The sequence below is a fragment of the Abrus precatorius genome, unplaced genomic scaffold, assembly GCF_003935025.1.
Source record: "Abrus precatorius isolate BTA unplaced genomic scaffold, Abrus_2018 Scaffold6, whole genome shotgun sequence".
NCBI classification, from domain to species: domain Eukaryota; kingdom Viridiplantae; phylum Streptophyta; class Magnoliopsida; order Fabales; family Fabaceae; genus Abrus; species Abrus precatorius.
In genome coordinates this window covers 1798491-1939568 of record NW_020874406.1, presented here as the reverse complement: position 1 = coordinate 1939568, position 141078 = coordinate 1798491, and the positions used below count along the sequence as shown (strand labels likewise).

The following is a 141078-nucleotide window of genomic DNA, read 5'->3' as shown; positions in this document are numbered from 1 at the left end:
TAATTAGACTTGATTTATAAAAATTATTAACATTTATTTAAAAAATTGAAAAAATAATAACAATCAACAAGAAGTAAGTGCAAGAAGTAAGTGCAATCTGAGTGAACATAAAAATACGAGACAAATTCACATATATACATAATTCATTAATATGTGCATAAAAAGGGACTTCTGCAAGGTTATTTTCTGCATAACTTTAGTATGTGTTTATCAGTTCATGACATCCTTTGAGTTTGACATATACATACATGAAAAAGAAAGGTTACTATATTGAAGCACTGGTTAGTAGTATGGTAGTTTGTTTTTGTGCCACTTTCAAGGAGGATCTTCTTTTGTATTTTTTCTATTCAACAAATTTCCTCTTTTCTTTGAGGAAACAACTCCTAATATTTTTTTTTCAAAAGCTTGCAATCAAATCCATGCATCCTATCTAAATCAATACAAGTAAGCAATCAAAGACCAAGGGAGGAAGGTAATTTAACCAATAGAATTACTTTCCTTTCTCAAAGAGGCCCTTAATGTTCAATTATCGACAATCATAAGACAAGCAAACATATACTCGAATGCTGCTAATATAATAAAATTTTTAAAAGAAATGCAAGGACATTCAACTAGAAATACAAACAAAGCTTTGATACTTGGCTATTGTGTTTGCGTATAAATAATAAAAACAGGCAAGGCAAGTAAAGGCATTGATGAAAGCATGAAAAAAAATAAATATATCCATCATAATATTCCCATTGTTCAAAGATACAAAGTGGGACAAATCTATGATCCATAAGCATGTATACTTCTGAACAGTAAAAAAACTTGACCTAACACCCCCCTTTCCCCTAAAACCAAAATTTTCAAGAAAATCATATTATTAAGTCTGTATAAGAACAATGGTACCGCCTCCGATGAGCAATTTCAACCTACTGAACAAGGCAGGGTAACCTGACCAATTTATGCTATTGGCTACAAGCACTGACTGACTCAAAGTGAAGAATAAGCAAAATGGCAATCTGTACCCACAATGAAGGATTTGTTGAACCACCCTCTTCAGACACAAACCAACCAAGCTACACACATCTTCAGTCACAGGCTCAGCTACCATAATGTTGATTCCGAGCAGCCATACTCGCAACCTGAGCCTGCAACTGAGCAGCTCTAACTTTGGCGGCGGTGGCGCGGTGAAAGAATTGCTCCCTGGACAGTGCCCTCACACTCCTCAAGTACTGATCAAACGGCAGAGACCCCACCTGAACAGCCTTATCCAAAGCATACAGGGTGTCTTCAATAGCCAAATCCGCAGCAGTGGACTCAAGCATCTGTTTAGAAAGCACATCAACACACTCAAAAGCATCCTCAGCATTCTCCGAACCCCTAAACTTCTTCCCCTGGTTATCCCTCAACCAACCTTCGAGAACATCACTGTTCATCAAGACCATCTGCAGCTGCTGCTCCAGAGCCTCCATCTCCTCCTGCATCTCCTTCAAACCCTTGTTGAGATTCTCCTCTCGCTGCTTCAGCACCGCCTGCAAACTGAACAAACCCTCCATTTCAGCCTCCCTGGTCTTCCTCAACCCAGCAACATCGTTATGCACCATCTCCACAAGCTTGTTAATGGCATTGCGCTTGTAGACCTCAGCAGGGTCCTCGGTGTGAACCCTGGAAGAAGCAGGAGCACCAAGGGAAGCGTAAGGGGAAGGAGGGTACGTCCTGGGAGGGGGATACCCAGATGAAGAATTGGACAAATTAGAAGAGGAAGATGGAAAATTGGGAGAGGGGGAGGGAGAGGGATTAGGGTTAGGTCTTCGTTGGGAATAAAGGGGAGGATCACGACCAAAAAGGTGGCTGAGAGAGAGAACAAGTTCAACCAAATTGGAACTAGGGTAAATCCAACCCTGCAAATAAGGAACGGAGACGAATCCAGAAGGGTTAACATGAGGGTGTGGGCGTTTGATGATCATGTCGCGCGTGGGATTGACGTACACGCAGGGAGGGTGGCGAGGGTAAGATTCCATGAGCCAGATAACAACGGGGATGTTGTACGTGACGCCTTGGAAGGTCATGGGGATGGTTCCGTCGGCTTGGAGGAGATTAACGGAACGACCGTCGTTGTGGGTGAAAGTTGCCGTTTTGGGTTCCAGAGAAGGGAAGGTTGTGGTCAGGGCAACCAGATGCTGCCGGATCAGCCATTTCGTGTCCTCCGAGTACGGCACGGCGGAGGGGCCACGCTGGGAGAGCACTGAGTTCAGAAACTGCGCCACTTGCGTGTTCGGCGATTGGACCATCGATGCTTTGATTTGAAGAAGCAGAGGGTGATGGCTATGGGGGATGATGATGATGATTAATGGGTTATGTTATGTGTGGGATTTGAGCTTGGAAATTGCTTACAAGGTACGGTGCCTTGAGGCTTGGTTTACGCGTTGCCTCCTCCATATCATAGCCTCTTTCATATTTCACTACCATATCAAACGACGTCGCTTCATTCACTGCATTTTATGATTTTATGTTTTTCTGATGCCTGCTTGTTCCGGTTGGTGCATGAGAGTTCACTTCTAACAAATATGTTAATGAGAAGTAATATGATAAAAATATTTAATATACACATGAACAAAAACTTTTAGAAAATTAACTACACTATAAACATAATACAATATAATTTAAAATGTTTAATTATATATTAAATATAAACTGATAAATAAAATAATACTTTTTATTTTTATTTGTTAATTTATTTAAGCTTATATTAGTTGTTATAATTTTAAATATATCTATATTTTTTTATAAAAATTAAATAATTATTTAAAATCAATACTTAATAAATATATGTAAAATTAACTAGACTAAATCCTTATTTTAATTCTTTGAAAGATTTTGAGTCTAATATCTTAGTTCCTAAGAAGCATACTCTGTTAATAGATAGTAGCAAAAATCTTATATATTATGTTAAGTGTCATGTCAAAAGTTCAATTGGCTAAAATGACATCATTTTGAGGAGTTTTAAAAGTGAATGTGTCAAAACACTTGTATTTGGCCAAAACAATATTATTGGAAGAAATTGAATTGCATATTTTCTCTTTTGTCTTGGAGAAGAACCTTAAGATTTATTGCATATTTCACCAAAGTTGTGTTTAGCGTTGGAATATTTAGAGATTGAAAGGTAAAAAGTCTAAACACATCGCTGCAAAGAAGGATATCAGATGGAATAGAATGAGGAGTCCAATATAAGAAGCTTCAAAATTCAAAAGATGGGATAGAATGGGAAAGTTTTTATGAAATGGAAAAACAAGTTCAAGGAAAAGGTTATGTGGATGAAATGTAAGGCTATAAATCAGTGAAAGGTTTAAGAGATCAGATATTGGCTAATTCTAGGCCAAATCTTCTAGAGGTTATACTAGTCCAGAGGGTCGGAATGTAAAGAAGGCCAAAAAGTGAGAAAATACTTACATCTTTTGACATAATGCTTTGCTTGCCAAACCTATACCCATTTGCATTTGCTATCACGATGGTTGGTAAAATGCTGGAAAACAATATCATAGACATGCTAGAAACATTGGTGTAGAAGTGAAAGAAGCTTTTCCCTATTTAAGTTATAAATTTCAGCATTTTTACCTAAGTTTCTTTTATTATAAATTTCAAACAAATCTTATTACAAAGAGGGGAAAAATAAGAAAGTTACAATTTTTTACACAATAATAAAACTTTATTACAAATTGAAAAAACTCAATGTTAAAGGAGGGTTTGTTGACGAAATTGAACAATTAAAATGAAAAATTCTCAAATTTGGAGAAAAACACTATCTTCATCATTACTAAGAACAAACTCAGATCCAATTATAATCTTTTAGCCAATTTACTTTTAGAACATCTCAAAACGATATCGTTTCATCCACCTGGACTTATAATATGACATTTAACATGATATGTCAGCTTTTTGTTAATGTTTGTTAACGGAGTTTGCGTTCAAGAAGTAAAATGAACGACAAAGATGAAATTTAGAAACTAACGCGACATTTTTAATGTTTTAAAAACTAAAATGCCAAACTTAAAATCTTTCAGAAACTAAAATAGAAATTTAGCCAATTAACTATATTATAATATTAATATAACAAAAAAATATTAATTACATGGTAAATTAAAATACATAATTATATATTACATATAAATTATAAAAAATAATTTAATTTTCAGTTTTTATTTTATTTGTTAATTTATGTAAATATTAATGAGTTATTATATTTTACATGTATATTTATATTAATATTTTTTTACAAAATTATTTTGAGCAAACAATCTACTTATTTTTGTTTGTATTTATGTTTATGTCTATTTATAAAATTTATAATATAATACGCATAGGAACAATTTTATTTTATTATTTTGATGTTTACAAGTTGGTAAAGAATTTGTAAAAAACTTAAGATATAAATTATAAATTAATAATATATTGTTAAAGTTTATTAAATTATATTATAATTTGTATTCTAATTGTTTTTATTATATTATTGTAGAATTATTTTTTAAAGATTTTGTAGAATTTTAAAAATATATATAATCAAGATTTTGTATTTTATTTAAACAGTTATGTTATATAGAATATTTTTACTTTATTATTATTATATATATACTATCAATTCTGTTATAAATTTATATTATTATCTAAATTTATAATTTTATAAAATATATTTTTATATTTAAATTATAATTTTTATAATTTATTTTTAAAAAATTATAAAATTATAAATAAATTCGTGCAATCTACGAACATAATTACTATTTTATAATAATTTATATTTTCCACAATTATAAGTTTTGAAATTTAACAAAATTTATTCAATATTTTTTATATTACTTTATCATCTCCTAATTCATGCAATTATATTAAAAATAAATAATTTATACAATAAAAAATTATATATATATATATATATTAATTAATAATTATATTTGTAGGTTGCACAAATTTATTTATAATTTTATTAAATTATTTTTATTTAAAATAAATTATAAGAAAATTTTAATTTAAATCTAGAAATATATAATTTTAAGAAATTATAAATTTAAATAATATTATAAAAATATAACAAAGTCGATATTAAATTAATATTATATATAATAATAGAAAATTAAAAATAATTTATATGATAGCATAATTAATTGTTTAGATAAAATTCTACAAATGTTTTAGAAAGTAACTCTGTAATAATATAATAAAAAATTTATAATACAAATTATAATATAATATAATAAATTTTTAAAATATATTATTAATTTGTAATTTACATCTTAAATTTTTTTGTTATAATATATTGTTCAAATTCTCTTCTTTGTCAACTCCTAAATAATAAAATAAATTTATTGTTAATCATATTATATTATAAATTTTATAAATAAATATAAGTATATTGTTTTTTCAAAATAATTTTATAAAAAAATATTAATGTAAATATACATTTATAATATAATAACTCATTAATGTTTACATAAATTAAAAAATTAAAATAAATTATAATTTTTTATTAATTTATATGTAATATATAATCATACATTTTAATTTATTGAGTAATTGATATTTTTTGTTATATTAATAATATATTGTAGTTAATTTTACTTTAGTATGCATGAATTTATCTGCACTAAACCAATTATAATATTGTATCATTGATTAAAAATATAAAAAATTACACTTGATATTAATATATGATTTTTTATTATATAAAATACTCAATTTTTTTTATACAATTGCATGAATTAGGAGATGATAAAGAAATATAAAAAATATTGAATAAAATTTTGTTAAATCTCAAATTAATTGTTGAAAATATAAACTATTTGTGATATATAAAAATTTAATGCAGACAGTGGTATATAAGCAGAGAAAAAGTAGGGTTGTTTACGCGTCGTTTCGGCGATGATGCCTTTGAATATGCGTACCCTTCTGGGCCTATTAGCCGTTGCCCTTTCCTTTTGTGGCCCATTCTCTTCCAACGTTCAAATTATTTGAATATCCACAACGGCTAGTACAACCTTTTAAGCCAACTCTAACCCCTAAATTCAACATGACCTTTCTGCACTCTTCAATTCCTATTCTTCTTCTTCTTCTTTCAATTTGCAAGAAAGAAGATTAAGATAAAGATCTAAAATATCTAATCTTTCTGCAATTCCACTGAATCATATAATATGGCTACCAACACCATTCATGGCAACACTGAAACTGCTCAACCCAACATTGCTCCCTCAAAGCAGCCTCTCCCGCCTCCCAAAACCGTTGATTCTCAATCTGTCCTCAGAAGGTTTCACATTCATTCATCACCACATCACATTTTGCGCTTTCTTCTTCTTTTATGTTTCTAACTATCTTTTGTGTGGCTTAACAGACTCCAGTCTGAATTGATGGCCTTGATGGTAAGAATTCTATATATCTTTTTCTGATTCTGTTTTTACTTTGCTGTTTATAGATTTCGGATTTAGGGTGCCAATGTCATTAGCATAATGTTATAGAATATTTGGTTTCACTAGTGGGATCTACCTTTATTACTAGTTCTAGCTTTCTTTCTAGAGTATGTTTCGACACACACTTGATGTTGATGCTGTGTCAGATGAGTGGGGATTCTGGAATATCTGCGTTTCCTGAGGAGGACAACATATTCTTTTGGAAAGGAAAAATAACAGGAAGCAAAGATACGGTGTTTGAAGGCACAGAGTATAAGTTATCCCTCTCCTTTCCCAATGATTACCCTTTTAAGCCTCCAAAAGTGAAATTTGAAACAACCTGCTTCCATCCCAATGTGGATGTGCATGGCAACATATGCTTAGACATACTTCAGGATAAATGGTCTTCTGCTTATGATGTCAGAACAATTCTTCTTTCTATCCAGAGTCTGCTTGGAGGTAACTAAATGTTTTATTAGAGTCTTTAACATCAATTCTGCTCAAAAGTGAATTCATTTCAGTTATAATTTTTATGATAAAATGTGGTTTAATGTTATTTTGAAGACTTCTCAAACATGTACAACGTTTATGGATTTAAGTTTTTGTTATTATTGATTCCTTTTTACTTTTCTTTTCATAATTTAGAGCCAAACATTAGTTCACCACTAAATCCACAAGCAGCGCAGCTTTGGGGCAATCAAGAAGGTAACAAAAATTAACACTCTTGAATTCTTTTTGGAAAGATTTTTTATGTTTAGCTTTCCTAAAGAGCTAAAATGATTTTATTCAAATGTGTTGTACAGAATACAGGAAGATGGTGGAGAAGTTGTACAAATCTCCTAGTGCTTAGTGGGGGTGGGGTTAGCCTTGAAGATCTTGCTTGAAGTTTTTATCACTATTGTTGACAAGACCATTCTGTCTGATTTGGTGGAGAAGAGAAAGGATGAACCCATGTTTATTTTTGGGTGTCCTTTCCAGATAGGCATTCTTACATTCTGAATTCTTACAAATCATTGCATGTTTCTCTCCTTGAAAGTGGAAGTTAAACATTTGTTTATGGTCCCTTTACCCCTTCTTCCTCTGAATTCTTAAGGCGTGAATGTTTTAGCTTAATCACCAGTAGCCTTTCAAGGTAAACTTTCCCAGAATTCTTACAAAAAAATTAATATAAAAAATAATAAAATTTCTCAAATAAATTAGAACTTATCTATTATAATATCTATATTTTTTTAACTTTTTTAAAATTTCAAAAAATAAATTTATTTTTAATTTATAAAATAATAATAATTTTTTATACTATTTTTTTCATTATAATTTCTCTTTACAAGTTCACACAAATAAGCCATAAAATATTATTTCATAATATTACGTAGACTTCATCTAACATATATCATAATACTACGATGGAAACAACATTAAATAGAAAATAAAATAGAATATGTCATTACAACCATTATCCTCTCATAATTATGTAAAAGACAAACCCCTCAATCACTTTCCCCAAGTCCAAATAAGCAAACGGCCCGGGGCCAACAAATTAGAAAAATTATAGAAAATAAAAAGGGAAGTGGTAAGAAATTTCATAATATCCTTAAATGAAAGTAGAGAAGGAGAGAATGTTTTTTTTTTTTTTTTTTGTGGATATCAAATCCTAAAATATTGAACAGAGAGAGAGAACATGAGGGAGGGGGGAACTTTTTTATTTTTGTTTTTAAAATATAGAAAACTATACAAAATTATAAAAAAAAATAATGTGTAAAATGTTATAATAAAAAATATCTTTTATTAATTTAATTTTTTAATATATTTTTAACATAATTCAAATTTTTTTTTACTTCTTTTTTCATCCAAACAAAGTAAAAATGATTTTTTTAAATTATTTTTTCTATTATATTCAAATATAAAATCTTTTTAATTCTATTTTTCAATACTTTAAATTAAAAGAAAATGGAGCAAGAGGAAAAATAATAAAGAAAACACATAAGAATGACGAAAACAGAAGTTTTTGTAGATATATATATATATATATATATATATATATATATATATTTTAATTTTGATTCAAAAATTACAAAAATGCATTGTTTTCTCGTATTCTCTTTTTCAAACAGCAAATTTCAAATCCAACATGCCATTGGATACTCCAAAGTAGATTTTGTAGATTACAACAACGTATTTTTGTTTCAAGTATACTAAATTTAAAAGTATGCGTTGTATACAGATCTTTTATTATTGAAAACTAAAGTTTAAATACATTTTTGGATAATTTACTGTGATGACTGACGACGAGCAATTTCATTTTATTTTTTAAAATTTATAACAATTTTATTTATTAAACCGTTTCGATATTGATTCAAATTTTAGCATGCACATGACATTTAAAGGACTTTGATAGGAAGTTTGATTGTTTGTAAAACTTTATTTATTCAACTTTATCCTTTTCTTTTAACATGATTAACGTTGTAGAGCCAGACAAATATTGTTAAGGACTTCCAAATCAAAAAAAAGTTTTATTCCATAGGAGACTTAATTGATTGTGAAACTTTCCATTTCAAAGCTTAATGTGAGCTTTTCCGAAGAAGGCTTGATATCATGACATTTTAACTAAAGTTTACTTTTTTTTTTTTTAATGATTCACGTTGTAGAGCATGAATTTTGTTTCCACGTTCAGCCAAAGATTGTTGCAAGGATCTTTACGAGTTTTATTCAAATAATAATGGGAACTTTCACGAGAATCATATGAAATATCAACTAAGGTTCAGTTTTTTAATGATTCAAGTTGGAGAGCATGGATTGTATTATGTTTAGGGGGTTAAAACAAACTGAAACGTGAAAGAACAAAATACAATTTAATTATCTCAAAAAATTCAGTGAAATAAAAAGTTGACAAGAATAATATTAATATTAAATAAAGATAACTTAACAAAAGAATTGACGGAACCTTCCTTTATACAGCAGGGATTAAAAAAGAGGGAAAATTTTCTTTCTGATTTACAGGGCTATTCGTATATATATAAAATATATATTTATAGCAACTGTACTGTATCCACATTATAGGATGAATGCGAGGCAGCAAGTAGTGATGCTCCAATGCCCGATCCATCTTCAGTGACCTTGAGAATTACATGGTTGGCAATATCTTCCCCCAATATTTCGTTCAAAGCTTCATGCAAGTACTCCCTAAACAATGTATAGCTAGAATATAAAGCTCCTTCAATTGCCACAACTGTTCTTCTCATTTTCATATCACTTCTACGTCCACCTGTGATGCCACCACTGCCATCCCTACCAATCTTCTTCAAGATACCAACAATACCGGCAGCTGCCAATCGCGCAGCTCGGCGAGTCACCGCATCACACACCTTCACCACAACTTTTCTTACCTTCAAAGGAATGTCAGGAATCTGAGACAGACCAAACGTTTGATGAATGCTTATTAGACTCATTTAAGGACATTTAAGACCAAAGGTATGATGTCTAACTTGTTTACCTCAAGAATGTCTTTAAGCATTCTTGCCACTTCTCTCAAGTCAGGAGAATCATCCTCGTGCATGGCAGCCATCATAGGAGTCCTGAAATTGCACAAGGATAATAGATTATCTGATTAACCATGTATTAGGCACTAGAATTGGGGATATAAATAAATGAAATCCTAACAAATAATGCAAAATCACAATTCAGCAGAGTTGATCAAACAATGATGGATGATCATATCAGTGTTGAATAATATAGTCATTCATTCATGTTCAATGGTTAGTCTGTCTATATATTCAGCACATGACTGAGATTAGAGTACACACCTCAGTATGAAAGGCATTAAGAGTTTGGAAGAAATAGGTCCAAACATATCTGATTCTAGCAACATCCTGAGAATGACTCTCCTCACGATATCACCAAGATACATTCCTGATATCATTTTCTCAAAAGCCTACATCAAAATCTCCAAAATCTGAGTCATCTTAAATCAAGCAACAGGATTCATGAGAAGCAGAACTCAACCTGTTCATTTGGATTAGGGCTTTCAGAGTCTAAATCAATATCATAAGCTGTTCTCGGTAAGTGAGATGACCAAAAATTTCCCCACTCCATATTTACAACCTAATTAAACAGGAATCACAATAAGCTCAAAACAATAGATGATAAACCAAAGTGGGGGAAAAAGAGGAATACCATGCATTCCGATGTTGTAAGAAGACCTTGACACTTGATAATAGCATCAACCCGTTCCAAATAGCAGGCATTGGTACCAGTGCCAATTATTACAGCAGCAACAGTATCTGAATCATGATAATGTCCAAGAGCTAATGTTCCAACAGAGTCATTAACCTGATTAAAATGCACACAAAAATCATTTTTTAAGTAATATAATGAAAGAAAAAGGGTTTATTTTACATGACAGTACACACTGTTTCCCCATATGCAATTAGGGACTTAAAAAATTACGTACTCTTACAGCACTAGGTGTTTTGAAATAGATTTTGTTAATTCCATAGAAAAAAGTGAATACAACTATAGGAAGCAGTACCCATAAAGACAATAACCACATTGGTATGCAATGCAAGAATATATAGTTGTCTTGTATAAGTCATGCTGGAAAAAGTCAGTAAAATTTCAAGAGTGGCCAGCATAAAGATTACATAATGTGAAAGTTTGCAAAATTCATACATTCAATAAGAACATAAAGTATATAACAGAACAATCTAATTTATTAAAGGAAAGAGTGATATGGAAAATTGACCCGCTTGCATTGCAATGAAAAGAAAAGATAGAAACATAAAGTTTGGTGGTAACAATGTGGAAAAAAACGGAAAGTGAATCATGACCACAGGACAAAGAAAGAACTTCCTTACCAAGGCAGCCACCTGCATGTCTAGTCCTTTTCGAGTCAATGCTTCCTGCAAACATGCAGGAACATCTGTTCCTACCTGACAACATATAGTTTTTGCACTTAATATTTATTATACTATTCAAATATAACGTGACTGCTACTGAAAGACCAAATGCAACTTTGATAACTTTTTTCTAGAGGGAAATGTAAATACACAAATAATCATTTTTGAAGAGTAATTGAGAGTTAAAATGAAAAATCAGTAATTAATTGCCGCCACTAAATAATTGCAAGAAAAAGAATAAAAACTAAACAAAATACAAATTCAGATCAGACTCCCTCTCCCCCACCTAAATATGCACAAACCACCATCAAAGTTAGCAATCAAGTTCTAACATGAACTTAACAACAAATGATTCCTTTCACAAGATCCCTATGAATATAAGCTTTTCATACTGAAATTGCTTGAAAGCTAGCTGACTAACCATATCTACAATGGAAAACCCTTCTGTCCACTTTACTAAAATGCCTGAGGAAACAGAGATTTGTTTCACAGGGAAAGAAAATGTAAATCCAAGTTCCCTACTTCTGTCCAGTGAAAGCTCAGAATCATCTCCTTCTTTCTGAACAAAGTCCTTTAGTGATGAAGCAATGAAATCAAAGAGATCCTGCAAGGAGCAAAATCAATAACATTCAACTATGCTAAAGAGCCACAAAAGAAGCCATAGAACATGAAAATTGTAGAAGACTAGTTAAGTCACCTTGCTTGTGCTGGTCATTAAATGCTGAGGAATGGGCTGTTGCTCTACCTCATATTCCAAGACAGAAGATTGTTGACCACTTAAATGAACCCGCAAAACCCTAAAATTTGTAACCCCAAGATCTAGTGCATAATATGTTCCTCTCTCAGTCCTGACCAAAGAATAATATACAATCCATCCAAGCATTAACATGTGAATGCAAACAAATCTACTCATCAACTCAATTGATTCTTTAATCAGTTAAATGTTATGCTCATGCACATTGATAAGATATAAACATCACGTTCTCTAACTAAAGAAAATGATAGCGGTAAGTGCAATGCAGATGCTCATATATCACTATCTCCTGATTCCATTATATTTTGACCCAGATTCCCAGTAATGCCCCCAAAATAGTTATAAAAGAAATTATACAACGAGAATTTGAGAACCATTGCCAGAGTATGAATCGTGCATTACCTGTCAAATTCTCAAAACAGTATAGTAATAAACCGTATATTTTATGGTGAATAAGGTGAATGTTCCTTTTCTCTCTTTTTTTTTTATAAAAAAAACCAGTTGACAATTCTCTAATTCAATGCAAAAACAATGAATTCTCAAGGAATAATGCCAAAAAATAAAACTAAAAATGGTCATAATAAATGGAGAGAAGCCAAAAGATCCATGGAAGCTCCCACACAAACAAGAAACGATACACGAATGTCTTAAATAGAATTACAATCAAAAGGAGCAAACTGACACGTGTAATTTCAAAACGATATACAGTGGACTATATGCATAGTAGGAGCAGAAATAGGAAAACAAATAAAATAATAATAACTTAAAGTAATTATGCTATAATATTAACACGCCTATATAATAATAATAATAATAAGTGGAACTGGAAAATATTCTACTATTCTAGAGCATCCAATAAAATTTCGACAAGTAAACAAAATCCCACTCGCAAAAAAGAGAAAGAAGAAGAGGAGTATCATTGAACGGCACAACACAACATAGAAGGTGTGGAAGGAACACAGAGGAATACCCATTAGGGAGATTATTAACAAAGGTGAGAAGCATTTTGAGCTTTGAACCACCTTCAGAAGCCAAACCAGCGTGCATCTCCACAGCCATAGCATCCACCACTTGTCTCAGCCTCCCAACAGAGGTCTCACACTCTTCCTCAAGTTCCCTCAACATTCCAACCACTTTCTTCCACTTCCTCCTGCTCCTCATTCTTCTCCCCACCGCCACGGCCGCCACCGCACATGCCACGGCCGCCACACTCACCGCCACGCCCACCACCACTCTCCCCATAACCCCGACCTCGATCAACTCTACTCTAAACTACATCTCACGACGCCGTTTCCTCACTTCCCTCCGATCGTAAACCACCACCAAACGTCGCCGTTTGGACATGCACGCTGTCGTCTCACAACTCTATCCGCCAACCAATCGAAGAAAACGAACGTCCTCCACTGGCATTACTCTCCGGCGACACACTCGCCGGCGAATGTCTCCGGTGACGGTTACGGAAAAGTGGCAAAGAAAGAGAGAAAGAAAAAGAGAAGAGAGACGCGGCGGCGGCTTCGCACTATTTAAGCAATTGGAATGAAGCGATATTGAAACATGTGGCCAGTGAAAAGACGGATTTGTCCCCGACAGGTTGCAAAATTTCGGATTTGTCGTGCCTCTCTCTCTTACCGTTTGTTATGCTCATGACAACTTGGCTTGTGCTCCCAAGCCTCTTTCTCGTCCCCTCTCTTTTTCCAACCCCTTTTTCTTTAAAATAATGCAATAACGAAGTAATTTAATTTAAAATGACAAAATACTTATAATAATTAAAATAATTTTAATTAAACTTTAATATTCATTAATAAGTAATAACCACTCAGCAACTGCCATTAATAGTTAACAACGGACTATTGTTGTAATAAGGGGATGAATGATAACATTTGATAATGAGAATATTTTTTTCTTATTCAATAATATTAATAGCTTTCTCTGAATCAAAATGAGAATCTTTTTCTTCAATAATTTAATTTTGTATTCCTTTAAAGTAAAAAAATTATTGTTGTCTTTGAATTCTTGTTACTGCAAGGGCTAAATATCACATGCAAAAATGCTTCAGTATTTGTCATTGTATGTGTGGGATACTAGGGTCTTGGAGTATTCAATTCTCCTTACTTGAATTGAAAGTTGCAGTTGATTATTTTGTCTGACAGAATTTCTTCCCAAAGTAGAAAACAGTATGACATTGCTCTACTCGGTCGTTACTAGTTTCATCATTCATCCATGGTATGCAAAACATTTTATAAGAAGAGAAAAATCGGTTAATGTATGCAAAACATCTTCCAACACATGAGTTTAGGATGTCCAAAAGAACAAATCTTTTTATTAAATTTTTTCACTTTTCATTTGTTATTCCAAGGACAGACAAGAGCCTTTGACGGAAACTTGTCGTCAACCAACATACGAGGGGGGCAAGACTAGAAATCCAAAACGACTTAAGGGTATTTAGGTCTCTGCAGTGAATTCAGTACACTCGTGTTATTATGGTTGCAACTTTGAAGAGGACGGGATTGATTATTATTTTAAAAAATAAAAAAGAAATAATAATTAATTAGTTGGTACATAGCATAACATACATAAGATTCAGAGACAGCTGCGTTTTTTAAAAGGAAAAGAGACAGAAACGGCGACGGTAGCTCCGTATTCTGATTCGTACAGTCCCAGCTGGCCTCCGCTAAGTCCAGCTGTGTTGCTCAGCTGTGCTCACTGACGCACAACTAAAGCTAAACACACGCACCGTACAACCCCATTCTACCCTTGTTTTTCTTATTTTAAATTATATAAAAAAAGTAGCATTATTATTATTATTATTATTATTCACACTTCTGTAACATAATTTTCTAATCAATAATTATAACATATGCACGTTCAAAATAATCAATAAATACCAATGTTTTCATGATTTTTAACAAATTAGAAAATAATATTGGACTTTTTTACCTAGGATTTATTAATATTATACTTATCTGAAATTTTAATTTATCTAAAATATTATCATAAATCCATTTGTTAAAACATTAGATGGAATGTGTTATATGAATTAAAAAAATAAGAGAAAAAAATGTTTATATTTAACTTACCTTAATTTAATTTAATCAAACATGCAATCTATTTATTATATGAATTATTGGGAGATTTGTTTATAATCAAATGGTCTCTTCTTAATTCATGAATCTGTTTATTTTATACGTGAAGTCAAATTTATACAAATTTTAATTTTTCTTCTTTTGCAGTAGATATACAAACAAGCTTGAGTGTCTTGGATTATTCACATGCTATCCACCATTCTCACTTCTCAACTGTCTTGTTTTCTTCTTCCCTTCTTCTTTTTTTGTCTTCTAAGCTCAAATTGCTGTTAAGAGTTCAAGCTTGATTAACTCAAACCCCAAAATAATAGTATAAGTTAAAATTAATTTATATACTTTTATACTTAAAATAATTAATCAACTTTTTTAAATATAAAGTGGATAAATTAAGTTTTACTTATAAAATTAAGTTTAGTTAATTTACTTCTTATTTTTTTTCAATTATAAGTATTTCTTCATGACCAAAGTTGTAATCTTTATAATTACCTGCACACAATGGTGACTCAAGTTCTAGACTTACTACGAGCAATCCACCGCCAACCCCAAATTCTTCAGCAAACTGAGACCCCACCAATAAATATAGAAGATATATTGAACACAAGCTCCACATCCTCTCAATTTCATCTACACCCATCGCCAGTGTTCATTGTAAGGTCAACTACAAAAGAAAAAGCAATCAGAAAACACACCTGCCAAACCCAATTATACATGTTAAGCCAACCCACACGACTTGTTTCAACTTAGATAAATTTGTTAAGAATATGTCTTTGAAATTGATTTCGGTTGTCTTTTATTATTTCATTTTATTATACTAGTATTACACTCAATAAATAGTTTTTACATTTTAAGAATAATTTAGTTTATTATTTAAATATATTATAATCTTTTAATTACATATTTCTTTAAGATATTATAAGTGTATTGTATTGAACAAAGTTGAGTTATTTTTCTATTTATTTTTTTCATAATTCTTTATTTTTATTTTTATTTTATTTTTGTGTCATAAAACCAACAAAGTAGTATCAAAACTTGTCTTCTTACGAATAAGTGAAAATGAATGTTGAATCAAATTTCTACAAGTTGCTCCTCTTTTTTTTTTAATGAAGAAAACTATGATCTTTGAGTTGTTCAAATAGAGACTTACCTAAAGACTTTGGATCTTAGCTGTTGAAAAGGATTACAAAGTTTTTCTATTATAGTACAATCCTACTGGACCTAAATAAAAAGTCACAATAAGAGAAAAACACAAAAGATAAAGGAAAAATCATGTCTTTTTGTTGATGTTTCAACAACTATCTTCATTAAAATCATGACTTTAAAAATAACAAAGACAATTCGGGATTATCTTAAGAAATAATATGTCAAAAATGAAAGAATTTTAGGCATGCATACTCAGACAAGCTTGTTGGCATAGTGATGTGGATATAAAAAACAATTAACAATATCACTATCAAGTATAAATATCCAGTTTTCAAGTTAGATGATCTTGTTGATGAGTTGTATGGATGATGGATCTTATTATTCCTCTAAAATTGATTTAAAAAGTGGATATAATCATATTAGGATTAGAGAATGTGATGAATGGAAAATAGATTTTAAAACCAAATATAGCTTGCTTATGTGAGTAATATCATTTGGTTTGACAAATGCTCCTAGTACTTGCATGAAATTGATGAACCATATTTTAAGAGAGTTTTTAGAAAAATTTGTGGTTGTTTATTTTGATAATATTCTTGTATATAGCAAAAATTTCGATGAACATTTGCATCATTTGAAATATGTTTTGCATGTACTTAAAAAAGAAAATTGTATGCTAATTTAGAAAAGTGCACGTTTTGTAAGAATCATGTCGTGTTCTTAGGATTTATGGTTAATTCTAGTGGAGTGCATGTAGATAAAGAGAAAATAAAAGTAATTCAAGAATAGCCAACTTCTAAGAGTCTGAGATAAGTAAGAAGTTTCCAAGGGCTTGCTAGTTTCTATAGGAGGTTTGTAAAAGATTTTAGTACCATTGCTGCACCTCTAAATGAACTAATTAAGAAACATATAAAATTTAAATGGGGAGAGAAACAAGATAAAGCATTTGCTATTCTTAAAGAAAAAGTAATGCATGCACACATACTTTTATTGCCTAACTTTGCTAAATCCTTTGAACTTGAATGTGATGCATCTGAAGTAGGGATATGAGCTATCTTAATGCAAGAGGGACACTTAATTGCATATTTTAGTGAGAAATTGAGTAGGGTTGCCCTTGACTATCCTACATATGATAAGGAATTGTATGCATTAATTAAGGCTTGATAACATTATCTTCTATCTAAAGAAATTTTCATTCATAGTGATCATGAATCTTAGAAGTATTTGAAAGGATAAGGTAAATTAAATAAGAGACATGCCAAGTGGGTGAAATTTCTTTGAACAATTTTCATATATGATCAAGCATAAGAAAAGTAAGATCAATGTGGTTGTTGATGCATTTTCACAAAGGTATGCTTTGTTTTCTATCCTTGAAACTAAATTTATTAGATTTGATAATATAAAAGACTTGTATGAGCATGATGCTAACTTATCTCATATTTATCATATATCACATACTGCTCATGATGGTTATTTTAAGCATAATGGTTACTTAATCAAAGATAAAAGACTTTGTGTGCCTAAAAGTTCAATTAGGGACATGCTTGTTCAAGAGGCCCATGAAAGGGGGCTTAATGGAACACTTTGGAGTTTAAAAGACTTTAGACATCTTGCATGAACAATTTTTCTGGCCACATATGAAGCATGATGTACATAAGTTGTGCGAAAGGTGTTTAGTATGTAAGAAAGCTAAATCTAAAGTCATGCCACATGGTTTGTATACTTCTTTGCCTATTCTTGATTATCCTTGGATTGATATTTCTATGAATTTTGTGCTAGGTTTGCCTTGGTCCAAGGGAGGAAAAGACTTTATATTTGTGGTTATTGATATATTTTCCAAGATGGCTCACTTCATACCTTGCAAGAAAGTAGATGATGCATGTCATGTGGTTGATCTATTCTTCAAGGAAGTGGTAAGGCTTCATAGGTTACCAAGAAGGATTGTAAGCAATAGAGATTCTTTCCTAAGTCATTTTTTATAACATTGTGGGGTAAGATTGACACTGAATTTTTTTTTCTATTACTAGTCATTCCCAAACAATGGACAAATCGAAGTTGTTAACAAGACTTTGTCTACTCTTCTTAGGGTTATAATAAAGGAAAACATTAAGTCATTGGAGGAGTGTTTACCTCATGTAGAGTTTGCATATTATAGGGATGTTCATAGCATAACCAATTGCTCTCCATTTGAGATTGTTTATGGTTTTAATCCTTTGACACATTTGGATTTGTTATCTTTGTCTAACATGTTTAAGTTAAAGTATAAATTTAGACAAGAAAAGGTTAAGTATATCAAGAAGTTGCATGAAAAAGTTAAGGCCTAAATTGAGAAGAAAATGGAAGAGCATGTCAGACATGCCAACAAAGGAAGGAGAAAGGTAAAATTTGAACTAGACGATTGGGTATGGGTACATTTAAAAAGGAAATATTTTTGTCTAAAGTCTAAATTGATGCCAAGGGCAACACTTAGTTCTAAAGTGTACACATGCGCATAGCCCACACTTTTTTAAAAATATATATTATTGCTTATAATAGGACTTAAACCCAAAGGACTTAAGGTTAATATATGTCCACTTAACAACTGAAACATATACATCATGTTTGTGATGAAGGGATTAGCTTTTGTTTGATTTAATATGTTAAGTCTATGTGGACAAACTTCTAATATGAATTATACTAAAACACTTGAAAATCATTTGAGGAATAACTTATTGAAATCATATTATAGTGAGTATTTTTCTTAGCTAGGGTTCTTCCTTGCAACCATTGATCTTATCAAGAATTCACTCATTCTTGTGGCGATTTGTTTGCCTTATCAAACATCCTTGTTTGTTGCGTCCCTTCTATAATTCTTTCCTCTTATTTTGTTCTCAAGGTAATAATTTCATTTTTCCCAATTCTAAATTTTAGGATTCATAGCCTTTTCTTCTAAACAAATTCCAGATTATGCTTATAATATCTTTTCCTCATATCTCACAATCTACAACTCCTTTTTTAGTATTATTGAGTCAAAATTATGGTTCACGGTGTGAATTTTTGTCTCATTTTTTAAACACTTAATTCTGAGTTATGTAGCTCAAGTTACGTCCTAGTCTTAGTAGGTTCAAAATCAAGAGGCTTAGGGTAAACCTCATCACATAGTTAACAAGGTAAGATTATTAGATAATGAGTTTCCTAATTCTAGAATTGTAGAAAAACTCCAAAAGATTTGAGGTTACAATCACTATCTTAGAGAATACCAAGTACTTGTTTAAAATCACATTGGTGAAACTCTTAAATACCTTACAAGCACAAAAGCAAAGGCGTGCAATGAGACAAAAAGGTGTTGTTGAGGGAGCCTTACATGACACATCATGAAGTCCAAAATACAACAAGAAGAAATTTTATCCTCTATGTCATCATTATGAAAAAATTGGTCATCCTCCTTTCAAATGTTAGAGAAGGTCTAATGCATAATGTAGTAAATACAACCAAATAGGGCATGAAGAAGGTATATGCAAAAATAAAAAACAAACACCAAGATGAAAAGGCTAAGATTATTGATCAAGAGAAAGAAGATAATTTATTTGTTGCTACTTGCTTCTCAATCTTTAGATCACATGAAGGTTGGTTAATTGATAATAGTTACACTATCCAAATGACCAATAACAGAAGAAATCTTTAGAGATTTGATGTTGACTGTAACGCCCCACATTTTGTAATAATAATTTAATATATTAATATAAGTGTATATGTGAATTTTCATGCATTTGTATGTTTGATTATGTATATGACGATGTGTATATGTGTGTAATGACATGGACATGTATGAATGTGTAAAGATGATTGTGAAGAGGTCCGTATAGTGTGGTTAAGATGTGATGTAGACTTATGTTTGAGCATGATTGTTGATGGTTAACTTGTGTTTGGGCTGGAGTTGTTTGAATGTATATAGGCTAAGTGTGGGTGCTGCAAGGTGTTCTCACTATAGTGAGAAGGCTTTAGCGAAGAGCATGAAACTGTGTTGTTCTCGCTGTAGCAAGAAGGCATTGAGAGAAAGGGGGTGAAACTGTTCCCTTCTCACTGTAATGAGAGATCCCTTTCTATAGCGAGAAGGCAACAGTGGAGGGTGCATTTCTGGATATAGTCTTGCTGTAGCGAGATTTTGCAGAAATCACAGTGCAGTTTCCTTTGAGATTTTTGCTGTAGCGAGAGAGAATGTCTGATGATGGAGTTTTTCCTTGAGATGTTTAAAAGATTTGTCGCAAATCCTCATCAAAATTTAAACAAATTAATGTAGTACTAGGGTTACCATAGATTGTCTCCCGTGAACATTGGCTATTAATATTTATTAACATGTTGAAGGCATTAACTGAACAAGCAATTAAAATGGGGAGTTTTGTGGTTTCAATTCAAAACAAAGAGTAACAAGCAAACGAGTTGAATTAATTCAAACAATAGAAAGCAGCAATCCTTAGTTCATCCACAAAGATTCTATCCTCATTCCACTCAAGATTTAACATTCATCCTCTCTCCCATGAATTAGGTTAATTTAACAAGCGAAAATAAACCTTATGGTCCCAACAAAATCACGCAATTTGTTAGGCTCTAATCTCTCATCCCAAGGTTACGCAACCTTAGAATTAAATCTAGGATTAAGCAATCCCTAATTTAGAATCTCCTTAAACAAATTAGGGTTAATTAAGCAATATAATATCCCCCTCATTCACCATTAATTCAATTCAAGAGACAAAGAAGTAATTCATGAGAAGAAAGGAATTATATTATCATTAAAAATAAGGAACTTAAGAATCAATGTAAACTTACTAAGGATTACACAAAATTTAGCCTTCCATGGAAATGAGGGTAAAAAACGCAGTTGAAAAATGCAGAAAATTCATTAACATTAATGTAAAAGCAAGAGAAATGAGAAACCAAACCCTAGGTTGGACCCTTGGCTGTCACCCAAGGTTGCCCTAAGCTCTGGAAAAAGTCCTAAATTTAGTAAAGAAGAGAAAAGGTTCAAAAAGTGCAAGAACTCTCTATCCTAATTCGGTAAAAATCTATTTATACTAAAGTTGGCGCCCTCCAAAGTAATTACTTTTATTCTTTCATAGTAAACACGCGCAACATCAGTTGAGTTTTGCCTCTCTGGAGTGATTACTATGAAAGATTCATAGTAACCACGCGCAGCACTGGGACATTTTGGACTCTCTGGAGTTGTCACTATGAACTTTGATAGTAACTAAGCGCAGCACCTTCAATTATGCATGCTCTGGAGTGATTACTATGAAAGTTCATAGTAACCACGCAAAGGTTTAGTGGATTCTGGCAGCTGTAGTTGTCACTTTAAGCTTTGAAAGTGATCACTTTGGTCCCTTTGCTGGAAGTGGCCTGCTGTAGTTGTAACTATCAATCTTGAAAGTAGTTACTTTCACCTCAAATTCCTCAAAATCCAATAATTCTTCAAAATAAGCTTGGGGATTCCTGCCACATTATTCAAATGATCAAAACATGTAAAATAAACTATCTAAATCAATATAAATTAACCAAAACTTAAGAAACCTATATTATTTAGCCTAGTTGGAATATTCATCTTATTTACACTATCTAAGTCTATTCTTTTATATAAAAAGTAATAAATGATGTATAAAAATTTAGTAAAATGTGAATTCATCAATGTCGCTACAACGAGAATATCTCACTGTAGTGAGAGTGTCATGACCAAATGAGTATTTGAGGAGTTATGATTCGAGGAAACAGGTTATTTTACATTTTCCTTCCTTTCTTTCGTGATTCTCTCAATCCCAAACCCTATTTCACCATTTAAATTGCCTTCAAAACTATTTAGGAGTAAGATTGAAGGTTGGATTCACGTTTGCGGTGTTTGGAGGTAAGTTTCATGGTTAGGGTTTTGGTTTCTCGACCTTATTCTCTGTTTTCTCGGTTTCCCTTGATTCTCATGGAATTTCCATGTATTTAGGACAAAATTCATGTGGAGAGCCTCTTCATTGTTGATTTTGTGTGTGGGTCTTCAATTTGAGATAAGGAAGAAATCTACCCTATCTCATTTATGCTTTGAACTTTGTTAAATTGCTATGTATTGTAATGTGGTTAAGATAGAAGATAGGTAATTATGTGTTTGGATAAGATTGATTGATTGTGGTGAGATTGTGCAAAGTATAGAGTAATGGATGTTAAAGGTGTGTATGATGGATATGAATTGTGTTGGAAATGTTGTGTGTATGAAATGTGAAGTGAGTGGATGTGGGCATATGTGCCGTGTATGAATATGAATACTGTGTGTGACTGAGGATATGACATGTTAAATGCGGTTATGAAAGTGTTAGAAGTTATGAATGGTTCAGCGATACACTGAGAGTGTGGAAGATTGGGGCAGTAGAAATGCCTTAGGGAAAGAGGGTGGTGGTGACACCAACAATGAGTGTGGGGGTACCACAAGCCACACACTCTCCTCCTGACTCGTTCTCTAACCAACAACTTTGTCGAAGGGCTCGTGATCACACACGTTGTATCCGTGAGGCAGGGGCTAATTGACGACCATCCATGGTATGAAACTGTGATCACAGTGAGCATGGCTACGTGCAGTGAGCGAGTGAGCGCACTGTGTGTGTGAATTAGTTGATGGTGTAGTGAGTGCACTTGTATGTGGATTGGTGTAAAATATTGAAAGGTGATGAATGTGTTAATTGATGCATGATTTGAATTTGGTATTGAATGTGTTTGATATGTGAAGGTGAGTCTTTGTGCTTGTGTGTGATAGCGTATAATACTCACCCTTACGTTTATTTTTCAGGTGATTATAACAATCAGCACCGGGCTTAGTGAAGGATGAATGAAACTGCTATAGGACTTAAGAATTTATTTTGGAAATTTGATGTATTTATTTAAGTTCTGTAGCAATCGTTGATACAAATTTATAATTCATCTCTATTTCGAAATATTTTATTTAACTATACTTTGGGAACCATCTGAATGAAAATTTTTATTATCTTCGATTTTATGAAATTCATTTATTTATAAAATTAAATTAAAGTGTTAAATCGACTAACTCGTCAAAGTCAAAATACGTAATGATGATTCCATCTCAGTCAAAGGAAAGAGAACAATTGCAATAACAAGCTATTCAAGCACAAAATTAATTCATAATATTCTTTTGTTTTCGAAAATTGATCAAAATTTATTAAGTGTTGGTTAACTGATTGAAGGAGAATATAAAATTATTTTTTTAAGAGAAACATTGTTTGGTTAAAGATAAAGTTTGTCAAGATATTTTTTAAAGTAAAAATAAAAAGAAATTTTTTTACTTAAAATCTACTAGAGGATGAGCAAACAAATTTTTCATGCAAAGAAAATATCACAACATTTCACCTTAATATCTTGAGTGCTGAAAGCATTTTCTAGTTTCATGCATGTGTAAATGGAAGACATTTCAAGGCCGCAAAGAATGTTGTTAAATATTTCAAAGGCACTTACAATTTAAGCATAACTTCAAGAGAAGTGAAAATTTTAAGTTGATTGATTTCTCTAATAACGATTGGAGTAACTCAGTTAATGATATGAAAATTTTCTTGAAACAAGTTATTATAAATCACGTTCTGTTAACAAATTTAAATTCCAAGAAGATAAAGTTTGCAGTTTAAAAAATAAGAAAAAGTGTTAATAATATGCTTTTGAAATTGCCCTAAATTGTTTTTTGTTGTTTCAGTTTATTATATTAGTGTTATAGTCATAATTTTTACATTTTAGGAATAATTAGTTTATTTTCTTAATTTGTTATTAATCAATTTTTTAGTTACATAATTAGTTTTTTTTATTATAAATATATTTTTCTTATTAAATAAAGTTGAGTTCTTTCTCTATTTATTTTCTTCATAAGTTTACATATTTTTTTCTTTTATTTTTTTAATTTTGTGTCATAAAACCAACAAAATTAATCATAGACATAGAGAACAACTATACGAGAGATTTTTCATATCAAAAATGAATTGAACAACTATACGAGAGATTTTTCATATCAAAAATGAATTTAAAGTGATGACAAATGATTGATTGCATCCATGTGTGCATAACAATAATAACTATTGGCACACCAAAATTGACTTGTGTTGCCTTGACATGTTAGCACTTAATGTTTAGATGTTTTCAACATTAATCTTTTATGTCATATATATATATATATATATATATATATATATATATATATTATATTGACTGTTAGATGTAAGTTAAATGAAAGACTCAGATTAAGTGTTAAAATTTTTTAATTTACACTAATATAAAAACTTCTTACCCTATATATATATATATAATATTTTAAAAATATATCTTAAAAACAAAAAGGACAATTAAAATTATTTCTTATAATTATACAAAAATTATCAACATTAGTGATTATGCTTGTCTGTTTACTGTGAAAAAAAAAAGAAATATTTAATTATTTTTTATTTAAGAAATTATATTATATTTGTTATTTTATTTTTAAAAGAAAAAAGGTGTTAAACATTTTATTATTTGAATAAAGTAAAATTATAAAACACTCTATGTTCGTTATAAAGAAAAATAAAAGATATATTTATAAATAAATTTTAGATCCTTTTAACGTAATAATAAGTAATTAAGCAGATGAGTAAAGTTTGAAATAGATGAAGGGAAGGAGTACTTTTGTTCATATTTGTTCAATTTTTTCTCTATTTTTCTATTATTAAGGAAGAAAAAAATAGTGTAATGCAAAATTAAATAATCAACTATTTTTATTAAACTAAAAAAAATTCACATATTTTAAAAAAATTTAAATAAATTATCGTTTTTCCAGCCGTTTGTATAAAATTCAATGTCTTAATATGAATTGTATCTAGAATCCTTTGATTTAATGGTCAGTAAAGTAATAAATTATAACCTGTTATATTTAAGTTAAATAAAAGATTCAGAATTTTTAAACTTACACCGATTTAAGAAAATCCTATCTTATACATTCATACACACACACACATGTGTGTGTGTATATATATATATATATATATACTTTACATATTTCTAGCGATTCACATTACATTATCAAATAATACAAGTTTTAGATAAAAATTTATAATGCATTAGAATATTCTTGTTGATGATCCTTTATTCCAATAGCATTTAGGGTTACTTAAATAATGTGATATTTTACACTGAGTAAAATTTTTATCATTTCCTCTCTTATTAAAATTATAAAATGATCTTGTAAATAATGGCCAATATCAAATATATAAACAATAATTTCAAATCCAAAAGTTAAATTTACTCTAACAACTTTACTTAGGACAAAGTTTGATTTAGTAAGAATCTAAGCTAATTTTATTCCCTTATAAATGGACGAACATTTCTTTGGTTTATAGTTTGAGTTCTTTTGGAGTCGACCAATATTGAACTTGTTATATCAACTTTTTCAATGACACCATTGCTTGGAATAATTAGAAATAACTTCATAGGTTATACATAACATTCTCCATATATGTCTTGAAATTTTTTTCTTTGGAGGTAATATTAAAATACCTATTAGGCTCGTAGGAATAATTAGCATTGGGACCATGCGATGACAGTCGTGCTCATATGGGATTGCTTGGTTACCTTCAGCACTCGAGAAACTTCTCAACTTTCAACTGGTCAAAGTTAAATGTTAGAGTGCAGTGTTTATACGATGACAAGAAATTTTTTAATAAATTAGGACCCATTGTCTGTGTGAAGTAAAATTTTAATTTTCAAAATTTAGAATAAAATTAATAAAAAATAATAAAGTTATTATAATATATTATTTTTAGTTAATTTTAATTTTAAAATATATATGTGACTTGTTTTGCAAAAAAAATTCAGTAAAAATTTACATATCAAATACTCTCTTTAAAATAATAAAAATCAATAAAAATTAAAAAATACATTAATAATATTAAATATTACTCTTTGTAATATTTTTAATTTCTTAACCATTACCAAGTTTTTTATTTATTTAAATATGGTATTTTAGATGCATAATTATAAAAATATGACAATTTTGGCTAAATTATGTAAATATGGAGTTTTAAGAATATTAATGTTAGTTTATCAAAGAAGTCAACTTCATTGGCCCTTTAAACTAGTCAAAAAATGCCTTTGGCAATTTTTTACTCCTCCAAATGAAGACTTGTCACGTCATCATGGGAATCTCAGAAAAAGCCTATGAAAAAATGTTGGATTTTTTGCCTTTTTGGAGTCATTTTGAATAAAAATTACCAAATTAAGGCTACATGCGAACAAATTCTCAATTTGGGGTGGATGGGTGACGTGGCAACAAAATCGTTTAGAACAGGGACGACATACGTGATGATGTGGCCAACTGTGAGAGTGTCGTCCCATTAATAGCCGAGACTCATGAAATGTCGACACATGTTGCTGCAAGAACTTATGTTGTCCATATTTAGGACGATTTTAGTAGCGTCTACAACAGAGATGACTCTAGTGTCGTCCAACTATACCCGATTTTAATGTGACAGGTGGATAAAAATTTTGATACATTCTTTTGTCCAAATTTAAATGTGTATAAATACGAAACCTTCACACAACAATCGTGGATCTGTGGAACGAATAGCAAGTGTGGAGCTTGTAACATCCTTATTTTTAATTAACATAATAATAGTAAAAAAAAATAAATCAAAATCATCAAAATTGGAGAAATCCTGAATAACAAAGGTTTAAATCGAAAAAACTTGAATAATAAAACATTAGTCTTTAAAACTGGTAAATAAACATCAAATATTGTAGTCATAATTTGCTTCATAATGTACAACATATATTTGTATTTCAAATACACATAAAATTATCAAAATACATTAAGATCATTCATTTACATTTACAAGTACTCAAAATAATAATGATCCTAATGAGCAGCCTAACTACCTTTTAACCAAGTGGCACTAGTCATCCCCGTGCCAATCTTCTATCATTGCTAGGTCTTCAGCAATCAACTCGTCATCCAAGCCAAGATACTGATCGCTCGAGTCTGCAGTGACCTGAACACCTGTAATATGCTCAATCGTCCATCGCGATGGTACGTAACAAGATACGTTACCGCTGCAGGGGTTCTCTTAACACCAGAAAAAATATAAATACAGAAGGTGTGATGGATTCTATATACAGACAAATCAAAAGGGATACTAACGGCTAGCTCCAATTCCATCATCACTACCTCACTAGGCACCTCACTATCATGTATAAGGATTCTAAAGGAAGTAAATCTCTGATACTCGCCAAAAACATCATTTACTATATTTATTTATGAACTATCTACTATTCTAATTCCCTCCCTGGGTGTCATCATCTGGTTTCCCTGAAATGGTTACATAAGGATGAGTCTCCACATTCATTGCCAATCATACACACTCAGAGAATTTAATAATACAGGTCAAACATTCAACATGCATTATATAACTAATTCAATTATGCATTCAAATTATGTTTCTCTATTTATTTTCTCATTTCTTATTCCAAACTCAGTACCATTCTCATTTCCACTGTCCCTGGGATCCCTTGAGGTCTTCTTTAGCATAGATAGTTGCTGGATAGCCACAGCTACACAGATATAATGTGTGCCGACCTGGCCCCTTTTAGCAAAAATGTGATCAGGAGTATAGGTCAGGAAATGAGTGTGAGGCCTGTGGTACTGCTACTCTCATTTATAGTACACAATTCAAGAGGAGCATCCACCACCCTTGATAAATCCACATTTTACTATATTTTTAGCCTAGTTTTTGTTAGTAAATAAGGAGTTAAATAGTAAATAAACTTGAAAATATCATAAAAATTGCATTAATATTCATAATTGTATAAATAGTTTAGAATTTTAGATTTTATTCCAATTCTAGACAATTTTGCTTAAAAAGACTTAATTTTGTGCAGAAGCTTGAGCTGAAGATGTTTGAGTTGAAGATTGAAGGGAAGAAAGTAAAGGAATTGAGCTTAAAAGATGAAGAGTCAAGTGTTATGTGTTGGGCATAGCCACTTTGAGTGCATAGAGTTAATACTTTAAAGAAGAAAATTCATGAAAATCAAGAGAGTAGCTAGTTCAAGTGTTCAGAGTAGCTACGGAGTAAGCATGTAGCCACTCCAGGTGCTGAGAGTAGCTACGCCCAAGGCTAATTCAGAATTGCACAGTGCGCGTAGCTACTTCAAGTGATCAGAGTAGCTACGCAATTGAGTGCGTAACTACTTCAAGTACCCATAGTAGCTCGCAGTCAGCGCGTAGCCACTCTAAGTGCTGAGAGTAGCTACGCAAAGCTGCGCGTAGACACTCTAAGTGTTGAAAGTGTATACGCAAAAGTAACAAAATTTTAAATATCACTTCTAAGTGTCAACTTTGAACAATTTGAGTTCCCAATTCAGTTATAGAAGCTTCTAGAAGACCTTTCATGCTATAATCCTTAGAGATTAAAGTGTGGAAGTGAAAAAGGCGGAAAACATTATAAATAGAAGTTAAGAGTTCAGAATTGGAAGTCTTTTGCCATTTTTTGTTTTCTTTTCATTTCCATACCTTAGGAGAGTTAGAGAGGGAGATTGGGAGCAACTTCCAAGCTCTGGACCTTGAGGAATCAGGCTGGGGATTGGATTTATGAAGAAATTCTACTGGTCCTCTTCTCCTACTCTTTCTTTCTCTTTTTCTTTTAGGAACATGTTCTGATTTCTTTTTGTTATGGATTGATGTATCCGATTTTGATATCGTAAATTGATTGTGGATCTGGATTTTAAGATCTTGATTGTATTGAACGTTTAATTATGTTCTTAATGCAATTATGAACTAATCCTTCATTCAATTGAACTTAGAGGAATCTTCATCAATAAAAATTGAGTTTATTTCTTAGACCTGAATTAAATGTCAAGGTTGTGGATATCTTAGGGATAAGAATTCGTGATCTTGTGATCTCTTAATTTCTAATGTCAAATGCAATGTTTGATTGAATTACACCTAAGGAATTAGGGTAGTTTAGTTAGATATTAGGATCAATGAGGCAAGGAATTATCCTTTGATTAATCTAGTGAAATTGATCATCAATCAATTAACGAACTTAGAATTCAGATCTACTTCAGTTTGGCAATTGATAAAGAGATGAATCAATCCTAACTTCATTTACATATCATTTCATTTCTAAATTTGTACCTTTATTTTGCTGTATTTTTCAGATTTCTGCACTTTATTGTTTTTGTTTGTTAAATGATTCAAAACACTCCAAATTCGTTTGGCTCAATTGGTTATTGATTTGTGAAGTGATAATTGATAGAACTAATCCCTGAGGACGTTACTTGGGACTCATATTGATTTTCAAATTTTATTACTTGCTACAACTACCTAGTACTCTTGCTAGTTAGTTCTCTAAATTTGTGACAACCCTCATTTCCCCAAGACTTTTCAGTCTTCTCCATCTTTCACACTCTCAGTGTACCTCTGAACTATTTATACTTATCCTTTTCGTATTCATTCTGATTTCCTTTCTCTTTCTCTTTTATATCTCATCTTTCTATGTCTCTTTCTATTTCATTATTTCATTATATATTACTTTCTCATTGCCGAGGGTTATTTCTCTCGGGCTCAATATATCATACACATGCTCAGATTCACATAAAACATACTCATCATCTATCATTCCAAATATATTTTCAAATATCACAGAGCATGTTCTAAACACATCAATCACATATTATCATTCAATACATACTCATTTCAAGCATTTTCACTAATATATACAACAATTCCTAGCAATGATATAGAGCTCTTCTTACCATGAGACAAAGTTTTGAAAGAGATTTTGTGAAAGGTTCTGAGTGAAAGGACCAAGATTTTCCTAGATATCACAAAAGAGAACATTTTGAGAAAGGATAAACTTAGAAAACACCCAAAAAGAAAAACAAAGCTCCAAGAACTTACTTGGAGTTTATTGATGAAGTTCCCAAGCTTGGATTTGTAAGAAAGTTGAGGTTTTTGAGAGATTTTCTAAGAAGAGAGGGTTAGGGGTCGAGAGAACAAGAAAGAGCTTGAAACTTGGATTGTAATCCAAGTTTTCTAACTTGGAAACCCTTAAATACCCCTAGACTCGCGACATTCTCTCTACAGCGAGAAATTTTTGCTACAACGAGACTTTCTCTCGCTACAGCGAAAAACTAAACAAAATTGCACTTTACTATCTGTCATTCTAGCTACAATGAGAGCTCCTTGCTACAGCGAGAGCATCCTCGCTATAGCGAGAAGATCCTTGCTACAGCGAAAGAGCATCAGAATGTCTGATTTTGATGCTGATTTCTGGCTACAGTGAGACACTTCTCGCTATAGCAAAAAATCCTGCAACTCACACATCTAAAACTGCAACTCACACATCTAAAACTCTTCTAATTTCAAGCAACATGCATTATCAACTCACATCAAGTATGAAATTAATAATTAATAAAGTAGGGATGTTACAGAGCTAGACAAGAATTAGCAACCATAAAGCAATAAGGTTAGATTTTAAGCATTATAAATATATAATTTATTTTTATTGGCTATTAAGAATATTTATTTTGAATAAATATTTATTTTATATTTGGATAATATTTTAAGTGTTAATGTTGTGATTTAATTTTTTTGTTATGTTTGAAAATAAGACAGATAAAATATAATGTTAAAAATTAAATATTTAAATATTTTTCATTACAAATGAATTTTTAAATATAGTTTTATTATATTATAAATTAATTTTTAAATAAGCTTGGCTTATTTTTAATGCAGGATGACTGAAATTGTTGTTTTATTATATTCAAATGATATAATATATGAAGGAAATGAGGGTATAATTTTTGAAGGGGAGAAAAAGATGATTAAAATAGAACGTGGGATCACACTTGAGATGTTTAAAAGAAAGATCCACACAAAATTAAAATTGTCTAGTTGTCACGTAATTTCTAGATTAATTTCACGAATTTTAGTTTGGACAAATGATCAATACCATAAAACTCTGGATGTATGTGACAATGAAGATATAAATTGCATGATAAGTGCGTGTCAACAACTACATCAAAGGAATGTAGTTGAGATATATGCGGAAGTTGCGGTCGGTGAAAGAAGTGAATTTAGCACTCTCACTCAATCATGGAAGTAATGATGATGATGATTATGCAACAAGAAAAGGTAATATGAAGTTGATAATTTTAAATTTTTAAAATTGATGCTGCAAATACTATTAATAATATAAGTTTACCATGTACGATCTATAAATGAAGATTATGAATATGAAGATGAAGAAGATATTCTATTAAATAATTTCTGTGATACTAAGACAGATGATGATTGTGATTCAATGATCAATATGAAGGGTATTGTAAGAGTTAGTTCAATGCAACAACAACATGGAGGTATGATTTTTAGATAGTGATTTAAAAGATAAATTTTCATAACTTACATCTGTAGTAATATATAAGTTGTTAATTACGGTATAAATTTGACGAATGAATTATTGTAATGCAAAAACTAAATTGCCTTTTTGCAATATAACCCCACATTACAGTCATATTAATTGAAAACACCCTGATAAAGAATTAGATTTTCTTGGTATGAATGGTGCACAATCATGGAAGGAAGGAGATGCATTATATGTTGGACAACTATTTGACACTAAAGAAGATGTAAGAATGGCTATAAAATATTATGTCATGAGGAAACATCAAACTTTTTTTGTGGTGGAATCAAAAGCAACAATATATGTTATGAAGTGTGTAAATCACAATAGTGAATATCCTTGGAGAGTTCGAGCATCGTTGCCAAAAAATGCAGACAAGTGAAAAATTATAAAATAGGTTAGTGTCCATACGTGAATAGACTGATACCTTAATAATGAACCATCTTCTGGGTCAAGATTTAAAACTCTACTCTGTGATGAAGATGATGCCACCTGAAATGAAATTGGTGAACTTAAAGTGAAATTATGTACATTAAAATTAATAAATTAAAAATTCTATTAAGTTTATCATTTTATTATTTATTATTATCTAATTTTTTTTACAATTGTTTAACTATAACAATTTCAAATTTTCAAATTAACCTAAAAAATGATTTCATTTAATTATTATATTAAAAAAATTTATTAACAATTTAACAACTTTTAAATATTATTTTACAATTATAATATGTAGCAAGAAATATAATTACATGCACTCAATTAACTATTATATATAATTTTTTATTTACTCTAAATTTAAAACAAAGCATATTTTCATGCATAAAATTCACTTTATATATCAAATTTTACAATTACAAAAAATAAACAAATACATAATTTTATCACACCTATATTTTTTTTTGTAATTCTTCATATTAAACTATAAATTCATTATTTTCTTAATTTTTTAAAATTATTCAATAATAATTTTGTTTCTTAAATCATAATTTTTTTTGTGAATATGTAATGTTTTAAATAAATTTGATGACATAAATATTATATTTTATTGCTAATTTTTTATGAATATGATATTTTAAATATGTTTATAAATATTTTCTTTTCATATTTTATCCATTCTATAATATAATTGTATATGTTCTTTTAATAAAAATATTGTATTTAGTTTTTTTTAAAAACTAAATATTAATATTTTTTATTTCACTAATTTTTTAATATATCAATTTACTATCAAAATATCAAAATTTATTATTTCTTCTACATTCATTATTTAATATTTTCACTACATTCTATATACATTTTTTCATTATCATATTTTTTATTTTTTTTCTAAACTTTATATTTATATATAGTTTTCTTTCCTCTTAATTTATCAAGTTATTACAATCAGAATTTTTCTTATTATTTAATAATTAATACATATTATGAATTACTATAATTTTTATTTAATACATTTTTAAACAACTAATTATAAATAATAACAATTATATTATATAATTTCCATTATAATTTATTTAAATTTTTTTAATTACAAAATACAAAAATCAATTTATAAATTATTTAAAAATAAAAAATAAATTGTACACCTCTACATCTTCTGATATGAATTTGAACCCTCTTCTTCAAGAGCTCCACCTACTCACTCCCAAATTGTTCACCTGCACCACAATCTTAAACGTTACATGCATGCAATTTCATATTTAAAAACCAAAATATATTCAAAATATTATTTCTTTTACCTTATAATAATTTTTTTCTCAAAAATATGAATACCTTAAGCCAACAATGTGCCTAATACATTGAAGAAGAAAGGAGAAAGGGAAGTGATAAGTTTGTAATTAGGCCCTCTTTTACAGCCCATACATTCATATTTGACTTTTATTTTATTTGGATTTTACACTAATTTATATATTAATTGTGCAATTTGGTATAAAGAGACCGCAAGTGGATTTTGGGTGCATTCTGGGCCCAAATTGATGGAAGATTAAAACTTCGCAGCAGTCAGCATGGTCAGACCCATTCAATAAGCACAAGGTGCTTCAAGCCCATGCACGGTCGTGCTTAAGGCCTTGCACGACTGTGCTCTTCTGCGAGAAGCCCAATTATGAATAGTTTTTAGGGTTTTTCAAATCCTATAAAAGGGAAGATCTCATGCATCGTAAAAGAACCATTTTTACATCTTGACTTTGGCTCTAGAAATCATCTGATATCTTCTCTCTTGCACGGGATCTTTGGCACATGCTTGGCGACACTTGGAGCTTCAAACGACCGTACTTGAAGACCGGAAACACGTCTCACACTCTAGTTTGCTATTTCTTTTGATTATGGCTTTGTTTATGATTGTTTTAATTCTTTTCTTTAGCATGAGTAACTAAGTTTATAGCTAGGGCTATGGGAACTATTGTTCATGAATTTATAAAATTTTGATATCTGAATTTAAATTTGATTTCTGTTTTGTGATTAGATTTTATCCTATTGCGCTTCTTTCTTAATCCTAATTAATTATATCGTCAGGCGACCGTACCTCGGTTAATTAATAGATCTATAGAGTAAAACAAGACAAAGGATTAGGTGGACCAAACCAATCTTTCTCTTCTAATCGTTATTAAATTAACAAGTTCATAGGTTCCTTAAGCTTTCTTAAATTGATGTCTTGCATGACCATTGGGGATGTTAATTTAGAGAAAAGAATATTAATATTGCATGACCATTGGGTATTAATAGTATTCGTATGAATGATTGGTAATCACAAGGAAATCGGATTTAGAGTTAAACAGAAAAATAACATAAAGGATTGAATGAGAAAACTCATATGCCCTAGGTTCCTGTCCGATAAGTTTAACTAAGATATGCATTATATTCCTTGCTCTTAGTTTATAATTAATTTTATAAATTCTTGTTTTTAATTAATCTCGTATCTTTGAAGCCTAAACAATTGAATTAGGACATTCTTAGTAATTGGAAATCAATCCTTGTGGGACGATATTTCATAAACTTAATTTAAGAACCCTTAATTACTTCTCGATGGGTACATTTGCCCTCCGAACAGGAAGAAAGGAATCTCTGCCCCAAAACGGTCAAAATTCTCTGCCATGTGGACCAATCATAAGAGTGTCATCCCTAACCCAGCTGACACTCTTGAATCGGCACTGAACCTACCGACACTAAAATCGGCTTTGAACTAGCTGACTCTCTATGATTTGCACACGTGACATCTTTCTTTCCCATTTGTCGATTCGTTTTGAATTATTTCAAATTTTTTTCATTTATTTGGTACGATACGTGTCCCACATACACAGGAGTCGTCTGTTAATTGGACAATTTTCTTTTTGGTATCGTCTAACTTCTGGACGATTCTTCTGTCACATGGCCTCCTCACCCCAAATTGAGAATTTGTTTGTATGCAACTGATGAATCCATATTTTTACTGATATTTTAGCATAATTCTAGCTCTTTTAATAAGGAAAATATATGAAGAAAGCATAAAAACTCAGAAAAAGAGAATGATTGAAAGTTTTATTTTAATTTGTAGTTATTTTTGCATTTGTAGAATTTGTGCTTAGTTCTTAAGGAATTTATCTTGTTTTGAAGGAATAAGCTGAGCAAAAGTCATGGAAATGGAGAATCAATGGGAAGGAAGAGGAAGAATGGCAATGTTGGACTCCAAAATACAAGAATTATGGGTTGCAGCCTGGGCGTGATCATTATTGTTAGTGAAAGTGATCATTCCAGAGCCTAAAGGAGAAGAAGAGCCTTGCGTAATCACTTTTATTTACAGGAGTGAGCGTTGCCAGTGTGCGTTATCACTTTCGCTAGCAAAAGTGAACGTTCCAGAGAAGACTCTATTCCTGAGGAGCTGCGCGTTGTCACTTTCGCCAGCGAAAGTGAGTGTTCCAGAGACACTTGTATCAGGACAGCTTGCGCGTGGTTACTATTAATCACGAAAGTGATCACGCGCAGCCCTTGACCTCCTGCGTTGCCACTATTCTGAACAAAAGTGAATGTTCCAGAGAAGCCTTCAACTCTGCAAGTTGCGCGTGCTTACTCTTGCTCTTGAAAGTGAACACGCGCACTACATAAAGCTTCTGCGTGGTTACTCTTGTGAAGAAAAGTGACAACGCGCAGAACTGGGGTTTCTATATATACATGATTGAAGCGCGAAAATGGGGGTTCTGTTCATTTTTTCAGTTTTGTTAGTTAGTTTCTGGTTAGAGGAAGTGAGAGAGAGGAGTGGGGATTCAGATCTTGGAGCTTCACGAAGAGGAATTGGAGTGGAGCAAGCTTCCATGGCGTTTCTGAGTTTCTTCTTTTCTTCTTCTCTTTCTTTTTCTTCTTCTACTACCATGGCTGTGTAATTCGTTCATAGTTAGGGATTGTAGATCTGAAATGAACATGTTGAATTGATTTGGATCTGGATTTCAAGCTTTGGAATAGATTGAGTGATTGATTCTGAACTTCACGTGTGAATTGAATGGAAATTTGATTAACTAAATCCAGAGGAACCTTTGTCAATGGAAATTGAATTTGTTCTTCAGATCTGAACCAATCACCGAGATTTTAGTTTTCTTAGGAATAAGGAACTTTGATCTTGCAATCTTTTGGTTTCTTACACTTAAAGCAACATTGAATTGAATTAGATCTAAGGAATTAGAATGGTTTAATTGAATGTTAGGTTCACTGAGTTAAGGAATTAACCTCTGAATAGTATAAAGTGAAACTGATTGTCATTCTTTCCAATTGCTTGTTAATTCAGAACTTTATTGATTAAACATTGGAGTTTTGGTGAAGCAATTCCCTAGCTATGGTTTCTCCCTCTGTCATCACATAACTGTGTGTTCATTGTCTTGTTTTCTGCAAGTTCATTTTACTTTTAATTGTTCCAGTTTGCTGCTGTTATATGTTACAAATCTCACTCCAAAATTCGTATGGCTCAAATGGTTATAATTTTGTGAAGTGATACTTGAAACCTAAATTCCCTGTGGAGACGATATTTGGATCTTAAATTTACTCATCACTTGCTGCAATCCTAGTGCACTTGCTAGTATAGATTGTCAACAACAGCAACTTTATTTTGATAAAAAAATTTTAAAATAACTCCAAAAGGGGAAAAAAAAAGTCAAAAAATACCAAGTACCTGTTGAATGATACGTGAAGTCAAGGCTTTAAGAATCATCCTATTGATGCTTTTTCATACTATAAAATCGTGACTTGAGAGAGAGAGAAGAATGTTTGGGTGCATGAGAGAGAGAGGGGGAGGAAGGTTTGTGCAAATGTTAGGTTTTGAAATCTAAGAGTTTGTGAGAGAAAGGGTAGAGAAAGAAGGTTTAGAATTTATTAAAAAAAATACAATATTGAAAGTAAAGGGCTAAAATTAATTTTGAATTTAAAATAAAAAATTAGATAAAAATCAATCATGGTTAGAAATTCAACAACAGATTCACAAAAGCATATGTTAGAAAACATATGTAATTTCAATATAAGTAATTTTTGTTTGTATTATTTTTTTTTTAATTTATAGTACATTGTAATTAAAATCAAATAAAGAAATTTATTTTTTCAAAATTTATTGTAATTATAATTAAGTAAATTATATTATTTATTGTTAATCTAATTTTATAAGTTGAATTTTATATTTATAGTTTAAAATTTTTTAAATTATATTATTACTAATTTTGTAATAAGCGTGTTCAAAATTTATATTTATAATTTTATATTTATAATTTAAAATTTTTTAAATTATATTATTACTAATTTTGTAATAAGCGTGTTCAAAATTTATTAAGACAACTCTTTAAATTATAATAAAATATATTATAACACTGGTGATTAACATAAATATATAGTTTAAAATTAAATTTATAATATAAATAATTTAAAATATGTTATTATAAAAGTACGTTGTATATTAAAGATTAACCTTATTTTTAGTTAAGAATTTAAAAACTATTTATAATAACTTATTCTTAAAATACCTTTAAGATTTTTTTTAAAAGTAGGATTTAGGAGATTGTTAAGGTTTCCAGAACTCTCTTCCTTTTCTATCGAGAGCAGTCACAAGAGACAATACTAGGTAGGGCTGGACAAAAAATTTTAGTTTTATAAGTCTAATCCATAACCAATATTAAATTAGTTTTAAAAATCTAGATCCATATTAAATTAATTTTTTTATTAACTATATTTGTATAACCAGTTTAGTATTTAAATTCACTTTTAAAATCATATTTTTTATTTATTTATCCAAATCCATGTGTATGAAGGTACTATTTTATATCTTTACTTATTAAATCTCTGCGCTATGTTAGTTTATAAAATTTTATGGTAACTATATTTTACCACTAATATTTTTTTATTAATCTTAATTCTTATAATTAAATATTCACAATAACATTTTTAAAATATAATTATTATATTAAAGATATTAAAATATAACAAATATTTTTAAATTAATTACTACTATTATTTTTATATTTATGTTTATTTTTTAATTTTTAAAATATTATTACATAATAATTTTATTATTATTTATATTATTAATTTTTATTCTTAAAAGTTTCAATTTAAAATTTCATCATCAACTTCGTTTATTAAAAATAAGTTTAAAATAATAGTAAATATTTTATAAACTTATATAAAATATAATATAACTAATAAATACTGTTAAAATATTTTTGAAACGTACTAATTTAATGCATTGTTGCATACAAAAAATTAGTTTTACCTTAAAAACAAAATTCATAAATGTATTAAAAACCATTTTTGTGTTAAAAATTAAATTTAAAACTAATTCAATGTAAAACTAAATTTAAAATTAGTTTCAACAAAAATCAAATTTAAAATTGATTTTAAACTAAATTTAAATTTCAAAACTACTTTTAAACCAATTAAAAAAGTAAAATAAAATAATTTAAAATTTAATCTACGTAATTAGTTTATGTGATGAATAGATGATAAAAAATAGAATATATCTAAATATTTATTAGTTTAATAAAATATAAAAATAAAAAATATATGATTTATAAATTAAAATATATGTAAATATTCTCTTGACATGTATTATTAATTTATTTTAAAAATATAATGGGTTAGAGTACCAATTGTACTTATATTTTATCTTTAATAAAATGTTGATATATATATATATATATATATATATATACAAATATAATGTTATATTAGTTATTATAAAATTTAAATATTTTTAATATAATAATTTAATAATATAAAAAATATTTATAGTATATTTTTATCAGTTTTAAACCAAATTTAAATCAATTTTTTTAAAAAAATTAAAATGAATTGGTTTATAATTCAATCCTTATAATTGGATTTTAAATGGATCTAAATTGCTTTTTTGAGAATTTAATCCATGAACACTCCTAATGCTAGGGTTTCTTTCCTTAGCCACCTAGTGAGGGCTGTGAGTCAAAAGTGCTTAAGTTCATCCTTGTGGTGCTCATAAGGAAGGATTTCTCTACACAGTCCCCACTACAAGTGGGGCTGAAGGAATGTAGCATCACAAAGTAGAGAAGTGGTCTATAGAAGAGCAAGATCTGATGGATCAAAGTAGAAAGAAAGTTAAGATAGGCACAGAGAGCTCAATGGAGGTGAAGATCTTAAATACGTAGAACTTGAGATTTACAGACTTGAAAGCAAATTAAGTGTCTTTTATACCTAGTTTTTCTACTTCTTACACTTATAAAGATTTTGTTTGATCTAATGACCTAAATTTAACCCTTAATGATGAAGATATAGTAAAATCTGTGTTGGATGACCTTAATATTCCTTTTGAGTCTGTCGATAATTCTAAAATCTGTGTTAGATGACTACGGGGGTTGGTATTCTACTTGGAAGTTCACACTTATTGTTAAGCTCCTAGGTAAGTCAATTAACTTTAACTACTTAAATAAGAAACTAGGTAACATTTAAGGGATGTATGATGCCTTAAAAATACTTGATTTAAATAATAACTATTTCCTAATCAAGTTTAAAAACATAGAGGATTATAAGCAAGTCCTTTTTGAAGGACCTTTGCTAATATTGGATCATTACAGTTCATAAATGGAAACCCCTCTTTAGACTCAAAGACTACAATTTAAAGAAAGTAGTTGTGTAGGTGCGTATTTCTGATTTACCCCTAAAACTTTATAGTTATAAGTTCCTGTGGCAAGTAGGAAATTCTTTAGGATTATCGCAACTAGGAGTTGCAACAGTACGGTGAAAACGCGTTAAGAAAAATATCTTTTAAAAATAAAATATTTTTTAAAAATTAGAGGAGTAGCCACCAAAGTTTATTAAGAAAACCTTAGAAATTTTTTTTTAATAATGATCTTTGAAACCAAAAAAAGAGTTTGGGAGTCGTTTACATGTAGGGAAGGTAGTAGCACCCTACAATGTCCGTTTAAATAACGATTACCTTAAATTAATTATGCAAATTTAGTTTAATTTTGAAAAATATTTATTTAACCCCTAAATAATAAGTGTTTCTATTTTTATTTTTTAAAGAAAAAATTTATTTTTTGAAATATTAATTAGTATTTTAAGAAAGAGAAAAAATATTTTAAAAATGCTTAATTATGTTTTTGGTCCCTATAAATTTTGGTCATTTTGTAATAAGTCCTTATAAAATTTTGTGTTAGCATTTAGTCCCTATAAAGTTAGAAAATTAGGATTTAGTCTCTGTCGCTAACCCCCTATATTAAGTGCTTAGTTGGCTAACAGAGAGCCAACTCAACATTCCACGCTATCTTGATACTTAGTTTGCCTAGGTGGAACAATGCTTGCTAAGGTGGATTCTAGTGAAACAAGAAATGAAAAAAATAATAAAATAAGTTGGGACAGAGATGTGCTAAGCATATAAGTAACCTCTAGGTTAAATAGAAAAGGATATATGTGTTGAAGGAGGTCACTTTCACGTGTCGGGTTTGATTGATCAAGAGACTTTCATTGTGCAAGCTGGCATCTGTGTTTAGATCTAAAGGTTGTGTGCAAGTTGCGAAAGTTGTGCTCAAAAGGGAGAGTGTGGGGAACGTGAAGTAAGGTAACATGTTATGAGAATCCTATTTTATTGTTTTAGTATTAAACATGTTGGTGAGTCAGTTATGTAATGAGTTTTTGTTAACTTTATTTCTTTGTTAAATGTAATGGGTTAAATTTTTTTTTACGTGCATTGCAATTGTTGGGATGACTTTTAACTTAGTATTACACCATGAGGGTAAATTTTTGGATGAATTAAAGGTGAGATATGTATAGGGAGAAGTTGATGTTGTGTGGAACATTGACATTGATAGATCATACTTGGAGGTATTGTCCATTGTGAGAGACTTTGGGTATAAAGTAGACTTTTTGATGTGGTGAAAGTTGCCTAGTTTTGAGTTTGATGATGATTTAAGAGGAATTACATGGGATGATCCAGCTCTAGAAATGGATAATTATGCCTTGAAGGAGAAATGTGAAGTGCACCTACATATAGAGCATATAATTGGAGAACTTGATGTAATACAGGAATTGACGAATATAGAGGGTGGAGCTGAAAGCATGACTGATGTAGAGGGTGAAGCCCAACGAATGGATGATATAGAGGGGTATGATGCAAAGGGTAATTATGTAGAGGGTAGAGTTGAAGGAATTTTGATAGTGGACTTGAAGGGATAGGTGACGTGGAAGGGGAATTTGGGCTTGATTATGGAGAAAATAAGGATAGGCCTGAACCTAAGGTTGTGCCAGATTTTAGGCCTCCTGAGAGTAGCATAAATGAAGAATACCTAAGTGATTAGTTGCAATCTGAGGTTGATTCAGACTGTAACAATCCTCAAGCATTTAAACCTAAAAACATGCAGAAAATTGTTTAGTTCCATCTGGAAATGGAATTCACTTCAATAAAACAACTTAAGAATGCAATTATGGAACACTAATTTGAATGGTCGACAAATTATATTTTTGAAGAATGATGATAGCAAATGTAGGGTTAAGTGCCATAGTTCAAGCTATGACTTGATTGCATTTGTAAGCAAAGTAGGGACAACAAGTTCTTATAGGTTAAACACCTATGTTTCAAAACATCCATGTGCAAGGGTATTTGATAATAAGAATGCTAGTGCAAAATGAGTGGCAAAGGTTATTATAGATAAACTGAGAATAAATAACAAAATGGGACTAAATAACATAATAAGTGAGATAAGAAGTACTTAGGCTATGGACATTTCTAAATGGACAACTTTTAATGCAGGAGAAATGGCAATGAAAGTAATCGATGGGGAAGCAACAAACTAGTATACATTGTTGTAAAGTTATAGTGCATAATTAAGGAGAGTTAACCAGGGACATTCTTATAAGATAGGATTGGTTAGACTAGAGCCCACTTTACAACTAAATTTTAGTAGCTTTTACATATGTTTGGATGGGTGTAAAAGATGTTTTATTTCTGGCTGTAGATCATTCATTGGTGTGGATGGTTGTCATGTGAAGACCAAGCATGGTGGGCAACTTCTTGTTGCAGTAGCAAGGGATGCAAAGAACAATATTTTTCACTTGCATTAGCTATGGTAGAAACAAAAAATAAGGAGAGTTGGAGATAGTTTTTGAGTTTGTTATTAAAGGACATTTAGGACCAATCAACTAACAAATGTGTCTTTATATTTGACCAACAAAAGTCAAGTTTCATTATTTCCTTTCTAAATATTATGTATAATGTGTGATAGCGACTGAATCCTAACTTATTTAACACATGAAGGACCAAATCCTAACTCAACTTTTGTATTTTGTAGGGTTTAGTCCGGGTTTTTGAGGAGCTGCTAATGGGTATAGAACATAGGTATTGTGTTAGGCACTTATACAATAACCTAAAAAAGAAGTTTGGAGGGGGTACAATGTTAAAAGAGTTGATGATGGGAGCATTTAAAGCAACCTACCTGGAAGTTTGGAAGAAGAAAATAAGCCAAATCAAATATTTAGATTTTAAGGCTTATGAGTGGTTGTTTGTAATCCTCAAGGAAAGTTGGTCTAAACACTGTTTTAGTCCATATCCTAGGTGTGATGTAAACATGAATAACATATGTGAGACTTTCAAGTGCGCTATTTTGCAAGCTGGAGAAAAACCTATTCTAAGTATGTTAGGTTGCGGTTGTGAGAGCAGTCTCACAACCCTTTTTTAGAAAGGATCCATGACATACTAATACAATTTATCCATGTATAAGATTTTTGTGATTTAAGAAAATTCGAGACTTCTTTCACAATAATCACTGAAAATAAAGCTCATTGTTTCAATAATAAAATTGGATTTCTATGCATCATTACCAAAATCATAAACGAATGTATATATATAACTGTTCCATAATAATGTTTACATAAGAGTTACTCAATATAGAGCTTAAATACATATTATAAACAAAATTATATATCTCAAAATTATGGCTATGTAGTCTAAACTCACCGGCAAGGCCTAGACTAACAACATGAGTAAGACTATAACTATTTCAAAAAGGCATGCTAAACTTTTGATACCCCTTAGCCGGACTGATAACGACTCGCTCTGTGTTTTGTTGATTCTTTGCCTCTTCATCATTTTGCACCTCTTTATTTTTTTGGTTGCCCGACAGCTCCTTCCCATTCCTCAATATTATGGAACTCACGTTTTTGGGGTTAACCTCTAGTTGAGAAGAAAATTATCTAGAACCTTAAGACTTGAACTGGTTTACAGTGGTGGCAAGCTGGGCAATCTGTGTCTGTATATCTTGGATGGAAGCATTTATATTCTATTGGAACTACAAATTGCTCTTAGCTATTTGTTTAACCAAATCCTTTGTGAAGGCTCAAAATTTTGATGTGTTTGTTGCTGCCTCATTGGAGGTGGTCTGTAGCTATTACTTGCTTGGCCAGTCTATTGTTGTTGTTACTCAGAGGCACCATATCTCATATTTGGATGATTATTGAAGGCAGGATTATGAGATTGATACTGAAACTAGTATGACTGTTTTTGTCTCTGAGGTTGCTGGAAATTCGAAGCTTTGTATTGTTCTTATCCTCCACTAAAAACTCTATAGACAAAAACTTGTTGGCTACCATTCTACAACAAAGGACAACAATATAAGGTGTGCTTTATAGAGGAACAAATATAACAGTCTGATCATCCTTCCTTGCAGAGTAGTTTGTTGCCCAATAGCTAGCTATCTCACAAATGTAGCGAGCTCCTCAATTCTGTTCTCAAGTCTGCTAGAATCTGCTACCATATGTGGTTTGGTTGACGCACATTGTGCACTTCTCTCACTGGTGTCATGGCTCTTGTGTTAATCTACTAAGAATTCTCTACCATGTTGTCACTAAGTGCCCTTGCTCCAGATGGTGTCTTGTCCATGAGAGCCCCACTGTTGGCCGCATCAAGCATACTCCTCTCCATTGGAGCAAGACCTTCATAGAAATACTAGATGAGAAACTGATCGCTGATCTGATGGAGTGGACAAGTTGCACACAGCTTCTTGAATCTCTCTCAGTACTCATATAGACTTTCTTTGTTGAATTGCCTTATGCCACTGATCTCTTTCCTGATTGTCGCTGCTCTGGATGCAGCGAAGAATTTTTCAAGGAAAATTCTCTTAAGGTCTATGCAGCAAGTAATTAATCCTAGCTGTAGATAGTATAGCTAGTCTTTTGCTGCACCATCTAAGGAGAATAGAAAGGCCTTCAGTTTGATGTGATCTTCAAAAACTCCTTGAGGTCTCATTGTTGAACAAACTATATGGAACTCCATATGCTTATGAGGATCCTCACCTGCACTATCATTAAACTTAGGCAAAAAATGGATTAGACTAGATTTTAACTCAAATGGGACATCTACATCAGGATAGTTGATGCTGAAAGGTTGGTATGTAACATCTGGTGCAGCTGATTCCTTAAGAGTTCTTTCATATTGATTATTAGCCATGTATCAGAATCCACTTTACACTATCAGAATCACTACAATTAAAAAAAAAACTATTTTATTATTATTATTTTTTAAATATCAAAATTAAAAAAATAAATAGAAAAAATTAGAAAAGTGTTCTAAAAGATAGAATTTGGGATTTTGAGCGATACCGCGTAAAAGGGATAAAATAAAACGATGAAGATGAATGAGATCAATAATTTTTAAAACTCAAAATAATATAAAAAATATTATAGCGAGGTAATAAAAGAAAATATGCTCCCATAGTATTCTATCAAGGTTCCTAGAGTTCTAACCTAATGATCTATGACATGCATTCTCACTTTGAATAGATTGTAAGCCTAAGGATAAAAGGTTACTAGAGGTAAAATCCATTCCATAAAGTCATCCTCAAACACTAGGTAGTCTACTAGATGTAGGAACTTATATAAATAAGATAAGCTCTAACTGAAGTTTTCGTGATAGATAAACATGAAGTACATCCAAATTGCTATTACTAACAACTCCTCTAAATCTAAAGTTTACACAGACTCAGGTATAGGGCTTCACTTATGTAATGCATGATAAGTGGTGTGTGAGGGAACAAATAAACCTTATGCAAATCAAATAATGAAAATGTGTAGGGGTAAAAAAAAGAAAAAAATAATAATCAAATAAACTATAATAGAAAGTGCGAAAAAAAAAGAAAATAAAAATAAGAATTATTTTAATTTAAATTTTTTCAAACAAAAAATTTGAATAAAAATAATTCAAAAATTAAATTTAAATTAGCAAATTGGTTAGATAAATTTTTTTGTTTCAAATTTTAAATTTTAACTAATCTATCTAAAAAAACTAATTATATCAACAAACTAAATCGAATCTAATTAAATTTAATCAAATCTTAACTATAATTTAAAATTCAAATTTAAATATATTAATTTTTTTTTTATCTAAAATAAAGTAATCTACCTAATCTAATCTAAATCAAATATGATGAATCTTTATTCACTGCTTCTCAAATCTCTGCAAAATACTCTATTATGCAGCAAAAATAATATATATTTTCTTTCCTTCTTTTTATTTTTTATTAATTTTTTCATATGACAAATAATAAAAATAAAATTCAACAATGATAGAAATATAAGAATCATAGAAAATTCAAGAACCACACACAAAGCAGAAAACAAGAAACAAAATTTAATAAACAATTTAAACAAAATCATAAAAAAATTAAAAACAACTTCAAATCCAACGATCCATATATGCTTTTTGAAGTCCTAGATGTGTAGAATCCAATGCAACTAGAATAAGCCAAAAACGATATCTATAGAAAAGGTTATGACCAAAAGAATAGTCAGAGGTCAAAATAATGAAATTAAAGCATTTATTTGTAACAAGCCCAATTTATTCAAATAGATAGAAAATGGTAAAAATCCTAAAAATAAAGCATAGTAAAAGTGTTTGTAAATCAAAATAAACTATAAATGTAATCTTAAAATATGTTACATCAATAATCTTATCTCATATTTTGATCAGGATCAAACTTTGCATCCCAATCTCTTTAAGCTAGTCTGGAGTTGGGCTGGACCCCAAAAATCAATGTCTTTTTGTGGAAAGTAGCTTATGGAAGACTCTTGATCAATATTGAACGATTCAATCGTAAAACATATAAGTCTTCTACTTGTTGCAGATGCAATGAGGCTGTAGAGACTACTATTTATGTTCTCAAAGATTATTGGTTTGCCAGACAGATCCAGAACCAGCTAATCCTCCCTGATTGCTAAGCATCATTTTTTAGTAGAGGGCTGACTAGTTAGATTACTTTTAATCTATTCAAATCTAACTTTCCTCTTTTCCTTTATTAGAAGCTCATTTTTGGCATAGTTGTGTGTAGGGATGGAAACAGGTCAGACCGCCTGACAAGGGCCTGTGACCTGGCCTGGCCTTTTTGATAAACAAATCAGGCTTAGGCTTTTTTTTTTTAAGGCCTGTTTAAGTAAATAAGCCAGGTTTGAGCTGTTTATAAAGCCTGTTAAGCTTGACAGACCGACCTATATAAATAAATAAATATATATATATATATATAATTTAAAATAGAGTCGTCAAAATATATTTAAATAATAGTTATTTAATAATATATTTTTTATATTCTTAATTTTGTTATTATTAAATTAATATATTATGTTATAATTTTATTTATTTATAATTATAATAAACAGAAATTATATTTTATTAAAAATTAAAAATATTTACACATTATTACACATTTTAAATAATAAATTTATTTAATAATAAATTATTATTTTTATTATATTTAAACAATTTAAAGAATAGTTAAGTTTTTGAACAGAAATAAGACGTAATCAAAATTAAACAAAATAAAATTTAAAAATAAAATAATAAAATTATATTAACATATTTTTTACACTCTTAATTTTATTATTATTAATTTAATTATTTAATTATTATATTAATATATTACGTTATAATTCTTTTTATTTATAATATATACAAATTACTTAAAATCTGAATTATATTTTATTTGAAAGTAAAAATTTATAAAAAATTGATAACAAAATAAAATAAAAAGCTTATTATAATATATCTTAATATATATATATATATATATATATATATATATAATCAGACCATGTAGCAAATAATATAAATAATATAATTATAAACAAATTATATAATAATATATATTTTTGTAACTTGCACGTATTTTAATTAAATTATTAGTTAATTTATCAATTTATATGTAATATATAAATATATGTTTTAATTTATTATATTAGTAATATTTTCTGTATTACATTAATGTTATAGTGTAGTTAATTTTACGTTTATTTGTTAATTTAAAATAATAAATTAATGAAACAAATAAAATTAATGTTTTGTAATTATTTTTTTAATTTAATAGTTATTATTGTTGTTATTTTATATTAAATTTTATCACATATTTTTTAATTAAGATAAAAATTTAGAAATAGAAGTTATTTTAATTTAAATATAAATTTTAATAATTTTTTTTATGCTCATATGTTATTTTTCTACATCTATGAATTTTATAATATAAATATTTTTTATCTACAATTTTTATAATAATGATATTTATTTACTTTTTAAAATATAATAACTTTTTTAGCTGATTCAATAAATTTTGTAAGTGTTATTTTTTGTTATCAATTTTATGTATTTACTGTGATTTTATGTATTGAATATAATATGTTTTTATACAAACAAAATATAATTATCATAAAAAATAATTAAAATATGTAATAATTTAATAATTTTATAAAATTAAATTGAGAAAAATAAAAATAAAAATATTTTATGATATGAAAATATTTATAATTAATGCTCCAATAATATTTTAAAAATTATTTATAAAATTGTATAAAAATTATTACACTTATTTAATAATTATCAATAACACAAATAAAAATTTGAATATATATAAATTAATTTGATAATAAAATAATTATATTTTTATTAATATTATTCAATAACAATAATCATTATAAATTTTTAATATTATACAAATTTTATTTTATTTTTTTATCTTTTCTTAAGCAATTTTATTGGTATAAAATTTATAATAAAAAATTTCATTGATTGTATTAACTACATCACAACAAATTACAAACCTAACACAACCACATACCTCTTAGCCAAAACTGCTATCGCACTTATTTTTTATTCTTGTTTTATTATTATCTATAGTTACTTTAAATATAAATATAAGATAAATTATTATATTTGTTTGAACAAGCTGAAGAGCAGCAAAGTCTTCGAATAAGATTAGAATGTAATAAAAATTAAAGAAACTAATATTTAAAAATAAAATAATAATATTATATTAATTTATTTTTTATATTCTTAATTTTATTAGTATTAATATTTAATTTTTATATTAATATATTATGTTATAATTTTTTATTTATAATAAATAAAAATTATATTATATTTGAAACTAAAAATATTTATACACGATTTCATGTGTTTAAAAACTAAATTTATTTAATCATAAATTATTATATTTGTTATATTTAAACAAGCTGAAAAAAAATAAACAAATTAAAACAAGAATTAATTTTTTTTGTAACATGCTTTGTTAACAGGCTTCAGGCCAGACCAGACCACTTAAACAGGTCAGGCCAAGCTTAAAATAAAGTCTTTAACAGGTAATAGGCCAAGTTCAGACCTAATAATTATGTTACAGGTCAGGCTTGGCCTGGCCTAACCTGTTTCCCTCCCTAGTTGTGTGAAATTTGTGGAATAATAGGAACAAAGATATTTTTCAATACTCCCCCTAATTAGTGACTCTCTTATTCATAAAATAAAAATTGATTTTGATTATCTCATTTTCTATGGTAGGTCCAATAAAAAGTGGGAGCTGCTTGGCTTGGGACTTTGAAGTTTATCAAATGACAACCTCCTTTAAATTTCCAATTCAAGCTCAATGTTGATGGTATTATTTCTATTACTATTGGATCTGCTAGTTGCAGAGGGATCATTAGGGACAACCAAGGCAGTTTCATTGTTAGGTTTCATAAATTTTTGAACCTTTGCACGCCTCTGGCTCCTAAGCTTTGGGGAGTCTATTAGGGTTTAAAACTTGTTATTTTTAAGAATATTATTTCAGTTTGGATTGAATGTGATTCTAAGAAGACAATTTTCTTACTTGTAAACATACAAAATTGCAACCATTCTCTGTTTTTTTTGTTATTATTGAGATTAGAAAATTATTGAAAGAGTTTAAGTTTGTTAGATTTAGCCATATTTTGAGAGAAGCCAATTAGAGTGCTAATTGATTGGCCAAATTAAAATTTGAATGTGAGTTACCTTATCTTTGTTTCGATGAGGCCACTCCCTTTTTACTAGCCTTTCCTTAATTTGGATACTTGGATTTCTAAATTTTTAATTTAGGTCTTTGTATGTTTTTGGGTTGTTAAACTTCATTTATTAACAAAAAAATTATTTATAATATACACAAGTCATTAAAAAATTGATAATACAAGATTTTAGAATAAATTAACACAAATTATTTTAAAAAATTAGTAATTATAATTAAGTAAAATATATTAGTTATTGTTAACCTAATTTTTTAAGTTCAATTTTATATTTATAATTTAAAAAGTTAAAATTTTATTATTATTAATTTTGTAATAATTGTGTTTAAAATTTATTAAGACAACTCTTTAAATTATAATAAAATATATTATAACACTAATTTGTAATATAAATTTGTAGTTTAAAACTAAATTTATAATATAAATAATTTAAAATGTGTTATTATAAAAATACGTTATATATTAAAGATTAACTTTAACGTTATTTTTACTTAATAATTTAAAAACCATTTATAATATTTATAAGTTATTTAAAAAATGATAATATGTAATTTAAGAATATTTTAACGCAAATTTTTAAAATTTTTTACTAGAAAAATATTAAACAAATGTTGTATATCTAATATAAATAATATTACAATAAGTAGTTTTTTTTTATTTATACATAAAGAAAATTTTTAATTACCAATTACACTTATAATGAATAAAGTAAAAATATTTTTTTTTTATAAAATTCTTGAAATTCTTATTCTTCTTGAAAGTAGTTCGAAGAAGCCATTTACAATTTATGTCATAACTCACATTTACAGTCAAAGTTATTTGGATTCTATCTCATTTTGTAGTCCATTATTTTTAATACAATGTAACACTTCATTGTTTGTATAAATGCTTTTTTAGCATTAAATTGTATTTCAACATACAATTCTCCATTTACATCAAAATGACCTGTACAAAAAAGTAAACATACGTATTAAAACAACATTAACTAAAGTTACCAAATAAAAAAAAATATAAATCATACATATCTAAGTTTATATACATTGAAAACTCAAATGAATGGTATAAAGACCTAAACATGTATGTTGCTCAACCACTATGTTTGATAAATAAGAGTCCTTATCATCTAGATCATCATCATCTTCACTATCGTTCCATGTTCTCTTTCAAATTTCTCATCATAACTTTTAATGTTATTATGTTCTTATTCCATCTCTATGTTTGGATCGGTGCTTATATATGTTTCTTCCTTCATATCATTAGTTACTACATAAATGCTAGCTAAAACATTTTTAAAACTAACATACAACTTTGTAAGAGTTAAGAATAATACTCATAATGTATCTAAAATATTTATTGAAGATCAATATCATTGTTATTGAAATTGTTTGGTATTACATAAAAATCATCAAAAATCAAGATTTGATACCTGTATTTAATTTTCTTCACTGGTTTTTAAGTTACAACTTTAATATTTTCACTAAGTTAATACTTCAAATCTTGAAATGAGATATTGTACAAAATATACACAAAAACTGACGTTTCATATACAAATGTAACTCCTTCACTTATGTTTGTAATAATATGTAATAATCTTACTATTAAGATGTCTTAAAACACTTGCATTTGTTTTGGACGTTGAATAACAAAGAAAGGAGGAATGTGGATGGAGAACTAGCAATTTGTTACGTATGAGAATGTGATATTTTTATACATCAGAATTTATAACTTATCATTGAAAATTTTGTGTTAAAAAATGTTAGTGACAATTTTTGAAAGGACAATATTTAATAACTTTTTTAGTTTCAAAGGTCTTCAATCTTTGATTTAAAAGTTGCTCATCAAATTTTTAGATCGTAAAAGTGATTGTGATGTTTTCTAACTATTTTCTCTCTCAATAAAACCGTAACAGTTATAATACTACAGTGTAATAGGAATACTAATCCAGCAAAAGTGGTAAGCGTGAGCAAGCGTAATTGTGAGCAGGGAGGACGACGCCGTTTGGGGACCTATGATTCTGAAACCATAGCAAACAGATCGAAGCGAGGACGAAGAGGAAGCACATTGAGAGAAGAAGAAGATGAGTAGGAACGATTCCAAGTACTTCTCGACCACCAAGAAGGGTGAAATCCCTGAGCTCAAAGAGGAGCTCAATTCTCAGTACAAGGTTCGTTACATTTCCATTTCCCAGATCTCTACGCATTCTCCTTTCTCCATCCCATTTTCGTTCAATGCATATGAATCTTACTTCTCTTTTTCATCTTTTGCAGGATAAAAGGAAAGATGCAGTCAAAAAGGTGATCGCTGCTATGACAGTGGGGAAGGATGTGTCATCATTGTTCACCGATGTCGTGAATTGCATGCAAACGGAAAATTTGGAGCTCAAAAAATTGGTTTACTTGTATCTGATCAATTATGCAAAGAGCCAGCCTGATCTTGCGATACTTGCAGTGAATACATTTGTGAAGGTAAGAGCTGAAACGACTATTCTTTTGTTTGCATCCAGTTTTTTATATTTCATTTTGTATAAAATGTTGTGCAGGATTCACAAGATCCAAATCCTTTAATTCGTGCCTTAGCTGTGAGGACTATGGGCTGCATTCGTGTTGATAAAATTACTGAGTATCTTTGTGATCCCCTTCAACGATGCCTAAAGGTACTTACACAATGCTGTTATAATTTACATTTGTCTATTACTAAGCTTGAAGTGTTATTTTGGGCCACCTATTTGTAACCCCTACTTGTGTGATATCTTGACAGGATGATGACCCATATGTTCGTAAAACGGCAGCGATTTGTGTTGCAAAGCTTTATGATATAAACGCGGAGTTAGTTGAGGACAGGGGTTTCTTGGATTCTTTGAAGGATTTGATATCTGATAATAATCCAATGGTTGTAGCTAATGCTGTGGCTGCGCTTGCTGAAATTCAGGAAAATAGTAGTAGACCCGTCTTTGAGATTACTGGCCACACACTCTCAAAGCTCCTCACTGCTTTAAATGAATGTACAGAGTAAGTTTGTGCTTTATATGTTTGTTATCACGATTGAAATTGAAAATACTTTTGATGTTTGTTATAGGCCAACTCCTCTCCCTCTTAAGATTGAGGCTGCAATAGTTGATGATAGATTCTGATGCAATTCTTAGCAGCTAATTTTAGTTATGATTTTGTTTTCTTAGGGTAATATAAGTTAACAATCAATCCTTTGTAGAGCTATAATTAAGAGAAAATGGTGGTTATGGTCTCGAGAAAGTTATGAGGGAGTTGAGTCACTTGTATCACAAGACCAAGAAGTCTCACTAAATTATTTTGTCAAATTGATTGATATTTATTATTCATTGTTTTAGTTGTCATCATTCTGTCTCTTCCTTGTCCATCTTGGATTGCATATTGTTTCATTCAATCTAAAACAGCTTGCTTTTACTTCGTATACTAGATGGGGTCAAGTTTTTATACTGGATGCTCTTTCAAGATACAAGGCAGCTGATGCTCGTGAGGCAGAAAACATAGTAGAAAGAGTTACCCCCCGGTTGCAGCATGCCAATTGTGCAGTTGTACTATCAGCTGTTAAGGTGATTTCTTTTCTGCAACTTTTATCTTATGTTGCCAACTTGCCATGTGCCAGTGATGATGCTTCAGACATCACATTTTCCATGGTTTGCTAACCACAGTTTATAATGACATATAGATGATTCTTCAACAAATGGAGCTCATCACCAGTACTGACGTGGTTCGGAATCTTTGCAAAAAGATGGCTCCTCCTCTTGTGACATTACTCTCTGCAGAACCTGAGATACAATATGTTACCCTGCGGAATATCAATCTTATAGTACAAAGAAGACCAACTATTCTTGCTCATGAAATTAAGGTAGTGGTCTAAATTTGAGTTTGTGAACTTGACAACCGGTTATAGATTTATAATACACTTGGGCACTTGTGAAAAACTTGTCTATTTCATTGTGGAGGATGGGGTGATTATAGTGCTCTCATTCTATTTGTAGGTGTTCTTCTGCAAGTACAATGATCCCATCTATGTGAAAATGGAGAAGTTGGAAATTATGATAAAACTTGCTTCAGACAGAAATATAGACCAGGTAAGCTTTACATTCTTTCAGTTCTTATTTTCTTCCCTCTCCCCCTTGTTTTTTTCATTTGGTGGAAAATGATTTCTCTAGTGATTCTAGTGAATAAAGCACAAAATTTGTCTGATCAAGATGTGTTAATAATCTATCTTGTCCTGTGGATAAGACACATTTCTTAGCCATTTTAGTTCTTGTTATAGTTCTGTTTTGGCGGATAATTTATCCTTTTACTTTCTCTTCGCCAATGAACTTTATTCTTCTATCCAAAAACAAGTTATCTTATTATATTGATGAGAACTTTGCTTTATTCAGTTGATGTTGAGTTGCAGCTTTATCATATGCGTAGCCATTTAATTTAGTAGAACAATTTTTTCCTTGTAAAACTTTTGGTCCCTGCAGCTTCACTCTATTTGATATATTAAGTATGGTGTCAGTTTTGATTTTAGTTGACCTTTTGCTTCTCGTGTGGACAGGTTTTATTGGAATTTAAGGAATATGCGACTGAGGTTGATGTAGATTTTGTTAGAAAGGCTGTTCGTGCAATTGGTCGTTGTGCCATCAAACTAGAAAGAGCAGCTGAAAGATGCATTAGTGTTTTGCTTGAATTGATCAAGATAAAAGTAAATTATGTAGTTCAAGAGGCAATCATTGTCATCAAAGATATATTTAGAAGATACCCCAACACGTACAATTATATTTTCTTTCTGTTTGTTGTAAGGGGGAGGGCGGGCATTTACTATTATAATTCAAACTTTTTGAGCAGTTGTTCTGTTTTTCAGATATGAGTCTATAATTGCAACACTTTGTGAAAGCTTAGACACCTTGGATGAGCCTGAAGCAAAGGTATTAGTTTCTCTGAGCTAATTTCTGATTGTCATTTTGCATTAGCATGCATGCTTATCTTTGCCCCCTTCCTTTTGTGGATAGGCATCGATGATCTGGATAATTGGTGAATATGCGGAAAGAATTGACAATGCTGATGAGCTTCTTGAAAGTTTCTTAGAAAGTTTCCCTGAAGAACCTGCACTAGTCCAACTTCAACTGTTGACAGCTACTGTCAAGCTTTTTCTTAAGAAGCCAACTGAAGGTCCACAGCAAATGATTCAGGTCCTGCCTCTTAATGCATGTTTTATTCACTAGTGCGTGACTTGTTTTCATTTTTTCCCCCCTGCAAATGGATATATTTGCTACTCTTTTTGTTGTTAGGGTTCTTGTACCTTGAATCTCCTCAAACTCTAAATTATAGTAGGGTTAACACAAGACATGTCACATGTGCTGATCTTTTCTTACCAATATCAAGTTTGTATAATCCTTTTACTAAGATGCAAATTGATCTTTTCCTTCCCTCTTTCTTGACATGGTGGTTCCTACTAAGGATACACTTGTCTTCTATAATCGCTCTTCTAGTCCTATGGTATTACGCCCTTGTAGAATATTCCAAATTCTCCTTTATAGTGACATGGGGGAGGGTACCTACAAAGGTATTCTGATGGTGAAGTCGGTGTTCGGTATAAGACAATAAATGCTATTTAATATTCAAAAGTCACCTCTTTACTTGGATTTCCTACTTTTCTTTTATAGACAAGATATTGGGCTTCATCACTCAGTCTTGTCTTAGCCTTTTGATTATTTTAGGTGATTAGCCTTTTTCTTATTGGTTATCGATTATTAATCTTTAATTACCATATTTTGACATGATGAGAGAGGTGTCGTTCTAAGGTTAGGCTGAAAGGGTGTGGATACCTTTCGACCTAGTGTCAAGCCGAATGAGTATTTGGTTTCCTTTTTCTATGGTGATGACCGAGGTGCCTTATCCAGTACAATGGTGAATATAAGAAAATTCTCATTTGAATATCAATTGTTTTATATGTTACATAATTGCATTCACTTCTTGTTTATGTAACTTTATATTGTTTTTCTACAACCATTGTCACTTTTGGTCTGCAATGCATTTTTTTTTAAAGGAAAAAAGAGTATCCTGGAATTATTTTAAACTACATCTTTGAGATAATATCCAAAATAATTCCCAAGATAATTGGGATGACTTCCTTTTTCTATGGTGATGACCGAGGTGCCTTATCCAGTACAATGGTGAATATAAGAAAATTCTCATTTGAATATCAATTGTTTTATATGTTACATAATTGCATTCACTCCTTGTTTATGAAACTTTATATTGTTTTTCTACAACCATTGTCACTTTTGGTCTGCAATACATTTTTTTTAAAGGAAAAAAGAGTATCTTGGAATTATTTAAAACTACATCTTTGAGATAATATCCAAAATAATTCCCAAGATAATTGGGATTATCTTTAGTCATCTAAATTGTTTTTTAGAGTCTCCTTTGTATTGTTTCATAAAAATGTCAGCAGTTGTTTCCTGCACATGCTTCAGATGCTGCTATACTAAGTTTCACTTTATAACTAATCTTCACAGGTTGTTTTGAACAATGCCACTGTGGAGACAGATAATCCTGATTTGCGAGATCGTGCATACATATATTGGCGTCTCCTTTCAACTGACCCTGAGGTTTGATTTCTTGAATTAGAATCCACTCTCTTTTGTTTGTTATCTTTCCAACATGTGGCAAATTAGACAATTAGTTGATGTGCATACCTGACTGATGACTGATAGTCAAACTGAATTTATTAGCTAATAACTTTAGTTAGTGTTTAGTGTCTATCCCCATGCAAATAATAGGTTAAATTCTCTGATTATTATTATTATTATTATTTTAATTTCTTCTTCGGACACCAATTTTAAGCTCTACATTGTGATGCACCTAGTTTGTCTTCCTCAGGCAGCTAAGGATGTTGTGTTAGCTGAGAAGCCTGTGATAACTGATGATTCAAACCAGCTTGATTCTTCTCTACTTGACGAGCTTCTTGTCAACATTGCTACATTATCTTCTGTTTATCACAAGCCCCCGGATGTATTTGTAACTCGTGTACACTCATCTGCCCCAAAAATTGAAGATGATGACTCTGCCGAGGGAAGTGAAACAGGGCATTTTGAGTCACCAGCAAATCCCGCTAATGGTCCTGCATCACCACCTAGTGCCAGCATTTCAGCACCTGCATCTGTTGCACCAGCTTCTCCTCCATTTGCTGCACCTGTCCCAGATTTACTTGGTGATTCAATAGGCATGGATAATAGTTCTATTGTTCCTCTTGATCAGCCAGCTACTCCTACTGGGTGAGTGGAACTAGGAAGTAAATTGTGGTTTACTTAATAGAATTTGCCCACCATAATCTGCTATGCCTTTTAGAGTGTTGTGTACAATTTATTGCATTATTAAAAGATTATTATTTTTTTGTATAGAAATAGTAAATGATGATAATATGTGTGGTTGCAATTTATTATTAATATTAAAACATGTTTACAAGAGTTTGGGAATAACTATCAACATATGTAATGGTTGACCAGTTTGTGAAGCTTTCGTTACTTTTCTTTTTATGAGATCATGCTTAATTAGACCATCTGCCCTGCCTTTCAGGCCACCATTGCCTATTTTACTTCCTGCTTCAACTGGTCAAGGTTTACAAATCAGTGCACAGCTAACCAGGCGAGATGGTGAAATGTTTTACAGTATGTTGTTTGAGAACAACTCTCAAGTTCCACTTGATGGCTTCATGATTCAATTTAACAAGAACACGTTTGGTCTTGTGGCTGCTGGACCCCTTCAGGTTATTATCGCATATATGGTTTTACTTTGAGATTTATATAAATATGAGCTTTAATAGACACAACTTGTTGCCTTTCAGCTTCCACAATTGCAACCTGGAACATCAGCTAGGACACTCCTTCCAATGCTTATGTTCCAAAATATGTCCCAAGGTCCTCCTAGCTCACTTTTGCAGGTTGCTGTAAGAAACAACCAACAACCTGTGTGGTATTTTAACGATAAAATAACATTCCATGTACTTTTTACTGAGGATGGTAGAATGGAACGTTCCGCTTTCCTAGAGGTAACCTTTTCATTCGTATGATCCTTTTCATCTGCAGCAGGTACTTTTGATTTGTAAAATTTCTAGTTTTTTCTTTAATGGGATTATTTTTATACATGTTACAAACAAGGCCAAGGAATTGATAAAACTTAAAATAAAACTTTGCCACTTTCGTGATTAAAACCTGAGTACAGAAATTGGGACCTGATCATTTACTGTGTTGCAGACATGGAGGTCTCTTCCTGATTCAAATGAGGTTTCCCAGGACTTCGAAGCGATTGTTATTGGAAACGTAGAAGCAACATTGGACCGATTGGCTGCATCAAACGTGTTCTTTATTGCAAAGCGCAAGAATGCAAACCAGGATGTGTTTTACTTATCAGCTAAAATCCCTCGAGGAATACCAATATTGATTGAACTTACCACTGTGGTTGGAATCCCTGGTGTCAAAAGTGCAATCAAGACACCTAGCCCAGAAATGTCTGCATTTTTGTTCGAAGCCATAGAGACTCTGCTTGGGAGTTAATGTTATTATTATTTTGTTTTATTTTTGTTCCTTTTTAAATTGAATTTTGTTTATACATACACTGTTTTTGTTAGCATCTTTGATAGATATTCTAGACAGGTGTTGTAAGTTCAAAAAAATTCACACACTGATAACATAGCTTTGCGGTCTTGTGGACCGGGGGGTTGAATGGCTTGTAATATTCTGCTTTCATTGTAAAACAACAATTACATCGGTGCTATTATCATTCTATACCTTGTTCTTTACATCATAACCTTTGAGTCATAAAATTGCCTTGACCCTGGATGTTTTTGAGGGGATTAGGTTGAAACTTGGGAACAAATACATGTCAATTACTGAATATAAAATAAATAAATTTGTGATGTCAAATTATGAAATAAACATTTTCGACTTTTAGTAGTCTATGATGGGAAATATTAAAATGTGGATTAAATTAATAAAATTGAATCTAAGTTAAATATAGTGCTGGTAAGAAAAAAGAATAATGTTTCGCTACTCTCAGGTCTTTTCTACTATCTATCTGCTTACCTAAAACTCTGTTGCATGTCTGTGTCTATAAATATCGAAAATCATTTTTTAGCCGAACAATATTGCACAATATAATAAATTAGATATAATATTTTTTTATTAAAAATTAATATAATTTAATATATTTAATAAAAATATAATTAAATATATTGATATTATTAAATATTATATAAATTATAATAAAAAATTATTATATATAACTTATGATTCTATATAACATTACACAGGTAAAAAAAATCTATATCTAAATATCCAAGTGATGATTATGAACACACTCTCATTTTTTAAAATAAATAAATTTTTTCTTATACAGAAGATATATTTTCTTATATTATGATATATATTTAAACATTCTATATCCAATGAAATTAATAATTTAAACTAATTAATTAATTAAAAATTAATAAAATTTATAACTTGTTTGATTGATGATAAACTCTTTAATAAAAAATAAATTTTTATAAGAAAAATAAATAAATTACAAATTAAGTAACAAAGGAACTCCACTAAGAGTCCGAGAAAATTGAAATTTTTATTTTTTTTCATTATATTGATAATAGTATTTTTTATATTATTTATTTCATTTAAGACCTTGTTTGGATGAGAGATGAAATAAAAAAAAATTGCTTTCAATAAAAAATATTGTGGTTTAAACTAAAAAAAGAAAGATTAAAAAATAGAATAAAAAATATTTAATGTTTAAATGAGTTGAAATAAGAGAAAATAAAATTATAAAAAATACATTCTCCATAAAGAAAAACATGAAAAGAAATAATTAAAATATAATAAAAAAATATTCATAAAAATTCAAATTAATTAAATTTTTTATTATAATATTTTTAATAGTTTTTTTTTTATGTTTTTAATATTTTCTAATAATTTTAAAAATAACTTGGGAACAAATACATGTCAATTACTGAGTATAAAATAAATAAATTTGTGACGTCAAATTATGAAATAACATTTTCAACTTTTAGTAGTCTAGGATGGGAAATATTAAAATGTGGATTAAATTAATAAAATTGAATCCAAGTTAACAATGTTAATTCGGTTATGTTCAATAATTAAAATGTTAAATTCCGCCTGTTATGGTTGGTCTTCATTTCGTTCACTAGTTTATTCTTTGTATAGTCTACTACTATTAAATTAAAAAATTTAAATGGTGACGTGCGAGTCAATGTGTGGCGTGGATTTTGCCAAGTATTGAGCTGGCGACAGAACAACAACGGTAAGGATAAAGCGGGTAGTGATAACAGATATATAAGTAACGCAGAGACAGATATATAAGTAGCAGAGTATAGAAAGAGAAAAGAGTGAAGAGAAGAAGCAAATTGAATGGCGCCACTTTCATTGCCTCTGAATTTGAAATGGATGCCATTGAATTTGAGAGCCACAGCCACCGCCACTTCAACCAACAAGGTCCCTGAAATGCCACTGCCGGAGAAAATCTGCAACTCAAGAGTGTTGGTCCTCGGCGGAACGGGTCGGATAGGAGGATCCACCGCCGTTGCCCTCTCCAACCTCTGTCCAGACCTTCAAATCCTCGTCGCCGGCAGAAACAGGTAAGTGACAGCGCGTGTGCGTGCATCTTGCGTGAGTCCAAAATTGTGAGTGATTCTAATTGGTCCACGTGTGTGTGTCGTCGCAGAGAGAAAGGTGAAGCTCTGGCTGCAAAACTTGGCAGCAATTCAGGTTTTACTCGTGTTGATATCGACGACGTCAATTCGCTGGAAACGGCGTTGAAAGGTGAAATTGCACTTCCGATCAGTATTCTTTGTCTTGTGCTTATAAATCGAAATCGAATATGAGTGTTGTTAATGCAAATCTCTGCAGATGTGGATCTTGTAGTTCATGCCGCAGGACCTTTCCAACGAGCAGAAAGCTGCAATGTGCTTGAAGCTGCTATAAATACTAAGGTAGCCTATGGCTTCAATCAACGATTTTTCGTTTCGGAATCCTACTTGGTCATTTCTGTTAAAATCTCTGCTTGCTAACGTCTATACATTCATCTTCCCTTATACATATAGTGGTTGCATGCTTTTTGCTGCAGACTGCGTATGTTGATGTTTGTGATGATACAAGCTATGCATGGCGTGCGAAATCCTTGATGAGTAGGGCGTTAGCTGCAAGTGTTCCAGCTATAACAACCGGAGGAATTTACCCTGGAGTTAGCAATGGTGCTTACTTATCTGCATTGTTCTTATCTTATGTTTCCAAATCAGTGCCAGAATCATTTGATTGCCAATTTATATTAAACTGACCTGGCTAACACTTGATTGAAAATAGTACAGTTTGTTCAGATGAGTATGAAAAATGATATTAGCTGTGGATTATAGTTTTTGGGTTTGCATATCCATTTATTCTACTTTTATTCATATTCAATGGTGTGAGATAAAACATGTATTCATAAATTTGTTTGACTGATGCTGTTTAGTTTGTGTGGTTTGATCCAAAACTACTGGACACCTTTCCATGGCATTCTTGACTAGCAATAAAGAAATATATGTTGATACATACAGCTTCTGATCTTTCCTGCCCTAATGCAAATAACATCTAAAGAAAGTTGAACTGCACCGTTGGTGTAATGGCTGCAAACAGTTGGTCAGCTTATTTTAGGATTTTGGTCATTCAAATTTCAAGGGTTTTATAATATGTTGCTGTATATGTAAGACCGGTGTCTGCTAATTGGTAGTAATATTAATTGTAGAATCTAGATAACTATGAAGTTAGGGCGGATCATGATATCTTTTTGCATATGCTGTATTCTGATTGCTAACATTTCCTACAAATTTGTCACAGTTATGGCAGCAGAGCTAGTTCGTGCTGCAGAAAATGAAGGTATAGATAAGCCAGAGAGGCTAAGGTGACAGTTCTTCTCTATAATTCTGAAGTTTATGATTTCTTATTTTGAAATGTAAATGTATTTTGGTTGATATGTCATTTTCTTATCTCATCGTTTGGATATATCATCATTTGTTGAATTCCTTGGTATATTGTGCCTATGATACTTGTTGACTTTATGTTTTATCAACTCTGCAGAAAACGAAAAAACAGAGACAAAACTTTGCAGAAAAAAAAAAAAAAAAGAGAGACAGAAAAGTGGGAGAGAAGAAAATTCTTTTAGGACTGCAGAAAACCAGTGGAAGTGAGATACATGAGGCATCCAATAAGACTTTTGAACTCCTTCTCATCTGCAAATTCTTTTCCATCAATCTTTTGCAACTTTTCCTTCTTGTTCATTGGAGTACTTACAACCCTACCGTCCTCCATCTTGAATTTCTTCAAATTTCAAAATATCTTTTATATACTTTTTTGACAAAGAAGTACCTCATTCAATCCATACCTAGAAAGTGAAGGATCAAGCTGAGATTTTTCATCTCAAATACTCCTCTCATATCTTGCTTAAGCATTTCAATTTGTGCTGCATCACTACCTGTCACAAGCAAATCATCTACATCGAGAGACACAATCACCAAACCATCTCCTGAATCCTTCACATATAGAGGGAACTAACTCAAGCTTTTGACAAAGTTCAGATTCAATAGATAGTCAATTATCTTGTTATAACTTATATCAAGCCCTGGGAGCTTGCTTCAAACCATAGAGCTTTTTTGAGTAGATAAACTTTCTTCTTTTGTCCTATAAGATGAAGCCTTCTGGTTACTCCACATAAATCTTCTCTTTCAACACTCCATTCAAAATGTTGACTTCACATCTAGCTGATGCACTAGCTAACACAGGAAGCAACTTTCTAGTTGTGTCCATCCTTGCTATTGGTGCAAAGGTTTTAGAAAAGTCAACTCACATAACCCTTCACTACCAACCTAGCCTTCTACTTGTTCACTGTACCATTAAGATTCAGTTTGATTTTGAAAACCCATTTTACACCAATCACCTTTTTATTTATTGGCCTCTCCACTAACTCCTATATCTTATTTTTCTCTATCATGTCCAACTCCTCTCTCATTGGCTCTATCCATTCATGGTTTCCTTGGCTTCTTCATACTCTACAGGCTCCATAACAGCTACATTACATCTTTCATACACATCAGTAAGTTTCTCTAACTCGTTCATTACAACCAGTTCATTAAAATCCAGAGAGGACTCTTGTTGCTTCCTTTTTGCTTCTTTTGCCTAGTCCCACTTCTCATCTTCAATAAACTGAAAATCACACTTATCACAACCTTCTTTGTGTGAAGTTGATAGATCCTGTAGGCTTTAGACACCATGCTGCAGCCCACAAAGATTCATGGTTTTGCCTTCTCACTCAACTTGTTTCTCTTCACATGTGGAACATGAGAAAAATACAAGCATCCAAACACCTTCAAATTCTATAGATTTGATTTAGTGTTGAATCAAATTCATAGGGCGTCTTCTTCTCCAATACCCTTATAAGTAGTCTATTCAATAGAAAGACTATTGTGTTTGTTGCTTCATTCTGGAACTCCTTTGACAAGTTTTTCTGATGCAGCATGCATCTTGTTAATTCCATAATGCTCTTGTTCTTCCTTTTACTTACTCCATTTTATTGTGGTGTGTATGGAACAATGAGCTGATGCTCGATCCCTACCTCCTCACAAAGAAGTTTTTGAACTTTTGTGATGTGTATTTTGTTCCATTGTTTAAATCATTTGAATTTTGCAGCCACTTTGATTTTCAATCAAGCTTTTAAACTTTGGAAATATCTCAGCAACCTCAGACTTCAACTTCATGAAATAAATACAATACATTCTAGTATAATCATCAATGAAAATGGTGAAGTATGTGGTACCATTCAGTGAGACATATGGTTGAGGTCCACACAAGTCAATGTGAATAAGGTGCAACTTCTTATTTTCTCTTGAGGTTGACTTCTTGAATGACTCCCTTGTTTGCTTCCTTGTCAAACAAGCCTTGCATTTTGCTTTTTGCTCCTCCAAAATTGGTAATCCTATTGCCATTTTAGTCTTCTACAAATACTACAACTCCTTTTGATGAAAGTGCTGCAACTTCTTATGCATAGCTCAATGTCATTCACTTGACACTTGAAAGCTATATGTTTCTTCTCGAGTAGATCCAATGAGAAACTCCTGTACTGTATTTTGATCTTGAACAACTCATTCCCACTGTAGTTAGAAATGAGACACTTCCTTTCCTCAAATAACACTTTGGATCCCTTTTCTACTAGTTGATCAACCCTTAACAAATTATGATCAATCTTAGTTCTTACACGGCTCTCTATTGACATTGTGCCCTTCTCCTTCACTTCTAGATACTCTCCATTGCCTATCTTCTCCCTTGACTTGAATGACTTGTCAAGGTCTTTGAATAGCTCCTCATCACCTATCATATAATTGGTATACCTACTATCAATCAACCAATTGTCACATTGAGTGACTGATGAGAACAAGTGGCCATAAACAACTGATCTTCTTGCTGAATTGCAGCATGAGCTCCTCCTTGTTGTTGTGTTTTTGTTTCCTTACAGAAGCTCTCAATGTGCCCTATTAAATGGCACTTTCTAACATCTGACCTTCTCTAACATTTGAAGTGTGATTGATTCTGCTTCCCACAATGTTACAATGTTTGCTTGGAGAGTTCTTGTTGAAATCTACTCCTGCAACCTTTGCAGCCAATGTTGTCAAGATCGGGATCTTATCTAGGATCAGAAGAGGGGTAAAAAATCATAACTCGTGAAATCGTAAAATAGATCGTAAGATCCTTCAAAAAGTATAAAATTATACTTAAAACATATATATAAACTGAGAAAGTTACATAGATAAAAAGTAAAGTCTAAATTACCTAATTTAGTTAAATATAAACTTAAAAATCCTATATTTAAGATTCAATATAATACATAATTAGTTAAACTATCCATGCCAAGGTAAGAAAACACATAATAGAAAATAAATAGAAGAATATTTTTTTAAAAATTAAAAAGATCAACAAGTTATCCAACTTATAATACTTTACAATAAATAATATTAAAGTATTAGCTCTAGTTAACAGTATTTAGATTTATAGTTAAATACGTGAAACTTAGATGCTTATAATGTTTAATAGATTTTTTATAAAATATGATATTCATTAATTTTTAAAAAAAATTAGAAAAAATAATTTTATACCATTTTACATATAAATTAATGTCTTATTACACTATTTTATTTTAATATATAATATATTATTAATAAAATTGAAAATTAATTTTAATAAAATTATTTTTAGGTAGTAACACTATTAAAATGTTTATTTAAATTAACCTCATTCACAGGTTTATATTGAAAGGTGTACAGTAGCTCACAATATATCTAGAGAATAGAAAACACCTAGAAAACGTGAACCACCAATTGAAACAGGCAAAGAGCAGCTCAAGAAACACCAAAAAATAAAACGCAAACCACCCACATAGAGAATGGAAGGATGGGTGTCACGGAAGAGAGAATGGGTGTCGAGGAAGAGAGCATCGGTGGCGCAGAAGAGAGGAGAGAATGGGCGTCGTGAAAGAGAGAGTGGGAAAAGAATTCGGGAAAAAATAACCTAAATAGGTTTTTTAAAACCGGGTCAGAAAAACCTGACCCAGAAACCCAACCCTCCCAGAAGCCCAACCCAAAAAACCCAACCCAGAACTGACCCAAAAAACCTGCCCTTGTGATCGAATCGGATCGGAGATCCTGCGATCCTGACGGAAAAAATCGGGATCTCATCCGATCTTCCATGTAAGCGCTCCCAAGTCCGATTAAGATTGTCCAAGGGGTATAAGATTGTAAAATCGTACGATCCTGCGATTTTAATCGCGATTTTAACAACAATGCTTGCAGCAGCTTCTGAACCACTACTGCCACCACCCTTCTTTCCTTTCCATTTCTTGTCTCTTCCTCCTTCATTGTGTTGCACTCGAGCCTTCAAAGCCCTTTTTGTGCTTCCTTCTTGCCTCGTCAGCCTCCTCTGCTCCTGAGCCTACAATGCACTAATGAGCTCAATTACTTTGAACTGTGTTAGATCCTTGGTGTTCTCTAGTGAAATAATAGTTGCTTCATACTTTTCTGACATAGAAACAAGAATCTTTTGCATAATCCTTCCATCAAAGGGTTTAGTGACAAGAACCCTTGCCTTGTTGGCAATTCCAATCAACTTGTTTGGGTATTCTTTAATTGACTTAGACTTTATCTGTAACCTTTCGAATTCCCTGATCAAATTCAACATTTTCATGCTCTTGATCCTCATCTCCTTGATATTCAGCCTTGAGATAATCCCAAATCTCCTTAGCTGAAGCAAGAGTCATGATTTTGGTAAAGATGATTGATGAAACTGCAGCATATAGGCAAGTTCGAGCCTTTGCCGCCTTGGTGACTCTCTCCTTATGAATCTTAATTTGATTGATGGTTGGATATAATCTTGAAATGAAGCTACTTGGTAGTCATTTTCAACTGCTTCCCAATAGTCACACCCCTCTATATATGCCTGCATTCTCACTGCCCAAGCCTGATAATTTTCACCATTAAACACAGGTGGAGCTAGAGCAGAGAGACTGCTTGACCCTTCTTCCATTTTACTCAATTTCTCACGTGTATCACTTAGGAATTTCTCAGTTTCACTCATAGGCCCCTTCAGAATGATGGCTCTTGATACCAATGTTGAGTTTATGATTTAACAACTTTGCAAAAAACAGAGAGACAGAACTCTGCAGAGAAAAAGAGAGAGAGAGACAGAAAAGTGGGAGAGAAGAAAATTCTTTTTGGACTGCAGAAAACCACACACTTAAATTTCTGTAACTTGCTGAACAGCTAAAAACAGTTTGATTGCACTAATCCCTAAAAACAGCATCTGACAAAAAAACCACAACTTAAGCATAAATAACTGCAACCCGCTTCCCTAAAAACTAGGACTTGGCTCACACTGAATTAAACGTGACAGAAAAACACAAACTTTGCAGCCACTCTAACATTACTTGTGAATCAAACATAGTGCGCATCAAACACACCCTTAAAGTACTTGTGTGTTATTAAATTATTTACGTTACGGTATGTAGGGTATAAATTCTTTAATTAGTCTAATGTAGTTTTTTGCCTAACTATCCACTAAGACAAAATAAGTGTAGCAGAAAATGAAAGAAAATCAAGTTCAAAAAATAACAAGAGGAATAAGTTTAACCAGGAGCAGAAATACCTATTCTTCTTTGTTTATTTTTTAGCTTCATGTCGATTTTCAGCAACTTATAAGCTGCTATGATCAACTCAGATTCTTCTACTACACAGCTGGAACTGGTGGTGCTGGCCCAACTATATTAGCTACAAGCTTCTTGCTGTTGGGAGAGGAAGTAGTTGCATATAACAAAGGTTGTTTTCTAGAGAGTTTGTACAAGTTATTTGTTTTATCTAGATTAAATTATCATTTTGTTTGTAGGATTAAATGATGATGCTGGAATGTTCAACTAGGAGAAAAGATCAATCTGAAGCCATATAGTGGAATGCTCAACGTTGACTTTGGAAAAGGAATTGGCAAAAGAGATGTTTATCTATTGTAAGTTTGATTATATAGAAAGCATTGGAAAACAAAATAAAGATAGTAATTCTTCCCTGAATCATTGGAAGTCAGAATATCCCTTGAAAACAAAATAAAAATAGTAATTATTCGCTGAATCTGATTTATATTATCTGTGATAATAAACATTCTGTGAAGGTCATTTTCTGCTTCTTTAACAAGCTTCTCCATTGGGATCATGGTACTGCTTCAGTCATATATGATACATGACATAATGTCTAACAAATTGATTAAATTACCCCAATATATTTGCTTTCTTCAGAAATTAGGATTCCACTTCAATACATGGTTTTCAGGAATTTACCAGAGGTTAGAAGTGCTCATGAGATTCTAGGAGTGCCAACAGTAAGTGCTCGATTTGGGACAGCACCATTTTTCTGGAATTGGGGTATGGAAGCTATGACAAAATTTCTTCCTTCGGTATGTTCTTCAATATTTGAGCTGCATCTTTAATATTTATGAACTGTTTGTTACAAACTAAACCTAACAGAGAGCAATTAAGATGAATAATGAAGAAATATGATGAAAAACTGTGTATATTATTGAATGGACTGAAATATCAGTAGGAGAATACAACCGCTGCTGCTCAGAGCGTGGCTCCTATAGAGAGCTACTGCTCTCTATCTATATCTAACCATAAAATATTCTCCGATGCCCTCTCCTTACCCCCTCTGCCCCTATAAGGATCGTCATAACTAACTCTCCTTATTACCTTCTCTCTCAGTCAGCTCATTACCCATTCTTTCTTTTCTCCTCTTATACACCCTCCAAATGGTGGGCCTCATATGGTTGCTGGACCGTAATGCCTTTCTGACTATTTTGGACCGTAACACTGTTCTTTGCAAATATAAGTTTCTTACTATGTTATGAATTTTTCTAATACTTAGGTTTTATAAATACAAATGAATAATATTCTAATGTAAATTTTATTCTTGTTTTTCAATGATTTTATTTTCAAATTTTGGTGTGCGCTATCTGAATTCTTTGGCAGTGAAATCTTAAGAACAATTTTGTTCATATTTGTTATTTTGATTATACTACGTTGATAGCAATGATAGTGTAGACAACCTGGATGACATTTGATTAAAACTTGCAGGAATTTCTAAGAGACAGAAATAAAGTCCGAAAGTTGGTTGAGATTTTTGATCCTTTTGTTCGAGTAATGGATGGGATTGCTGGAGAACGTGTATCAATGAGGGTGAGGCGAATGAAAAGGATTAAATTAATTCTCGTTTAACCATATTTTTAATGTTACTCAAGAAATTTTTTTTGGGTCCATCTCCTTTCTATTGGGTAGGTTGATTTGGAGTGTGCAAGTGGACGCAACACTGTTGGTATATTCAGTCATAGGAGACTTTCGGTGTAAGCTGCTTTTTCCTTTTCATTTTTGGGTGAAATTTTGGGTGCAAGTTTTGATTATGCCTGCATTAAGCTAGCTTTTGGCACATGCCTAAATTATCAAAACAATTTCTTTTTTCATTATAATTGTTCTTTGTATAGGTGAAATATATAATACCAAATCATTAATTGTTCCTATAACATTATTAAAAGGGATTATATAGTTTTCTTTTTTAATTTCTTGGTAATTACAGTTTAAGTTATCCTGGTAAACTCCTTAAGTCACTAATATGACGAGCTTTGTTTTCTTTAATTTATAGCTTGAAAATCTAGTCGGCACTTTTTATGTTATAGTTTTATTTTGAATTACAAATTTGTAACATGAACTCTTCATTCAGCATGTTTGGTAAGTATTGAAATTATTATTTTTCAAAACTAAGCAATAAGCTCTTAATTAATTTTTTCAAAAAAATAAACTAATCTAGACATGCATTACTCGTCCTACTTGTGCTTATTTTATTAATGTAAAATGAAAAAAACAGTCTTTTAAAGCTTTCTCCTAGTTCATTTTCCCATACACAATTTAGCATTTTTGCTACAAATTGTGCGTGCTTTTGATAGATTTGATAAATCCGGAATACAGTGTTCTTTGTTAGTAATGACGAATGCAATGTCCACGTTTCTCAGATCTGTTGGAATAGCAACAGCTGCATTTGCACTTGCAGTTCTTGAAGGAAGCACGCAGCCTGGGGTTTGGTTTCCTGAAGAGGTGTGTGCATATATAATTTTCATTTATTTTTTCTATTTGGAGACATTTAAAAGTGCTACATAAACACTTCCGCCAACAAGTTTTGCTTTTTTGCTATATAACTATTTATTTAATCGAGTTCTTCATGCAGCCTGAAGGACTTCCAATTGAAGCAAGAGAAGTTCTTCTCAAGCGTGCTAGCCAGGGAACGTTTAACTTCGTAATGAACAAGTAAACTCTTGGAGCTGGCGTTCTGTATTTATTCATTCATAAATTGGAGAATTATTTCGAAAATGTTTAAGTGTGCTATTTTCTTGGTCTTATTTTCTTTCTTTTTAAAAAATAAACAGGTCAGCATGGATGATTGAAACAGATCCAAAGGAGATTGGATTTGGAATATACATATGAGTTTTCCCATGCCAAAGCAAAAGTGAAATTCAGTAAAATTCTTTTTATTGTACTGCAAGGCCGTAAGGTATAATTCTGGAGAAATGTCCTAAACAGCAAGGCACACTTATGCCCTACCTATTTGGATTCGCTAAATGAAAATGGAGCCATAGTCCATAGCCTTCTCCTGCAAAGAGATCCAAGCAATTTGTTATTTGTAACTGGGATCTTGAAAGGGTTTCTCGTGTTGTGGGGGGGGGGGGGGGGGGGGGGGTAGGTGATGGGAGAGGTTAACTTTGAAAATTATTAAATTAACAAATTACAATATATACGCTTACTTTATTCATGAAATGAATTTGGTTCCTCTCAAGAGAAGAATGTATTTTATAAAGTAAAACACCTTTTTTAATTAAGAGTTATAATTTCTTATTTTAAATGAGCCAAATTGTTTGGAACATGCGTAATTAATTGAATATATTTACTTTACGTGTAATTGAAGCTCCGCACATACTGTTAGTTCCAACCTTTCCCACTCTGTTTTTGCCTTTTCTTTTCATTACAAAGGTTGGATTGCTTGACTGACAAGTGGAATAGGTATATCTTTGTTTTGGTTAACTTTTTGAAATTGATTTTAGGATCACTTCATATGGACACGGGAGAAAACGTATTCACGTAAGCCCAACTGTAACTTTTGTTTTGGGTATTACAATCATGGTCATGCTATAACAATATAATTTCGTCTGTACATCTCAATATCAACTTTTTTTTATAAGTGTCTATAAAATTTACAAATCTGAAAGGGGAAAAAAAAAACAGACCTCTTATCCATAATGCAAAATTTCCAAGCTTTTTTTTCCCTAGTGCTTGGTTTATCAGCCAAGCTAAAACACAAACTCGTTGTTCAAAATCGGGGTCAGCGGTGAAAAAGATAAAAAGCGTGCGCAATCACGTCGTCTTTCTCTTGCCCAGAGAAAAATTCTACCTCCCAAAGCAACCAGAAGTATTGAACAGCCTAGCTTCTCCAACTTCTGTCATCAACCGCAGAATTATGTAAGTGCAGGAGCTCTTCTAACTCAAAGGACTGAAGTTGCTGCATTCCGGCTGAATCAATGCAGTGCCGAATTTACCACAACGTCAAAATTCAGCAGGCCAAATGATAACTTCAAAGGTCAAAGGCACTACTAACTAGCCCACACATTCGAAGAGTCAAACTGCAATCCGAATCCTCACCGGATTATCATTCCATACGCATTTTCTTATTTCCAACTTGATCGACCTGGTTCAGAACCTCGAGAAGATGGATGACCATATGTTCTCCGAACCTCTCTCCACTGTCTCCTGTTGCTTTGTTCAAATGGATACTGGCTATCCGCATTATTTCTAGCTATAGGTCCATGGCGTCTCTTTTGGGAATTCCTCATTTCTTCTTCTGCATCATAACGTGCACGCTACAAAAAAAGAAGGAATAATGACCAAATGAATGCGTGGGGGAAAATCATATTGTGCTTTAAGCTTAAATTTATTATTCATACTAACACTGATTTTTCTCATTCGTGGTGCGAAAACATATACAAACACTGCAAGGAGTAGTAAAACCTACAAGCACTTTAAAGCTCAGTTTTAGATACTGATCCTTTTGTGAATGGCAAAGCAAAGCAGCCTTTTTAAAATTATTATTATTATTCAAGGCATATGTAGGATTTTCTCATAATTGAATTGCCATGCGTTATTGATACACAGGACAACTTCACAGGTCTTGTATATTACACCATTCACAGTAATAAAAGATGTCCAACTGCCTTCTATTTTCAGCTTTTCATCCAATATCATGTTAAAGAATTTGGTGTTAATGACCAAGGAAGTAAACACAAACAAATAAAGTTTCCCTTCCTCACTGAAAACGTTTAGAGCACCAATAAAAGTTTGGTTTCCAAGTTCCAATCTAGGTAAGAAACTTTTCTAATGCCTATATCCTAGGTATAAGGTACTGATAGGTCATTTGGTAGCTATTGCTTGCCTTATTTTAAGACCGAGGAACTTCTCATATAATGTGTCAACAACCACAAATCCTTCCCAGGTGGTACTGATTACATGGATTAATTGACACTATTGGGCTCCATAAAAACTAACCTTCTAGTAAAATCATATAGAGCAAGCATCTCAGCAACATTTATTAGTTGAAAATATACAAATACCTTGGCAGGGTCTGAGAGCACAGCATATGCCTCTAAAATTATTTTGAAAAGCTTGTCAGCATCTCTGTGTAGTTCTTCAGCAATAACCTTCCATATCTGATCATCTCCATTGTCACTTCTAGTCAAAGACTGGGCAACCTACAGAATAAAATAAAACATTAACTGAGTGATTAACATATGATCATCAAACCAACTGCCCGATCAAACAACCTTGTCTGGATGGTGTCTAAGTGCAGCTCTCCGATAGGCCTTCTTGATTTCAGATGTTGAAACAGATGGTTCAACTCCCCTGCCATCATATTGTCAATCAGCGGATAGCCTTAAATGAATGATAATATTTCCCTAAATTAGCAACAGATAGTGTCTAAGTGCAACCTTGAAGTTGAGTTAGGCCTAAGCTCAAACTTAGAGAATCAATACACAAAAACCAACACAAAGATGACATATAACCAAATTTTGAGCCTCTTTCTTGCATAGCAAATATTTTGGGATCTGGGCACATTTTTAAAGAATTAATACCTAATTGCATTCTTTGAATAGTTATAAATCCATTCCTGCTATATAAGCCTGTGTTTTGTCAGGAAATATTACGGTTATGTATCCAGGTTTAATTGCAGATCCTAACATGAATTTTATTTCTGACCCTGGATTTTGAAAATTGGATCTTTCTTTTGACAAAGGAAGATTCTAAAATCTTTCTTATATGTCCAAACTTTTCCCAGTTTATCCTCATAAATGGTGCCTTTCAGGAAGGTGATTTTGACTTCTAGAAAAATGGGGTTAATTGATCTGTTACAGATGATAAGATAAAGAACTTCTGGTTATTAGTAAAGAGCTTACAAAATGAGGTACACATCAAGAGGGATCTCCTTTCTGGCTTCCTCCTCTATTTCAGAAAGCCAAACATGATTTTGTTTCAAATCATTAGTATAATTAATTGCTCTCTCAGATATTCCAAGCTGATTGGCATTGTCCTCCACCCGCTTACTGAGAAGAGAGACAAGTCTCCTAAGATCAGTGGCTGCTTGGGCATAATCTCTGATCATCTCATACAGAGTTGCACGTCTAGAAAGTGCCTGCAAGCATATGAAAACGTTTTTCTCATACTGTCATATATAACTGAAATCATATATAAGGCAATTCTTTGAATAGCATGCAATAGCAGATATATTTGAAAATGCAAACAATCAACACATTATATTCTATAACAGCACATAACACATACTAAGACTATCACTCTCTCTAAAGAACTAAACATCATAGGAAACCCATTCAGGGAATCTAATACAACTACAACACATACAACATACAAGAGCTCTAAAGATAGAAATTTGCAATGCAACAATTAAATTGTTCCATTTTCCCTTCCGTGAGTTGAACATTCAAAATTATCATTATTGGTGAGCCACTTAAAATAGCTTGGCTAGTGTTCATGTTTGGATGGAAAGAATAGAAAACAATAAACAAGTTAAAAGCTATAGTTTTTAACTGCCTAATCTTCATGGATAGCATTAGGATTTGTTCAGTTAGGATTTTTATGCTATAAATAGGGGAATGCCTGTAGCAAGGATACCTTAGATGTTTCCTGAATTTTGATAACAAAACTTTCTTCTGGTTCCCAAGGAGAATAAATCTCTGTACTGGTTGAGTACCAGATCTTTTCACTAGTTGACCCATTCTCTCTCTATTTCTCATGCGCTATAATTTAAGGTGCTTGCTGCGATGCTCCTAAACTAAGGGTGTATTAAATACTCCTAGATTATACTAAGATATTAAAGGATATTTACGTCTTTTCCAAATACACCACCAATTTTATCACTAAAATCAACGGTTATGATTGTTCCATGTATATAGGAGCATAGAATACTCCCTCATTTTTCAGAGCACCTTAGAATTTACCATAATTTAATCCTATGTGTTTTTATCCTATGTCAGGTTAACCCCATCTGATCCAGTCATAACATCTCCAAGAATAAAAAATTAAGTCACAATTGAAGAGAGAAGAAACCTTCAAATAATTTCCATCAAGAGCTATAGCCAGACTGCAGTCTGCAATAGCATCTGTTATTTGACCTAAAGCTTTATATGCAGTGGCACGATTACAATAACAGACAGCTGCAAATGGACGAGACTCCACATTGCATGATAAAGCAGATGTATAGTGTTCGACAGCTTCCGTGTGCCTTCCAGCCTGAAATGCTGCATTCCCTGCAGTCTACATTTGAATAGATTTACATCAATATTAATCAGAAGCAATTTGTGTTACAGGAGAACAGAATGAATTAAACAAAGTACAATTTTTAAGAATACAACATCAATGTGGCATTAAATTGTTTTCTTGAATCTCTTGATGGTGGAGAAATTGTATTAGAGAAATGTATAGAAACACAAAGGAAGAGGATAAACCATCAAATTAAAGGAAACTAGGGCATGTTATTATGTGTAATAGGGTTTGAGAATTGAGATGGGCTTGCACAATGCACTATAGTTGTGTTAATCCAGTCTGCAGTTTATTAACATAAACATGCAAACAGGGAGCCTAAGGGAAGAAAAAGAAAAAAAAGAAAAAAGGGAAAAGCAAAAGCCTCAAATAAAGCAGCTTTAGTGCTTTTATCAAAAGCTTAAAGAATCATCCTAAAAAAAGTTATAAAATATTGTGATATGATAAAGGCATTTTTTTTCTCAGAGCTTATCCAAACACACCCTAAAACAAATCTAGTGTCTTGATAAATCCCATTCTATAATGTAGAGCAATTTTTGGCCCCTTTTATTTCTTTCTACAAATTCAAACATGAGTATATCCAGAATGATTGTCACCTAGAGCACAGCAATTGGAACCAGTAGAAACAAATAGATTGCAGATGAAAAGATCTACCCTGCTAAAGCATCTTTTTACAAAAGTTAATTTTAAAGTCAGTTGAAAACTCAATATTGCCTGAAAACTGTATATTAGAAACAAAATAATTTACTCAAGTACAATAGCTAAAATAACAATTAGCTCCCAAGACAAACAATATAAAAGTAGAGAGTTACTTTGAACAATGGAAATGTTCTAGGCATCTAGGTATTTAACAGAAAATAATAATGTAAATAATATAACCATATCATGAAATACAGCAAAAGCTAACCTTGTGACGCAAGAGCTCGCGTACAGTGGAAGCTAGTGGTATGAGTGAATCCAAAACCTTGCTTGCACTCCTGCAGGACAATATCTAAGCTGGTGATAAAAAGGATCACTACAGCAATCAAACATTCAGTTTTCTTTCCTTTTTCTGTTTACACTTGAGGAGGGGCAGAGGAGGGTGAATGGGTCAGAGGTTAGTAATGCTTACTTGTTTATGTCAGACATCTTCTCCTCTTGTTGCTCCAGCAAAGAAAGACCTTCTTCAAGCTTTCCTAGGTGAAAGTAAGCTTTAAGCATCATTGAGCATCGCCATATTCTGAAGTAGAACCCTTTTGAGAGTTGTGAATTATCCAGATCTGTGACTTGGCAACCAGTATCCAAAAGACAAGCATTCTTCTCAGCAGAACCAAGGGTCTTGTCACACAGCTGAATCACCTCCTCATATCTACAAAGCTGATATTTGTAGCAAAAGTTATCCAACAGAGACACAACTGGTATAGATTATTGCACAGAGACTTATGCCAAATATTCACATTACCAAAGTTTTAGTGAAAGAGGCACTAACCATTAGAAAAGCCTCTGCCTTCATTTCAAGCAATTTTTCAGAGTATGAACTTATTATCAATGCCTCATTAATATGTTCTAATGCTCGCTCTGCATCAGAGGATGTTCTTCTTTGCAAAAGCTGAGCAGCATGATTGATGAAATCTGATACTTTCTGTCATCCCTTAAAAACACTAATCAGTTCAGGAAGTAGTGGACAGAACTTCACACCATACTCGCTCAAAAAAATTATAAATTAAAAAACATTGGGATCTTGCTAAGGTGAATAAAGAAGGAAGTGCAAAATTAGCAATCCATAGAGCAGTAGAAACAACTTCTATTTATCTGTCAATATCTGCACATTTCCATTTTTTGAGAAATATTTAAATCCTCCATTACAAAAATATTTCTAATCATAAAAACATTTATCAGATACATGTTTTGATATATAAGGGCACGAAACTTCAAAGTATCCCAAGCAGTTATCTCTCCAGCAAGCCCAAAATCCATTATTGAAATAAATACCAATGAGCAACTTCTGAAAAATTATTAAATGCACTTTAAACCCTAGAAAGTTTTCCTGTCACAGTGATATAATACAATATCAAATCACTTTAGTTTATGATGTTTCCAATTTTAATTCATTGTACAGGCAGCCTGTAGCTACTTAAAAATATTTAACCAAAGGAAAAGCTAATAACCAAAGAATCTACAACATATCAAGTTATCTATTAAAAATATATTATAAATATATCAAACCTGTGCCTTTTGTAAGCCATCAGAGGCTTCCACAGCAATTTTTCGATCCACACAAACATCAGTTCCTGATTGCAAGCACCTTTTAAAATATTGTGATGCACCTTCAACTTCCCCCAGAGCAAGGTAACAACTTAAACAAGAATGAAAACAAAATGACTTAAAGGACACAATTATCTATCTTGAAACTATACACGTGGTATGAGCACGCATGCTGCTAGACACAGAAATATTTCCATATTATAAATATAATGTTATTTCCAAATTTTAAATAACAACCATTAGGTGCTAGACACTAATATATTCATACTTTCATAGGGATAAGGGTCTACTTAGATCCATTGCATAATTAATCCCCCTGCCTTTATATCCTAAGGTTTCTGTCATGCTACATTAAACTTAAAATTCATACAACTTAAATCATTGTGTACAAAATGATTTTGAAAAAAAAAAAATGGGAACTTACTTTGCAGCTCTCAGTTGCACCTTGAGGAAATTTTGATCTATTTCAGCAGCCTTCATACAATCTTCTAGTGCATCTCTCATCCTACCAAGAGACATGTGTGTAGCGGCAAGGTTGCTATAACATAGCAGCAAAGCCCTGAGACAGCTCCGAGATGCTTCTTCTTTAGACACACAATCAAGTCCTTGTTTGTAACAACTCTCAGCCATAGACAAATCCCCATTTTTATAGGCTTGGTTTCCTCTGATATAGAGCATATTCAGTATTGTGAATAATGGTTACAATGTTGGTGAAGTATTAGCCAAAATCAAAGGAACTAATTCAAAGTTACTCCATTTCATTGTGCCGATTCATTTGTGTGTTTAAAATAAACATTTGCAAATTGTACTCTATTTCAATATAAAAGTCACAGTAATTGTAAGAAGCCTGGCCTTGTAATGAAGAATAAAAAAAATAAGCACACGGCGTGCAATTGACTGAAAACAGAGAAATAGAACTGTCAAAATATATACTCACCGGAGCCTCCACTTTTCACAGTCTTCCTGAGCAGCAATTATTGCAGCAGAAATAGAAGCAGAAGACCCCTTTATCCCCTGCTCTTCCTTCACATTGGAATCCCTTGTTTTGGGTTGAGGAGAAGATACCTTGGCTTTTAGGCTTTGTCCAGATATGAAAAGAGATGAAGTTCCAGAAAATGGAGAAAATGCCACAGATGACGATGAATATGGAACCTTTATGTTTGGTGTGTAGTAAGAATCATGACCAACATTTACCCAGTTTTTCTTTTTGTGATGACGTTTTGGGCTGGATGATTGAGCTTCAGCCGAAGACGCAGCAGCAAATGTGAAGGCAGACCCACTTACATTTTTTGCACTCAAAGAACTACCAAGATGTAAAGTTCTATCACTATCACGGGCTTCAGTTTCTGCCAATATATAAGCCACATCACTAGTTATGTCCACTTCATCATTGGCAGACTTAAAGCTTTCAGTTTCAACCCCAGAAATTGAATCATCCTTTGGGTCTTCAACACCACTATTTTCATGTTTACAATACTCTGAACTTTCCTCCTTTGTTTCTCCACACACAACATCTACCCCATTTATAGTCAAGCTCTGAGTGGCCACAATTAGATCTTCATCAATGGGATCAATAGAAGTGGTTGGTATTGAATCATTAGCAACAGAGTTGTTATCAACACTAAATGACTCATTGGATGTCAAAGAATTTTCCCTAGAGATTTCATTTTGAGCCAGTTTTTCTTGGTATGGAGACACATCCATTGGCGAACAAGTCTCTGAAGAACCCTGCAATTCTTCTTGGGAAACACTTCCCTTATGAACAAAACCTTGTCCAGGCCATGGCTGGGCCGAGGTATAATGCTTCAGTTTTTCTCTACTTTTACTCATTCTCAGTTTGCTATTTTTTTCCTTCAGTTTTCCTTCTTTGCCAACTTTTGGTGCAGGCGTTTTAAACTCAACAAAAGATGATCCTGAAGTATCTTGTTTACCAGTAAACACAAATTCATCCCTCTTGGTAACACCAACAGGTTGAAAACTCACACAATCACCAGAAAACAACATAGAGGATGATGCTGATGCAGCAGTTCGTGACATTCCACCGTCTTTGTCACGTTTCTCCGAATCAACATGAGCACCACCACTTGAATATCTTTGGATACACTCCACAAAAGGATTGCACAAATTTGGTTCAACAGAGTCCTGCTTCTTCTCATTATCTAGGTTTAACTCATCCAATTTCCTTAACAAAATTCCTTCTGTTTCCTTTTCACGATGATCAACTTGGCTCATTGGAACATTACCACCAATAGAGTCATTCACGTTGAGGTTCTTCATTTGGTATATAACTTCATTCGCTGAGTTCTCAGCAACTGCATTGCCGTCTCCTCTTTCTTTAATATTCAATTTGTTCTTCAACTCATTCTGGAGTTCCGATTCAACAGAGACATCAAAACCTCTTTCGTTAACACGAGAAGAAGCAGATGAAAATGCAAACTCACCGAGGTGTTCGTCGAAACCCTCATTTGCATTCCCAATTTGGAGATTCCTGAATCGATCGCCGATTCCCTTATCGAAATACGAAGAAGCAGAATCATTGTTGTTGTTGAATGGGGCATTGGCAACACCGTTGCGAAAGGGATTGAAAGCGGGTGCGTTGTTGTGCTTGCGAACCTTCACGAATCTGGGCCTGGACAGGCCCGAAACGGAAGGGGTACTGAAGGTGAAGCTTGAGGTGGTTGTAGCGTTCGTGTTTGGATTCGAAAACCTATCGTCATTTGCATTCGACCGTTCCATGTGTCGTTTTAAAATTTGGAAGATTGAAATAGGAGGAAGGATGTGAGCGTGGTAGTGCGACCGAGCTACGGCAACTAAACACGCCGGAAGCGCGTGAAAATCATGGGAGAGTGTGGTGTGGCGTTGGAATTGAATCAACGATTCTTCTTCGGGTCTCGGCAATCATTGGAAGCAGCAAACAAAATATGTCTAATCTAATACAACTAATAACAATAAGGACATAGGCATAACACTAATATTACAAGCTTGGCTTTTCCTTAATTTTAACTTTTTCCTCTTTTTTTCAGTTTTTAGTTTTTACAATTAAGAAACTCTATGCCGTGTACTCTAATTCTGATTAACTGCTGAGTTATTAACTTATTACTCTTTCGCTTTTATAATAATAATAATAATTATTATTTTTCTTTTCATAATAACTTAAAATTTTAATTTATTTATTATTTTCAAAAATTAACAAATAATATTTTTTATAATTTTATTTTTAATAGGTAAAATATATTAACGGAATATAATAAATAAATGAGATATATAACCAGGGATCAACCATTAAGAAGATATGGATTGAGGTTATTTTAATTTAACTTATGATTTTGAATTTAAATTTAAATGCACAAAGTTGCATTAAATATTTGGAAAGAAAATTATATTCATGTAATATTTTTATTTATTTATAGTTTAAACAAAAGATAAATAAGTAAGATATTAATTAACATTATAGATAAAAGATATAATAAAAATTAATTTTTTGTTATATTTTAAATATCAACTTTTTAAATTTATGTATAAAATTTTATACATAAAATAAATTTTAAATAATATGTTTAAGTTTTTGTTTACAAAATTTAAAAATATTAATGAATATATCAATTAATAAAATAATTTTATTAACTTATTTTTAACATTTATAATTTTCATTTGTTTAAAAAAATTGGCAGATATAATATTAAAAAATGTTATATACATTCTTTATTTAAGACAAAATTAGAATAAAATAATGCTTCATTAAAACATCAAAACGTTACTTGATATAAATATTTTTTTATTAATATGATATTTTTTTTTAAAATAGAGAAATGTATTATTAAAATAACAAAAGATTCTAACATTTTTTTAAGAATAAATGTTAATAATATAGTAAGTAATATTGCTAATCATCTAGTGAATGCATTTCATTTATAAATGTGTGGGAGTATTTTTTTTTTTTTTTTCATCTTTGAGGAGATCACGTGCAATTAACCAAAAATTTGAATATATTACTCATACAAAGTAAACTAAGATGCTTGTTAAACAACATAGTCATTAATGCTAGCAAATAAAAAAAAAAAGTCAGAACAAAGTAGTAAAAGATATAATTGCTTGCTTTTCAAATTTTCTTAATTCCACAATATCTCGATTATTTTAACATAGTCTCAAAAAATAAAATAAAATAAAAAAGGAATATTAGAACCAAAAGTAGATGTTTTTTTTATTTATTTTTTTCTAGTCTCATATCATTACATGTATTTGTTTTGTAATAATAGATAGTCCCAAATCATCGAGTTTTTTTAAATAAAATTAATGTTTTTATTTTTTACTTTAAAGTAAGTTTATTTTTAATTTTTTTTAATCTTCTAACTTTTAAAAGTAATTTTAAATTGATTTTTTTTAAAGATATAAAATAATATGCGTAGTTGAATTTATATTTACATTTGAATTGCGTAATTACAAATCTTACGTTAAACATATTGATATTGTTGCGCTTCAATTAATAATTCTATGAGTTTCTATGTTTGGATTTAAGATTTTGGGTTGTTAACTACTTTATATATAATGGAAGAAGAAAAAGGATAATAAAAAAAAGAAAAAAGTAGAAGAGGTGAAAAAGAAAAGAGTTTACATGTGTAAAAAAAATGAATAGAATACTTAATAACTAAAAAAATTAAGTATAAAATCAAAATTTATAATAAATAATAAAATATTTATTTTATCTTTTTTTCTCTTAAATTGAACCTAACTTCATAATTCATTAGTATATACTAAGTAAAATACACCATTAAGTATATTGACATAGACTTTTCATATGTGTTAGATGGCAAATTTTAAAATTCTAAAAAAAATATGAAATTAATAATGAAAAATATTTAAAGTGAGAATTAATTGTATTAATAATTATGAATGATAAATATAAAAAGTTGAGCATAATAAAAATATTTTTAAAATTCTAAAAATAAGTAATTTAAATTTTTTATATGACATAAAAATTATCTAATTAAAATTATATAATGTTTTTAAAAATCACTACTCAAATACATGCAATACAAAAATTTCAAATTATTTTATGCAACACAATTTATATCTTTGTCGTTATGTGACAGTAAGCATGTCTTAGAAAGAACATCTATTAGAAATAAAATGTTTCTTAAAAATTAGAGTAGTTGTCACCAAATTTTATTAAATAAAACTTTAAAATAATATGATCATTAAAATCACAAGCAAGTTTGAGAATAATTTACTTGTAAAGAAAGTATTAGAACCTTACAATATTTATTTAAATAACAGCTACTTTAAAATTAATTGTGCAAATTGTGACGCTTAAATCATGAATCCAAAATACACCTAGGAACACACAGAATCATACAACACATCTTTTGGATATAAGAAAGTTAACATGTATAACATACAAATATTTTAAACATAATAATCATTGTCATACATCAAAGTGTAAACAACTCATTTCATTATTTCTTTTTGCATCTTGGCATCTATATAAGTCCTAGTCATAAATTTTAAATAGTTTCACATGCACAACAATCATATACATTATGTATGCCTCATAGAACCATAAGAGAAAGCACATCATCATCATCATCATAAGACATAAACAACCGAATATCACCAAAGGAAATTTTGTGTAAATTTACCAAATTTAAATTTGCAAGTAGCACAGGGAAAGTAGTTAGGTCAATGTACAAAATAACAAATACATCTTAAAGTACATCAACATACAACCAAAATATAACCAAAATACACCACTAGTTTCCCAAAACAGCCCCTAGATTAGTTCTTCAATCCAAAGCAAACAACAATAGAAGCAGATAATGGTCAGTCAAGTGGAGTATACTCTTTTAAGGGATCAAAGTCAAACAAAGTGGGTGAGAACTGGACAAACTCAGTAGGCAAGTTGGGCAAATCCTCAATCCAACTAGTAGTGGGTGGTAGTGAATGAGAGAGTGAAAAAGGTGAAGGTGGTGAAGGGTGATGTTGAGAAAGTCCTTCCTCATTAATAGGTGGTGTGGGTCTAGGTGGCTGGAGAGGAGGGCTACGTTGAACGGAAGACTTCACCACATGTATGACTACCCACTTGAGCATAGGAAAGGGTCAAAAAGGTTGAGGAGAATGAACATTGTGGGTCCTGTCTGGGGTAAGGTCAAGGGCTATGGTGTCAATGTTTATAGGGGCAGCTACAACCTCAATCGATATAAGAGGAAAAGGTAAATATGTAGCATAAAGGAGTATAGGGAAGGTAAGCTCTATGGGTATATTTGCAGTACGTTGGGGCTCACAGCCGCTTTTGGAGACAGCACCAAGGGTAATCTTCGCCATCCCTTCGTAGATACTGTTAGATTAGTGTAATTATATATGTATTTATTATTCCTATTAAATGGGATTATGTAGACTTGAACTATATGAATTGTTTATATATTAGAATATAAATGTGAAGGTTGTGTAATTGCTAGATAAGGAGCAACATATTCTAAAATGCTATGTTATGATGTTGTTGAGTGTGATGTGCAGAGCGGGTTATAGATTGATTGTTAAGTGTATTGTGTGTAGAATAACCTAGAAAGTATGGTTAAGAGTTGATATTATCTTACTCGGAAGAGAGATTTTGAGTTCTGGGTGTAGGGTGATGAATCCATATTTTTACTAATATTTCAGTGTATTTCTAACCAATTCGATAAGGAAAATATATAATAAAAGCAGAAATATTCAGAAAAATAGAATGATTGAAAGTTTTCTTTTAATACGTAGTTATTTTAGCATTTGTGGAATTTTTGCTTAGATCTTAAGAAATTAATCTTATTTTTGTAGAAATAATCTGAGCAAAAGTCATGGAAATGAAAGATAAATGGAAAGAAAGAGGAAGAATAGCAATTCTGGACTCAAAGCACAAGAATTATGTAATGCAAGCCGGGCGTGATCACTATTGTCAGTGAAAATGATCACTTCAGACATCAAAAAGGAATATACCCTGGGCGTTAACACTTCTACCAATGAAAGTGATCGTTCCAGAGTTTAAAAGAAGAAGGGAGTCTAGGCGTGGTCACTCTTACCAGCAAAAATGAGTGTTCTAGAAAGTTACTTAGAAAAACAAGCTCTGCGTTAACACTCTTGCTGGCAAAAGTGAGTGTTCTAGAGAAGTCAAAATTTCAGCGAGCTCTGCGTTAGCACTCTTGCCAGCGAAAGTGGATGTTCCATAAAGGAGTGAATCAAGGCAAGCTATGCGTGATCACTCTTGCTATTGAAAGTGATCACGCGCAACCACTCGACCTCTTGCATTGCAACTCTTAGCAGCGAAAGTGATAGTTTCAGTTTCCAGAAACCACATGAGCTTCTGCGTAGCCACTCTTCTCAGCAAGAGTGATAACGCACAAAATTGGGATTTCTATAAATACATGGTTTAAGCTCAGAACTCAGGGTCTTTGGTTCATTTTCTATTTTTTCTGTTAGATTCTCGTTGAGAGAGAGTGAGAGAGAGGATTGGGGTCGAATTTCGAAGCTTCAAGAAGAGGCATTGGATTGGAGCTCGTGGAGATGACTTCTCTGTAATTCTTTTCTTCTTCTCCTTCTTTCTCTTTCTCTGTTACAATGTTTGCTTAATTCTCCATAGTTAGGAGTTTATGGAACTTGAATTGATGTATTAATTCGACTTTTGCTTCTGAAATTTGAGTTCTTGGATTAATTGAATTGTTAATTCTGTTGTTATTGCAATCTGTGAATGGAAATTCGTATAGTTAATCAAATAGGAACATTTACCAATGGAAGTTGGATTTGCTTCTCTGATCTGAGTTAGCAATCATAATTGGGGATTTCTTAGGGATAAGGAGACCTAATTCTGCAATTCTAAGGTTCCAAGTCTTAATGCAACATGAAATTGAACTTCACCTAAGAGATTAGGGGGGTTTAGTTGCTTGTCAAGGTCAATGATTTAAGGAATTAAACTTTGACTATTAATAAGAGAAACTGATTGGTAATTAACCAATTACTTGAATATTTAGAGGCATGATTGAATTGATATTGACATTCTTATGAAATAAATTCCTAACTATTCTTCATTCCTATCTCATTTCATCACAACTTTCATAGTTTGTTTTTACTGCAAGTTTCTTACTTTTTAATTGTGCTTGTTCTTGACTTCTGAATGTTATAAATCTTCCAAATTCGTATGCCTCAAATGGTTATAGTTCTGTAAAGTGATAATTGATTTCCTAATTCCCTGTGGAGATGATATTCTGATCTTAAAAATTACCCATTACTTGCTGTAATTCCTAGTGCACTTACTAGTGTTCAGAATTTTGTAACAACAAATTTTTGGCATCGTTGCCGGGGAATTTTGTATTTCAATATCATTGGTAACAGAAAAATTGCTAGATTGAGTATTTGTTTTCTTAAATTTTCTCTGTAGTTATTATTTGCATTCAAGTTACTGTATTTTTGTTTTAATAGATAAGTATAGGATACTAGTAGATGAATTCTGCATAATTCTGCAGTTGCTAGACTTGAATTTTATATGCTTTTACTGATATTGTTCTGCATAATCTTTGTTGTGCATTTGTGAATACTGAATTATAGTTTAATTTTGTTGCATTCTTATTTGTATATGCATGGTAAAAACAAAAATAAATCAATTCTGGTCTTTGGTCCTGACATAGACATAACCTTAAGAAGATTAAGAAGAAAGGCTAGAGCAGAAAAATTCATAGGAAGTGATAGTGAATTAGAAGTTGTCTATTTTCCAGAAATTTAGAATACTCCTAGAATAAAAAGAACACCTACACCTTTGGGACAACCAAATCTAGAAATAGAGATGGGAGAACAGAATAGGATTAGAACATTAGGGGACTATGCAATTCCTAACATACAAGGTTTTAATTCTTCTATAATTAGGCCAACTATCCAAGCCAACCATTTTGAGATTAAACCTGCCCTATTACACTTAGTCCAACAGGATCAGTTTTCTGGTGGAAATTCTGATGACCCTAACCTACATATTCCAAACTTTTTGCAGCTATGTGATACCATAAGAATGAATGGGGTTAGTGAGGAAGCCATCAGACTGAGATTATTTCCCTTTTCCTTGAGAGATAAAGCCAAATGCTAGTTGCAAGCTCAACCACAAGGAAGCATCACAACTTGGACAGAGCTAGTGAATAAATTTCTAACCAAGTATTTTCCTCCATCCAAAGCTGCTAAGCTAAGAGGAAAAATTACATCCTTTGTGTAGCAGGAAGGAGAATCCTTGTATGAAGCTTGGGAAAGATACAAAGAATTGCTGAGAAGCTGTCCACATCATTGTATTCCAGATTGGATGCAATTGGAGACTTTTTACAATGGGATGAATACATCAATAAGAACAATGGTTGATGCTGCTGCTGGAGGTTCCTTAAATACAAAGTCTTTAGAAGAAGGCCATAGAATTATTGAGATGATGACATCTTTAATGTACCAAAATTTAAACTCAAGAAATCAAGGAAGAAACTCTGGTTATGAAGCTAAGGTTTTGGAAACCTTTCTTGCATAGAACCAGCTACAAAATCAGATGTTTTCAGAACAAATAGCTGCTCTAACTCAACAAATCAGCAATCTTCAAGCAAGGAGTATGCCTACCAGTCAACTAAACTGTGATTTTTGTAGAGGAAATCATGCCAATGGTGCATGTGAGGCATCTACAAGTGAACCACAGGAACAAGTGAATTATATGAATAATTTTCAGAGACAACAATCTTTATATCCTCATGGATTTCAATTTTCGAATAATAGAAGTCAACAGTATTCTAATTGGAATAATCAATATTTTCTGCTGCTAAGACTTCTAACTCCAATTCACCTTTTTCTAATACAGGTCCAACAACACAACTGTCTTATTTTCAGAGGAATCCATCCACTCAACCTCAAGGAACTCAGAAATTTTCCAAACCTATGAATGAAAGGTTGACTGAGATGGAGGAAACCATGCTACAGTTTATGAAGGTGACCTAAACAAGCTTCAAAAACCAAGAAGCCTCTATGAAGAAACTGGAAACCTAGATTGGACAACTAGCTGAGCAGTTGTCCAGCAGAGATGAGGGCAGATTTCCAAGCAATATAGTGATCAATCCTAAGGAGCAATGTCAAACCATCATCACTACAAGGAGTGGAGCTGTAGTTGCAAGTCCAAAAGCTGCAGAAAAGAAAGTCAATGATGAAGCAACAGAGAGGAGAATTGAACAAGATCTGCAACAAGGAAATTTCAAATTATTAAAGAAAGATCATTCAGAAGAAAAGATAGAAGTTCCTATAAATTCTGAGAGGAAGACCAAGAAGCAACTTTTTGAAGATGCTTGCAAGCCAATAGATCCAGAAAAATATAAAAGGCTGCCTTATCCTCAAAGAGTTCAGAATCCTAAGCAAGAGGAACAATTTGAAAGGTTTCTGAATGTTTTTAGGAAATTACAGATTAACATACCCTTTGCAGAAGCCTTGGAGCAGATGTCTTCATATGCAAAATTTATGAAAGAACTACTTTCCAGAAAAAGGAAGTTAGAGCATGACAAAACAGTACCCTTGACAGAGGAATGCAATGTCATTCTCAAGAGAAAGCTTCCTCAAAAACTCAAAGATCCAGGATCATTTAGCATTCTATGTGAAATAGGACAGTACACTTTAGGAAGAGCACTATGTGATTTGGGAGCAAGCATTAACTTGATGCCTTTGGCTATCATGAAGAAACTAGGCATAGAAGAAGTGAAACCTACCAACATCACACTGCAGCTAGCTGATAGATCACACACTTATTCATATGGAGTTGTTGAAGATTTATTGGTTAAAGTTGACAAGTTTATTTTTCCTGCAGATTTTGTAATTCTAGACATGGAGGTGAATGCAAACATACTTTTGATCCTAGGAAGGCCATTTCTTGCAACAGGGAGAGCTCTTATTGATGTGCAAAAAAGAGAACTTATGCTTTGAGTTCAAGATGAGAAGGTAGTGTTTAATGTGTTTGAAGCATTAAAATATCTAGTTGAAGATAATTCATGTATAAGAGTAGATATTTTGGATTCTATTATTACACACTCTTCTATTAATGAATTTGATGAAAATTCTGTGTTGAGAGAAACCATAGCTGTAGGAAATACAAATTCTGAGATTTGTAAAACAGAACAAATGATGGAAATTGAGCAGCAACTAGAAGCCCTACCAATTCTGAATCCTACAGAAAAATCAGTTAAAGAAGAGCTGAAAAAGGAAGTCAAAGAAGAGAAAAATCAGAAGCTAGAGCTCAAACAACTTCCCTCCCACTTGAGATATGCTTTCTTGGATGAGAGTCACGAAAATTCAGTCATCATCAACAATGATCTCAAGGAGGAAGAAGAGGAAAAGTTGCTGAGAATTTTGAGAAAACACAAATCTGCAATTGTTTGGAGTATTTCAGACTTGAAAGGGAAGGAGCTACGCAGAGAATGCATTTTGAGGATCTCTGCTGTAACAATCACTTTTATTGACAAAAGTTATCACGCAGAGGAATCAAGGTAAACACGCTCCTCTGGAACACTCACTCTCACTGATAAGAGTGATCACGCAGAGGCAGATGAGAAAACATACTCTCTGGAACACCCACTTTCCCTGGCAAAAGTGGTTACGCACAGGTAAGTATGAGTTCTCTTATGTGCGTTACTCTTTTTTGTGAAAAAAGTTGCAACATTGCTTGCGCGTTATCACTTTGCCCAGCAATAGTGATAACGCGCTCCTCACCCAGAAAACTTAACTCTTTGGAACGCTCACTCTAATCAAATAAAGTAACCACACTGAGTGTCTTAAATGCTGTAATGTTCACTTTTCTTGCTTAAAGTCGTCACGTGCCAACGCGTGACTATAAATATAAAGTGAACACGCACACACCTTTGCACTTACAAATTCCTCTTCTCTCTGAGCGTTCTTTGAGATTTCACTCCTTGTATACATTGACTTAGTAGCAGCAAGCTTTTTCCCCATATTTCTACATCCTTTCTCTAGGAACGCAACTCTCTTCTCTCTGAAATAGTGGATTAGGGTTTTTTGTGGTAATGTTTTGAGGAAAATGAAAAGGGGGTAATAGAAAATTATTTTGAGGTTATTTGACTCAATAATAGCATGAACAATACACTGAATAAGTTTCCTTATCATTTAAATTTTTTAGAGGATTCGAATCTGCATTGCATATTGTTTGAACAAAATTTCTGCAGAAAAGAGATTAACCTAAAAAGACTTCAGTGAAAATGTTTGAACTAAAATTGTTATTCAGTTCAGAACAGTAATATGTACTTCTAACTTTTAATCCATTTTCAATAAAGAAAAAAAAATACTTTGAATAAAAATTGTAAAAATGATTGTTTGGAGTTACATTTTGCAATGTTTTCTGGTTTTAAGTTAGAAGAAATTATTGAATGAGCAATGGGGAACTGTTCTGGTATTATTTGAGTCAATAATAGAATGGACAAAATGCTGAATAGGTGTTCACTATCATTCATGATATTTCTTTTAAGGAAAGTCGAACCTACATTGCACACTATTTGAACCCAATTTTTGCAGAATCCAATATGTCTAAATAGACTTCTGTGTAAGTGTTGGATTGGAAATAACTGAATATGATTATTTGCAATTATTTGTGATTCTGAAACCAGTTTTGGATGAATGTGATACAATAACTCTGCTGATAATGGGTGAGTGCATAACTGTGTTGAAAATTAGCTTAAACCTAAACTCAGCTATCTGCATTACCATAATATTCTGTGATTTTGTGCACTCTGTAAATACAAAGTAGGGATATCAAATTAAAAATTATCTACATGTGGTTGTTCAATTCTGTAAACAGTTCTCTTTAGCTGAGATTATAGAGTTTTGTTGAAATTTGGTTAAGACTTGTAATAATCCCTCTGTGTTAACCTGATATATTCTGAGAGTGTGCACTCTGAATTTATATATTGGGATTTAACATGATTTGACTGTGAATGCTTAAGCTTGTGCAATTGTGTGTTTGTATTTGTATGTTGAATTATCCTAGTAGTGGACTGCATGATTATATTGTTAGAAGAATTGAATTTCTGCAAATTGCTTGATTGAACTTTCTTCAGTACAAAGATCTATACTTTCACCATTATGTGTTACAAATTTAAACTGTCAAATTACTTTCTTTTTGCAGAAACTGAAAAATGGCCAAAACTTCTTTGAACACACCAATTGGCTCCTCCAGGAAGACTCAGGCTGGATCTTCCAGCAACACTCCAAATAGAAGATCCAATAGGAACATCCAAGCTGGATCCACCAGAAACACTCCTAGGTCAAAGAAGGCCAGAATAGATGGTGCCTCAACTTCCTCACCAATTGAAGTTTGTGATCCAAGGTTTAGAAGTATTGCCTATGAGAATTTCTTCAAGGCAAATATTCTGAGGAGAAAGATTGTCCCAGACAGAGCTTTTGAAATAGCTGGGGACAATTACCCAGAATACAAGGAAGAAATTCAGAAGAGGGATTGGGAATCCCTCTGCTCCTTAGCTGGAATGGGTTGGAGGGAAATAACCCAGGAGTTTTATACCAATGCTGTGAGGTTCAAAGGAGACAAATTCCCTAAGTTCAACACAATGGTAAAGGGAATGAGAGTGGACTTCACTCCTGCAAACATAAACAAGGTGTTGAACATCAATGCTGCAAAGCAGCCTGGACAGCTGGAGTTCAATGTTTTTAAGAATAGCCCTAACAAGGACTATGTGAAAATTCTGCAAAGGATTGGGTGGCCAGGAACAACTTGGAAGCTGAACCAGTCCAAGAAGCCCAAATGCATTGTCACCAAACAACTGCTGCCATTTGCCAAAGTGTGGAGCACTTTCATTCTAAACTCCTTTATGCTAGTCAAGTACAGTTCAACATTGGCTGTGAAGAGGGCAGAACTTCTTTTTGCAATAATTAATGATTTCTATATTGATGTGGGAGAGGTCATTAGTGAATGCATTTTAAATATTCTGAAAACCAAGAGAGATTCACTTGCCTTTCCTTCATTAATAACCTTACTTTGTGAGGATGCAGGGGTCGAAGTTGGAGATTACCAAGAGAGGATTAGATCTGTGCCTCCCATCTCTGTCTCCATGGTGAAGGAAATATATGCTACCACATCATGCACTGCAGCAGACCCCATTCCTTCTCAATTCAGAAAGGAAAAACCAATGATGATGAAGGACTCCTTGAAGCTAATGGCTGAGAGACAAAACCAGTTAGCAGAGAGGCAAACTGAGCTGCACAATAGTATCAAGTCTGGGATTATGCTGCTGGAATGTGTTATGCTTAATATTGGTCAGAAAATGGGAATGACCAAAGATGAAATGTATCACACTCCAGACTTGGCAGAGAATGCCCAGTGCCTTCGCTCCTCAGTTTTCAAAGATCTGCCAATCTATAGAACCCATTTTCCACAACCAGCTGAAGAAGTAGTGGAGGAGGAAGATGAGGAAGAAGAGGAAGAAGAATCCTCAGATGCTGAGGATGCAGCAGATGAATAGTTTAGAAATTTATTTTCTGTCATTAGGAATTTTGTAAATTTCTGTAATTAATTTTCAAATCTTTTTGGGGTTGTAATTACAATTTGATACATTTTGGTTTAATTTTCACATCTTTGTTTTGAATATCTGTTAGTTTTCCAATTAATTGCCTTTTCACTTGCTAATTAATAAATTTTTGGTATTTTGTGCAGAAAATGTCACAATCACACATCACTCACACACAATGGATGCTCACACTTGCACAAGTTGCCATGAAAAGGGGGGTTTCATTCTCTACCTCTTGTTCATGTGTTAGCTTCACATTACACTGAATTATTTATGAAAAACATCAAAATACTAGAATAACTATTAAACTGCTTTCTGTTTGAATTTTCTTTTTAAGTTGTTTTTTCCATTCTTAAAATGAGATCGCACTTGTATTTTCAAAATGAGGCAGTCTTGCCACTAGGTGCATATAATTTTGAAAAAGTGAATTGTGAGTTCATTGATTAGCATGTTCACTTACAAACCCCTGGTGAGACTTGAGCTGCATACTTTTCTTTCATGTGTGATTAATCATATTTTGCTGCATTCTCTAGAACTTGCCTTGTTTCTTAACCGAATATGCATTTTACAGTTTTCACATATATGATGGAGGCCATGTTTGATTATGCCTAGTGAGCCTAAATGACCTCCTTTGTGATTGAATGTCTTAGTTCACCCTTTTGAGCTTAATATCCCTTTTCTTGAAATTACCTCATTATAAGCCTTGCTGAAAAACTAATTTTACCATTCAAATGAAAAGAGGCATAGTGAGTTTAATCAAGAATGAGTTTTAAAACTAAGTTTGGGGTGGCATCCACACTTTAATTGCTTGAGGACAAGCAATGTTCTAAGTTTGGGGTAGAGAATAGCAAGCTATCTAAGTTTTGAGTTCACAAAGATAGAAAAAATAGCAAAAAGCTGCAGAAAAATGAAAAATATGCAGCAAAGATGGTGAAAATAACAAAATATAAATTCAAAAGAAAAATATGCAGCAAAGTACTGTTGAAAAAGGAATGAAAAGGAAATAGTAAATGGAAGCAAGAAAGAAAGAAGAAAAACTAGAATCTTGCTACATGAAGAATCTGTGTGCTGCATAATTGAGAGAATTAATGAGAAATAATGGAATTCCAAGCTAGTTTTAAAATCATTCACTCAAAATGCCTCTGATCTTTTAAAATTGCATGTATTATTTTCCATTTTGTTCAATATCTACCTTAACCTTAGCCTTGTTATAATTTGAAAAAGTCCTTTGAATGTGTGATTACATGTATTAAGTACAGGAGATTGAGAATATGGGCAAACATATGGTAGAATGTAGTGAAATTGATGATTTAGAGAGAAAATAGTACCCAAACATTGTTGAGTGATGAGAGAAACATTTCCAAGTGAGCTGTGATCATGTTTATAAATTGTACTCACATGAACTTTGCTGATATATATACTTAGATAGAAAATTCTTGCCAGAATTAATGAATACAGTGTGACTATCATGATGTGTAATTGGATGAACCACTTGATTGAAAATTTGCAGAATGACAGAATTAGAAATTGGAAAATTCTAAGATAAGTAGTTGTGAATTGATTTTGAAAAATGGAGGAATTACTCTTGGTTTAGTTTGATTTGCTTGAGGACACACAAAAATTCAAGTTTTGGGTAGTGATGAATCCATATTTTTACTAATATTTTAGTGTATTTCTTACCCATTCAATAAGGACAAAAATATAATAAAAGCAAAAAATTTCAGAAAAATAGAATGATTGAAAGTTTTCTTTTAATATGTAGTTATTTTAGCATTTGTGGAATTTTTGCTTAGATCTTAAGAAATTAATCTTGTTTTTGTAGAAATAATATGAGCAAAAGTCATGGAAATGGAAGATAAATGGAAAGAAAGAGGAAGAATAGCAATTCTAGACTCAAAGCACAAGAATTATGGAATGCAAGCCAGACGTGATCACTATTATTAGTGAAAGTGATCACTCTAGACATCAAAGAGGAATATACCCTGGGCGTTAACACTTTTACCAGTGAAAGTGATAGTTCCAGAGCTTAAAAGAAGAAGGGAGTCTGGGCGTGGTCACTCTTACCAGCGAAAGTGAGTGTTCCAGAGAGTTACTCAGAAGAACAAGCTATGCGTTAATAGTCTTGCTAGCGGAAGTCAGTGTTCTAGAGATAAGGACTATGTTCAAGTCCTTGAGAGGATTGGGAAATCAGGAACTACTTGGGAACTGAATCTATCAGAAAAGCCCAAATGCATCACAACCAAGAACTTTTTGCCCTTTGCAAAAGTGTGGAGCACCTTTATTTTGAGTTCATTCATGCCTGTTAGGCATAGCTCCACTTTAGCAGTGAAGAGAGCTGAACTCCTATATGCTATAGTTAATGATTTTTATATAGATGTAGGAGAAGTGATTAGTGGATGCATTCTAGACATCCTTAAGAGGAAAAGAGATTCTTTAGCTTTCCCTTTGTTAATAACTGTTCTTTGTGAGGATGCAGGTATTGAAATTGGAGATTATCAAATCAAAATTAGAGCTGCACCTCCAATTACAGTAGCTATGGTGAAGGAGATTTATACTATTGTCTCTTGCACATCAGCAGCCCCAATTTCCTCCTAGTATAAAAGAGAGAATCCAACCACAATGAAGGAGAAGATAGCCTTCATGGCTGAAAGACAAAACTCCTTAGCTGAGAGGCAGAATGAGTTGCACAGCAGTATGAAGGCTGGCATCATGCTCCTGGAAGGTGTTCTCATGAACATTGGTCAAAAGATAGGCATGACCAAAGAAGACTTATACCACACTCCAGGTCAAGCAGAGAATACCCAATGCCTGAGGTCAACTGTTTTCAAAGACCTCCCCATCTATAGAACTCATTTTCCTCCACCAGCAGCTGCTGCAGAAGAGGAAGAAGATGATGATGAAGATGATAATTTGGAATATGAGGATAAGGATGAAGATGAAGAGTAGATTAGGAATTTAAATTTCTGTCATTAGTTTAATTTTTGTAAAAAGATTGTAATTAGAATTTCAGACTTTTGAGTGCTGTAATTACATTTTAGTTTTATTTTGGTTATGAACAATTCTGTTTTAAATATCTACTAGCTTTGAATTTTATTGAATTTTTATCTGATAATTGATGAACAACTTGTGATGTTTTTGTGTAGACCATGCTCTCAAACTCTGAACAAGGAGCGCATGGTGTGATTGAAATATGCACAGCTACCATGAAAGGGGGGGTTTAATTCTGTACCTCTATTTTCATGTGTACAACTTACATTTTGCATAAAATATTCACAAGTTAGAAAAATATTAAATTGCATTAGATTTTGTTTTCTTGATAAATAAACCTGATTTTCACCTGATTGAAATTCTGATTGTTGAATTACATAAGTTGTTTTTCTCATTCTTAACATGATTGTCATACTTGTATTTTTAAAAAATAAAGCAGTCTTGCCATTTTATTCATGCAAATTCTTGAAGTAAATAGTGAATTGAATTGATGAATATTATCCATTTACTTCCTTGGTGAGACTTGAACCTTTTCATTCATTGATGTGTGACTGATCTCAAATTCTGATTCACTCTCTAGAACTTGCTTTATTTCTTAACTGATATGCTGTTTTGCACTAATCACATAAAGGATGGAGGCCATTATTCAGATTTACCTAGTGAGCCAAATAGACTGCCTTTCATTCTTGAATGTCCTAGTTAGCCCCTTTGAGCTGATAGCCTTTCTTTGATTAACCTCACTATAAGCTTTTCTAGAAAAACCATTTTACCTATTCAAATAGAAAAGAGGCAAATTGAGTTGAATCAAAGAGAAGTTTTAAAACTAAGTTTGGGGTAACATCATGTTTCTAGTGCATTACTTGAGGACAAGCAATGTTCTAAGTTTGGGGTAGAAAAGGATTGAGAAAAGGATTGAAATGAATTAAGAAAGTTAGAAAAAGTCATGCAGAGAAAATATGAAAAAGAAGTAAAAAGCTGCAAGTAAAAATAGAAAAATGAAAAAGAAATAAAAAGAAATCAGCAAATCAAAAAGGAAAAGGAAATTGGTAGATAATTCTGCAAAAATTTAAACTGTGATTGAAAGTTGATTAAGAATAGAAACAGTTGACGCAGCCCTTACTAAGTTTAAAAGCTTATCTACTCAATTTGCATCTTTTTTTGTTTGAAATTAGCTGCATTGATATCCTGAATTCATTGAAATCATACCTGTCCCTGAGCCTTAATATTACCTAAAAAGTCCTCTTGATATGTGATTAATTGTAAATTTGCAAAGGAGGTAGAGAATATAGGCAAGCTTATGGCAGAGTTTGATGAATTTGGTGATGCTGAGAGCAAACACAAGCTTAAACATTGATTGAGTTAGAGAAACACTTTCTGAGAACTGTGATAATGTTTCTCAACTCTGTTTGCATGTAGCTTTAATGATTTGCTTGATTGAAATGAATGAGATTGTGTAGCAAACAGATGAGTCAAGTGTGACTATCATGATGAAGAAGTGGTGAATGACTTAGTGAGAAAACAATTAGAATGCATTGAAGTAAAATGGATTTTTAATCTGAATTTTTTCTAAAAAATGTAAAAAGTTTTTAGATTCCAATTAATAAGAATTTACACCCTTGATATGTTCTAATTTGCTTGAAGATAATCAAAAATTCAAGTTTAGGGTAGTGATGAATCCATATTTTACTAGTATTTTACAATAGTTTTTAGTGCAATTAATAAAGAAAACATGCTAGAAATAGTAGAAAACCCTTAAAAAAATAATAAAATGTTGCATGTCACTTTTAAACATAGTTATTTTAAAATTCATTGATTTTCTATGTAAAAAATGACATTTCAAGTATGCTTTTGTAGGGAATTCTGAGCTAAGTTCATGAGGATTGGATGATCAAAGGAAAAATAGAAGAAAAGTAGCAAAAATTGGAGGAAAGAAGTTGATAATTGAAGAACAGCCTCTGAGTGATCACTTTCGCTAGTGAAAGTGATCACTCTAGAACCATAAAATGAAGAAGAACTTCTGCGTAATCACTTTTGCTGGCAAAAGTGATCGTTCCAGAGAGGTTACAATGAGAAGAGCTTCTGCATAATCACTTTTTTTTGGAAAAAGTGAGCGTTCCAGAGAGTCCTCTAAGAAGAGTAGCTGCGCGTGTTCACTATTATCCACAAAAGTGAACACGCGCAAGAAGGTAGCTTTTGCGTGTTCACTTATTCTAGCAGAAGTGAACACGCGCATGACATTAGTAAGGGAATCTTCTGCGTGGCTACTATTTTCAACAAAAGTGAACACTTTGAAGTGCGCGTGGCTACTATCACCAGCAAAAGTGAACACGCGCAAGTGGAAATGAAGAATTAGCCTCTGCGTGATTACTATTGCTGGAAAAAGTGATCACGCCAGCAAAGCGGGAATTCTATAAAAGGCAGTCAGCTTAGGAATTAAAGGAGTTTTTGTTCATTTTTTATTTTCCATTTTGTTTTGGTTGTTGAGAGAGTTAGAGAGGGAGATTGAGGACGAACACCAAGCTTCATTTCTTGAGGGATCAGATTGGAGATTGGCTTGAAGATGTTTCTTCTTTGTTCATTCTCTTCTCCTCTTCTCTTCTCTTCTCTTTTTGTAATGTTTGCTTAAACTCTTTGTGGTTAGGAACTGTGAATCTGAAATGGAAATGTTGAATTGATTTTGGATATGAACTTTGAGTTTTGGATTGGATTGAGTGATTGATTCTGCTGTTAAATTAGTGATTGAATGAAAATTTGATCAACTAATCATAGAGGAACTCTGATCAATGGGAATTGAATTTGTTTCTCAGATCTGAATTAATTGCCAAGGTTATTGGTTTCTTAGGGATAAGATATCTTAATCTTGCAATCTTTTGGGTTCTCAAACTTAATGCAGCATTTGATTGGATTAGATATAAGGGATTAGAGTGATTTGATTAGATGTTAGATTCATTGAGGCAAGAGATTGTCCTTTGATTAATATAACGTGAAACTGATTGTCATTCCATCTAAATGCTTGAAAGTTCAGAACTTTATTGATTCAATGTTGAAGTTTTGGTGAAACAATTTCCTAACTACTCTTTCTACATCTGTTTACTATATACTTTTGTACTAACCATTCTGTTTTACTTTCTAATTTCATTTTTGATACATTCATACCAAATCTATCTGAAATTTGTAAAGCTCAACTAATTATGATATTGTGAAGTGGTAATTGAGAACTTTATTCCCTGAGGACGATACTTAGAACTCAATTTGATTCTAAGATTTTTTTTTATAACTTGCTACAACAACACTAGTACACTTGCTAGTTAGTTTACTTTCAGTGTAACAGCAGTTGTAAAAGTAACAATTGGAGCACGTGGAGATAGCTTCTCTGCAATTCTTTTCTTCTTCTGCTTCTTTCTCTTTCTCTGTTACAATGTTTGCTTAATTCTCCATAGTTAGTAGTTTATGGAACTTGAATTGATGTATTAATTCAACTTTTGCTTCTGAAATTTGAGTTCTTGGATTAATTGAATTGTTAATTCTGTTGTTATTGCAATCTATGAATGGAAATTCATATGGTTAATCAAAGAGGAACATTTACTAATGGAAGTTGGATTTGCTTCTCTGATCTGAGTTAGCAATGAGAATTGGGGATTTATTAGGGATAAGGAGACCTAATTCTTCAATTCTAAGGTTCCAAGTCTTAATGTAACATGAAATTGAACTTCACCTAAGGGATTAGGGGGATTTAGTTGCTTGTTAGGGTCAATGATTTAAGGAATTAAACTTTGACTACTAATAAGAGAAACTAATTGGCAATTAACCAATTACTTGAATATTCAGAGGCATGATTGAATTGATATTGACAATCTTGTGAAATAAATTCCTAACTATTCTTCATTCCTATTTCATTTCATCACAACTTTCATAGTTTGTTTTTACTACAAGTTTCTTACTTTTTAATTGTGCTTGTTCTTGACTTCTGAATGTTATAAATCTTCCAAATTCGTATAACTCAAATGGTTATAGTTCTGTGAAGTGATAATTGATTTCCTAATTCCCTGTGGAGACGATATTCTGATCTTAAAAATTACTCATTACTTGTTGCAATTCCTAGTGCATTTGCTAATGTTTAGAATTTTGTAACAGCACAGGGTGTCTCAATCAAGCGAGAACATATAAGACTACTCTAGTTGTCCCCTCGCCCAGGCGAGAAGGAATCTCTCTCAGGCTAGAGGCGACCTCACTCAAGCGAGGAGTCACAGGAAGAATGGGTAGCTCTCTGGACCTAATCTCGCTCAAGTGAGAATGCTTCTCCCCCAGGCGAGATGCAGCTCACTCAAGCGAGGTGTTCTTCGCTCAAGCGAGAATAGCATAAACCTAGGAGGTTCTATTATCTGGTTTTCTTGCCCAAATGAGGATGAGCTCGCCTAGGCGAGAAAAGATCTCAATTAAGCGAGGATTAGCTCGCTCAAGCAAGAGCGCGCGAACCTAGAGGGGTATTTAAAAAGCCTCAGCATCCAGAAATGTTCATCTCTCACCAGAAAACTTTTGTCTCTCATCTTCTCTCTGTTCTCTCACCATCTTACTTTAGAGAAACTTTCTCAAGGCTGAATTTCTTCCCGATCCAAGTAAGAACTGCTGCTTAGTGTGGATCTAGTGAGGAAATCTATAACTGTGAGCGTTATTTCTTTCATTAAGGACCCATGTGAAGTTTAATATGAGGAAAAACTAATTCCAGGCAAGGGGAGCTTATCTGAGCTGGTTTATTTGTTTAGTAAATACTGAGCTATCTAGGAATTTAATTCTATTTTTGCCGAGAATAAGCTGTTGAATGGTCAACCTTAGGTTAAAACCCAGAATAGAATAACTGAGTGGATCTCTCCATTGATTTTAAGTACTTAGAATATTGTAATGAGATGTGATTTGCTGAAATACTGTGATATATGTGCTGAGAATGTTGAGCCTGATGTGTTGTGATGGAGTTTAGTTGATTTGCGTGTGTAACAAAAAATTATTTGTTTTAGATAATTGTTGAAATATGGCTCTACAACAGGCTGAGACTAGTTGATATGTGTTATGACAGATGTATTTAAATGCTTATATATGATGATGTTGAAATCGTATGAAATAGGGGTAAGCAAACGTGGCGAGTGGTAGGCAAATGTGCCGAGTGGTAGGCAAGTGTGCTAAGTTGTAGGTTCTTTCTAGAATATTAACATCATAATGCCAATTGGAGCTGAGTTGTAGTTGTTATTATTGATATTGATACTATTGTTCTTGTTATCATCGTAGTAGTTGTTAGAACTCAGTGAGTTAATAAAAGAGGTTGTATTGCTGAGTAAGGTGATGGGTAATTGCTGAATAATAAGCTTTTATAATAATTGTGTTTGTAATATAATGTATATAGATTTACATAATTTAATGATTATGACTATATTTGGTAAGCTCACCCTTGTGTATTGTTTGTGTTATGTGTGTTTTGCAATGATCGTATTCTGGTACGTGAGCAAAGATGACAGGTACTATAGTTATTTCTCAAGTTGGAAGGTCTAGATGAGGAATATTAGAGTCAAAATATTTTGAAAAAATTGTAACTTTAGAATGTTTGTCAGTCTAGCTTAGATAATAGATCTAGAACATTTAGCTACAATTGAGGAGATGTAATTATTATTATGTAAAGGTTTTGTATTTCGAATTCCATATGAATATATATGCTGGTATAATTTCTGAATTATATAAAAAGTGTTCTTGGAATTTTATTATCTTGATGTTTTGAATGATAAAATTGTAAACATAGTATAAGTTATATTATCTCTCATAAGTGAATTTGGATTAAAAATAATAATCTAGAATATTGTGGATTCTGCACAAAAAGAGGACGTGACAGATACTATGCCAGACATCTTCATTGTAAATCTAAAGGTCTTCCTCGATCAGAAAGATCCCTACCTTAATCAAGTTGTGCGTCATTTGCACATACAATAAACAACACATAAGAACAAACAAATATGCCAAACAAACAAAGCATGAGTCTATGCAATTAAGAAAAAAATCAATTAAGAGACATACTAACCCAAAAGAATCATCCATTTGACTATTCCACAACATTAATATTTTCCTATTACAAATTTAACAATAAAATCACAAAAGATGAATGATAATGATGGATGATGCAATTTACTTATAGAGCTTACTTAACCATTAACATGCAATGTATTGAGATTGGTGTGTAAAAACCGATTAGTGGGCAAGTATACCCATTGTCAGAGTAATATTATAAAAAATAGAGTACCAAATGTTGTATCCACAGGGACTGTTATTAAGAATTACTTCCTTAATTACGCAATTGTTAATGAATATGAGAAATAAATTTTTGCTGATAAAATTACTAAAAATAGAAGAATAACAAATTAAAAGGAACAAATTTCTTCTGATAATAAATTATAGAAAAGTATGACTAAAGGTATTCAAGGGGAAAAGGAGAGTATCTAGATTGTAAATCCTCATAAGTGTCCAAATAACTAAAATTCTTCTTCAACTACTTAGTTTCAAACCCTTATCGCTGCAGGAAATTCTGAATTAAATCAATACCTTTCTCAAGAATAATGATTCCTAACCCTCAGTTGATCAATCGAAATCTCTTCCTTAATTAATACCCCTAGGTTGCATTAAGTTCATTATGAATTCCATAATTAGGGTTAATCCTAATACAGAAAACTTACGTCTTTCTATCTCTAGAAATACATTCAATTCCTTTTAATTGAGCAATGTTAATTTCATGCAGGAATTTTACTCAAATTTAAACAAGAAAACAAGATGGAAGACAATTGATACTACTTAATTAAATCCAAGAGAAAAGAACATGAAATAGCATTAGAAGAATTCCAGAAAATTTGGTCAATTAAGATTCATTACGTCTAGATACTCAAAGGAAAATTAGAACCTAAACATCTTCAAACTAAAATTACAAAAGAGATGAATAAAAGTGCTTGATCCCATCCTCCATCCGTCTCTGAGTCTTTCTTCTTCTTAAAACAGTGTCCCCTAGGTTTCTGTGCCAAGTTTCCTTTTTATATGAATAGCCCAAGAGCTCATCTTCTCGCAAAAATTTAAATTCTGACGCACGTTGAAAGTACACGCCCATGTACATCTCTGGTCTCTAAAAATTGCACTTCACAGCTTTCTAGAAAAGTACACGGCCATGTACTTTGATCCTGTACATGTCTGGTTTTGATGATATACTTCAATTGACACAACCAGTGAGATACACGCTCATATACACAGGCATGTACTTGCCCGTGTATATCTCTGGCTTCATTGTGTTCTTGATTCATGCAACCAGTGAGATACATACTCATATACACGGGCGTGTACTTTCCCGTGTATATCTCTGGTTCTTTGTGTGCTTCAATTCCTAATATCTTTTAAAGCTTTCACTTCTTGATCATTTTTCCTGAAATATGAATAAAATAAAATTAATAATAGTAAATTTTCTCAATGAATAGCTTAAAACTCTCAATTATCATTCATGAATTACAATGTAGGATCAAGTATAGAAAGCATTTATCAGGGATCCTAGAATCACTTTATTAATCACATCAATTTCATGTTAAAGGCGACTAGAGGATTCCATTCCTTACTGAATATAGCATTCCAGCACATTTTCAATTAAAAAAAATTATCAATAACATATGCCTTAAGAACGTCATTCCAGAATGGGCCTACCAGGATTTTAGTAATGGGTGTCGACGTCAAGGTTGACAAGGGTTTGCTAGTGATGTGACCTAACTGTAGTAAGTTACTCTACATCGTTGAGTCATCCCTCTTTGCCACCTACAAAGTTCTCCCTGAACTTGAACACTAGCATCCCATAATTGTGCCAACTATAACCTTGACCAACTTCTCATTTTTCATGATTATGATCTATGTTTGTATGTAAAAATCACTACTTCTCTCATTTACATCACCAAACTTTCCCAATCAGCATAGCAAATACAATTTTCCTCACATTTCTTTATCAAGTTCACATACAATATATTTCATTGAGATTTTTGCCATTTTATTGCACTCAGGAATTCTATCTATGGAGTTGGGAGATGATGTTGTGTAGTTCAACATCTTTAAGGCCATGAAGCATCCATCAGAGCTGCATAATGCATTTCATATAGATATTATACTGATGTTTTAATTGATGAGTTTTGTAGTAATTTTTTTTATATTTTTAGTTGTACATGCACTGTAGGAGATTTGTGTAAAGTTTGTGCTGAAATAAATACATATTTAACAGCTGATGATGTTTCATGTGATGTAGCAGCAGGTTTGGGAAGCTCTAGCTTGATTATAGCAAGTACACATACCCTTGAACCTGCCCAGATACATGCTGCAGAATTAGAATCCTTCACTAGGACACTTCCCTCTATTGTGCAGCCACCTACACTCAAACTGAAGCTTCTGCCCAAGCACTTAAAGTATGCATTTTTAGGAGCTGATAACAAGCTGCCAATAATCATTGCAGTAAATTTGGATGCCGTACAAGAGGAGAAGTCACTTTAGCAACTCACAAGCAAGCAATTGGTGGACCTTGGCAGACATTCTAGGGATAAGTCCCTCCACTTGCATGCACAAAATTCTGTTGGATGAAGATGTAAAACCTATGAGACAGCCCTAAAGAAGACTGAATCCTATCCTCCTAAAGGTGGTAAAGAAAGAAGTGAGCAAATTGGTAGTTGCTGGCATTATATACCTGATCTTTGATAGCAAGTGGGTGAGTCTGATACATGTTGTACCCAAGAATACCGATATAACAATAAAAAAGAACCAGTTTGATGAGTTGATTCCGACTAGAATTCAGAATGGGTGGCAAGTTTGTATTGATTATAGGAAGCTGAATCAGGCCACACTTTCTCCTGCCTTTTATTGATCAGGTCCTGGAACGGATAGCAGAAAAATCTCATTACTGTTTTCTAGACAGATTTTCTAGTTACTTTCAAATACACATAACCCCAAAAGATCAACATAAAACCACCTTCACTTGTCCTTTTGGTACCTTCGCTTACAGACGAATGTCATTCAGACTGTGTAATTTGCCTGACACTTTTCAGAGGTGTGTGATGAGCATCTTTACGGACTTCCTAGAGACCTCACTTAAAGTATTCATGGACGACTTTACTATTTATGAGTCTTCATTTGATGCCTGTTTAGATAGCTTGTTTAGTGTATTGGATAGGTGCATATAGTTCAATTTGGTTCTGAATTATGAGAAATATCATTTTATGGTGACCGAGGAGATTGTATTGGGGCATGTAGTGTCAAGTAGAGGTATTGAGACTGATAAAGCAAAGATTGATGTAATTATTTCTTTACCTTACATCACTTCCATGAAGGAGTGTGCTCTTTTCTTGGCCATGTAGGTTTCTATAGGCGCTTCATCAAAGATTTCAGCAAAATTGCGTCACCATTGTCCAGCCTCTTGTAGAAGGATTTAGATTTCATCTTCTATCAGACATGCAAGGATGCTTTTGATGAGCTGAAGAAGCACCTCACTTCTACTCCTATCATTCAGCCTCCAAATTGGAGATTCCATTCGAGCTTATGTGTGATGCTTTGAACTTTGCAGTTGGTGTTATCCTCGGTCAGAAAGTAGAAAAGCAACCCCATGTCATAGCCTATGCTTCTCGCACCTTGGATAAAGCATAAGCAAACTACACCACTATAGAAAATGATCTTTTAGCCATTGTTTTTGCTAAATTTTGTTCATATTTACTTAGCTCTAAAGTAATAGTTTTCTCTGATCATGCAACTTTGAGGTACTTACTTAAGTAGTCAGATTCTAAATCGAGACTGATTCACTGGATACTTCTTTTGTAAGAATTTGACATTAAGATGAGGAATAAATGTGGTGCAAAAAACTTAGTGGCAAACTATTTGACTAGAATTCAGTAGCCAGTTAAGGATCTCCCCATTCAAGACACCTTTCCAAATGAGCAACTCTACCACATTGGAGGGCATGATCTCTAGTATGCTGACGTGGTGAATTATTTGGCTGCCAAGGAGATTCTTACACACTTTTCTAAAGCTCAGACTGCCAAGCTGAAGAGTGATTCCAAATACTATATTTGGGATGACCCATACTTATGGAAGATGTGCAGTGACAAGATTATCAGATGATGTGTGCCTGAACCTAAATTCCGGTCTGTGCTTAGATTTTGCCATTCCTTGGCCAGTAGTGGACACTTTGGACCTCAACGTATAGCCTAGAAGATCTTAGATTCTAGACTATATTGGCCTACCATGTTTCAGGATGCATACACCTTTTGTAAGATATGCGAGTGAAGCCAAAGGATTGGGAACATTTTTTGTGAGGTGTTTGAGGTATGGGGTATAGATTTTATGGGTCCCTTTCTTGTTTCATTTGGCTATGTTTATATTTTGTTAGTAGTGGACTATGTCTCCAAGTGGGTGGAGTCAAAGGCCACTCATACTGATGATGCTCGTGTTGTTGTAGATTTTGTGAAGTCATATATTTTCTGCAGGTTTAGATTTTTCAGAGCATTAATCAGTGACTAACGATCACACTTTTGCAATCGCAAAATGGATGCCTTACTTTATAAGTTTGGGGTTATGCATAGAGTTTCCACACCATATCACCCCCAGACTAACAGACAAGCAGAGATTTCCAATTGGGAAATAAAGCAAATCCTAGAGAAGACTGTCCAACCCAATAGGAAGAATTGGAGTTTGCACTTGGAAGAAGCTTTGTGGGCTTACATGACCGCCTACAAAACACCCATAGGAATATCTCTGATGAATCCATATTTTTACTAATATTTTAGTGTAATTCTAACCCATTTGATAAGGAAAATATGTTAGAAAAAGCAGAAAAACTCAGAAAAATAGAATGGTTGAAGGTTTTCTTTTAATATGTAGTTATTTTAGCATTTGTGAGATTTTTGCTTAGAAATTAAGAATTTAATCTTGTTTTTGTAGGAATAATCTGAGTAAGGTTCATGGAAATGAAAAATCAATGGAAAGGAAGAAGAAGAGTAGCAATTCTTGACCCAAAGCACAAGACTTATGGAATGCAAGCTGGGCGTGATCACTATTACCAGTGAAAGTGATCACTCTAGGCATCAAAGAGGAATACAGAGTGGGCGTTACCACTTTTACTAGTGAAAGTGGATGTTCTAGAGAAACCTCAGCTTGGAAAGTTGTGCGTGGTCACTTTTACTCATAAAAGTGAACATGCACGGCCATTCGACCTCTTGTATTGCAACTCTTATCATCGAAAGTGATAGTTCCAGTTTCCAGAAACTACATAAGCCTCTACGTGGTTACTCTTATAAAGCAAAGTGACAACGCCCAGAGTCAGAAATTCTATAAATACCAGAAAAAGCTTATATTTCGGGGCCTTTTGTTCATTTTACCTTTTTTCTGTTAGATTCTCGTTGAGAGAGAGGATTGGGGTTGAACGTCGAAGCTCTAAGAAGAGGAATTGGATTGGAGCTTGTGAAGATGGCTTCTCTGCGTTTCTTCTCTTCTTCTCCTTCTTTCTCTTTCTTTGTTACAATGTTTGCTTAATTCTTCGTAGTTTGGAGTTTATGGACCTTGAATTGATGTATTGGTTAGCTTTTTGCTTTTGAAATTTGAATTCTTGGATTAATTGAGTTGTTAATTCTACTGTCATTGAAATCTTTGAATGGGAATTCGTATGATTAATCAAAGAGGAACATTTGCCAATGGAAGTTGGATTTGCTTCTCTGATCTGAATTAGCAACCAAAATTAGGGATTTCTTAGAGATAAGGGAACCTAATCCTGCAATCCTACGGTTCTAGGTCTTAATGTAACTTGAAATTGAACTTCACCTAAGGGATTAGGGTGGTTTAGTTACTTGTTAGGGTCAATGATTTAAGGGATTAAACTTTGACTATTAATAAGAGAAACTGATTGTCAATTAATCAATTACTTGAATCTTCAGAGGCATAGTTGAATTGATATTGATATTCTGGTGAAATAAATTCCTAACTATCATTCATCCATTTCTAATCTCAAAATCAAATTCGTACTCTTTTTTCTACAAGTTCTTTACCTTTTAATTGTTCTTGTTTCTTGTTTTCTGAATGTTACAACTCTTGCAAATTCTTATAGCTCAACTAGTTATTGTTCTTTGAATTGATAATTGATTTCCTAATTCTCTGTGGAGACGATACTCTGATCTTAAAAAATTACTCATTACTTGCTACAATTCCTAGTGCACTTGCTAGTGTTAGAGATTGGACAACAAGTTTTTGGCGTCGTTGCCAGGGAATTTTGAGTTTCAATATCATTAGTAGCAGAAAGATAGCTAGATTGAGCACTTAGTTTCTTTTAATTTTCTGCAGTATTCGACTACATTTAGAAATTTTCTGTTTGCAATTAATTGAATAATTAACTCTATATCTATGTAGTTCTGATTTCAGATAGAATTTATATTGTTAGCAGTAGTTAGTTTGCACCTACATACTTTGATTTAGTTCAGTTTTCTGTTTTCTTCATACTATTTCTATATTGGTAATTTTGTATGCGAGGTAGAAATAAAAAAAAAAATCAACTGTGGTCTTTGATCCTGATATAGACATAACCTTAAGGAGATTAAGAAGAGAGACTAGAGCAGAAACTTTCCTGGATTCTAATAGTGAATTAGAGGTTGTCCATTCTCCAAGGATTCAGAACATTCCTAGAGTAAAAAGAACACCTACACCTTTGAGACAACCAACTCCAGAAATAGAAATGGCAGAGCAAAATAGAATTAGAACATTAGGGGATTATGCAATCCCTAACATGCAAGGTTTTAATTCTTCTATAATTAGGCCAACTATCCAAGCCAACCATTTTGAAATTAAACCTGCCTTATTACAGTTAGTCCAACAGGATTAGTTTTCTGGTGGAAATTCTGATGACCCTAACCTACATATTCTAATTTTTTGCAGTTATCCAATTCAATCATAATGAATAGGGTTAGTGAAAAGCCATCAGACTGAGATTATTTCCCTTTTCCTTGAGAGACAGAGCCAAATGCTGGTTGCAAGCTCAACCACAAGGAAGCATAACAACTTGGACAGAACTTGTGAATAAGTTTCTAACCAAATACTTTCCTCCATCCAAGGCTGCCAAATTAAGTGGTGAAATCACATCATTTGTACAGCAGGAAGGAGAGTCATTGTATGAAGCATGTGAGAGATATAAGGAATTACTGAGAAAATGTCCACACCATTGCATTCCAGATTGGATGTAATTGGAAACTTTCTACAATGAAATGAATACATCAACAAGAATAATGGTTGATGCTGCTGCTGGAGGTTCCTTAAACACAAAATCTTTAGAAGAAGCCCAGAGGATTATTGAGATGATGGCATCCTTAATGTACCAAAATTCAAACTCAAGAAATCAAGGAATAAACATTGGATATGAAGCTAAGGTGTTGGAAGTCTTTCTTGCACAGAACCAGCTACAAAATCAGATGTTTTTAGAACAAACAGCTGCCCTAACTTAACAAATCAGCAATCTTCAAGCAGGAAGTATGCCTACAAGTCAACTAAGCTGTGATTTCTATGGAGGAAATCATACAAACGGTGCATGTGATGCATCTACAAGTGAAACACAGGAACAAGTGAATTATATCAATAATTTTCAGAGACAACAATCCTCATTTCCTCCTGGATTTCAATTTTCAAATAATAGAAATCAGCAGTATTCTAATTGGAATAATCAATATTCTGTTGCCAAGAATTCTAATTCTAATTTACCTTTTTCTAATGCAGGTCCAGCAGCACAACGGTCATATTTTCAGAGAAACCATCCACTCAATCTTAAGGAAATCAGAAGTTTGCCAAACCTATGAATGAAAGTGATGAATCCATATTTTGACTCATATTTTAGTGTAATTCTAACCCATTTGATAAGGAAAACATGTAAGAAATAGCAGAAAAACTAGAAAAATAGAATGATTGAAGGTTTTCTTTTATTTAGTTAGCTTAACATTTGTGGAATTTATGCTTATTTTTTTTGTAGGAATAATCTGAGTAAGGTTCATGGAAATGGAATATCAATGGAAAGGAAGAGGAAGAATGGCAATTTTGGACTCCAAAACACAAGAACAATAGAATGCAGGCTAGGCGTGATCACTATTGTCAATGAAAGTGGTCACTCCAGAGCTTACACACAATGGATGCTCACGCTTACACAAGTTACCATGAAAATGGGGGTTTCATTCTCTACCTCTTGTTCATGTGTTAGCTTCACATTACAATGAATTGTTTCTAAAAAACACCAAAATACTAGAATAGATATTAAACTACTGGTTGTGAATCAAATGAAGCTAATTGATAATTCTATGAATTCTGCTTGATTTTTTTCTTTTTAAGTTGTTTTTCCTATTCTCAAAATGAGATCACACTTGTATTTTCAAAATGAGGCAGTCTTGCCACTAGGTGCATATAATTCTGAAAAGTGAATTGTGAGTTCATTGATTAACATGTCACTTACAAAACCTTAGTGAGACTTGAGCTGCATTCTTCTTCATGTGTGATTAATCACATTTTGCTGCATTCTCTAAAACTTGCCTTGTTTCTTGATTGAATATGCATTTTACAGTTTTCACATATATGATGGAGGCCGTTTGATTATGCCTAGTCAGCCTAAATGCCTTCCTTTGTGATTGAATGTTTTAGTTCACCCCTTTGAAGCCTAATATCCCTTTTCTTGAAATTACCACATTTTAAGCCTTGCTGAAAAATCAATTTTACCATTCAAATGAAAAGAGGCATAGTGAGTTTTATCAAGAATGAGTTTTAAAACTAAGTTTGGGGTGACATCCACATTTTAATGGCTCGAGGACAAGCAATGTTCTATGTTTGGGGTGGGAAATAGCAAGCTATCTAAGTTTTGAGTTCAAAAATGCCAGAAAGAAAGAACAAAAGTGCTGCAGAAAAATGAAGAAAATATCCAGCAAAGCTGTGTTGCAGAAAAATAAAAAAATGCAGCAAAGCTGTGAAAAGAGCAAAATGTGAGTTCAAGAGAAAGATTTATAGCAAACTGCTGCAGAAAAAGAAAAAGAAATTAAATGAAAAGAAGATAGTGAATGAAAGCAAGAAAGAAGATAAAGAAAATGAAAATTCTGCTGCACGAAAATAATTTTGTTTGCTGCATAAGTGAGAGAATCAATGAGAAATAATGTAGTTCCAGGCTAGTTTTAAAATCATTCACTCAAAATGCCTCTGACCTTTTGATATTGCATATATTGTTTCCCATTTTGTTCAACACTTACCCTGACCTTAGCCATGTTATAACCTGAAAAAGTCGTCTGGATGTGTGATTAACTGTATTAAGCAGAGGAGATTGAGAATATGGGCAAGCATGTGGTAGAGTGTAGTGAAATTGATGATTTAGAGAGAAAACAGTACCCAAACACTGTTGAGTGATGAGAGAAACACTTCCAAGTGAGTTGTGATCATGTTTATTAATTGTGCTCACATGAATTTTGATGAAATATATGAACTTAGATAGCAATTCTTACTCAATGATGATTATGCAGTATGAATATCGTGATGAGTATTTGAATGAACAACTTGATTGAAAATTTTGCAGAAAACACAGAATTACAAATTAAAAAATCTGAATAAGCGATTTGTGAATTTTGAAAATGGAGGAACTTACCCTTGGTTAGTTTGATTTGCTTGAGGACAAGTAAAAATTCAAGTTTGGGGTAGTGATCAATCCATATTTTGACTCATATTTTAGTGTAATTCTAACTTATTTGATAAGGAAAACATGTAAGAAAGAGCAAAAAAACTAGAAAAATAGAATGATTGAAGGTTTTCTTTTATTATGTAGTTAGCTTAACATTTGTGAAATTTATGCTTGTTTTTTTGTAGGAATAATCTGAGCAAGGTTCATGGAAATGGAATATCAATGGAAAGGAAAAGGAAGAATGGCAGTTCTGGACTCCAAAACATAAGAACAATGGAATGCAGGCTAGGCGTGATCACTATTGTCCATGAAAGTGATCACTCCAGAGCTCAAGGAAGAAGTAAATTCTGGGCGTAACCACTTTTACCAGCAAAAGTGAGTGTTCCAGAGAAGCCTCAGACTCAGCGAGCTTTGAGTGGTCACTCTTGCCAGCGAAAGTGAGCGTTCTAGAGAAGGCAAAATTTCAGAGTATTTTGCGTAACCACTTTTATCATTGAAAGTGGATGTCCAGAGAGCCCTCAACTTGACAAGTTGTGCGTGACCACTTTTACTCATAAAAGTGATTATGCACAATATCTCGACCTCCTGCATTGCTACTCTTAGCAGCAAAAGTGATAGTTCCAGAGTCCAGAAACCACATGAGCGTCTGCATGGCCCCTCTTATAAGCAAGAGTGACAACACACAGAATTGAGATTTCTATAAATACATGTTGTAAGCTCAGAACTCAGTATCTTTTGTTCATTTTATGTTTTCTCTGTTAGATTCTCATTGGGAGAGAGTGAGAGAGAAGACTGGGGTCGAACCTCGAAGTTTCAAGAAGAGGGATTGGATTGGAGATCGTGGCTATGGCTTTTCTGAGTTTTTTTCTCTTCTTCTCGTTCTTTCTCCTTCTCCGTTACAATGTCTGTGTAATTCTCCATAGTTAGGAGTTTATGGAACTCGAATTGATGTATTGATTTGATTCTTGCTTCTGAAATTTGAGTTTTTGGATTAATTGAGTTGTTAATTCTGCACTTTACAAGATTTTTGAATGAAAATTCATTTGATTAATCAAAAAGGAACATTTGCCAATAAGAATTGGGATTGATTCTCTGATCTGAATTAACAACCAAAATTAGGGGTTTCTTAGGGATAAGTACACTTAATTCTGCAATCCTACGATTCTAAGTCTTAATGCAACATGAAATTGAACTTCACCTAAGAGATTAGGGGGGTTTAGTAGATTGTTAGGGTCAATGAGTTAAGGAATTAACCTTTGACTAGTTATATGTGAAACTGATTGTCAGTTAACCAATTGCTTGAATATTCAGAAGTATAATTGAATTAATATTGACATTCTTGTGAAGTAAATTCCTAACTATTCTTCATTCCTATCTCATTTCATCACAACTTTCAAATTCTGTTTTTATTGCAAGTTTAATTCTTTGTATTGTTCTGGTTCATTGCTTTCATATGTTACATACTTTCCAAATTCGTATGGCTAAAATGGTGATTGTTCTGTGAATTGGTAATTGAATTCTTAATTCCCTGTTGAGACGATATTCTGATATTAAATTTACTCATTACTTGCTGCAATTCCTAGTGCACTTGCTAGAGTTTAGAGAATTTTAACAACAGAAAGGTTGACTGAGATAGAAGAAACCATGCTGCAATTCATGAAGGTGACCCAAAAAAGCTTCAAGAACTAAGAAGCTTTTATGAAGAAACTGGAAACACAAATTAGACAGTTAGCTGAACAACTGTCTAGCAAGGATGAAGGAAGATTTCCAAGCAATACAATGATCAATCCTAAGGAGCAATGTCAAGCCATCACCACAAGGAGTGGAGCTGTAGTTGCAAGTCCAAAGCTACAGAAAAGAAAGCAAGTGATGCAACTGAAGAAAGAAGAATTGAACAAGATCTACAATAAGGAAATTTCAAATTATTAAAGAGAGAACATTCAGAAGAAAAAGTAGAAGCTCCTACAAATTCTGAGAGAAAGACAAAGAAGCAACTCTTTGAAGATGCTTGCAAGCCAATAAATCCAGAAAAATACAAGAGGCTGCCTTATCCTCAAAGGGTCTAAATTCCTAAACAAGAGGAACAATTTGAAAGGTTTCTGAATATTTTTAAGAAATTACAGATTAACATTCCTTTTGCAGAGGCCTTGGAACAAATGCCATCATATGCAAAGTTTATGAAAGAACTACTTTCCAGAAAAAGGAAGCTAGAGCATGACAAGACAGTACCGTTGACAGAGGAATGCAGTGCCATTCTCAAGAGAAAGCTTCCTCTAAAACTAAAGGACCCAAGATCATTCAGCATTCCATGTGAAATAGGACAGTGCACTATGGGAAGAGCATTGTGTGATTTGGGAGCCAATATTAACCTAATGCCATTGGCTATCATGAAGAAATTAGGGATAGAAGAAGTGAAACCTACCAATATCACATTACAGCTAGCTGATAGATCCTACACTTATCCTTACGGAGTAGTTGAAGATTTACTGGTTAAAGTTAATAAGTTTATTTTTCCTGCAGATTTTGTCGTCTTGGACATGGAGGTGGATGCTAACATACCTTTGATCCTAGGAAGACCATTTCTTGCAATAGGTAGAGCTCTAATAGATGTACAAAAAGGAGAGCTCATTCTTAGAGTTCAAGACAAAAAGGTAGTGTTTTAATGTTTTTGAAGCTCTGAAATATCCAATTGAAAATAATACATGCGTGAGAATAGATATTTTGGATTCTATTATTACATATTGTCCTATTGATAAATTTGATGAAAATTCTGGGTTGAGAGAAACAATAGCTGTAGGGAGTATCAAATTTGAAATTACTAGAGAAGAACATATCATGGAAATTGAGTAACAATTAGAAGCTCTATCAATTCTAACTCCTGCAGAAAACTCAGTTAAAGAGGACTTGAAAAAGGAAGTTAAAGAAGAGAAAAATCAGAAGCTAGAGCTTAAGCAACTACCCTCCCACCTGAGATATGCTTTCTTGGATAAAAATCATGAGAATCTAGTCATCATCAATAATGAACTCAAGGAGGAAGAAAAGGAAAAGTTGCTGAGAATTCTGAGAAAACACAAATCAGCAATAGGCTGGAATATTTCAGACTTGAAAGGTATAAACCTTCTTTTTGTAAACATAGAATTCTATTTGAAGAGAAATTTAAGCCAGTTGTGCAGCCACAAAGAAGGTTGAACCCAACCATGAAAGAGGTAGTAAAAAAAGAAGTCATGAAGTTGTTAGATGCAGGGATCATCTATCCAATTTCTGACAGCCAATGGGTGAGTCTAGTCCAAGTTGTCCCTAAGAAAGGAGGGATGACAGTTGTACCTAATGAGAAGAATGAGTTCATACCTACTAGGACTGTCACTGGCTGGCACATGTGTATTGACTATAGAAAGTTAAATGATGCAACTAGAAAAGACCATTTCCCACTACCATTTGCTGACCAAATGCTAGAAAGATTTACTGGACATTCCTTCTATTGTTTTCTTGATGGGTATTCAGGATACAACCAAATAGCAGTGGATCCTATAGACCAAGAAAAGACTGCTTTCACATGTCCATTGGGGTATTTGCATACAGAAGAATGTCATTTCGACTATGCAATGCTCCTGCCACCTTTCAAAGGTGTATGCTTTCAATTTTTTCTGATTTTGTAGAAAAAATTATAGAGGTGTTTATGGATGACTTCTCTATTTTTGGTAGCTCATTTGATGATTGTTTAGCTAATCTATCCATTATTTTGCAGAGATGTCAAGATACTAACCTTGTATTGAATTGGGAAAAGTTCCATTTCATGGTCTAAGAGGGCATTGTCCTTGGCCATAAGATTTCAAAAAAAGGAATGGAGGTGGACCAAGCAAAAGTTGAAGTTATTAGTAAACTGTCTCCACCAATTAATGTCAAGGAAGTTAGGAGTTTTTTAGGACATGCTGGTTTTTATAGGAGGTTTATCAAAGACTTTTCTAAAATTGCAAAACCTCTTAGTGATCTACTTGTGAAATATGCTGATTTTATATTTCATGATGCTTGTTTGCATGTATTTTCTGTTTTGAAAGAAAAACTAATTCTGCACCTATTCTTGTAAAACCTGATTGGAATTTGCCTTTTGAATTAATGTGTGATGCAAGTGATAGTGCAATAGAGTTGTTTTAGGACAGAAAAATGATAGAAAATTGCATGTCATATATTATTCCAACAAAGTTTTAAATCCTGCACAAGTGAATTACACAACCACAGAAAAAGAACTCCTTGCTATTGTGTTTGCCTTTGACAAATTTAGATCATATTTGATGGGATCAAAAGTCATAGTGTATACTGACCATTTTGCACTTAAATATTTGTTGTCAAAGCAGGATACCAAGCCAAGGTTGCTGAGATGGATTTTGCTGCTGCAAGAATTTGAGCTGGAAATTAGAGACAAAAAGGGAAAGGAAAATAGGGTAACTGATCACCTGTCTAGACTTCCACTAGAAAGTCTAACCCCTAATTCCTTGGAAATTAATGAAGAATTTCTAGATGAAAGGCTTTTTACAGTGGAAGAGATACCTTGGTTTGCTGACATTGCAAACTTTAAGGCTACTCAATTCATTCCAAAGTGGTTCACTTGGCAGCAAAAGAAGAAGTTCTTACATGACAACAGATTCTATGTGTAGGAAGACCTATAATTGTTTAAAATTGGGGTGGATGGTCTAATTAAGAGGTGTATTCCACAAAGTGAGCAATCTGAAATATTATGGCATTGCCACAACTCTGAATATGGAGTCCATCATGCAAGTTCAAGGACTGCTGCAAAATTCTTGCAAGCAAGTTTTTTTTTTGGCCTACACTCTTCAAGGATGCTAAGAAGTATGTTGAAAGCTGTGATAAATGTCAAAGAACAGGCAACATCTCTAGAAGGCATAAGCTGCCATTGACAAACATTTTGGAAGTGAAGTTATTTAATGTATGGGAGATTGACTTCATGGGACCCTTTCCCCCATCATTTTCTCATGAATACATCTTAGTGACAGTGGATTATGTTTCCAAATGGGTGGAAGGCATTCCCACAAGATCAAATGATGCCAAGGTTACTATACCCTTTATAAGAAAGAACATTTTTGCAAGGTTTGGAGTACCCAGATTTTTTATAAGTGATAGAGGTGCTCATTTTTGTATCAAATATCTTGAAGCAGTATTAATGAAGTATAATGTGAAGCACAAGGTTGCTACTCCATACCATCCACAAACAAGTGGACAAGTGGAAGTGTCAAATAGAGAAATCAAGCAAATTTTAGAGAAATTAGTGAGTACTTCAAGAAAAGACTGGTCAAAGAAGCTAGGTGACTCTCTATGGGCATATAGAACTGCTGTAACACCTTAAATTTAATTTCTATAAATAAGAAATTTTGCAAATTTTTGAGATAATAAAATTTTCATTTTTAATTCAAGTTTCATTAACCATTTCAAATAAAGGAAGGGGTTACAAATTATATCAAACAGTTGCTATAAGACTTATTCAAATACAACAATTTTCCAAAATAATATCCTAAGTCTTATAACAGTTCCATCCACCCTTTCACTGAGTCCGGTGCTGATTGTCTTGAGTACCTGAAAAATGAATGTAAGGGTGAGTACTCTAAACTACCCAAAAACACACAATTAACGTAGAGTCTCACCTCCAGCACATTTCCAATACATTAAACAAACACAATCATAGGCAACATTCCATATCCATAGGTACAGTACACAAAACTCATGCATACACACACACCAATGATGAATCCACATTTTATGGGATTTTTACTTGTTATTTTAATGTTTCTTAATAGAAAAAAGTAAACTTAGGGTTGTAAATAACATAAAAATATTATTTTGGTCAATTTATAATAGATTTCTTAATTTTAGGTTAATTTACATTGATTTACATAGATATAGTTTGTAATTTTGATCATTTGAATAATTGTGCAGGAGTTTCTAGACTTTTTCCATGGATTTTTAGCATTTGAGAAAGTTTGAGGTGAAAGTGATCACTTTGGAGTCCATAGTGAACACTACAACAAGCTTGTTCCAGAAAGGTAGACTAGAGTGATCACTATGAACCCATAGTGACAACTCCAGAAAGGCCAAAAAGTACAAGATCCTGCGCATAGCTACTATGGAACCATAGTAGACACTCTAGAGCAGCCAAAGTTATCACTCTGATGCCAAAGTGACAACTCCAGAGAGGGCAAAAACACAGGACCTGCACGTAAACACTATGGAGCGAGAGTAATCACTTTGGGGCATTGCGCGTTATCACTATGAAGCCAAAGTGATAACTCCAGAGAGGCCAAAATCACAGACCTTGCGCGTTATCACTATGGAATGTGCGTAATCACTTTGGAACGCTGCGCGTTATCACTATGAAACCATAGTTGTCACTTTGGGCGAAAATTTCTGCACTATAAATAGAATTTGAAAAATTAGGGTAAGAGTTTTTTACATTTCCTTAGATTCTTTTGCCACTTTTGGAGCATTTTACAGAGCTTAGGATCTTTGGGTGACAGCCAGGGGTCCATTATAGGTTTTAATTTTCAATTTCCCTTTGATTCTCATTGATTTTACATTAATGTTGCTTACGTTTCTCCATTTCCTTCTTTCATTTGTGAAGCCCATCCATATGGATGGCTGAATTCTCTTGTAATTCCTAGTCAACTCACATGGTTCTTGAATTCTTGGGTTTAATGGCAATATTACTCTTTATTTCCTTGGATTTATTAATCCCAATCTCTGAATGAAATGAAATTTGCATGAGGAAAACATTGCTTAATGAACCCTAAATTACCCAAACGAAATTCTAATCCAAAATTGCTTAATTTTGATTAATCTTTGAGATTGCTTAATCTTAGGGATAGAGATTGGAGCCCATTAAGATGCTTAATTTTAATTGGGATGCTAAAGTTAATTTTCGCTTGTTAGATTAACTTAATTCAAGGGAAAAATAGGGGATTATTGAATCATTTGGAAGAATAGTGATAGAACTCATTGATTGACTAGGGATTACTCTTCTTAATTGATTGAATTTTACTAGTTTACATTTTGCTCTTGATTAAAATCTGGAAATTGACAAACCTCCCCCCAATTTACTTGCTTTAAAATATATGTTTACACTTGTTCGATGTATGTTCCCAACCAAAAATTCCTTGGAGACAGCCTAGGACAACACCCTAGTATTGCATACATTTCTTTGCATATTTGATGAGGATTAACGACAATCTTTGTGCATAATGAGTAGCAAAATCTCGCATCATCAAATTGGCGCCATTGCCGGGGAATGTTTGGTGTTAATTTTGCATTGAACTTGTTAGTTGCTCTGTTTTCTGTTTTTCTGCATTATTACTCAGTTTTTGCTGCACATTTCTGCAGCTGGTGCCTCTTCCTCTACACCTCCTCCTAACCATGACCCGAGGTTTAGGTCCTTGGAACATGAAGAATATTTTAAAACAAATATCCTGAGAAGGAAGCTGGTACAGGACCGTAACTTTGAGATTCAAGAAGGCACCTATCCCCAATTTGAGGAAGAGATTCAGAGAAGAGGATGGGACCTTTTTACAACCTGTGCTGGAAATTGGTGGAAGGAAATCACCCAAGAGTTCTTCGCCAACGCAATGAGGATTAAAAGTGACACTCTCCCTCCCAGACACAGCATGGTGAGGGGAAAACTGATCAACTTCACCCCCTCTAACATCCAAAGAGTTCTGAATATCCCAGTTGTGCATAAGTCAGCTAGCCAACTGGACTTTACAACCTTCAGCATCCAAAAGGATAAGGACTACAAGCCTATCCTTGAAACTGTCTGCAAAGAAGGTGAGAATTGGGAGTTTGACTGCAAGATGCAACCCAAGAACTTGACCACCAAGCACCTCATCCCTGCAGCAAAAATCTGGAGTGTCTTCATCCTCAGTTCTTTCATGCCGGTCCTCCACTCCTCTACCTTAGCAGTGAAGCGAGCAGAGCTTATTTATGCCATTCTGACAGGAATGCCCATCCATGTGGGTGAGATAATCAGTAGTGCCATTATGGACATCTTGAGCAGAAGTAGAGATTCCATGGGTTTCCCATCCATCATCACCATGTTGTGCCAAGACGCTGGGGTAGATTTTGGGGACTACCTGCAGAAGATTAGAGCAGCTCCTCCTATTACTATTGCAATGGTGTAGGACTTCTTCAAACTCAGAAAGAATGCTGACCCAGGACTATCTCTACCAGCTGATTACAGGAGGGATACTACAATGAGGATGAGGGAGCAGATGAAGCAGCTTGCTCTGAGGCAAGATTCCATTCATGCTGGGCAGAAGGCCCTTATGACTCTGATGGACACTATGCTGCTGAATATAGGGAAAAAGCTGGGGATGACTACCACCCAGCTTTATGAAGCTCCTACTTTCAGTGCCACTTACCTGCGAGCAGCAGTCCAGAGTGACCTTCCACCTTTTCCTCCACCTGCCCCTACCAGAGCTGAAGCCGATGACAACAGCTCCAGTACCTCAGATGACGACCTCCCAGCAGCCGCCGAAGATGATGATGACTCTTCTTTTTCCAGCTTCGATGAAGATGCTATCTAGTCTTAGTTTTCTTTCTCTTTTTTTCACTGCACTCACTTTTCACTTACTTTCTACTATTTTCCTGTATTTACTGCTAACCATCAATTCCTTGTAAATATCGTACATTTTTGTTTCCACCTTTACTGCTTTATTTTCTTATTGTTCCTCTTAATCTGAACATCTCCAACATTTTCATTTATATATATATATATATATATATATATATATATATATATTCTATTTTCTGGCTTTATATTTGCTCCCTATACTGAATTCTATGTATATTTGTGCAGAAAGTTCCCTCAGTTCCATCAAGAGGAGCATGAATTTGACCCCTAACTTGTGATTCTACTTTCTGTGAAAGGGGGGTGATCTCTTTACCTCTGTTTCCATTGTTCTTAGTCTAATTTTCTTGCACAGTGTTAAATGAAAATACAAAAATATTTTCCTTATCTCTCTTTTAATATAGTCCAGTTTTGTAATTCCATAGTTATATTTTGATTGGACTTCCTATTCAACTCATGATCATCCTCTGTTTTTGAATATTTTCGTTCCCACCATGCTACGCATATCTTCTTGTAAGGTGAATTGTAATCACATATTGTTAAGTAATTATCACCTTTCATTATGGTAGAGAATTGAGCCTTTAAATTCATTTATGTGTGCAATTTACATGTATATTTGCATTAATCTTCTAGAACTTGCCTTGCTTCTTAATTGAATATGCATTGTACAATCTTCCATCTAGCTAATTGAGGCCATCTTTGCACGCACCCACCAACCCTTCAACACCTTTACACCTAACTTCCCTTGTTCTTCATTCCTTCTTTTGCCAAACTTAATCTGCAAAAACATCTTCCTTCCCTTAATAGAGGTATTTCTTTTGAGTTGCATCAAGAGTGAATGCAATAAATTAAGTTTGGGGTGCTGATTATGATTGTAGTTGCTTGAGGACAAGCAAGCTCTCAAGTTTGGGGTGGTGAGGATTTTACATGTCAAAAAAAAAAATTTGCTTGAATTTGAAGAAGAGAATGATTGTCAAAGTCTAAAAAAAAAATGATGATGAAAGGAAAAGAAAAAGAAAAATATAGCAAGTCATTTTGATAGAAAAAGAATTCTCCACATAAGGCAAAGTAAATGAAAAATATGGTGAAGGAGTGCTTGAATATCATTTGCTGCATCATTTTATGCATTCCACTCTTAGTTATTGTACTCACTCACTTAAAGGAATTCCCTCCTCTTAAAAACTCACTTGGACTTTTGACCCTCCTTGATCAACATTTTGACCTAACTTAATACATTCGTGACCAACAAAGTCCTCTTGATAGGTGGTTCCTTGTATCTAGGCAAAGGAGATTGAGAACATGGGCAAGCATATGGTAGGGTGAGGCAAACTGCATGAACTGAGGGAAAACACTTAGCCTGAAATATGGATGAGTGAAGAGTGAAACACCATCTTTTGAGTTAGATAATTTCTTTGCATTGTGTGGATTACATGAAACCTTGCTAGATTTTTGGCTCAGTTTAGTGGGACTTTGCTTGGAATTAATTGAATTAGGCATGATTTCTTTGTTGAATGAATCCATGATTGTGGGAACATTGGAAGTGTCAATTAGAGTTTAATTTTGGAATGAAAATTTTAAAAGAAAATTTTTGGATAAATCCAACCCTCTTACAATTGACTTTATTGAATTTTGATTTGCTTGAGGACAAGCAAAAGTTTAAGTTTGGAGTTGTGATGAATCCACATTTTATGGGATTTTTACTTGTTATTTTAATGTTTCTTAATAGAAAAAAGTAAACTTAGGGTTGTAAATAACATAAAAATATTATTTTGGTCAATTTATAATAGATTTCTTAATTTTAGGTTAATTTACATTGATTTACATAGATATAGTTTGTAATTTTGATCATTTGAATAATTGTGCAGGAGTTTCTAGACTTTTTCCATGGATTTTTAGCATTTGAGAAAGTTTGAGGTGAAAGTGATCACTTTGGAGTCCATAGTGAACACTACAACAAGCTTGTTCCAGAAAGGTAGACCAGAGTGATCACTATGAACCTATAGTGACAACTCCAGAAAGGCCAAAAAGTACAAGATCCTGCGCGTAGCTACTATGGAACCATAGTAGACACTCTAGAGCAGCCAAAGTTATCACTCTGATACCAAAGTGACAACTCCAGAGAGGGTAAAAACACAGGACCTGCACGTAAACATTATGGAGCGAGAGTAATCACTTTGGGGCGTTGCGCGTTATCACTATGAAGCCAAAGTGATAACTCCAGAGAGGCCAAAATCACAGACCTTGCGCATTATCACTATGGAGTGTGCGTAATCACTTTGGAACGCTGCGCGTTATCACTATGAAACCATAGTTGTCACTTTGGGCAAAAATTTCTGCACTATAAATAGAATTTGAGAAATTAGGGTAAGAGTTTTTTACATTTCCTTAGAGTTCTGCTATTATTTGATTCCATAATAGAATAGATAATATTCAGAATATGCTTTCTTTGTCATAAATGAATTTTCTTTTAGGGATAGTCGAACCTTCATTGCACACTATTTGAACTAAATTTTTTGCAGAATCCAATATGTCTAAATAGACTTCTGTGAAAGTGTTTGATTGAAAATATCTGAATATGATTATATGAAATTATTTGTGATTCTGAAACCAGTTCTAGATGATTGTAATACAATAGCTCTTTGCTGATAATGAGTGAGTGCAAAACTGTGTTGAAAATTAGTTTAAACCTGAACTTAGCTCTCTGCGTTAACTTGATATGTTTTGAGAGTGTGCACTATGAAATTACAAAGTAGGGATATCAAATTAAAAATTTTCTGAAAATGATTATTCAATTCTGTGCAATTGTGCTTTTTATATTTGCCTATGGATATACCCTGTACTACTAAAACAGACTTTTACTGAAAGAACAAAATCTTGATGAAATTATCCTTCTGCATTACCCTGAGATATTCTGATATTACATGCATTCTGAACCTGCAAATTAGTTTGATTGCTCAGTGCTGTGTATCAGTAATTAGGCATCTATGTATTGAAAAATTTAGCTGTCAAATTGCTTCTTTATTGTAGAACACTGAAAATGGCTAGAACTTCTATGAATACACCAGTTGGATCTTCCAGGAAAACTCAAGTTTGGTCTTCTAACAATACTCCAAGGAGATCTTCCAAAAACACTCAAGCTGGATCTTCCAAGAACACTCCCAGATCAAAGAAGGCCAAACGAATGGAGCTCTAGCCTCCAGTCTAATTGAAGTGTGTGATCTAAGGTTTAGAAGTATTGATCATGAAAACTTTTTCAGAGCTAATATTTTGAGAAGGAAGATTGTCCCTGATAGAGCTTTTGAAATTGCTGGGGACAATTACCCAGAATACAAGGAAGAAATTCAGAAGAGGGATTGAGAATCCTTCTGTTCCTTAGGTAGCATGGGCTTGAGGGAAATAACTCAGGAGTTTTATGCCAATGGTGTGAAGTTCAAAAGAGACCAATTCCCTAAGTTCAATACAATGGTAAAGGGAATGAGGGTAGACTTCACTTCTGCAAACATCAACAGAGTTCTGAACATTAACTCTGAAAGGCACCCTGCACAGTTGGAGTTTAGCTCATTCAGGAAGAGTCCTGACATTGATTATGTGGAAATCTTGGAAAAGATTAGAAGGCCAGGTACAACTTGGAAGTTGAACCAGGCCAAGAAGCCAAAATGCATAATCATTAAGAACTTGCTGCCTTTTGCCAAAGTGTGGAGCATGTTTATACTGAATTCTTTCATCCGGTAAAGCACAACTCATATTGGCAATGAAGAGGGCTGAGCTGCTTTTTACAATAGTCACAGACATGTACATAGATGTGGGGGAAATCATCAGTGAATGAATCATCAACATCCTGAAGACCAAGAGAGATTCACTAGCCTTTCCATCAGTAATCACACTACTTTGTGAAGATGCAGGGGTGGAGTTTGAAGACTATCAAGAAAGGATTAGATCTGTGCCTCTCATCTCTGTGTCCATAGTGAAAGAAATATATGCTACCACATCTTGCACCGCAACAGCCCCCATTCCTTCTCAATACAGAAAGGAAAAACCAATGATGATGAAGGACTCCTTGAAGCTGATGGCTGAGAGACAGAACCAGCTAGTAGAAAGGAAAACTGAGTTGTACAACAGTGTCAAATTTGGCATAATGCTACTGGAGTGTGTATTGCTGAATCTTGGTAAAAAATTGGGAATAACTAAGGAGGAAATGTACCATACTCCTGATTTGGCAGAGAATGCCCAGTGCCTTCGCTCAGTTTTTAAGGATTTACCAATATACAAAACTCACTTCCCGCAGCCAACTGAAGAAGTGGTGGAGGAGGAAGATGAGGAAGAAGAAGAAGAAACCTTAAAGGATGAGGATGAAGTAGAAGAATAGATTAGGATTTTTTAATTCTGTTTGTTTTTAATTTCAGTTTATATAAATTTTAACAATTAGGAGTTTTTGTTTTTGTAAATACAGTAGTTATTCTGAACAATTTTAATATTTTTCAGTTGTAATGAAGTTCAGTTTCTGTTAAGTTTTAAAATTCTGCAATTTTAATTACTTTACTTTTTTGATGATTGATGGAATTTTGGTGTTTTGTGTAGAAAATGTCATAATCACACAGCACTCACACACAATGGATGCTGTCACTTACACAAGTTGCCATGAAAAGGGGGTTTCATTTTCTACCTCTTATTCATGTGTTAGCTTCACAATACACTGAAATTTTTCTAAAAAACATAAAAATATTAGAATAGATATTGAACTGCTTTCTGTGAAACAATTGCATTTCAATTGATAATTTTGTGAATTCTATTTGATTTTGTTCTTTTTAAGTTGTTTTTCCCATTCTCAAAATGAGATCACACTTATATTTTTAAAATGAGGCAGTCTTGCCACTAGGTGCATATAATTCTGAAAGAGTGAATTGTGAGTTCAATGATTAACATGACTTGAGCTGCATACTTCTCTTTCATGTGTGATTAATCATAATTTTGCTACACTCTCTAGAACTTGCCTTGTTTCTTAATTAAATTTGCAACTTTACAGTTTTCACACATATGATGGAGGCCTTGTTTGATTATGCCTAGTTAGCCTAAATGAACCTTCCTTTGTGCTTGAATATCTTAGTTCACCCCTTTGAGCTTAATAGCCTTTCTTGAAATTATCTCATTATAAGCCTTGCTGAAAAACCAATTTTACCATTCAAATGAAAAGAGGCATAGTGAGTTTAATGAAGAATGAGTTTACAACTAAGTTTGGGGTGGCATCCACAGTTTATTTGCTTGAGGACAAGCAAAGTTCTTAGTTTGGGGTGGGGAATAGCAAGCTATCTATGTTTTGAGTTCACAACGACAGAAAGAAATAGCAAAAAGCTGCAAAAAAAAAAAATGAAAAATATGCAACAAAGATGGTGAAAATAGCAAAATGTGAGCTCAAAAGAAGAATCTGCAGAAAAGTGTTGCAGAAAAAGGAATGAAAAGAAAATAGTGTATGAAAGCAACAGCAAGAGAAAAGAAAAATTTAGAATGCTGCTGCACAAGTGTAACACCTAAATTACTACCAAGATCCTATCTTTTAAAAATATATATATAAGACTTTCCTAAGATGGTGTACCCAAATGAACATGAACAAGAAGTCATTCATTCGACATTAGTGTGAAACTAAACGACAAATTCACAATTTAATTCATAGATAAGTGTACAGTATCCTCCAATCCTTCATTCAATCTGTTCGTTTCCAAATCATGCATAACGTATTGTGTTTTACTAGTGTACTTGAAATTTCCTCAAATTAATTTCTTTTTATGAAAAAGATAAAGGTGAGCGCTCAGCATCACATGCATTCTTGGACTGAAATTCTGAAATCGCAATGAGAGACATGTAAATAAAGCGAAAATATGATTATATGCATATACGTCTCTAGTTCAAATGGTCCAAGGTAAAATCATCATGAAACAAACAAAATGAAGACCTTATAGTCCTGTATTTCAAAAGTAATTATAAATAGCCCCGAAAGAAAGAAAAAGAAATTATAAAACTTAAGAGCAGTGTTCATCCATGACAAGAAAAAAAATAACCATCTACATATAAAACTCTAGTGGAAAGGAATCTTCACTAGGCTCGGACTCCATTACATCAGAATCAGGTGAAGCATCCACGGGCTGAGGGCGAGGAGAGGGTGGCAAGTCGTCCGGGTCACTGTCAATCCAGCCGATAGTGGGTGGGGGTGATCGAGAAGTAGGTGGTGGTGGTGAAGGGCGTTGGACAGAGGGTCCAGCTTCGTAGGAAGGAGGTGCCCAGATCTGTGGAGTGTGGCGAGGTACTCGCCTAATGGAAGATTCGATAACTTCGACATCCTTTAACTCAAGAGTAGGGGTAGGACTGGGAGGAGGGGTAGGCTCGTGGTCAAGATCGATAACGGTCTTACCTTTGTCAATAAAAATTTTAAGATGTTTGGCTGGGGGTTCTTGTGATGGAGAATGAGGGGGTGAACGGATGATAATACTCCGTTCCGAAGGTAGAGGTACAGAGACGTCTGCAAAATGGGTGTCACTCCAGCTCGGCTTCCAGCCACTTTCAGTGAGAGGTCCCATGGTCATGGAGACCATTCCCTGGTACACGAGACGGCACGTTGCCTGGTCGTATCTCCATACTGCTTTCTTGTCGGAGTCCTCTCCCATGTCATTGCTCGTTGAGGGTCCATCTGTCACACAGTCACGCAATACATACAAACACGCAACAATAGAACACGAACAGAAAGGGTGAGTTCCAAATACAATCAAATTCCAGATAATGAGTAAGGAAATCAGAGTAATATCAAGCACTTGCAAAGTTACATCTTAATAAACACACAGTCATAACAAAATGCCCAATAAACAGTTACGAAATGCAGGCAGAGTCACAGAGATTCGTCGCAACATAATTTAAACACTAACGCTTAAAACATCACTACTTCCTCAGTTTTTTCTCACCATTCCTCTAGTCAAGGTGATCGGAGGCCCTCGTTCCCTACAAGCACACATTGTATGTAATCCATCAAGAATATTCTCCTAATTTAACCATTTCGGTCCCTCAGAAACGAGTCCTTCCACGATCCTTGGTAATGCTTGCTCGCATCAGGATTAGTGGAGGTTTCGATGGCGACGTGTCCTGGCCGCGGTGAGCTATTCCGCACCATTGGGGCAACCCCCCTCCACTACCCCCAAGGTTCTTCCTTTGAACTTGAACACTCACATTCCCCAGCGGTGCCAAACTGTATCCTTGACTCTCCATCCTCCACACCACATGTGTAAACATCCACACTTAATAACAATGATAATGTGAAATTGAGGCACACTCAAAGGGGTTCACGCATGCAAAGGAGGGGTGTGCACACGCACTCGAAAAAACAAAGGAAAATAGGGAAAGATGGAGATGAATGTAACAACTTCCACGAAATATTCAAACACCTCAAAATACATCATCTACACAAGTGCCATGAAATATTTATAACATAATCGTAACCTAATCCCATATGCAAACTCAGATTTTAAAGTTAGAAACCGACAACATCCATGGTTTATTATTCAAACAGGTTTCGTTTTTAAACAAAATAGGGTTCCTTGGCTCTTGGTCAAAACAAAAGAAATGGGTTGGGAGAAAAGGTTGATTTCATGTTAAAGGATTTCAAAAAACAAGATGGACAACAAGAGCCGAGAAGAGATAAAGGCTGTATCACGAAAATCTACCATGCAGGAATAAAATCATTCAAGATCATCATTTCCATTCAATAATCAATACGAATAAGCAAGGATCATGCAAGGTTTTCGGTATTATCAACATGCAGACAATGTTTTCACTCATCCATACTCATTCAAGTTACCACATACCATTTTTAAGTCGTATTCAAATAAAGGGGTAAGGAGATGAAGAGAAAGTTGTTTGCATGTCACTTTTAATCTTATTAAAAACGAAAATAGGAAGGAAGGATATTAATCACGTTCAATCATGCACACATGGGCAAGCACATTCATTCACACACACAATCACGAACTCCCCTAACCTTGTTTGGTTAAAAAAAAAAAGGACGAAGAATGGAAGGTTTGGTCTCGGTGTTGGTAAGAACTTCAACCACAGCTCGAATCTTGTGTGGCGGCACAATCGTTGGAAGGGAGGTGCAAGCGGTGTTGGGAACTCTCTAGGGTCCTTCGTATCTTCAGGGGGTGATGACAAGAAACGTTGCTCACGAGAACAAGAGGGAAGGGGATTGTTTGGTGCGGGGGTGAGAGAACGTTTGAGAGAGAAAAAAGAGAGATGAGGTTAAGAGTGTTTTTAAAAATGAAAGGGAAAAAGGCGCGTGAGAAATGAAGGGGTTCTTATATAGTGTCAGCATAAGATTCAAGTCTTTTCATCTCTTCAAAGGGCTGGCGGTCACGAACTGTACAAGGGGAAGTTTTTAGGGTTAGGTTAAGTGAAGTGGTGCAACTTTTCGCCTCCTCCTTGGAATGGTCACGTCCCTTAGTACGCTGGTGCAGGTGAGACGTCCCATTAAAGCATTAAATGCTCAGAGTGGGAAAAGAAGCAACGTTTAATGCTCCACATTTATCCAGCAATCAATCATTAAAGGAACATAGCCATGATTGGTGAGTTAGTTATCGCGAGGCTATGCAATTAAGGCGAGGTGGCTGCATAATTTTTCTGGTGGAGGGAAAAGGGTTTTGAATTTTCTACATTCTAGTCACATGGAGGGTTGCGGCTTCTAACCTGCTTCGTGGCAAGGGTGGCACTTCCTCTTCCAAAAGTGGGCATGGGGAAAAGCCTCCATAATGAGTGATGAATGCCATTAATCATGAGACAAGAGCATGCAATTAAATGAATAAGTAATTAAGGAAGAAATTAATGGTTGGCATGATTTTAGGGTTTTAATTACACCAGATAACAACTTTTCACGTTAAGTCGCCACTCTTAAATGGGCAGGTGGCGGTTTCAAGTTTCTATGGAGGAGAAATAAATTTAAACCCTCAACATTCCCTGCACATGAAACGTCGAGTCCTTTGGGTGGCTAGGGAAAGGGTGACGCCTCCTCCTCTACCATGCAAGTGCAAGAGTCCCCACAATTAATTATTACCACCAATAAATAGGGAAACATAACATGAATGCTGGGCACGGTTTGAGGGGATTAAATGCCCCAGGTGAAACGTTTTGTGTTGCTTGGTTTGGCCAATTAAATGCTGGCCGCGGTTGGGTCTATTTGGGGAAGGAATGGGCCGGTTGTCTCTTCATTTTTCCCCTTTTGGTAATTAATTCAGGTGAGAGGCACAATTAGATACCGAATTAAGGTGGAAGGTCAACCCTTATGTAAAAATGAAATTTGACATTTAATGAGAAGAATGGAGTTTCAAATTTTTGGCTGCACCAATTAAGAGGGAATATTCAAAAGGAATCATCATAAGTGGCGGTTATAACATTTATCACACAAAAACAGTAGTCTAGGGAAAGGAAAACAGCTGCATCTAATTAGGGTAACTAGGAATTAGTAATCTCATTAAATGCAATGTTTTATGCTCTAAATCTAGGCCATTATGGCCGGTTTTTCTCTCTCTTGCATAAATAAATAACAAAAATCTGATTGCCTTATAAAAAGTATTGAATAAAATCATAAGGTGCATTAATGAATAGGGTAGCAATTATGTGTAAGTGCATGAGAACATGGAAAGTCTATGCTTCTAGAAAGGATTGGGGTTTTAAATTTTTGGTTGCACTAAAAAAAAAAGAAAGTTTTTAAATAAGGTCCAATAAGAATATGGCAGTCCAAGAGGTGGCGGTTGTATTTATTTAGGGTAACCTGGAACAATGGGATTGCATTAAGTATAGTTAATTTGGGCTAGAATCCTAGGCTATCAAATTCGGTTCTCTCTCTCTCCCCTAAACATAAATGACTTTTCGGTTACTAGCACTGAATGAGGAAAGATTAAAACTTGCCTCTTGGATCTTTTGTAGTACACGTGAGTTCTAGGGTAAAAAGGATGGTGGCTCTCATTAATGGTCTAACTTAGTGTGCATGGAACCAGAATAATAGAAAACTTAAGTACACCCACTATTAAAACCTAGTGAACATTCAATATAAATAAAGAAAGTTACACGTGCAGTTCCACTTAAATTAAGACAGTATATCACAAAATCAAATAATAAGATTTAAAAGAACTATGTAATATTAATAACAATCATCAGGGGAATAAAAAGAAATGGGGTCCATTTATCTGTCTCAAAAGACTATCTCGCCCTAAGTTAATCTCACTAACCTTGGGTTAAGTCAAGGTAACTTCATCACATAATCATATAGACATGCACATACGAAATTAACTAAACATACCCTGGGAGAAATAATTATGCAAGCTGTGAACATAATATGATCAGACAATTGTAGCAAGAACTAAACTAGAGTACAAAAAAAAATCAAATAAAAGAGTTACTAATTAATAATTAACACTCTCTGCCATGCAGGCCGAAATTTGGGATGTTACAACGAGTGAAATTATATGCTGCATAATTGAGGAAATTAGTGAGAAATAATGCAGACCCATGCTAGTTTTAAAGTCATTCACTCAAAATGTCTCTGATCTTTTGAAAACGCATGAATTGTTTCCATTTTGTTCAATACCTACCTCGACCATAGCTCTATTATAACCTGCAAAAAGTCCTCTGGATGTGTGATTGACTGTATTAAGCGGAGGAAATTGAGAATATAGGCAAGCATATGGTAGAGTGTAGTTAAATTGATGATTTAGAGAGAAAACAATACCTAAACATTGTTGAGTGATGAGGGAAACACTTCTAAGTGAGCTGTGATCATGTTTATTAATTGTGCTCACATGAATTTTGATGAAATATATGAACTTAGATAGCAATTCTTACTTAATGATGATTATGCAATATGAATATCATGATGAGTAGTTGGACGAACAACTTGATAATTTTTTTTTTTGCAGAAAACACAGAATTGGAAATTGAAAAATATGAAATAAGCAGTTTGTGAATTGATTTTGAAAAATGGAGGAACTATCCTTGTTTTAGTTTGGTTTGCTTGAGGACAAGCAAAAATTCAAGTTTGAGGTAGTGATGAATCCATATTTTTACTAATATTTTAGTGTAATTCTAATCCATTTGACAAGGAAAATATGTTAGAAAAAGCAGAAAAACTCAGAAAAATAGAATGGTTGAAGGTTTTCTTTTAATATGTAGTTATTTGAGCATTTGTGAGATTTTTACTTTGAAATTAAGAATTTAATCTTGTTTTTGTAGGAATAATCTAAGTAAGGTTCATAGAAATGGAAAATCAATGGAAAGGAAGAAGAAGAGTAGCAATTCTTGACTCAAAGCACAAGAATTATGGAATGCAAGCTGGGCGTGATCACTATTACCAGTGAAAGTGATCACTCCAGGCATCAAAGAGGAATACACAGTGGGCGTTACCACTTTTACTAGTGAAAGTGGATGTTCCAGAGAAGCCTCAGATATAGCGAGCTCTGCGTTACCACTTTTACCAGTGAAAGTGGATGTTCCAGAGAAGACTAAAATTCAGCAAGCTCTGCGTAACCACTTTTACCAGTGAAAGTGGATGTTCCAAAGAGACCTTAGCTTGATAAGTTGTGCGTGGTGACTTTTACTCATAAAAGTGAACACGCACAACCACTCGACCTCTTGCGTTGTAACTCTTATCATCGAAAGTGATAGTTCCAGTTTTCAGAAACTATATAAGCCTCTGCGTGGTCACTCTTATGAAGCAAAGTGACAACGTCTAGAGTCGGGAATTCTATAAATACTAGAAAAAGCTCAGATTCTGGGGTCTTTTGTTCATTTTCCATTTTTTCTGTTAGATTCTTGTTGAGAGAGAGTGAGAGAGAGGATTGGGGTTGAACGTTGAAGCTCTAAGAAGAGGAATTGGATTGGAGCTCGTGAATATGGCTTCTCTGCATTTCTTCTTTTCTTCTCCTTCTTTCTCTTTCTCTGTTACAATGTTTGCTTAATTCTTCGTAGTTAGGAGTTTATAAACCTTGAATTGATGTATTGATTAGCTTCTTACTTCTGAAATTTGAGTTCTTAGATTAATTGAGTTGTTAATTATACTATCATTGAAATCTTTGAATGGGAATTCGTATGATTAATCAAAGAGGAACATTTGCCAATGAAAGTTGGATTTGCTTCTCTGATCTGAATTAGCTACTAGAATTAGAGATTTCTTAGAGATAAGGGAACCTAATCCTGCAATCCTAGGGTTCTAGGTCTTAATGTAACTTGAAATTGAACTTCACCTAAGGGATTAGGGTGGTTTAGTTACTCGTTAGGGCCAATGATTTAAGGGATTAAACTTTGACTATTAATAAGAGAAACTGATTGTCAATTAAAAAATTACTTGAATGTTCAGAGGTATAGTTGAATTGATATTGATATTCTGGTGAAATAAATTCCTAACTATCATTCATCCATTTCTAATCTCAACATCAAATTCATACTCTATTTTTTGCAAGTTCTTTACCTTTTAATTGTTCTTGTTTCTTGTTTTCTGAATGTTACAACTCTTGAAAATTCTTATAGCTCAACTAGTTATTGTTCTATGAATTGATAATTGATTTCCTAATTTCCTGTGAAGACGATACTCTGATCTTAAAAAATTACTCATTACTTGCTGCAATTCCTAGTGCACTTGCTAGCGTTAGAGATTGGACAACAGTCTCCTTATCTGGTTGTTTTTGGCAAGACATGTTATCTTCTAGTAGAAGTGGAGCATAAGGCATTATAGGTGATCAAGTAATGTAATCTGGATATAGAGGTAGTTGGCTCATATAGGAAGCTTCAATTACAAGAGTTGGAGCAAATTCGTAGAGAAGCATATAAGAACTTCAACATCTATAAGAAGGACACCAAGGCTTTTCATGATAAGCTAATAGGGCATAAAAAGTTCTATATTGGTCAAAAAGTCTTGTTATATAATAATAGTCTTAAGTTGATGCCTGGAAAATTGAGATCTAGAGGGTATGGTCCTTTTTTTTGTTGTTAATGTTTTTCCTTATGGTGTTATTGAACTACAGGATATGGGATCTCAAAGGAGCTTCGAGCTTCAAGGTCCCATTATGTTATGGCTTTGATAGATTAATTGAATCATTCTTTGATTTGATAGATGGACTTTGATATCTTGTGTGTTGAATTATTTGTGATAAAATATATACCTTGTGAGGTTTTGAGCCATATAAATGACAATATCATGTCATTTTGCTTTCTTTCATTGTGTGATTGCATTTATAGTTGTATGACACTAGAACTTGTCTTGAGCCTTTTTGAGACTATATTTCCATATCCTTGCCTTAACATGATAGAGACATCATTTCTTTCTTGCAAACTACTAGCCAAAAAGCCAACCTTGCATTATTTTCATTGTTTGAGCCCCTTTGAGCCTAATTGTCTTATTTCTTGTGATCCTAGGTGTAAAATAATAACATGACCAAATCACAGGGGATACAAGAACTTTGGAATTGTTTTGAGAATGATCATAGAAATAAGTGTGGGAGAGATTGCCTTAGAAAATGCAAGAGAAAAGAAAAAAAAGCTCCTTAATAAAAATAAAAAAAAAGGAGAAACAAAGAAAAAAGAAAGTAAGCAATAAAAAAGGAAAATGAGCATTGGGTGGCTAGCAAAAGTAAAAGAGTATTATTTTTGGATTGTATTGCATCATATCTTTATTTAGAGGATTCACTTTCATGCTTATTTTCTTTGGATCCCTTCCCTATTGTTCTTATATCCTATTTAGTTTTAGCTTGATTACCTTTGTAATTCTTCCACATTCACCCTACTCCTTTTATAACCTAGCAAAGTCCTCTTGATTTTTGTTTGTATGTGTAAATTCTAGTGGAGAAGTAGGCAATGGGCAAGCTTATGGTTAATCATGCTACATATTGTGCATTTTGAGTAATACACTTTACCTTATACACTTGAGTCATTGAGAGTATATCATGTGAGATTCCATCTCTTATGATTCATTCACTTGATTTGATAAGTTCATTTGTCAATTTGTAGTGTGAGAATTGATTTTCATTCTAGCCATGATATTTGAACTTGATAAGCTTTGTACATAGCTTAATTTGTTTTTTGTTCCTCATGATTTGATTTTGTGATTTGCCTTAGAGGACAAAGTCTTAAGTGTGAGAGAATTTGATGTAATATAATTTAGGTTTATATTAATAGTTTTATTTTGATTAATAAACACTTTTCATATGCTTTAGTTTTTATAGTTTTTTATCATTTTCTAGTTATTTGAATAAATTGAGCTTGTTAGAAATAAATGCTTTAATTTCATATTTTCGGTTATTCTGACCTCTGACTACTCTATTGGCCATAAATTTGTCTACATATATCTTTTATGGCTGATTCTTGTTGCATTAGATTCTACATATCCACGGCTTCAAAATACATATATGGATCGCTAGATTTGAATTTTTTTTTTCAATTTTTTATGATTTTTTGAAGTTGAGGCAGATTTGCTGAATATTGTTACAGGATTGCATTTGGACCTTGTTATTTAATAATTGTATTTGGACTTTAAGACATTATTGAGGCCCAAATTTTGGCCACTTAATTTACCCTAATCAAAACCTATAAATAAACTAATAAGGTTCTGAATTGGGGGGAGATTAAATAGTTTGAGCTTTTGAGATTTAGCCGAAATATGAATCATTGTTTGTACTTTCTCTCGAATTCTTTTGTTTTCTTCTCATTCTTGCGTGGGTTAAATGCTTCGATCGAAGGTTAAACCTCTCTTTCAATCCGCAGAATCCAGATGCTGTAATTTTGATTTTAGTTCGGGGCAGAATTGCTCCAAGTTTGTTCTCTTTTTCTCTAACCTTAGATTTGTGTATTGCGATCGTGATTAATGTAATGCCCCGAATTTTGTAATATTAATTATTATTTTTTATATAAATCTAAATGCATATATATATATGTGTGTGTTGATTTACTTGCATATATATGGGCTAAGTGCCTAAGTGCAGGGAGTAATTCTGGGCTGTTCTCGCTGCAGCGAGAGAATTCTCGCTGTAGCGAGAGAGCGACAGTTTGGGGTGCATTTTTGGGTGCAGTCTCGTTGTAGCAAGATTCTACATAAACCAGGGTGCAGTTTCGTCTGATATTTTCACTGCAGCAAGAGGGCGTGTCGCTGTAGCGAGGGTGTCGCGACCAGAAAAGGATTTATAGGGGGTTAGGGTTTAGGAAGGGTTATTTCTCCCTTTTCCTTTGAAATCCCTTTGATCATCTCATTCCCAAACCCTTTTTCACCGATTAAATTGCCTCCAAAGCCGTTTGTGAGCTTGATTGAGGGTTAAATCCACGTGGAGAACGCTTGAAGGTGAGTTTTAATGGTTAGGGTTTCGTTTCTCATCCCCTTTTATCTATTTTTGGGTTTCCTTGGATTCTCATGGAGTTCTTCCATGTGTTTTAGGCCGAAATATATGTAGGGAGCATGTCCGCGGTCGAATCTGAGTGTGGGTCTTTAATCCAAGGTAAGGGGGGACTCTACCCTATCTCAATGTGTTATAATTCTTGTGTGTTTTGTTGATTAATGCAATGTGGCTGAGATAGGGAGTGGAAATTGCGTGTTGAATGGAAATTAGTGTGCAATGTGATGTGTGCTGAAATAGTTAGGCCTCATGGGGGTGATTGTGTGTGATGGAATGCCATTGATTGGTGAATTAATGATATTGTGAACAAATGTGGGCCCGAGGACCGTGTAATATAAATGAGTATTGGCTACGTGCCGTGTGATGTGAAATGAATATGAGCCTAGTGTCGTGTATTTGAATGCAAATGTGGGCTGTGTGCTGTGTGTAAGCAAGAATATTGCGTGTGTAAATGAAATGTATGTGAATGGGGTGCGTAGCACCATTGTAATGTGCTGTGAATAGTTCAGCGATACACTGGGGGTATGGAAGATAAGGACAATAGAAATACCTTGGGGAAGAAGAAGTGGTGGTGACACCGATTGTGGAACGGGTGTACCACGAGCCACACACTCTCTTCCTGACTAGACCTCTGACCACTATCTTTGTTGAGCGACTTGTGACTACCCACATGGTATCCGTGAGGCGGTGGTAACCGATGACCATTCATGGTGTAAATCTATGATCACAGTGCCACAGTGAGTGTGACTGGTGTATGTATGCATGAGTTTATGAATTATACTTATGGATGTGAAGTGCTGCCAATGCCGTGAGTGCATCGTCGGTGTTAAATTGACATGAGTTGTGTGATAATGTTGCCTGTGATTGAATTTGTTTAATGTATTGGAAATGTGCTGGAGGTGAGACTCTATGCTGACTGTGTGTTTTTGGGTAGTGTAGAGTACTCACCCTTACATTTATTTTTCAGGTAATCAAGACGATCAGCACCAGACTCAGTAAAAGGGGTGGATGGAACTGCTGTAGGACTTAAGATATTATTTTGAAAACTGTTGTATTTGAATAAGTCCTGTAGCAACTGTTTGATGAAATTTGTAACTCCTTTCTTTATTTGAAATGTTTGATGAAACTTGGATTAAAAATGGAAGTTTTATTATCTCATAAATTTACGAAATCCCTTATTTATTGAAAATTAAATTTAAGGTGTTATAATTAACTTTTTTGTTGTTAGAATTTGAATTAGGATTCGATTGATATTCTAATTTGATAATTAATTCGGGTTAGGTTAAATGATAATTTAATTTAACCTATGATCTAGTTCAATTAGGTTATTCGATTGAATTAATAATTAAATTGAGTAAACGTTTAAACTCGGATTAAAATCTTTAGATATTGTGATAATTAGACTTACACGCATTTGGTATTCTGTAGATTGATATTTCTTAATTTGTTTCTACCCAATTTTAATTTGTTCGTAATTTAATTTAATAAATTTGCAGTTTTCAAATCCTCAAAGTTTACTCATGTTATTTTTATTAAATTAATTGAAGATGTGTCTCTGTGAATCGACCTAGATTGAGCTCTATACTATAAAATTGTTAGTGAAACCTAGTTGTTTTGATAGCGACTTAGCATCGTGTATCAATCATTATCACAACAAAGCACACACAACAACTAATCAATCATCTTTGCAAATGTTTATGACATGTATTTTGATATTAATTCGTATGTCATAATATATGTATTATACCACATCAATCAATATGTCACAATACATGTGTCCTAATCGCACCTCCACTGTATCTCTATGACTATCTTTACTTATTCTTAGCATTTCTCATTCTTTTCCATATCCTTCTCATAAATCAACATCTTATAATACGTGAGTCTTGATCATATAACTTAATGTATTACAATACATGTATTATGAGTACACCTTTCGATCGATGTACCAATACCTGTATCATAATCACATCCCTCAATCGGTTATAACTCACGCATTATGATCACTCATCTTATAGTTTCTCCCATTACGTTATGTCATTCACTTTTGTACATAACAGTCTCTTTTCTTTTAAGAATATTCGAACATTTTTCATCATTAATACAAATCTGCCAATTTCAACACACCTTAGCTATCATTCAACATCCATATTTATTATATCATATAACATGAAAATATCATCAAACAATTTTAGACCACATATACCAATACAATATGCCGAAGGTCAGACACCTTCAGACTCAGTCCAATTGTACAATCCAATGTACACACTTTTTCAGTAATAACAAAGTCATCTATCCTAAGGTCTGACATCATCCAATATTCATTGTAAGTATATTATTCCAAAAATGTCAAATAGTAATCTTAACTATCTCTAAACAATGTTCACTAGTAAATTCCTAATATTTCTCGAAAATAGTTTTATTCAGAGTTTTTACTACAATTTATTTTTAGATAGTTTTGAAAATAATCAAAGATTTTTCATATCCAGCTCTCTATTCCTACACTTTAGATTTTAAGAAAACATTGGAGTTCCAAGGTTTGGGATCAACTCCCCTTACTTGGAAATGGGTCTTTCAGATTGAGTTTTCCTAGAGATCCGAAGGAGAGGCATAACGTTTCGTGAGAGGATATCACCTTAAAGGTTGAGGTCTCTTTAAGTATCACAAAGTATAAAACTTAGATAAGATAAAACTGAGAAACAAGAATGAAATTAGCGAACTAAGCTCCAAGAAACTTACTTGGATCTAAATGGTTGAACTTCCATGCTCGAATTCAAAAGAAGATTGAAGTTTAGAGGAAGATTTCTGAGAAGAGAGGGTGAGAGATCAGAGAGGACAGAGGAGATGTAACGCCTCAAATTTTGTAATGGTATTTTAATAATTAATATATATAAATATGCCGATTGCTATTTGAATATGCATTTGACTTGTGTGGTGATATGGATATTTATATAAATACATATAGATGTGTATATATATATATATGTGTGTGTGTATATTAGGGTTAAAATATGAATGTGGACTTGCAATTGGGCTGGAATTGATTAGAAATGTAGGCTGGGTTGAACTGCAGGGACATTCTCGCTGTAGCGAGAAGGTCCTGAGCAAGTGGTGTGACTTTGTTGCGTTCTCGCTGTAGTGAGAGGGCAACAGAGGAGGTGTATTTTTTGGATGCAGTCTCACTACAGCAAGATTATACAAAAACCAAAGTACAGTTTGTTATGATATTTTTGCTATAGTAATAATGAGCCTCGCTGTAGCGAGAGTTGTCTTGCTGTAGTAAGAATATTGCGACTTCAGGGTATTTGAGGAGTTTAAGATTTGGAAAACTCATTTTTGCACTCTTTCTCTTCATCCTTTCTTTGATTCTCCCGACCTTTAACGCATTTGCACCAATTAAATTCCCTCTAAAGCAGTTTAGGTGCAAAATTGAAGGTTGAGATCGTGTTTGGGATGCTTGGAGGTAAGTTTTATAAGTTAGGGTTTCAGTTTTTCATTCTTCTTTTTTGTTTTCTTAGTTTCTCATAGAGTTTTCCATTTGTTTAGAATGAAATACTGCGTGGAGGACATATTCTACCATTGTTTTATGTTGAGTCTTCAATCCAAGGTAGGGGGACTCTACCTTATATCTTTGAGTTTGAAATTCGTTATAATGTTGGATAATGAAAAGTGGTTGAGATGGAATGTAGGAAAACATGTGTTTTAATGATAATTTCGTATGAAGGATGATATGGTAGTTATTGGGTGATGTGTGTGATGAAATGAATTTGGTTGATATAGGATTGTGATGGATATATGGTGTGTTTGAGTGTAATGTAACTGATTATGTGTGTACATGTAATGTATGAAGATGAAAACTATGATGTGATTGAAAATATGGGTGAATGTATATGTTGACATGCCATTGGTTGATGATGAATAATATGAAATGGGTGAGAATATGTATGAATGACATGTTGAATGTGATTGTGATTATATTTAAAATGTTGGAAACTATGAATGGTTACAGTGATACACTAGAGGTGTGGAAGATGGGGGGTTGAAATACCTTAGGGAAGAAAGAGTGGTGGTGACACCGACAATGAGCATTGGTGCATGATTAATTGGATTTTTATATACTTATTTTCTCTCATTCCTAGCTCATTAATCCCTTTTTGTGCCTAATTGGTTTTAATTGGACCATTTTATGTTAGGATTTTATTTGGGCTTTATTTAATTTTTCCAGCATTAGGCAAATTCTGACATTGTTTTGGTTTTTGGGTCATATCTTGAGTTGTAGGGCTCATCTCATTGTGAGTTTTGATTTGTAGAAAAGCTTAGAGATAGGCCCACAAGTTGTATGAAGAGGTTGAAGACCAAGTCTGGTGTTAAGAAGCTGACTCTAGGCCTAGAAGTGAACTGAAGTGGTGCAGTCGCAGATCCTGAGCAAGGTGCAGTATTTGGGCCATATCTCAGTCCACAGACATCCGATTAAGCCCATTCTAGTGGTGTTTTGAAGCTGACATCCAAGGCTACAATTGTCCTTCACGCCACCAATCAAAAATAGGCCGTTTTCATAGCCGAAATAACAGCAGAATGTTACGAACGGAATGGGGAGGAGAAATTTGAATTTTAAATTTTGCTCTCTCTCTCTCAGCCCCTCTCACCTTTACGACTTGTTGTTTTTCTCCATTAATGGAGGCTTATATTTCCATCTAATTCAAGAATTAAAAGGGATGTGACACTCTTGAGGATTGGTCTCACATGGGCATAAATTCAATAACAAATTTGGTTTCATCTCTTCCTTATTTTCTTCTTTTGCTAATTATATTTTTGAATTGAAGTTATTCGTTTGGATTGATAATTATGCATCTGGTTGATTAGGTATTATGCGATTGATGTATGTAATTCAGTTTTAAGGAAAATGAATTGGATTTTCAGGTTTGAAAACTACGATTAACGACATTGGTAAATTAAATTGGCACAATTCAATTAGGTTCTAGAGTTTTCTGAACTTTAAGTGATTATGTGTTAATCGAATGCATGGAGGTTTTCGTGTGAATGCTTAGTTCGAATTGAGGTTTCATTCAGATTCATTGTTAATTACCAAATTGCTTGTTGATATATTCTCTTAAAAATCCGGTGATAGAGTAGTCATTGTTCTTCTTAATTCTTGGACTGGAATTTCAATTTCTGTTCACTCTTCATTCTAATTATAATTAGTTGCGTTTTCTTTTCTTTTATAAACAAACCCCCTGTCTTATATACTCTTTAAATAGAATAATTTGTCCTTGTGATTCTTTGAGAAATGACCCTAGTTGCTTACCTCGTACTATAGTAATTAGGTGTATTTTGACCCGTGTGCAACCACGTGTTAGTGCACCACATAGGCCACACACTCTTCTCCTGACTCGGCCTCTAACTAACACTTTTGCTAAGGGACTTGTGACCGCACACGTTGTATCTGTGAGGCGGGGGCTAACTGGCAGTCATCCATGATATGAAACTGGGTAAGTCCTTGAGTTGAGAGCATCAGGAATCTGTGATTACAGTGCCACAGTAAGCGTGGCTAACGTGTAGTGAGTGCACGTGTGTGTGGAATGTTTGGAATATTGAAAAAGCATGAATTTATGTTGTTTGATGAATGATTTGAATAATGTTAGAAATGTGTGGAACATGCGAGGTGAGTCTCTATGCTTGATGTGTGTCTGATAATGTAGAGTACTCACCTTTACATTTATTTTTCAAGTGATCAAGACGATCAGCACCAGGCTCAGTGAAGGGATGAATGAAACTGCTATAAGACTTATAAAATTATTTGTTGAAATTATAATGTATTAATTAAGTCCTGTAGCAATGATTTGATTCAAACTTGTAATCCATCCTTATTTTTAAAATACTTTAATGAAGCTATGCGTTGGAAACTATTTGAACAAAAATTTTATTATTCTCATTTATTATGAAAATTAATTTATTTGGAAAAATATGATGTTATTAAATTAATGTGTTACAGGAGAGGTCAAAACTTTGGATTACAATCCAAATTTTCTAGGTTGGAGACTATTAAATACCCCTTAACTCACAATATTCTCGCTATATCGAGCTATTTCTCGCTACAACGAGCCCTTCTCTCGCTGCAGCAAAAAATCAGACAAACTTTTCCTTTGCTGTCTGTCATTCTAGCTACAACGAGAGCTCCTCGCTACAACGAGAGAATTCTGGCTATAGTAAGAGAGCGTTAGAGAGCTTGATTCTGGATGCTCTTCCTTGCTATAGTATGAGACATCTCACTACAGCAAGATATTCTACATCAAAACTCCTGTTTTTTCATACAAGGGCCACAAAATTGAAGGTATTACATACTTCACTCAGAATCCTAGGGTGGTGGACTTGACTAGGTGATGAATCCATATTTTACTAAATTTTTATACATCATTTATTACTTTTTATAGAAAAGAATAGACTTAGATAGTGTAAATAAGATGAATATTCCAATTAGGCTAAATAATATAGGTTTCTTAGTTTTTGGTTAATTTGCATTAATTTAAATAGTTTATTTTACATGTTTTGATCATTTGAATAATGTGGCAAGAATCCCCAAGCTTATTTTGAAGAATTATTGGATTTTGAGGAATTTGAGGTGAAAGTAACTACTTTCAAGATTGATAGTGTCCACTACAGCAAGCTACTTCCAGCAAAGGGACCAAAGTGTTCACTTTCAAAGCTAAAAGTGACGATTACAGCAGCCCAGATCCACTAAGCCTGCGCGTGTCTACTATGAAAGTTCATAATAGTCACTCTAGAGTGTGCAGAATTGAAGGTGTTGCACGTAGCTACTATTGAAGTTGATAGTGGACACTACAGAAAGGCAAAAACCAACTGATGCTGTGCGTGTCTACTATGAAAGAATGAAAGTAATCACTTTGGAGGGCGTCAATCTTAGTATAAATAGATTTTTGCCAAATTATGGTAGAGAGCTCTTACACTTTTTGTACCTTTTCTCTTCTTTACTAAATTAGGACATTTACTAGAGCTTAAGGCAACCTTGGGTGACAGCCAAGGGTCCAACCTAGGGTTTGGTTTCTAATTTCTCTTGCTTTTACATTAATGCTAATGAGTTTTCTGCATTTCCAAACTGTGTTTTTGACCCCCATTTCCATGGAGGGATAAATTTTTGAGTTCACATAGATTCTTGAGTTCTTTGATTTTAATGATAATATAACTCCTTTCTTTTCATGAATTATTTCTTCCTTGCTTCTTGAATTGAATCAATGGTGAATGAGGGGGACATTGCTTAATTAACCCTAATTCATTTTAAAGAGATTCTAAACTGGGGATTGCTTAATCCTAGGTTTAATTCTAAGGTTGCATAATCTTAGGATGAGAGATTAGAGCCTAACAAATTGCATAATTTCGTTGGGACCATAAGGTTGATTTTCGCTTGTTAAATTAACCTAATTCATGGGAGAGAGGATGTGTGTTAAATCTTGAGTGGAAAGAGGATAGAATCTATGTGAATGAACTAAGGATTGCTGCTTTCTATTTTTTGAATTAATTAAACTTGTTTGCTTGCAGCTCCTTATATTGATTTGAAACCACAAAACCCCCCATTTTAATTGCT

General features: G+C 33.0%; 6 protein-coding genes and 2 non-coding genes across 12 annotated transcripts; 3 read left to right on the top strand and 5 right to left on the bottom strand.

Moving 5' to 3' along the window:
- Positions 1-648: 648 nt before the first annotated feature.
- On the bottom strand, positions 649-2461 carry LOC113868968 (protein ELC-like). Its single transcript, XM_027505009.1, has one exon. It carries the CDS (start codon positions 2274-2276, stop codon positions 1086-1088), a length of 1191 nt encoding a protein of 396 aa, XP_027360810.1. The 5' UTR covers positions 2277-2461; the 3' UTR covers positions 649-1085.
- A 3687-nt stretch (positions 2462-6148) lies between these two features.
- Positions 6149-7306, top strand: LOC113868969 (ubiquitin-conjugating enzyme E2 20). The gene is made up of 5 exons (XM_027505010.1): positions 6149-6280; positions 6365-6392; positions 6587-6878; positions 7065-7124; positions 7223-7306. The coding sequence occupies exons 1-5, from the start codon at positions 6168-6170 to the stop codon at positions 7267-7269; spliced, it is 540 nt and encodes a 179-aa protein (XP_027360811.1). The 5' UTR covers positions 6149-6167; the 3' UTR covers positions 7270-7306.
- Positions 7307-9412: 2106 nt separating this feature from the next.
- Positions 9413-13307, bottom strand: LOC113869561 (hexokinase-3-like). Its single transcript, XM_027505944.1, has 9 exons — positions 13036-13307; positions 12009-12159; positions 11733-11915; positions 11270-11344; positions 10590-10745; positions 10419-10517; positions 10220-10347; positions 9910-9991; positions 9413-9823 (listed from the first exon to the last, which is right to left on the bottom strand). Exons 1-9 carry the CDS (start codon positions 13305-13307, stop codon positions 9446-9448), a joined length of 1524 nt encoding a protein of 507 aa, XP_027361745.1. The 3' UTR covers positions 9413-9445.
- A 38130-nt stretch (positions 13308-51437) lies between these two features.
- LOC113868848 (beta-adaptin-like protein C) lies at positions 51438-58174 on the top strand. 3 transcript variants are annotated; one of them, XM_027504796.1, is made up of 15 exons: positions 51438-51631; positions 51735-51932; positions 52007-52120; positions 52225-52475; positions 52900-53035; positions 53152-53331; positions 53465-53557; positions 54019-54230; positions 54325-54388; positions 54473-54652; positions 55982-56074; positions 56346-56740; positions 57042-57231; positions 57310-57513; positions 57719-58174. In XM_027504796.1, exons 1-15 carry the CDS (start codon positions 51545-51547, stop codon positions 58016-58018), a joined length of 2697 nt encoding a protein of 898 aa, XP_027360597.1. In that variant the 5' UTR covers positions 51438-51544; the 3' UTR covers positions 58019-58174. The 3 variants fall into 3 exon arrangements, with proteins under 3 accessions (XP_027360597.1, XP_027360596.1, XP_027360595.1); XM_027504795.1 differs by having other exon boundaries at positions 56310-56740; XM_027504794.1 differs by having other exon boundaries at positions 51438-51636; positions 51674-51932.
- A 1661-nt stretch (positions 58175-59835) lies between these two features.
- On the top strand, positions 59836-69905 carry LOC113868760. Of its 2 annotated transcripts, none has more exons than XM_027504631.1 (13): positions 59836-60108; positions 60195-60292; positions 60380-60462; positions 60597-60723; positions 61346-61409; positions 66764-66861; positions 66961-67045; positions 67363-67486; positions 68163-68264; positions 68364-68428; positions 69092-69173; positions 69304-69383; positions 69503-69905. In XM_027504631.1, the coding sequence occupies exons 1-13, from the start codon at positions 59882-59884 to the stop codon at positions 69558-69560; spliced, it is 1293 nt and encodes a 430-aa protein (XP_027360432.1). In that variant the 5' UTR covers positions 59836-59881; the 3' UTR covers positions 69561-69905. The 2 variants fall into 2 exon arrangements, with proteins under 2 accessions (XP_027360432.1, XP_027360433.1); XM_027504632.1 differs by having other exon boundaries at positions 69304-69372; positions 69503-69628.
- Positions 69639-79099, bottom strand: LOC113868759. Of its 2 annotated transcripts, XM_027504628.1 has the most exons (11): positions 77137-79099; positions 76624-76863; positions 76161-76290; positions 75424-75576; positions 75067-75311; positions 74863-74932; positions 73743-73949; positions 72575-72810; positions 71945-72023; positions 71735-71872; positions 69639-70987 (listed from the first exon to the last, which is right to left on the bottom strand). In XM_027504628.1, exons 1-11 carry the CDS (start codon positions 78933-78935, stop codon positions 70796-70798), a joined length of 3489 nt encoding a protein of 1162 aa, XP_027360429.1. In that variant the 5' UTR covers positions 78936-79099; the 3' UTR covers positions 69639-70795. The 2 variants fall into 2 exon arrangements, with proteins under 2 accessions (XP_027360429.1, XP_027360431.1); XM_027504630.1 differs by lacking the exon at positions 69639-70987 and having other exon boundaries at positions 71744-71896.
- Positions 79100-85386: 6287 nt separating this feature from the next.
- On the bottom strand, positions 85387-85493 carry LOC113870569. The gene has a single exon (XR_003505590.1). It is a non-coding gene; the product is annotated as a small nucleolar RNA R71 (small nucleolar RNA).
- Positions 85494-106872: 21379 nt separating this feature from the next.
- On the bottom strand, positions 106873-106979 carry LOC113870574. Its single transcript, XR_003505595.1, has one exon. It is a non-coding gene; the product is annotated as a small nucleolar RNA R71 (small nucleolar RNA).
- Between the last annotated feature and the right edge of the window lie 34099 nt (positions 106980-141078).

What these genes read in the sequence shown, in the direction of transcription:
- LOC113868759 (XM_027504628.1), bottom strand. Translation starts at nt 78,935, where the DNA reads ATGGAACGGTCGAATGCAAATGACGATAGGTTTTCGAATCCAAACACG. An exon ending in TTAGACACCATCCAGACAAG is followed by an intron (nt 71,873 to 71,944) that starts GTTGTTTGATCG and finishes TTTATTCTGTAG; the next exon opens with GTTGCCCAGTCTTTGACTAG. An exon ending in TGCTCTCAGACCCTGCCAAG is followed by an intron (nt 70,988 to 71,734) that starts GTATTTGTATAT and finishes CTTTTTTTGTAG; the next exon opens with CGTGCACGTTATGATGCAGA.
- LOC113869561 (XM_027505944.1), bottom strand. Translation starts at nt 13,307, where the DNA reads ATGGGGAGAGTGGTGGTGGGCGTGGCGGTGAGTGTGGCGGCCGTGGCA. An exon ending in TTACAACATCGGAATGCATG is followed by an intron (nt 10,518 to 10,589) that starts GTATTCCTCTTT and finishes CTGTTTAATTAG; the next exon opens with GTTGTAAATATGGAGTGGGG. An exon ending in GCCCTAATCCAAATGAACAG is followed by an intron (nt 10,348 to 10,418) that starts GTTGAGTTCTGC and finishes ATTTTGATGTAG; the next exon opens with GCTTTTGAGAAAATGATATC.
- LOC113868760 (XM_027504631.1), top strand. Translation starts at nt 59,882, where the DNA reads ATGGCGCCACTTTCATTGCCTCTGAATTTGAAATGGATGCCATTGAAT. An exon ending in AGTAGTTGCATATAACAAAG is followed by an intron (nt 66,862 to 66,960) that starts GTTGTTTTCTAG and finishes ATGTTCAACTAG; the next exon opens with GAGAAAAGATCAATCTGAAG. An exon ending in GAGAACGTGTATCAATGAGG is followed by an intron (nt 68,265 to 68,363) that starts GTGAGGCGAATG and finishes TCTATTGGGTAG; the next exon opens with GTTGATTTGGAGTGTGCAAG.
- LOC113868968 (XM_027505009.1), bottom strand. Translation starts at nt 2,276, where the DNA reads ATGGTCCAATCGCCGAACACGCAAGTGGCGCAGTTTCTGAACTCAGTG.
- LOC113868969 (XM_027505010.1), top strand. Translation starts at nt 6,168, where the DNA reads ATGGCTACCAACACCATTCATGGCAACACTGAAACTGCTCAACCCAAC. An exon ending in CTGAATTGATGGCCTTGATG is followed by an intron (nt 6,393 to 6,586) that starts GTAAGAATTCTA and finishes ATGCTGTGTCAG; the next exon opens with ATGAGTGGGGATTCTGGAAT. An exon ending in GCTTTGGGGCAATCAAGAAG is followed by an intron (nt 7,125 to 7,222) that starts GTAACAAAAATT and finishes TGTGTTGTACAG; the next exon opens with AATACAGGAAGATGGTGGAG.
- LOC113868848 (XM_027504794.1), top strand. Translation starts at nt 51,545, where the DNA reads ATGAGTAGGAACGATTCCAAGTACTTCTCGACCACCAAGAAGGGTGAA. An exon ending in TTGTACTATCAGCTGTTAAG is followed by an intron (nt 53,036 to 53,151) that starts GTGATTTCTTTT and finishes AATGACATATAG; the next exon opens with ATGATTCTTCAACAAATGGA. An exon ending in CAGACAGAAATATAGACCAG is followed by an intron (nt 53,558 to 54,018) that starts GTAAGCTTTACA and finishes TCGTGTGGACAG; the next exon opens with GTTTTATTGGAATTTAAGGA.